Raw genomic sequence first — 144,179 nt, 5'->3', positions numbered from 1 at the left:
GGAACCTGTCCTGTTAAACCGCTGTATGGTCTTGGCCACCATGCTGCAGCTCAACGCCATGTTGAACGCCCAGTGACCAGTATGAGAGAGTGAAAGCGATAACATCAAATTTAACACACCTGCTCCCCATTCACACCTGAGACCTTGTAACACTAACAAGTCACATGACACTGGGGAGGGAAAGTGGCTAATTGGGCCAAATCTGGACATTTTCACTTAGGGGTGTACTCACTTTTGTTGGCAGTGGTTTAAACATGAATGGATGTATGTTGAGTTATTTTGAGGGGACAGCAAATGTACACTGTTATACAAGCTGTACACTCACTACTTTACATGATAGCAAAGTGTACTTTACACTTTCAAGTGTTGTCACATGAAAAGGTATAATATATTTACAAAAATGTGGGGGGGGGAGGGGAGAGGTGTCCTACCGCCACCTCTCCCCTCAGCTCACAATAATCATTCATAATGGAGAGAGAGTGCCGACTCCTGGCTGCGCCCCTAGGTGGCAATGCGCCCTAGGCGGCTGCCTAGTTTACCTAGTGGAAGCACCGGCCCTGACTTACTCCCATGTCTGCCAAGCAGATATTCAAAATCATTATTGCAGTTTTGTATTCATTATATCTGAACTTCGGGGGATTAACTGCCTGTTTATATATAGGGGACTTGGTAAAGTGTTTACTTACCCGATCTTCCACTCCTACAGACTACTCTGCGGGGCTTTTTTTTTCTTCAGGGAATAGGTGCAGGTACTCCCCTTTTCAAATCACCCCTTGTCTCCGCCTCCTACACACCTTTGAGCATCGTCTCTTGGTTCCATTCCCTACCCAGCTCCCAGTACCACCCCTTTTAAGGAATACAAAACAAAGTAATTTGTATGGAATCTGACACTGATAACAAGAAAAGCAATAAAATAGATCCCTGCAGCCAACAGCAATAGACCCCCCTACATCAATCATAACCCCCTCCCCCAGCAACAATAGAGTCGCCATAAACAACTATCCCCTACCCCAGCAACAATAGACCCCCATTAGCAACTATAGATCTCACAGTAGCCAGCATCAATAGACCCTTCAGCAGTTCAGATATAATGAATACAAAACTGCAATAATGATTTTGAATATCTGCTTGGCAGGTGAAGATGAAGGACATGCGCAGCTCTCTGACTGCTGCTTTTCCCTCCACCAGGAGCCGGTTGGAGCTGTGGTGAGCACTGTGGTCCAGGAGAGAAGCGTCCTGGGAGAAGGAATCAGCAGGATCACTGTGAAGGAGGGCAGATTGGGGGCCACTTTCTTCATACCGCCCAGTTAGTGTCCCCAGAACAGGGGATCGGGGTCCCTGGGTGTTACATGGAGCATCCCTGGTATGAAAGGGAATCTGAGTCACCAGGTGTGCCATGGAGGATAGGGGTCACCGGATGTGCCGTAGGAACATCAGGGTACCCAGGTGTGACATGGAGGAACATCAGGGTCCCCATCTGTGACATGGAAAAACATCAGGGTCTGACATAGAGGAACATTGGGGTCACTGAGTATGACAGCATAACATGGAGGAACACGGGGGTTCCTGGGTGTGACATGGAGGAACATCAGGGTCAGTGGGTATGACAGCATGACATGGAGGAATATTGGGGTCCAAGGGTGTGACATGGAAAAACATCAAAGTCCCTGGGTGTGACAAGTAGGGACATTAGGGTCCCCGGGTGTGACATGGAGGAATATGGGGGGTCACTGGGTATAAAAGCATAATATGGAAGAACCATCAGATCAGGGTAACTGGGTATGACATAGAGGAGTTTTCAACCCCTTTCCTTTTTTGGGGGGGGCGCAAGTAGCTGGTCTTGCCTAGGGCGTAAAATAGTCTAGCACCGGCCCTGGAGTAAGTCACACATGTGCAAGTCACAAGCAAGTCTTAACCTTCAAGTCTCAAGCAAGTCCCAAGTTACTGTGGTGAAAAGCAAGTCAAGTCGAGTTCCTGCTAAAAGTCAAGCAAGTCAAGTCATTTATTTTGGTCAAGTCACAACTCAAGTCAAAATACTGATCTACCCCAATTTTCACCTTTAAATCAGTTAAAAGTCAGTGGTCAGGAAAGGTTTTGTTTTATTTTCAACATTAACAAAACTGCTTAATGCTTTTTTCTTGGCATATTAAAGAAACACTTTGAATACCCAAACAGCTCAAAATCCTTCTCCCGGTCATGTTTCAACACCACAGTCACTAAAAACATGTTAAGTATTTATTGTTAAACAGCCAGTGTCCTAAAAATCAGAACACACTGAGGAGTTTTAAGTGACTGTGGTGTCAGAAACATAACAGGCACATTCATTTTGCTTTAACACATCTTGAGAAAATGCAAATATTTAATAACTTAAAAAAGTAAAGTCATTTCGAGTCATATGTCTCAAGTCAAAGTCAAGTCTCAAGTCATGAATACCAAGTCAAAGTCAAGTCGAGTCTTTTATTAATTTTAGTCAAGCAAGTCTCAAGTCCTCAAACTGGTGACTTAAGTCTGACTCAAGTCAAGTCATGTGACTCGAGTCCCCCACCTCTGCTGCTTGGTATTAAGCATAAAATTAAAGCAGAAGTAAACTCAAACAATAAATACAGTTCCATTTAAAAGCTCACTTTACATAAAGTCCAAAGGTAGTGAGCAATTTAGGAGTAAATAATACATTGTGTTTTTTTTGTGTCAGGTTGGCAAATGGCACATGCCCACAGTACCTGCTAAATTCTCAGCATCCTTCAGGTGCTGGGAATAGTTCTATGCTGTGCCGGGGTGTTGTCAGAGTGTTCCCCTTCCCAAGCAAGTGATCTCCTAGCTTGATGTCTATTAGCCAGTAGCCATGGAGTAGGGTTGTAGCATGTCTTGTATCAACAGAATCATTCTTGCGTCAACAGAACTATTCTAAAACGAGGCTTGGATTTTTATATTCGGATTTAGTAGTGACATTAGCGGTGGGAGATGCCTACCAACAAGGAAGTTGAGAGCCCGATTAAGGACAAGATGGCACTGGCTTTGTCAGACAGGGATTGGCCTAGCCTGCTAGGGTTAACATGCTGAGCAAACTAATTCCAGGATTTTTAGCAGTCCAGGCTACTTTATGGGTCTTTTATATTTTATAGAGTGTAGAATGGAGGATTTGCTGGGGCTTTAAAGATTTGATTTCGATGCTGTCTAAGAAACAGGATTTCACTCTTATCAATTGTTTTCATACATTGAGGAAACTTGTTATAACCTTTGTTATGATCTTTGTCTTTACTTCCCGTCATTTTTTTTTTTTCACATATTGGCAACACACACCTCAATAAATGCATTCTACTAACAGCGGAGCACAATGAAGTACTTTGTACTGGGTGTGTGAGTGTAACAAAGGATTTTTTGGCAAGGTTTGCAGCTAGTTGTGCAATTCGGGGTTTCTCGGCATCCTTGTGTAAGCGAAGAAATGTAGAATTTTTTAACTCTGTGAAATTATTTGGCATGTAGGAGGGAGGAAATTTTATACAGATAACCTTTTTATACAAGCAACTATTGGTATTCCAATATCTAAAAACTGAAGAAGCAGCAGACATAGGACTTCCAAATCAGTTTTCGGAGGGGACTTTACTTGTGTATAAGGTACAGTTTTCATGAAAAACATTTAAATTCATGCTTAATGAGGAGATTTTCCAATGCTTCATACACCCCTTTTAAAAATATTTCTATAACAATAACCAATATTAGCTTGAGCAAGGAGCTGAGCTGTAGAGAAAATTCCACTAAGGCTATGCTCACCATAAATGTGATAAATACGATACTGATTGGCTATCATGAGTTGTTTCACTGATTTACTCATTGCTGTAGAGCCAACACATTTAAAGCAATATACATGGTATATACAGCTGCAAGAAAAAGTATGTGAACCCTTTGGAATGATATGGATTTCTGCAAATTGGTCATAAAATGTGATCAGATCATCATCATCTAAGTCACAACAATAGACAATCACAGTCTGCTTAAACTAATAACACAGTGCAGGTGGGAAAAGTATGTGAACCCCTAGACTAATGACATCTCCAAGAGCTAATTGGAGTGAGATGTCAGCCAACTGGAGTCCAATCAATGAGATGAGATTCGAGGTGTTGGTTACAGCTGCCCTGCCCTATAAAAAACACACACCAGTTCTGTGTTTGCTTTTCACAAGAAGCATTGCCTGATGTGAATGATGCCTCGCACAAAAGAGCTCTCAGAAGACCTACGATTAAGAATTGTTGACTTGCATATGTAAGATTCTGGTACCTTTGGTACCCTTATTTACCATTTCCCTTTCAAAACATTGCGTCCCACCTTTCTAGTTAGGTGGAACGCATACACCTTTAAGACGGATGACGTCATCACTGAGCGCCGCTGAGCGGCTATTTCAATCGCCAGCATTCTCTCTCACGTTGTTCGTTCAATGTGTGTCTACGTGCTCACAAGCCTTGTCTTGCTGTCGGAACCTCCAGCTATTTGCCTTTACCTGGAACAGACCGGAACCTCGCATCTGATCCCGTATCTCGCTACCGGATCACTCCCTCACTACTGGACCCCTCTACTTACTAAACCTTACTAGTGATAATTACCCCACAGGGGAATCCTCCATAACTAACTTACACTATCATCTTCTGCACATTAAGGACTGTTACTATCTATGCATACTAATTCTACCATCTGCACTGTTACATAGATTGCTAGCTCTTGAGTCTACTACCATCTATCCTTGCACTGGGTTAGTCTATCCTGTCTATGTCATCTGCTGTCCTTAACACCTATTACTATACATGATTACTAACCTATCTGCATTCTACCTATTACCATCTACTACTCTCCTGAACATTACTATCAAGTGCTTACCATTACTGTCACTGCTCACACCTGTCCCTTCAGCACATCACCTCCATACTATCATATACATCCTATCACTCCAGGAACATCTTATTGAGTGTGTGTATATCTGTATGCTGAAGCAGACAGGCCCACAGTGATGAGTCTGGAGAGTTGGGTCTGGTATTCCAACACATCTCTACATGACTACTGAGTGGAGATTCTGCAGCTGCAAATCCAGCTTACAATAAAAACGCAGGAGCGTTACAGATTGAACGAACCCTAAAAAAAAAAATGGATTCAGCAGAATTACCCACTCAAGTGACACAATTAACACAACAAGTAAATGCATTAATACTTGCTCTTACTGAAGTAAAAGAAGACAATCAGACTCTGAGACAGCAGGTAACCCGCCTTTCCCAGTTTACTGCTGCTCAGCCCCCTGAACCCAAAATAAACCCTCCTCTAGTGTTTACAGGTGATCGGAAAAAAATTTGTGAATTCAAAAACGCATGTCAATTGCTTTTTTTGCTAAAACCTCGTACTTACCCTACTGATCAAATTAAAGTCTGTACTGTCATTTCATACTTAACGGGTGATCCACGGGCCTGGGCAGACTCTCTCTTTGAGAAAAATGATCAGCTTCTCAACTCCTATCCTTTATTCCTAGCGGAACTCGCTAGTTTATATGATGACCCCAATAGGCAGAGTACTGCTGATATCCAATTGAGGGCTTTAAAACAAGGAAGGAGACCTGTAGAAGACTTTGTAGCAGAGTTCAAAAGATGGACCCTTGATTCAGGGTGGAATGATACATCTCTGCGAACTCAGTTCAGACTCGGGTTGTCAGAGGCCGTTAAAGACGAGCTCGCCCGAGCGGATTTACCTGGCACTTTGGATGCCTTAATACAACTCAGTATCAACATTGACAGGAGACTGCGAGAAAGAAGGGCTGAGAAAATGGGAATGCCATTGTCTAGTCCTTCTCGGATTTCGGCCGTTGACCCTACTCCTATGGAGGTAGGAACCATACGCCCACCTTTATCAACTACTGAACGAGCCAGGAGAAGATCCAGTAATCTCTGCATGTACTGCGCATCCCCGGATCATTCGATAAGCGTTTGTCCCCTTGTCCGCAAAAAAGAGGGTGAGTGTTCACATGTCTTGCTAGGGGAATTAACGACTTCCTTTTCTAAACCTTATCTCTTTGTTCATTTAACATTACAGTGGGACCAGACTAGGATTACTACCAAGGCTATGATCGACACAGGATCTTGTGGGAACTATATCGATACACGTTTTGTTACCTTAAATAAAATACCTATTATTTCAAAACCTAAACCAGTTTCTGTTAGTTTCATTAACGGTATCCCACTATCTTCTGGTCCAATCACCAATCAGACACAAGCACTCCTTGTCACTACTAACGAGTCTCATATGGAGACCACCTCCTTTGATATACTATCTTCACCCCATTTTCCCATTATTTTGGGACTCCCCTGGTTACACACACATCAACCAATCATAGATTGGGAAAGACGGACTTTCTCTTCTCACTATTGTGAGATTACGTGTAACCTCCCATCTTATGGAAAGATCCTGTCTGTGGTGTCAGACGAGATTGCACCACTATGCTATCAGGATCTGTCCGAAGTATTCCTTGAGAAAAATGCTCAAGTGTTGCCTCCCCATAGGGATTATGATTGCACTATCGATCTACTCCCTAACAGCAAATTGCCTTTCGGTCATGTTTATCCTCTTTCACAGGATGAACTCTCTCATCTCAAGGAATACTTGGATGAGAATTTGACAAAAGGGTTCATCAGACCCTCTACTTCTTCCACAGCTGCAGGACTTTTCTTTGTCCGCAATAAGGATTTAAGTCTTAGGCCTATTATCGATTAATGGCAATTAAATACCATTACAATAAAGGATCGCTATCCTTTACCGCTCATCCCTGAACTCATTGAATAAGTGCGTGGGGCTACTTAGTTCTCTAAATTGGACCTAAAAGGGGCATACAACCTAATCCGAATCCGTGACGGAGATGAGTGGAAAACAGCATTCAGAACCAGATACGGATTATTCGAATATCTTGTGATGCCATTCCGGTTGTGTAATGCTCCCGCAGCTTTTCAAAGGTTCATAAACTACATCTTTAGAGACTTACTTGATGTCTGTGTTGTGGTATATCTGGACGATATACTTATCTATTCTCGATCTCTGTCTGAACATATAAAACATGTAAGACTTGTGTTATCCAGATTACTCGCACACAATCTATACGTGAAATTAAAAAAATGCCTATTCCATAAAGAAGAAATATTATTCTTAGGATACATCATATCCAAAACCGGAATCAAGATGGATATGAGCAAGATATCCTGTATTCTGGATTGGCCTATACCAACAACTCGTAAGGCATTACAGCGATTCCTTGGATTTTCAAACTTCTATAGGAAGTTCATCAAGAACTTCTCTGCTATTGTGAGACCTCTCACACAACTTACAAGTATAAAGAAACCATTCCAATGGTCAAAAGAAGCAAATGGAGCTTTCCGCTTGTTAAAAACAAGCTTTACTTCTGCTCCCATACTACGCCATCCAGACCCATCCCTCCAATATATTCTGGAGGTAGATGCGTCAAATATGGCAGTAGGAGCAATTCTCTCCCAACGACCAACAAATACTTCACCACTCCACCCAGTTGCTTTCTTCTCAAAATCACTAAGCAGCCCAGAGGTGAATTACCCATTGGGTGAAAAGGAGTTGCTTGCCATAAAACTGGCACTGGAGAATTGGCGACATCTACTTGAAGGTACCCAATTACCAATACTCATATATACAGATCATAAAAACCTTCAATACCTCCAGACTAACAAAACTCTTTCCCACCGACAGGTACGATGGTCATTATTCTTCCTAAGATTCAACTTTCTAGTGACCTACACGCCTGCAGACAAAAATAAAAAAGCGGATGCGCTATCACGGCTAACCGAAGATAACTGCACCGAAATCCCTTCTATTTCTATAATACCCTATGAACGTATTATTGGTGTTGTTCGTTCCCTGAAGGAAGAGATTTTGCACAGTATAGGACTGGATTCACCACCACCACAACTAAGTACTGATGCAGAAGGCTTCCTCTATTACAACGACAAACTCTACATACCCCCTACTATGCGCACCAAGATCCTGGAATTATCACATGATGTGCCCATGGCAGGACATATGGGTATGACGAAAACCCTTAATTTGCTTACCAGGCAGTTTTGGTGGCCTGATATGAAGACGTCTGTACAAAAATTTGTTTCTTCATGTGATATCTGTGCAAGGTCCAAAATTGACACTACAAAACCATCTGGTCTACTCTGCAGTCTACCAATACCCCAGGTCCCATGGGAGGTTGTGTCCTTAGACTTTATAGTAGAACTACCACCTTCCAAAGGATTTAATACCATTCTAGTGTCAGTGGACCATCTGACAAAGATGGCACATTTCATTGCTATTCGCAGACTACCTTCATCTAAACAAACAGCGGAACTACTAATGAAACATGTGTTCAAATTACATGGAATTCCAAAGACTGTTTTATCCGACCGTGGTTCACAGTTCATCTCCAAATTTTGGCAAGCTCTATGTCAAATACTACGGATTGAGCGAAAGCTCACTTCTCCCTACCACCCTCAGACCAACGGACAGACTGAAAGAGTCAACCAGTGTATAGAACAATATCTGCGTTGCTACACCTCATACCTACAGGATGATTGGGTGGACCTCCTCCCTCTGGCGGAATTTGCTTATAACAACGCAACCCACAGTACTACTAAGCAAAGTCCGTTCTACTTGAACTATGGGTTTCATCCCACACTTCTTCCACCACGCATTCTACCATCAAGTAACCCAGTAGCCTCAGACTATCTTACCCAAATAAAAGACTCTCTGGGTTTACTTAATACCACCATCACACACGGTCATAGTCAACAAAAAAGGTACTACGACCTTCGTAGAAGACCTTCTCCGCAATGTGCTATTGGGGACCTCGTTTGGCTATCGACAAAAAATTTAAGATTAAAGATCCCTAGCAAAAAGCTTGGACCTTTATTTCTGGGACCCTTCCCAATTAAGAAACTCATTGGAAAAGCTGCAGTGCAACTCACCTTACCGGCAGATCTCAAAATACATCCCATCTTTCATGTGTGGCTACTGAAGCCACATGTTCCTAATCAAGGAATAAGGCCTACCATCTTGCCTCCACCTCCAGTACAAGTTGAAGGCGGAGAAGAATATGAGATTAAGGAGATTTTGGATTCTCGTATCCACAGAGGAAGACTCCAATATCTCATAAGATGGAAGAACTATGGACCCCAAGACGACACCTGGTTGGATACCTCTGATGTTCACGCACCTAGGCTTATACGAAGGTTTCACTCGAAATACCCGGAGAAACCAGTGCTATAGGCCTTCCGGAGCCGGCCTTAAGGGGGGGGGTACTGTAAGATTCTGGTACCTTTGGTACCCTTATTTACCATTTCCCTTTCAAAACATTGCGTCCCACCTTTCTAGTTAGGTGGAACGCATACACCTTTAAGACGGATGACGTCATCACTGAGCGCCGCTGAGCGGCTATTTCAATCGCCAGCATTCTCTCTCACGTTGTTCGTTCAATGTGTGTCTACGTGCTCACAAGCCTTGTCTTGCTGTCGGAACCTCCAGCTATTTGCCTTTACCTGGAACAGACCGGAACCTCGCATCTGATCCCGTATCTCGCTACCGGATCACTCCCTCACTACTGGACCCCTCTACTTACTAAACCTTACTAGTGATAATTACCCCACAGGGGAATCCTCCATAACTAACTTACACTATCATCTTCTGCACATTAAGGACTGTTACTATCTATGCATACTAATTCTACCATCTGCACTGTTACATAGATTGCTAGCTCTTGAGTCTACTACCATCTATCCTTGCACTGGGTTAGTCTATCCTGTCTATGTCATCTGCTGTCCTTACCACCTGTTACTATACATGATTACTAACCTATCTGCATTCTACCTATTACCATCTACTACTCTCCTGAACATTACTATCAAGTGCTTACCATTACTGTCACTGCTCACACCTGTCCCTTCAGCACATCACCTCCATACTATCATATACATCCTATCACTCCAGGAACATCTTATTGAGTGTGTGTATATCTGTATGCTGAAGCAGACAGGCCCACAGTGATGAGTCTGGAGAGTTGGGTCTGGTATTCCAACACATCTCTACATGACTACTGAGTGGAGATTCTGCAGCTGCAAATCCAGCTTACAATAAAAACGCAGGAGCGTTACAGCATAAAGCTGGAAAGGGTTATAAAAGTATTTCCAAAAGCCTTGCTGTTCATCAGTCCACGGTAAGACAAATTTTCTATAAATGGAGAAAGTTCAGCACTGCTGCTACTCTCCCTAGGAGTGGACGTCCTGTAAAGATGACTGCAAGAGCACAGCGCAGACTGCTCAATGAGGTGAAGAAGAATCCTAGAGTGTCAGCTATAGACTTACAAAAGTCACTCGCAAACGCTAGCATCCCTGTTAGTGAATCTACAATACGTAAAACACTAAACAAGAAGGGATTTCATGGGAGGATACAACAGCTGTGCAAACAAAACATCGCTGCACGTTTACAGTTTGCACAAGAGCACCTGGATGTTCCACAGCAGTACTGGCAAAATATTCTGTGGACAGATGAAACCAAAGTTGATTTGTTTGGAAGAAACACACAACTCTATGTGTGGCGAAAAAGAGGCACAGCACACCAACATCAAAACCTCATCCCAACTGTGAAGTATGGTGGTGGGAGCATCATGGTTTGGGGCTGCTTTGCTGCGTCAGGGCCTGGACGGATTGCTATTATCAAAAGAAAAATGAATTCCCAAGTTTATCAAGACATTTTGCAGGAGAACTTAAGGCCATCTGTCTACCAGCTGAAGCTCAACAGAAGATTGCTGTTGCAACAGGACAATGACCCAGAGCATAGAAGTAAATAAACAACAGAATGGCTTAAACTGAAGAAAATATGCCTTCTGAAGTGGCCCAGTCAGAGTCCTGACCTCAACCCGATTGAGATGCTGTGGCCTTAAGACAGCGATTCACACCAGACATCCCAAGAATATTGCTGAACTGAAACAGTTCTGTAAAGAGGAATGCTCAAGAATTACTCCTGACCCTTCTGCATGTCTGATCTGCAACTACAGGAAACGTTTGGTTGAAGTTATTGCTGCCAAAGGAGGCTCAACTAGTTATTAAATCCAAGGGTTCACATACTTTTTCCACCTGCACTGTGAATGTTTACATGGTGTGTTCAGTAAAAACATGGCAACATTTCATTCTTTGTGTGTTTAAGCAGACTGTGATTGTCTATTGTTGTGACTTAGATGATGATCAGATCACATTTTATGACCAATTTGTGTAGAAATCCATATCATTCCAAAGGGTTCACATACTTTTTCTTGCAGCTGTAGAAGCATTCATATCCTCCCCATGAATGTTTACAAGGGTTCACACACTTTTTCTTGCAGCTGTAGAAGCATTCACATCCTCCCCCTTCCAAACACAGGTAGAACATTGCACCCCATACTTTTGCTGTTCATGTGCAAAACCCATGGCTCAAGTAATGCAAAGAGTCTTGGTTCTTGCATTACATTGGCATTCTCCTTTTATAAAAGAGGATTTTTAGTTTACCTTCAAATATATTCAATTCCCTTGATTATCTGTGTAGTGTTTTCATATTATTATTAACCAATGCCAGAACATAGTCACCTAGCGCCCAGGTCAAAAATACCAAACGGTGCCCCCTCCCATCCCCTACCAAAATGTATGAGCATTATGTTTCAGCAAAATTCCCCTCCCTCCCCTACAAACAAATTTGAGTACTAATCTTCACACTTACCCCAAAAATTCCCTTTGCAAGCCAAAATTATCCCTAAACAAAAATCTCTTCCAGTACAAATTCTGCCTCCTGGCTCTAATCCTCTCCCTCCCTAAATCCCCCCTCTTAGCACAAATCCTCTACCCCTCAAATTTACAATCTGAGCATAAATTCCCCCCCTTCAAATCCCCCACTCCCAGCACAATTCCCCACAATTCCCCTCTCCTGCCACTAACCCCCCCCCCCCCAAATTCCCCTCCTATCACAAATCACCGAAATCATCTCCACTAGCACAACTCCTCCCTCCCAAATCCCCTTCTTAACAGAAATCCACCCTCCTAGCACCAATCCCCGCTCTAAATCACCCCTTCTAGCACAACACCCCAAATCCCCACTGGGCCCAGAGCAGCCACCCCTCCTGCTTACCCCTTGTCTCAGTCCTGTTAATAACCATGAATGGACCCTCTTCCTCTCTCTGAATCATTATTTCTATACTGTGTGGCTCCTGGCCTGTTTTTTTTTTTTACATAATAACTATGGAATTATAAAAGACCTTAGGTGTTATATAAGAATATCAACAAATGTGATACTAACATAGGAGAAAAGGCAATGGATACAACATACGGGGGCAGGACTATACAAGGTGATCTGCAAAGCATATACAAAGTAAAATGAAATGTGGTTCTATCTCCCAGGAACAGTGCATTAAGTGGTTTATACGTTAGTGCAAGGGAGCTTAAAGTAGACCTTTCCCAACTCAACACATCTTCAAGTCATGTATTAATTTGGTAATTATAGTTACAGACTACATTATATGCATTAAAGTCAGTGAGGAAATAATTGTCTGTTCATGGTTCCAGCTTTTGACCAACAACATAGAACAACATACAGTATTCCATTGAGTTTTAAATGAACATTCAACCACCTACATCAGTCTTACAACAGCCATACAGACAAAAGAGAACCTTTTTTGGTGGAGGCCCTATAATCTATTATTTTGAATTGTGGGAGGATTCCCACATAACAGAAGGCCATCATTAGTAGAGAGAAGATCCAGACCTAGAAAATAGAAATTCTCCAACATTGAAAAATAAAGAAATTTTCTAAACTGAAGCTTTTGTTTTCACCCTGTAGGGTAGCCTTAAGCTGCCCAGGCATTGCACCAGGCTGACAAATTGGGGGCAGGATAGGGACATTTATGGTCACCTTTGGAGATGGAAATAAGAGTGATTGTAAGGAATCTACAGGGAAGCAAATCATTGATGAGGGACAGATGTGTACAAGCAGATTACCTATTGAGCTGTGCAGGAGAAGCTTTGTGAGAAATAGGATGTTTTTGAAAGGCTATAGTGAGCTAGTGACAAGCCTGACACTAGGGGAAGACAGCTAATCAGTGCTCAGATGTTGACAAACCTACAATGAGGGGAGAAAAAAATATATATACACTGGGATAGAGAGACTATAAAGCCATGTTAATGATATCCTTCCTAGTTCCCAGCTTAAAGTGAATTATTGCACTAGATCAGCTTAACTGTTCTTAAAGGCAACCAAGCAACATCTAAGCAAAGCTAGACCGTTGAGCTTTCCTATGAAAACCTGACCATTTATCTAATTCTGTAGGTTTAACTTTGAAAGAGGCTGGGCGTGGGGTTAGTAGACATTGGCTTTCTCCCGCTGGGAATTTTTATTAATTTACTATAGCGCTTACTTACATACTCTGTGCAATATCATTGGTCACGGACCTTCTCTTCTGGTGCCCCCCCCCCCCGGCGCTCTTGGAAAGTATTTTGGGGGGGGAGCCTTCGAGTTAACCAGGCTATGCAATAGTAAAATTTCATTCAGAATTTTTTGTTTAAGAAAGTTCATTCATTTTTTAATGGTTAGTGGGGTCAATTCGACATTTGAGTCACAGTGATGAGAAAATTCGAAGGAGCAAGAATATTTCTCAAGTGAAAGAATTTCCAGCAGTGTATGTGGATTTTTTTCCAGAATGTCTATTCATTACAAAAATAGAATGTGAAAAGCAAAGGAAAATTTGAAGTACTTTAAAATGACATCCTCCAAGTCATTGAATATACTTTATCCTACAAATGTTTGTACGCACGTTCTTTAGAAAATCTATGAGTGTACGGCCAGCTTTACAGTTGTGGTCAAAAGTTTTGAGAATGACACAAATATTAATTTTTATGTCTTTCATGTCATTAATTTGTCTGCTGCCTCCGTTTTTATGATGGCAGTTTTCATATACCCCAGAATTTTATGAATTGCAATTAATTACAAAGTCCCTCTTTGCCATGAAAATGAACTTAATCCCAAAAAATATTTCCATTGCATTTGTGAAGAAGGCTTCAGGGTGCCCAGGAAAGTCCAGAAACTGCCAGGACCGTCTCCTACAGTTAATCCAGCTGCGGGACTAGGCCACCACCAGTGCAGGCCTTGCTCAGGAATGGCAGCAGACAAGTGTGAGGGCATCTGCATGCAGAGTGAGGTGAATATTTTTGAAGGATGGCCTGGTGTAAAGAGGGGCAGCAAAGAAGCCACTCCAGGAAAAACACGAGGGAAAGACTGATATTCTGCAAAAGGTACAAGAATTGGATTGCTGAGGACTGGGGTAAACTCATCTTCTCTTACGAACCCCCTTTCCGATTGTTTGGGGCATCCAGAAAAAACCTTGTCTGGAGAAAAAAAGATGAGCTCTACCATCAGTCCTGTGTCATGCCAACAGTAAAACACACACAGCCATAAATAAAGAATGGTTAAGAAAAAAAAAAACCTCTGAGAGCAACTTCTCCCAACCATGCAAGAACAGTTTGGTGAAGAACAATGCCTTTTCCAGCACGATGGATCACCTTGCCATAAGGCAGAAGTGATAACTAAGTGGACTGAGGAACAAAACATCGAAATTTTGGATCTATGACCAAGAAACTCCCCAGACCTTAATTCCATTGAGAACTTGTGGGCAATCCTCAAGAAGCAGATGAACAAAAACTCCACAAATTCTGACAAACTCCAAGCATTGATTATGCAAGAATGGCCTGCCATCATTCAGGCTGTGGCTCAGAAGTTGACTGACAGCATGTTAGGATGAATTGCAGAGGTCTTTAAAAAGAAGGTTAAACTTAATGTGATTGTCAATAAAAGCCTTTGACGCCTATGAAATGCCTGAATTATATACTTCAGTATACCATAATAACATCTGACAAAAAGATCTAAAAACACTGAAGCAGCAGACTTTGTGAAAATTAATATTTGTGTAATTCTTAAAACTCCTGGCCACGGCTGTACTCTAAAGCAGTGTTTCTCAACCTTTTTTCAGTCAAGGCACCCTTTAAAATTATGACCAATCTTAAGGCACCCTCTAAAATTATTGACAGTCTCGAGGCACCCCATTCTAAAATTTAAAAACTTTTAGAAAAACGTTAGAGGTGATTTAATTTTCCAAATCCAATACACTTTTGCACACTGGTACTGACTAATACTAATGTTTCTCTTCTCCCTCAGTTTTTCTCCATCACTCAGCTAATGTGACCCCAGCGCTGACAGAGAGGGGCTGGGGAGGGTCATTGGTTGTTAGGACGCCGGTGGCTAAAAGGTCATAATGGTGCACAATGAAAACCTGAAGGCAAGCTTCACCCATCCGCTTGCTTGTATACAATTTTGGGGCAATTTTTAGGTATTTCGCCAAGGCACCCCTGAAGAAACCTCAAGGCACCCCAGGGTGCCTGGGCATCCTGGTTGAAAAAGGCTGCTCTAAAGGATAGAAATTAAGTCTTCCTTATGAAATATCAGCGGAAGCATAAAAGACTAATAACACTAAAAGTGTCAGCATCTTAGCACAAGGTGGATTTTTTTCCCCCAGCTTCCAGCTAGTATGTTTTGTTACGCAAACTGAAAAGCCACAGTTACCCCTAATGACATTTCTGTAACAACAGATCAATTTGTCAACTCACAGTAAGCAAATATGCCTAGTCACATTTGGTATATTCTCTAAGTCACTAAAGATCAGTCATTATAAGTCATAGTAAATACTGATGTGTCACAAACTCTAGTCCATTACTTTGGTCGGCAACACTGCATATTCCCTATATGTGACCTGTTTTGTATCTAGAAACAGATCTAATGAAGCAAAACTCATTTTGGATAGGCATTTTACAGTCAAGCCACTGGCTAGTTTTCATTTTGTCAATTATACATGATTTAGACTTAAATGTATTTTGCAGTCACTTTTTTCAGTGACACGTTGATCCCCTTTCTCTTTGAAGAAGACTGGAAGTGCTTTAAGTAGGGTTTTAAGCATCAAAGAGATCACAATTCACAGGTCGGGGCTGAAAAAAATGTAGTTAAAGAAAATAAGGATCCGTCTTCTGCAACAGACTTTTAACAGACACTCAGTAAGTAGATTGTCAATTAAACATTTATCACAATGCTTTACATTATTTAAATTTGGTTGCTTAGGACAGATGTTTATTTTAACGCACACATCATTTTTTTAGTGTCATTGCACAGTTTTATAGCATAATAGAAAATGCTGTCAATTCCGAAGAATAAAGTCATGGACTGCCTGGGCAATATTGCCAAATGACTATGTGTGACTCAGACATATAGGACTAGAGCTTTGGGGGGCTGTGGACACAGGTAAGTAAATGGATGCACAGAGCTATTGCAAAGGCATTCTATAAACAGAATGTAAATAAATTGTCCATAGAGTCCATAGAAAAATCAGATGAATAAGCGTGACTGTAGATATCCGTGTAGATGTAAGGCTTACCAGAAATCAATAGATAATATGCCAAATGATATAGAACTCCAGTGGAAATCCAGGAACGGCTGTCCACAAAGAACCACAGGATCTCGGACGGCCACCGCAATGGAGTTCGAATGTGGAAAAAAATATAAAACGCCATAGCGTAAAACCAAAACAACTAGTAAAAACAAACTAGTGTACTCACTGTGTGAAACTATCACCAGACAGACTTAATAGTGATAGAATGCTGAATGAATGCTCATTAACAGAATAGATGTTAATTGGTAGAATCTGTGATGATCCACATGAAATTCAAAGTGATAAAGTGAATAGTATATGAAACCTCCACCATCAGAAAGGATCAGTTAAATACTCCTTACCAAATATGAGAAGTGACAGGCTGATCTGTGAACATGCAAGAACCTGAACACCTCCACCGATATCAATGCAGCTTACCAGAAAAAGGTGATATGAAGACTCATAATGTGAAATCCAAAAAAGGATCCTGATAGGTGCTAAACCCGTGACACCAACACCTGTATTAAATATCCTTACCAGAGAACACTGGATTCAGGCGAGTACTGTTATTAGATGGGTTGGGTAAATGCAGAGAACCGGATCTCAAATGCCAGCCAAGGGGGACTCAGGGATGCAGGCAGGGATTCAACCATATAAAATGAAGAAAAGCGCCATAGCATAAAATCCCACAAATTTATTAGGTAAAGAAGAAACACACTTACAATTGTAGATAAAAAAATGGCAGGGGAGAGATGTGTGCAGCCGCCGGCCGGACGGCTCCGCTCGCCCGTACTTTCTAGACGCTTGTGAGGGTGATCCGACGCGTTTCGTCATAGATGACGTTTTAAAAGGCACCTATTATCTATGCCATTTTTTTTATGTATGCTTGGGATCATTGTCCTGTTGAAAGGTCCAAAGTCTCCCAAGCCTCAGGTTTGTGACGGACTGCATCACATTGTCATCCAATATCTCCTGGTACTGAAGAGAATTCATGGTACCTTGCACACGCTGAAGCTTCCCTGTACCTGCAGAAGCAAAACAGCCCCAAAGCATGATTGACCCCCCACCATGCTTCACAGTAGGCAAGGTGTTCTTTTCTTCATAGGCCTTGTTCTTCCTCCTCCAAACATAGCGTTGATCCATGGGCCCAAACAGTTCTAATTTTGTTTCCTCAGTCCACAGAACACTATCCCAAAACTTCTGTGGTTTGTCCACATGACTTTTGGCATACTGCAGTCGACTCTTCCTATTCTTTGGAGACAGCAAGGGGGTGCGCCTGGGAGTTCTGGCATGGAGGCCTTCATTACGCAGTGTGCACCGTATTGTCTGAGCAGAAACTTCAGTACCCACATCTGACAAATCTTTTCTCGGTTCCTCAGCAGTCACACGGGGACTTTTCTCCACTCTACGCTTCAGGTAGCGCACAGCAGTCGAAGTCAGCATCTTCTTTCTGGCACGACCAGGTAGCATTTCAACAGTGCCCTTTGCCTTGAATTTGGGAATAATGCTTCCTATGGTGTCTCTTGGTATGTTTAACATCTTTGCAATCTTCTTATAGCCATTGCCCTTCCTGTGAAGAGTAATCACCTCTTCTCTTGTCTTCCTGGACCATTCTCTTGACTTCACCATGTTTGTAACCACACCAGTAAATGTCTAGAAGGAGCTGAGTATCACAGTCATTTTAAAGCTGCCGAATTGGTGCTTATTAGGCTTTATTGCTGCTCCCTGACATCCACAGGTGTTTTCAATACCTGATTGAAAACACTTCAATGAACCTCTGTTCTTCAGAGTGGTAGTCTTTAAGGGGTTGAATAATTGTGTCAATGAAGAATTCACAAAAGAAACATTTACTACTGTATTACAAAACCAATTGATGTCATTTTAGTTGCATATGGTTCTTTAAGAAGTCCTTGTAGGATTTCATTCTGAATACAATTACAAATGTACACTAAATTCCCTAAAACCCTTTACAGCATTGGGGGTTGAATCATTTTGAACACAACTGTATACGATTCTTTGGTTGGATTAGCGCAATTGTTTTTTTCTGTTTTATTCTATAAACAGAGCATTGTGTTTTAATCTATGAAGTAAAATTAATGTTTTACATTGGTATATACGCTAAAGATCTGTACAAGCAAATTGAAAGAGTAAACACATCAAATACTATTTACAAGGTTAATAATTTCACCTCTTATACAGCATAGCCCTGAAAATGGTTTCTCTTCCAAGAGTAACAAGAACAATGAAAGTGGAAAAAATGATACTCACACTCTCCTTGCAATCACTATGCAAAATCACTCCTTTTACAGTTCCAGTAGTTTTATGTAGCATACTTTTACAGTCTAGAATGCAGAAAAGCCATGAAACACTTATTTCACCTATTTATTTTTATATATTTTATATTCCTGCAAATGTGATTTCAAACAATCTCAGATGGTTGGAAAATTGGATTTGTTAGGGGCTAGGATTGCCAAAGGGCTGCAATAAATATGTGGTTTTGTAGGACTGAACAGAAGTATATACTTAAGTTTAGACCTTTACAAATGGCATATCCTGTACCACTGTGGGATGGCACAACACAAAAGCACAACTGCCATCGGAAATTACACATGAAGTTGATTATGTCTGCTTGAAAACTTTCAAATAATCATACAATCAAAACTGTGGTGGACGTTAGGGGCATAACCACAGATCATAGGCCCCATAGAAAAATATTATTGGATTCCATTGCAACGTCCCTGCTGTCTCTAATCTTAACATAAAGTATTTCTAAATCAAGGGCAGGTAGAAGGAATGCTGTCTGCATAGTCAGTACACAAATAGGGACTAGAGGTGTAGATAGAAGTTGTCAGAGAACAACAAGGAAAGGAATGCTGATAACTGGCAAGTGTGTTTACATCGTGATCAGCTGTGATTGGACACAGCTGATCTCGTGGTAAAGAGCCACTGTGATTGGCTGTTTACCCCGATCTGTGATCAGCTGTGTACAAAGGACACAGCGATCGCAGAGCACACCGCAGCGGGCACACAGGGGGCATGGTTTTCGGAGGACATTAATAGATGTCTTCCCAGAACTGGATGACCATGCTGTAGCTGTCATTCGGCTATAGTGCGGTCGGCAAGTGGTTCAACTGTTTTTTTTTTTTTTTTTTGCAGAACTATAAACAGCTATCTTGTCAATTTTTTTGTTGCGGAGACACTTTGTGATGCTTTAAAGTTTGAGGAAGATTATGTTTAGGACTGGTTCGCACCACAATTTCTGCATTCCGGATGTGTTTCTGCATGTGGGTTTACAGGTGTTTTTGATGCCTTTTTTTAATGTGTTTTTTCATCTCAATTCATGACATGTGAGTTTCAGTGCATTTTCCATGCATTTTGCCATGTTCTAGATGCATTCCATATAGAACAAATGCAGCACGACTGCATTACAGTGCACTACACTAGTGTGAACTGGGGCCGTTGGAATACACGGAAAACACTGTGCATGCGTTTTTGATGCAGAGTAGAAAATGCACTAGATTGCATCTGGTGTGAACCAGCCCTTGGGGTTGATTTGAGTTCTAGCTGGGATGACCAGAAGTACTGGGAACAATAAATGTACACTGCTAAGACAGGTAAGCAAATTCTCCTTAGTGTGCACAGCCTGCAAAGGGAATCTGTGACTAGCAATACTGAGTTGATATGTCACAGGGGCTTAGGATCAGTGTGCAAAGCCTCCTCTGCAGATACAGTTATCTTTATATGCACACAAACTTTATGTTTAAATTGCCTCAACAGCTCTCTAATGGGGCCTCTTTCCACCCCGAGGCCACATAGCAAGCGTATGGGCTTCTCTGGCTATTGTTACACCACTGGTGGACATTAAGCGAAACCAAAATCAGGTAAATGCATTTCTATTTGATTACCCCTATTTCATTCAACAGGGGATTTTTTTAAATGCTGCAGTTTACTACAGCTTTAAAGCTGATGTATTATCTGCCATATTTTGCCTACCCAGGGCTCCCCTGGAAATTAGAGTAAGCATTTTCAGTACAGGACAAGAACATGTACAACTGTACAAGACTGAACGCAAATCTGGACCTTTAAACCATGATGAATGGGGTTCTTTATAACCATTAAAACATGTTGGCTTCTTCACCCATAATCATATCAGTAAAGGATTTTATATGGCTAAAATTTGCCGTAGCTCTGGCACTCTCTTCTTTCCATACCCGATGTTTCCCACCTGAAATGTCACCCAGTGGCTTTTTGGTGTGAGAGCAGCTTCTCCTAAAGTAATTGTGCTTTGTTACGTAGAATCTCTATGCCAGAATTAGCAGGTCTAGAATTTCGATGCAACACTACTGCACTTAGGCTTGCCAATTCTTCCATAGCTGATGCACTGATGAATGACACTGAATATGCTTTAACTGTATTAAAGGCAATAACATTAAAGCCCAACTCCAGGCTATATTTTGTATGCCTCCCAGCAGATGTTAAAAAGTAGCTTAGGCTGCAGTACTCACATTCCCTTCATCACTGTGACTCATATATGTGTTCAGTCTCCTAGTTTAAATATTGTCCAGCACCAATCATCCCAGATAACTCGATTCAGAGAGTAGATTTATTTCATCATGTCAGTGCTACTCCCATCATTAGGGACTGGCTTTATAGTTTGTGAATTTGGTAATGTTATAACTTAGCTAGGCATTTTCTTTCCTAGGATGACAATATTTCAGCTGCTGCATTGTCACCTTTTCCTGCTCTCTTTAAGGTTGGACTACAAGTAGATATGCCAGTGATAAGTCTGCTGACATATTCCACCTTAGTTACCACAATAAGGGCTCATTTGCACTTGCATTGAGCCTCTGAAGATCACTTTCCAGAGGGAGTTTAATAATGCATGTAGTTGTGGCACTGTGGTACTGGCTTTTAAGGGGTAAAAAAAGGCATTGAGAAGGTGACATGTTGCCTCAGCATCTTAAAAATAACCTGCACTACTGCTCCAAAACCATGTGCACTGCATGTAGTTGCAGAGTAGTTGTGGTGCAGCCCTATTCACTTGACAGTATTGTCTGCTGAGGGGGATACTTTTTCCCACACCATACTGCTTAGCATCACTGCCATGTGGATACCCTACAGTGGGTAAAAAACGTATTTAATCCCCTGCAGATTTTGTAAGTTTGCCCACTGACAAAGAAATTAAGAGGGTATAATATTACCATAGGTGTATTTTAACCACTTAAGCCGCGGAAGATTTTACCCCCTTCCTGACCAGGGGGTATTTTGCGATTCGGCACTGCGTGACTTTAACAGACAATTGCGCGGTCGTGCGACGCTGTATCTAAACAAATTTGGCGTCCTTTTTTCCCACAAACAGAGCTTTCTTTTGGTGGTATTTGATCACCTGTGCGATTTTTTGATCATGCGCTATAAACAAAAAAATAGCGTAAATTTTGCAAAAATAGCAATATTTTTCACATTTTTTTATATGAAATTCCCCCCCAAAAAAATGTAAAAATCAAAATTTTTTAACATTTTCGGCCAATTTGTTTTATGCTACCTATGTTTGGTAAAAAAAATCGCAAAAAGCATATTTTGATTGGTTTGCGCAAAAGTTATCGCGTTTACTAACAAAGGGAAAGATTTTTGTCATTTTTGTTGTTTTTTTTTTTAACGCGTAATGGCGGCGATCTGCGGTTTTTTTTGCGGTACTGCGACATTGCAGCGGACAGATCGGACCCTTGACTGACATTTTTGACACTTTTGGGGTTACCATTGACATTTCTACAGTAATCAGTGCTATAAATATGCACTGTTACTGTAAAAATACACTGGCAGTGAAGGGGTTAACTTTTTTTGAAAGGGAGGGGCTATGTGTGTCCCTAGGGGTGTGCTTTCTACTGTGATTGGCTGTGGCTTCAGATGTATGAACAGTGATCAACGGTTCTACATAGTAGAACCGTATGATCATCCTTCATACACAGGGGAGAATGACAGGCAGCTTGTTTACACAAGCCGCCTGACTTTCTCCCTCTCCCCCGACGATCGCAGAGTGACCGGCGGACATCGGGTCCGCCGGTCACACGCGCGGGGGGGTGCGTGACCGCGCGGGAGCAGGAGCGCGCCTCCGGCAGGGCGCGCGCTCGCTCCCTAGACCCTCACAGGCTAGTGACGTAGACCTACGTCGCTTTGCTTGTGAGGGGCTGACTGCCGACGTAGATCGGCGTTAGACAGTCGGCAAGTGGTTAAATGATAGAGACAGAATATCAACCAAAAATCCAGAAAAAAAAAACATGATACAAATGGCTACTGTATGTGCTCATGTACAAAGGATGGATGAGACATACTAGAGGTCCCACTATTGCCACATCCCTACTGACATAAAGACTTAGCACACTAAGCATGCCTGCTCAATGGACAAGGTTACAGGAATCGTCTGAGGAAGCGACTTGAGCGAAACGCGTCACGATTCCACATTTTCCACTAGTACATCCCATGTTATTATGAACTGGTATCATGATCTTATCATGATTTGGTAGATTTTTTTATGAATTGCCTTTGGTTTGAGAGGCTTTTTGGGATCAGTGGATAACCTGTACTGTCTCTTGTACATGTATTATTTGCGTATTGAACACATGTTCTTTGATACAATTTTGTATGTCTTTATAAATAAATGATATATTTTTATATATAATATTGTTGTATTCATTTTCATCAGGATCAATACCCACCATTAGCCTTTAAAGTCCCAATACTATTTGAGAGAACCCAATACGCTGTGGGATCCTCTCATCCCTCTCTTCTCTTTTTCCATGTATGTGCTCATGTGGTACACAGATTAGTCCTGTCCATTTAGGAAGGTGATCCTAACGACAACTCATTATGTGTATAAAAGACACCTGTCCATAGAATCTTTTTTCCATTCAAACCTCACAATCATGGGCAAGACCAAAGAGGACGCCAGGGACAAGATTGTAGACCTGCACAAGGCTGGAATGGGCTACAAGACCATCAGCAAGAAGCTTGGTGAGAAGGAAACAACTGTTGGAGCAATTATCCACAAATGGAAGAAATACAAAATAACCATCAATCTCCCTCGGTCTGGAGCTCCATGCAGGATTTTGCCTCATGGGGGTAAGGTTGATCATAAGAAAAGTGAGGGGTCAGCCAAGAACTACACGGGAGGAGCTTGTGAATGATCTCAAGGCAGTTGGGACCACAGTCACCAAACAAATTTGGTAACACAATACGCTGCCATAGATTGAAATCCTGCAGCGCCCGCAAGGTCCCCCTCCTTAAGAAGGCACATGTACAGGCCCATCTGAAGTTTGCCAATAAACATCTAAATGAATCAGAAGAGGATTGCCAGAAAGTGCTGTGGTCAGATGAGACCAAAATTTAGCTTTTTGGCATTAATTCATCCCACTGTGTTTGGAGAAAGAAAAATGCTGTCTATGACCCTAAGAACACCATCCCTACAGTCAAGCACAGAGGTGAAAACATTATGCTTTGGGGCTGTTTCTCTGCTAAAGGTACAGGCCAACTTAACTGCATTCAGGGGCCAATGGACGGGGCTATGTATTGTAAAATGTTGGATGAGAACCTTTTTCCCTCAGCCAAAACACTGAAGATGGGTCGTGGATGGGTCTTCCAGCATGACAATGACACAAAACATACTGCCAAGGCAACAGAGGAGTGGCTTGAGAAGAAGGACATTAAGGTCATGGAGTGGCCTAGCCAGTCTCCAGAACTTAATCCTATAGAAAATGTATGGAGGGAGCTGTAACTTTGAGTTGCCAAGCGACAGCCAAGAAATCTTAAAGATTTAGAGAAGATCTGTAAAGAAGAGCGGACCAAAATCCCTCCTGAGATGTGTGCAAACCTGGTAACCAGATACAAGAAATGCGCTTGCCAACAAGGGTTTTTCCACCAAGTACTAAGTCATGTTTTGCTTGGGAATCAAATACTTATTTTACTCACTGAACTGCAACTCAATTAATCACATTTGTATCGTATGTTTTTTTTCTCTGGATTTTTGGTTGATATTCCGTCTCTATCATTTAAAATACACCTATGATAAAAATGATAGACCCTTCATTTATTTGTAAGTGGGCAAACTTACAAAATCGGCAGGAGATCAAATTATTATTTTACTCACTGTATATGGCTGCCTTTACAGCTTAGGGGGAGCAGATATGGGACCACTAGCCAACCTCAAGCCCAAAACAGGTAACATTCAGCTGCGACTGGAGAGCACACCTGACCAGAGGAGGATTATACAGGATGTGGACAGCGAAAGGAATGCACAAGGTAAAATGAAAGACTGGATTTAAAATCTAAATATTTTACTTACGGTGACCTGCAAAACGAAATATTGATTTGCAAGAGCTTCTAGTTTTGGTTCTACTTTAAGATCTTTGTTCTTTTCATTACTGAGTGTGTAACACTAGAGCTAAGCATCAATAATCACAAAATGTACAGTCCAAAGCTAGCTTCTGCTACTGATTAGTATCTACAAAGGTGAAGCATTGTTTAGCTGGGTACACAGGTGTGTACTGCTAGTGTTGGTCAGATTTACTTCTACGGGGTGGATTTATTTTGTAACGTGTCCACTTTCTATGCTGTGTAAGTGGAAACATTATGTGCTACAAATCCTTAAATGGAACACGTCTTCTCATGTAGCTCTAGGAAACGGAAGTGTTCTCCATGATTAGAGTGCTGCGGGGGAATTGATCAAGAGGGAAGCATGAAATAATAGTTGAGGATTTAATACTCCTCTAAGTTTTGCACCCACTGCTCAGTTAACAGAGTTCTAATATTTGGTGACCTATGTTTATTCATTTGTTTTTTTTTTTTCTTTCCCAGTAAAATTTGGTGTATTAGTCAAGCTCAAGACAGGATCCTGCCATGGATGATAATACCATTTCCAAGTTTTACCTTGCATTAAAGAAAAAGGAGACATTATTCTCTATGGCTCCATCCTCAGCTCACTGCATAGAAGAAAGTAGCTATGGGTTAACAAAGCAGCATCAAATGCAATGCTAACTGCTCCTGCACAGAAGTACTGGGTGAGATTTAATTTGCTTAAACACTATGCATCAGAAACGATTGTCATGGCTTTTTTTTTTTGGTTTCGTTAAAATCAGTTTTCACTTTTTCTCATCTTTTTTTTTGCATCTCAGGTCCGTTGATCTCCTCCAGCCTTTTTCAGACACATCCTGCCTACATACGTGGACTCCATTTTCAGCTGTACTTCGTTGCTTCGTACCATCTTCCTGATAGTGATAGCTGTGGACCATGCCTGCACAGTTTGGCAGGGTACAAGGTAGAAGCACAATGTCCTCTAACCCTAAATGCCTACACATAGACGTTCATGGCAGAATCACAAAATATTCTTTTAATGAAAGCTGCGGATTTGAAAAGCAAAAACAACTTATCTGAAATTTTAGTTTTTATACAAATGAACAAAGGCTGACAATTGTAAGCACCCCTGACAGCATTAAATAGTATGTCCCAACCCTCTAACTACTTCTTAGACCAGCTCGGTCTATTAAGTTGAAAAATACCAGTCTTACTGGCTGGATCACCAGGTAAAAAAAAAAAATAAAAAAGCCTAAAAAAAGAAAATGAACTACTAGAGAACCACCCTATTGTAAAAATACTGCAGCAGGGCGACCGCTCTGTGCCAGATCATGTACATGTGCATTTCAGTACAGCACAAGCAATTCAGCAGGTCCTAGCCAGTAATTTATAGCCAGGACCTGCTGATTGGCTTAGCGAATCACAGTACTGGGCCCTGTGTATACTAACAACACATGGCTCTGTACACGGAGCAAATCCCATGTTGGCAAATCAGGGAGAAAAAAACAACCACATCGATTAGTAAAGCAGCACACATTACACATTGTTAGGCACATAGTTACCCTTTGATTGCCCCTAGATGGTAACTCCTTCCCAGCCAGCGTCATTAATATAATGACAGTGTATAGTATTAGCACTGATCACTGTATTAGTGTCAGTGGTGATGTCAGTGTCAGTTCCCAAACAGTGTAAATTAGTGTCAGATTTACCACCGCACTATCACAGTCCTACTATAAGTTGCTAATCCCTGCCATTACCAGCATAAAAAAAAAAAAATTCAAGTATACTGTATATACCATCATTAGTAGACGCTATACCTTTCACATCAACCAATCAATATACACTTATTGGGATTTTTTTTTTTTTTTTTACCAAAGACATGAAGCAGAATCCTTTTTTGCCTTAAATTGCCAGTTAAAGTAGCACAGTGCCGAATAGCAAAAAAATGCCCTGGTCATTAAGAGGGTAAAAACCTTCCGGAGATTAAGTGGTTAATGCAGCCACCACATCTAAGAATTTGTGATCTGCACTGTATTATTTTTTTGTTTTTGCACTTAGATACACTTTAAGACTCCGTGCATAATAGCATTTTTTTAAGCTCCTAGAAGCTAAATAGTGTTATCTTATGCGTCCATGCACACTACTTTAGGCTATTAGCGTTTTTTGAGCTTCAGCCTCTAGGAGCAGAAAAAAATTTGTTTTTGTAGAGTTTTTTGGAGTGTTCTTCCAGCAGAAAAAAAACTGCTAAGCGCTACTAATATGCTCCTAACATCTTTTTTCAAGCTTTTTTTTTTTTTTTTTTTCTTCTTCTTCATGTACTGTAAAAACTCTATTTATCTATCTACCTAATGCTACTAAAATGCTTCTACAAGCCGACACAAAAACGCTATTATCAGCATTTTTCATTGTGTTTTTTGAGCTTATAAAAAATGCTTGTGTGTATGGAGCCTTAAGCCCCGTACACACGCATCGAAAATTGGCAGGGAATTTTCATCCAACGTCCGATCTGCCGATTTTCGGCTTGTTAGTATGATGCTTCCGACAACCGACTCCGACTTTTTCGGCCGAAAAAAATCTGGTGTGCAGGCTATACATTTTTTGTCAGCCGTCAAAACACGTCCGATTTTCGTGCAGTCAGTACAGATTTCGACAGGGAAAAATCTTATGAGCAAGACTGGGCATGCTCAGATAGGAAAGAACACAAAGAAAGTAAACCAACACATGACATCACTTCTGAAGTAGATTTTTGTCGGGCGAGAAAATTTGTGTACAGTCTAGGCACATTCCAACCAACAAAACACAACTCTGGACAAAAGACGGACGATCGGTCAGCCGATAATCGTTGCGTGTGTACGGGGCTTTAGTATTTTGCACATTCTTCTTCCATTTTTGGGATTAGGGAACAGGGTAGATAGTGGAGCAGATTATTCTTTAAAAAAGTACACTTTAATAGAATATTTTCTTTTGAATGATACATCAAACAGAAACAATTACATTTCCAAGGAAATGATTTCATTTCAGTAAGCACTGGGATTTATATGTGCACCTGCACTAAACATGTTACTACCATCCTCTACAAACAGACACACCTTTAACAGTAACAACAGCTCACCTGTATGTGTGGGCTAATTAAATTCTGTAAGCTGTAGTAAATACCCCAGTGTGTCACATCACAAATTGTGATTCCGCCAGAATTTCTGCCAAACTAGTTTTCTTATTAACTAACTCCTTGCTCTGGCATTTCATGAGTAATAAAAGGTCCTTTATAGTGTGCCATCAGAAATGAGACATTATTGTTTTACATTCTTACCTTCTTACTCACTACTAAGCCAATCAGTACACTGGGATATGCACATCCTACACTGATTCCTGTGGCTGGGATTGATAGCTGTGTCCGAATAGTTACAGCCGCCGAGCCTTTACACTGCAATGAAAGGCTGTTGGTGGCTGTAGCTATTCATGACTGTTGGCACAGTCAGCGATTACCGATAGTGATCCCGGTTGGATGCCGCAGCTTTTCATGACTATTGGCACAGCCTGCAATTACAAAGTGCATCCTGCCATGTTTAAGGCACGTAATAGCTGGCTGTATGAACAGTCACAAATAGCTGTGACCATAGACAGCCTGTCATTGCACTGTACGGGCTCAGCGGATGCAACTATCTGGACACAGCTGTCAATCCCAGCCACAGGAATCAGTAGATTCTTGCCGCTGGGGTTTGCACCCTGGTAAAACGCTCATGCGATTGCAGTAGCTTAAAGTGTAAGTCCACTCTAACACTAAAATCCCTGCATCTACAGACATCCACAATCTAAAGCCCCTTACACACGATAAGATTATCGAATGATCTGTTCTTCGTTTTTAGTGGCATGCTAGTCTGATGTGGAAAGTGAAGTGGTTATTTTCATACGAATTTTCCCCTACGACAGAATTCTACTCTGAGCATGCCTAGTCTTGCTCTTAAGATTTTTTTCCGTCGAAATCTGTACTAATGAGACGAAAATCAGACGTTGTATTACGGACGACAAAAATTTTATAGCCTGCACATCAGGATTTTTTGGCCGAAAAGTCGGAGTCGGCTGTCGAAAGCACCATACTAACAATCCGAAAATCGGCAGATCGGTCGTCAGACGAAATTTCCCTCCAGATTTTCTTATCGTGTGTACGGGCCTTAAGACTAACCTATCTAGCCCTGTAAAGAAGAAATCCGTATACATTCCTTTTCTGAAGCCGTTTCGATCAGGTCTCCAGAGGCAGAAGTTCTCCAGAGGACACGGCTGACAACGGCTGTGAAATGAATAGGGAGTGACGTCACCCATAGAGTTACTATGGGGCTTCCGTTGTGTCCTCCACTCCCGCCTACACAGCGAAGCCGTAGATGACAGCTCAGCGTGGGATCGGGTCAGATCGGCTTAAAAAAAGGTAAGTATACTGATTTCTTCTTTACAGGGCCAGATAGGTTAGTGTTAGATAGTGGATGTCTGTAGATGCAGGGATTTTAGTGTTAGGGTTAACTTCTACTTTAAGCTGGCAATACCCAGATCTTTTTGTTCAGGCTACAGATTCCTCCATCAGGATTAGCTTTGCTGTCCTAGATTTAAACTGGCCATACACTGTTAGATATTTTTGTTCAGCCTACAGATTCCTTCATCCATGCTAAACAGCATGAATGGATGAACCCCTCCTGCAGGGCTAGTGTATCCTGACAGCTGCCGGCAGTGTGAATGGCACCCCAATGCATTGCAAAGTATAGCACAATGCACTGCAGTGCATTACAATGCATATACCGTGCAATATGGTTCACTGCATTTATAAAATAAAAAAAATGGTCATGCATCCTTTTTTATTCATTGTGGTGCATTGACAGTCCATTCATAATGAATGACTCTGGTTACTACAGTAATTTAGTTTCCACAGAGGCTGATCAGATATCACATATGCAAACTCACATTGTGCCAAGCTGGCCCAATTTAAATATGCAAAATATATCATCCTTTTATCATTCAGCTTTAAAGAAGTTGTAAACCCCTGAGTACTGTTTGTACCTATAGGTAAGCCTATAACAACAGGCTTACCTATAGGTGCTGTAAATATCTCCCAAACATGCACTGTTTAGGAGATAATTACATTGCATGCAGCTGATGACGTCATCGGCACATGCGCTCTGAAGAAACGGCCGCCCATACCGTTTCTTCAGAACCCTGTATCGTGACCAGCGTCTCACGCGCGCATGCGCAGGAGTGACGTCATGTGGCTCTGGCCAGTAGCACAGCCGGAGTCTGCAGACACCCGGAAGGAATATGGGTGAAGATGGATGTGGCTTCAGTCGGGACGGCACGGGCTTCGTTTGCAGATAAGTGTCACATAATGCGCTAGTATGTGGCGCATACCAGCACATTATGCATTTACTTTGCAGGTAACCAAAAATCAATTTTTCCCCCAGGCTTTACTTCCTCTTTAATGCATGCCATAATGCACATCAGTTATTGTACTGGAAATGGGCCCCTAAAGTTATCCTAACAGCATTTTTAAAACTTTTTGTGAGTCACTCTTGGTTTCAATTTGGTAAGAGCTAGAGACCATATCTATTAGGGCTTGTTTACACCTGCATAGGTCTGTGAAAAGCAATCCATGGTGCATTGTTTTTCACAGAGCTGTGCATTCACAGCCGACAGGCATTCAGGGGCAGTACTGCTGCCTTCAGAAAGCCTGTGTTTTTCTTGACAACTGAACAGCCTTTTTCAATAGGAATACTGCACTGTAACCGGAAGCCTAGCGTTTGGCTAGCAGTTGTAGCGTGACCCCATTCACTTGAATGGATCGTGTTTGACTGAACATGTCAGATTGGGATGATTTTTGTACACCTCTGCAGCCTAAAGCAGGGTGGTAGGAGGCAGTGAAAGCGCTTTCATTTACCCCCCCCCCCCCCAAACCGCAAGTGGAAACTAAAGTGGTTCTAAATGCAAAAGGCTTGTTTCCTTAATGCATTCTCTGCATTAGAATTTAGGATAAAAAAACCTTCTGCATGCAGCTCCCCCCCAGCCCCCCTTTTACTTACCTGAGCCCGATCTCAATCCAACTCTGTGCACAAGAGCCAAGACACTCTTAGCTCTCTTTCCCCTCATTAGCTAAGACACAGCAGCGGGAGCCAATGTCAATCACAGCCAGTGAGGAGGGTGCGGGGGCAGGGCTGAGCCACGCTCTGTGTATCCATTGACAGGGCTCGGGAGCAAGCGGCTATGGGGGCAGGTGGGAGGAGCCAGAAAGGCCAGCGGAGGACCCAAGAAGAGGAGGATCGGGGCTGCTCTGTGCAAAACCATTACACGGAGCACATAAGTAAGTTTGTTATTTTTATTCAAAACAATTTCAGGATTTACAATAATTTAAAGCAGAGTTCCGGCCTCAAAAACAACTTTGCACCATTGCTTGCTTTTTTTTTTAACCTGAAAAATTTTGGGATAATTTATTTATTTTTTTTTTTATTTACTTACCTTGTTTTTTAAGACAATATACTTACCTTCCTTCCTCTTCCTCCCTCTGCAGCCGCGGCCCACGCCATCTCTTCATGCTTGCATTGAGTCCTAGGAGATGAGCGTCATCGCTCCCAGGAGTCAATGCGCCTGCCCCGGCCCTGCTCGTCACTTCTGGGGCAGGCACGTCATTCCCTTCCCCGGCATGCACAAAAACTGTGCAGGGATGACGCGCCTGCCCCAGAAGTGACGAGCAGGGCCGGTGCAGGGTATTCTGGGACTCCGATGTCACCCAAGAGGATGCTCCGGCTTCAGCTGCCCACACCTGAGATGGCAGCGCTGGACAAGACATTTTCAAGGTAAGCATTTCTTCTAAAAGGTAAGTGAAACAGGGGACAGTTCAGAGGCTATAGTTGCTGAAATGCACTAGCCCTGACTGAACCGGGGGTATTTTTATCTAAAAATGTTTTTGAGGCCGGAACTCCGCTTTAACCACTTGCCTACAGTGCACTTTCACCCCCTTCCTGCCCAGACTGATTTTCAGCTTTCAGCACTCTCACACTTTGAATGACAATTACTCAGTCATGCAACCCTGTACCCATAAAAAATTTGTGTCCTTTTTTTCACACAAATAGAGCTTTCTTTTGATGGTATTTAATCACTACTGGGTTTTTTATTTTTTGTGCTATAAATAAAAAAAGACTGAAAATATTGTGAAAAAACGCATTTTTCTTTGTTTCTGTCATAAAATTTAGCAAATGAGTAATTTTTCTTCACAAATTTTGGCTAAAATTTATACTGCTACTTATCTTTGGTAAAAATAACCCAAATAAGTGTATATTATTTGGTCTTTGTGAAAGTTATAGAGTCCACAAGTTATGGTGCTAATCATTGAAAATTGATCACACTTGACCACACCTGATGTACTGAAGGCCTATCTCATTTCTTGAGACACTAAAAAGTCAGGAAAGTACAAATACCCCCCAAATGACCCCTTTTTGGAAAGTAGACATTCCAATGTATTTAATAAGGGGCATGGTGAGTTTTTTGAAGTTGTAATTTTTTTCCCACAACTCTTTGCAAAATGAAGATTTTTTTTTTTTTTTACAAATTGCCGTATTAACAGGTTATTTCTCTCACACAGCATATGTATACTTGCAACTACACCCCAAAACACATTCTACTACTCCTCCTGAGTATGGTGATACCACATGTGTGAGACTTTTTCATAGCCTGGCCACATACAGAGGCCTAACATCCAAGTAGCTCCGTCCGGCATTCTAGGAGCACAAATTACACATATAATTTCCTGACAACCTATCGCACTTTTGAAGGCCCTGGAGCACCAGGACAATGGAAACCCCCATAAAATGACCCCATTTTGGAAAGCAAACAGCCCAACGTATAATTTTTGAGGCATAATGAGTCTTTTGAATATGTCATTTTTTTCCACAAGTTTTTGGAAAATGTGGAAAGAAAATGAAAACACATTTTTTTTACACAAAGCTGTCCATTTATGCAATATTTCTAACACATAGCATGTACATAGTAAAAATTGCACCCCAAAATACATTCTGCTATTCCTCCTGAGTATGGCGATACCACATGTGTAACACTTTTTCACAGCCTAGCCACATACATAGGCCTAACATCCAAGTAGCACTTTTCACAAAGTTGTCCATTTATCCCCTTTAAGACTGGGCCTATTTTTGACACTTGGTGTTTACAAGCTTAAATCATTTTTTTTGCTAGAAAACTACTTAGAACCCCCAAACATTATATATTTGTTTTTAGCAGAGACCCTAGAGAATAAAATGGAGATCGTTGCAATATTTTTTATCACACTATATTTGCGCAGCAGTCTTCCAAATGCAATTTTTTTGAAAAAAAAATCACTTTTTGAACTAAAAAATAAGAAAACAGTAAATTTAGCCCAATTTTTTCCATAATGTGAAAGATAATGTTACACCGAGTAATTAGATACCCAACATGTCATGCTTCAAAATTGCGCATGCTCACAGAATGGCGCCAAACATTGGTACTTAAAAATCCCCATAGGCAACATTTTAAAAATTTCTGCAGGTTACCAGCTTAGAGTTACAGAGGAGGTCTAGGGCTCTAATTATTGCTCTCGCTCTAACGATCGCGGAGATACCTCACATGTATGGTTTGAACACCGTTTACATATGTGGGCGGGGCTAGCGTATGCGTTTGCTTCTGCGCGCGAGCTAACGGGGACAGGGCGCTTTAATTCACCTCTTCCCCTGCACCGTAAGGGTAATTATGGGCCTTATGGGTGTCAATTTCTGGGCACTGATGAGGTGACTGTTGGGTGACAGGTGCAATTGGGGGGGGGGGGGGGGGGCTGAGGACTGTGTGGGGACATTTATTTGTGTGATTTTACATTGTGACAGGTACACAGAGCAGTAACTCACTATTTCTAGCTCTGCTCTCCTCACACTGGAAACTGTGTGAGGGGAGAAGAGCTAGTAACAGTGAGTTACTGCACTGTGTTTACATTTTGTGATCGGCTGTAAATGGATTCACAGCCGTTCACATAGTAAACAGTCACTGTCAGTGACTGTTTACTACTGCCGGTGACTAGCTGTGTTCCTTAAGCCCCGTACACACGCACAGATCGTCGTCATACAAATGTTCGTCTTTTCTCCCCGGGATGTCGGTGTCTGTTGAAAAGTGCAAAGACAGCACAAGGACAGCACAAGAATTTTGTCCGCAGACTTCAGCTGACTGCAGAAGTGATGTCATGTAATGGTTAACTTTCCCTGTGTTTTTTATTTTCTGAGCATGCCCAGTCTTGCAAATCTGCGGTCTGTCGGCTGATTTCTGTACTGACAGGCGAACATTCGTCCGTTCTGGTGTCCGCAGACAAAAATTTTCATGTTTGCAAGAAAGACTCTTGTCCGCGGATTGTGTGCAGACAGCTGTCGGAGGCACCATACTAACACGCGTACAATCGGCAGATCTTTCGTCCGCCGACGTTTGTATGACGACGATGTGTGCGTGTGTACGGGGCTTTAGGTACACAGAGCCACCGACATGACCGCGCTGCACGCTCCCGATCGCGCATGCGCGGTCTTCTCCTGCACTCCTCTATTGTGATCGGCTGTGTCATTGGAACACAGCCGATCACGTGGGAAACAGCCATGCCCATTGGCTGTTTCCCCCCTGCCGGTGACGGGGGGTGTCCCGGGGACACCCCGACACCGGCAGTGCAGGGTGGCGCGCACATGATCGCGTGCCTGCCCTGCTTTTCTGGGATCACGTCATATGACGTCTTCCCAGAACAATGGTCGCGCCGTCCCGCCGTCAATTGACGGCGGGCGGGCGGCAAGTAGTTAAGCTTTAGATCTTGTTCAAACTACTGCAATGTATTGTGGTAGCACATTTTTCATTGGCATTTATTTTGAATGGCACCCCATTGCATGTCTAAGGCTGGCCATACATTATACAGCTTGTACAATTTTCCTTTAGATTTACCAAAACCATATAATATGAGGTCAAATCTAAACACTTTCAATTTGTATGCAGTCAGGCAGGCCCTTGCACGAAATAGTTGAAGGTAAATCTAAAGGAAATTGAACAAGAAAATTGTATAATGTATGGCCAGCTTAAATGTGCTTTGCAGTATACTACAGAAAACTACAGAAGGACCTACAGTTTTGTGCATGCAGGTGCTTTTCTGCCCATTCATGTTGGTTCTGCATTGCATGTGATGATGTATGTGTTGGAGCATAATAGAGGTTGCGGGGTACCAGTTGTATGGAGGGAGGAGCCTGCCAGGAGTAAAGGATTAGGTAGGTAAATGTGCTTTATAATGGCACCCTAGGCAAAACGGTGCAGTTAAAGCTGCACTCTAAATTAGACAAAATCCAATCCACACTGCAAGGATTAGCTCCTTGTTTAGTCTAAGGATGCAGGGATAAGCTGTACTACCCACCTTATCTGTGCAATCGGCAGGCTTTCTTCATCGATGCGACTGGTCCATCTCTCTCAAGCTCTCCAAAACATGTACCTTTTAGTTATTGATATATGCTGATGTGTAGAATCATCTACTGGATTATCCAAGAGTTTCTGGTTCATTGCCCTGCTGCAGCCCCTATGCAGCTAAGTGAGAAAGTCTCACTCCTCCTGCTGTATTCCCCTTATTGTAAACAATAAAACCCAGCAACAATGCTAAAGGTGGTCATTCACTGAGCACATTTCAGGTGGTTCTAGATTGAAAAATTGAAGAAGCTGGGCAGTTGGCTGAACAGCAGTTGCAATCAGATGCAGGCATTGTTGCGATATTCGAACAGTCGCCAGCGCCAGCTGTCAGAATCCTAAAGCCAGCCCTGCAGATCCTACAGCATTAAATAAAAAAATATATATATATATCAGTGTATGAGAAGCTTAAAACCCTCTAACAAAAGCTGCAAGGTGAAGTTGTGACCTCCAGAGACAGAGAAGCCCATCATTTCAGCATAATTAACATAGTGCCTCTTTCCTGTTGAAATTGCAAAGAATCCCCTTTGAGTAACCCTCTTCTTTATTACAGGCTTGTAAACTATTCATGCCCTGACAAGACCCTGTAATCAGTGGGTAAAGCAGTTAGTGTCACCATGGAAATAGGCTGTTGAGAATTGCTGCTGGTCTCACCAGTCCATCAAACCAACTATGGGCTACTATTATAGCAGTTAATGGATAAAATTGATGGGCAAGGATAAACATTTTGCTTTTGTTACTGGTGCTTTGTTGGTAGTAAAAGATGGTATCCTTAGGACACCACACTAACTCAAAGCAAGCTGTAATGGTGACAACTTTCAACTTTACTTCTGGAAGTTAGAACTCAGTATGTCTGGAGGGAAATATAACGCGGCATTGCAATAGTGTAGATCACTTAACTGTAAACCTCTGCAGGTCAATGGCTCTACTGACTGTCCTATCATCGTAAAAAAACATTTCACTCAATGAAAATGAATGGCAGCTGTATTCTATAGTGGGTCAAAGCACTTACATAAAGTCTGTCCTGGAATAGACCAAGCTATTTTTACAGTTTATTGCCTCAGTAAACCCATACTTGCTACTCAGAATAGAGGACAGCATTTTACATGTAGGACATTCTTCCAAAGATGACTGCTTAAAGTGTAAGTTCACCTTCAGGAAGATGTTCCAAAAATCCCCATTTGCATTTCCATATCCAATTAATAGTATATACTAGCACCCCTCTGTTGTAAATGGGTGGCCTCTCTAGAAAAAACTGGCCCCTTAGGCCTGGGTTCACACATATGCAAATTGGATGCGGGTTTCCCCACATCCAATACACATGAGAGGAGAGTGTGACCGGCTCTCAATGGAGCCGGTTTGCACAGCTGCGAGGGGCCCGGTCCGCATTTAAAAAGGGTCCTGTGCATCTGTGTTTCCAATTCAAGTGCCAATTCAGGCAAAAATTCAGACCGGATTAGCACCTGAATCCGTGAACAGGGACGCTCTGGACTCCATGCTGTGAACTGCGGCCGCAGCATATGTGAACCCCCTTATTTCCCTTTATCCTGCTGTTTGGGGGACACGCTGAACATCACATTAATGCACAGGGGCAGCCTATACAGCCCAGAGCGCCTGCTAATGATTCATTATTGGGATGTTCAGCTCATCCTGAAGGTTTTTTAGAGTGTACAGCTTGTATAACAGTGTCGATTTGCTGTCCCCTCAAAATAACTCAACAGACAGCCACTAATGTCTAAACCGCTGGCAAGAAAAGTGAGTACACCACTAAGTGAAAATGTCCAAATTGAGCCCAATTAGCCAGTTTTCCCTCCCCAGTGTCATGTAACTAGTTAGTGTTACAAGGTCTCAGGTGTGAATGGGGAGCAGGTGTGTTAAGTTTGGAGTTATTGCTCTCACTCTCTCATACTGGTCACTGGAAGTTCAACATGGCACCTCATGGCAAAGAACTCTCTGAGGATCTGAAAAAAAGAGTTATTGCTCTACATAAAGATGGCCTAGGCTATAAGAAGATTGCCAAGACCCTGAAACTGAGCTGCAGCACGGTGGCCAAGACCATACAGCGGTTTACCAGGACAGGTTTCACTCAGAACAGGCCTCGCTATGGTCGACCAAAGCTGTTGAGTGCACATGCTCAGCGTCATATCCAGAGGTTGTCTTTGGGAAATAGACATATGAGTGCTGCCAGCATTGCTGCAGAGGTTGAAGGGGTGGGCGGTCAGCCTGTCAGTGCTCAGACCACACGCCACACACTGCATCAAATTGGTCTGCATGGCTGTCGTCCCAGAAGGAACGCCTCTTCTAAAGATGATGCACAAGAAAGCCTGCAAACAGTTTGCTGAAGACAAGCAGACTAAGGATGTGGATTACTAGAACCATGTCCTGTGGTCTGATGAGACCAAGATAAACTTATTTGGTTCAGATGGTGTCAAATGTGTGTGGCGGCAACCAGGTGAGGAGTACAAAGACAAGTGTGTCTTGCCTACAGTTAAGCATGGTGGTGCGAGTTTCATGGTCTGGGGCTGCATAAGTGCTGCACACACTTAGGAGCTACAATTCATTGAGGGAACCATGAATACCAACATGTACTGTGACATACTGAAGCAGAGCATGATCCCCTCCCTTTGGAGACTGGGCCGCAGGGCAGTATTCCAACATGATAATGACCCCACAAGACGACCTCTGCCTTGCTAAAGAAGCTGAGGGTAAAGGTGATGGACTGGCCAGGCATGTCTCCAGACCTAAACCCTATTGAGCAGCTGTGGCGCATTTTCAAACTGGAGCTGGAGGAGCGCAAGGTCTCTAACATCCACCAGCTCAGTGATGTCGTTAGGGAGGAGTGGAAGAGGACTCCAGTGGCAACCTGTGAAGCTCTGGTGAACTCTATGGCCAAGAGGTTAAAGGCAGTGCTGGAAAATAATGGTGGCCACACCAAATTTCGACACTTTAGGCCCAATTTGGACAATTTCACTTGGGGGTGTACTCACTTTTGTTGCCAGCAGTTTAGACATTAATGGCTGTGTCTTGAGTTATTTTGAGGGGACAGCAAGTTTACAATGTTATACAAGCTGTACACTCACCACTTTACATTGTAGCAAAGTGTAATTTCTTAAGTGTTGTCACATGAAAAGATATTATAAAATTTTTACAAAAATGTGAGAGTGTACTCACTTTTGTTAGATACTGTATATGGCTATATGCTTACCAAGTTTCATAATATCTACAGTATCTACAGTGCCTTGCGAAAGTATTCAGCCCCCTTGAACTTTCTGACCTTTTGCCACATTTCCGGCTTCAAACATAAAGATATAAAACTGTAATTTTTTGTGAAGAATCAACAACAAGTGGGACACAATCCTTAAGTGGAACGAAATTTATTGGATATTTCAAACTTTGTTAACAAATAAAAAGCTGAAAAATTGGGCATGCAAAATTATTCAGCCGCAAATTATTCATGCAGCAAACTCTCTCCAGAAGTTCAGTGAGGATCTCTGAATGATCCAATGTTGACCTAAATGACTAATGATGATAAATAGAATCCACCTGTGTGTAATCAAGTCTCCGTATAAATGCACCTGCACTGTGATAGTCTCAGAGGTCCGTTTAAAGCGCAGAGAGCATCATGAAGAACAAGGAACACACCAGGCAGGTCCCAGATACTGTTGTGGAGAAGCTTTAAGCCGGATTTGGATACAAAAAGATTTCCCAAGCTTTAAACATCCCAAGGAGAACTGTGCAAGCGATAATATTGAAATGGAAGGAGTATCAGACCACTGCAAATCTACGAAGACCTGGCCGTCCCTCTAAACTTTCAGCTCATACAAGGAGAAGACTGATCAGAGATGCAGCCAAGAGGCCCATGACCACTCTGGATGAACTGCAGAGATCTACAGCTGAGGGGGGAGACTCTGTCCATAGGACAACAATCAGTCGTATACTGCACAAATCTGGCCTTTATGGAAGAGTGGCAAGAAGAAAGCCATTTCTTAAAGATATCCATAAAAAGTGTCGTTTAAAGTTTGCCACAAGCCACCTGGGAGACACACCAAACATGTGGAAGAAGGTGCTCTGGTCAGATGAAACCAAAATCAAACTTTTTGGCAACAATGCAAAACGTTATGTTTGGCGTAAAAGCAACACAGCTCATCACCGTGAACACCCCATCCCCACTGTCAAACATGGTGGTGGCAGCATCATGGTTTGGGCCTGTTTTTCTTCAGCAGGGACAGGGAAGATGGTTAAAATTGATGGGAAGATGGATGGAGCCAAATACAGGACCATTCTGGAAGAAAACCTGATGGAGTCTGCAAAAGACCTGAGATTGGGACAGAGATTTGTCTTTCAACTAGACTATGATCCAAAACATAAAGCAAAATCTACAATGTAATGGTTCACAAATAAACATATCCAGGTGTTAGAATGGCCAAGTCAAAGTCCAGACCTGAATCCAATTGAGAATCTGTGGAAAGAACTGAAAACTGCTGTTCACAAACGCTCTCCATCCAACCTCACTGAGCTTGAGTTGTTTTGCAAGGAGGAATGGGCAAAAATTTCAGTCTCTCGATGTGCAAAACTGATAGAGACATACCCCAAGCGACTTACAGCTGTAATCGCAGCAAAAGGTGGCGCACAAAGTATTAACTTAAGGGGGCTGAATAAGTTTGCACGCCCAATTTTTCAGTTTTTTATTTGTTAAAAAAGTTTGAAATATCCAATAAATTTCGTTCCACTTCATGATTGTGTCCCACTTGTTGTTGATTCTTCACAAAATATTACAGTTTTATATCTTTATGTTTGAAGCCTGAAATGTGGCAAAAGGTCGCAAAGTTCAAGGGGGCCGAATACTTACGCAAGGCACTGTAATTGTGGGATCTGATGTATAGGCAACATATGGCCTTCCAAAAAGGGATACCTTGTTAAAAAGTCATTAGAAGGAGTTTCCAAGCTAAATATTTATGATAAACATTCTTTAAACCACTACAGAGGAGACCCCTCTGTGGCCATCAGCAATCGCAGGTCCCTTATTGTGCTGTTTAGATTGGTTTATCATATCAAGCCCAACAAGGTACATACAGTAATGCCAATGTACTGTATATGTCTTTTGGGAACTAGGTATTAATGGCAGTGGTGCAGCTGTTGAATTCTGATTTTGCAACTTTTGATGAAAGGTTGAAATTGTGGGAGAAGGGACCCTCCAGTTTTCATTTATCCTAGAAAATAATGAGAGATTTTTATAGACCTGAATCTGAATGCCAGGCAAATTGCATAAAATACATGTGAGAGAGTTGTTTTACATGCCAAGGCATATGCGTTTCTCTCCATGGATTTGCACAGCACTGCCTCACAATACAGTGCTATCTAGCAGGGAAGAGAACCAAATCTTCCTCTACTGCTGTTTCACTTTAACTTACAGGTCCCCTCCCCACCCTGTGACTGCACAGTAATAATGCTCAGCTCTTTGTCATGCTCAGCTCTTTGTCACTCTGCTTTCTTCTCCCATCAACAAGCCCCTTGCACTGTAGCACACTTGATTTGCTATTTGTGCTGCTTCTCGGCTCCCCTTAATGAGCTCTACAGTACAGACAGTAAGAGACTGATACAAACTCAAATTTACTGCCTGCATTTAACAATACATTCAATGGTGATGTTACCTTAGCTGCATTAAACTCAAAAACAAAAATGTCATGTTTTGCAGTTTATCAATCCTTAAATGTGGTGGCTACAGGAGTTTTCTTTTTTAAGCCTTTATCTTTACTTGGTGATCGCGCCAGTAAGTGTTTTTTCATTTTCCTTTAACCAGTTGCCGACTGTGCTGTAACCAAAAGACAGCTACAGTGCGATCGTCCAGTTCTTGGAGGGTGTCTATTGACACCATCCCAGAACCCCTCCCCCCTGCGGACCCTCTGGGATAGATCTGGGATTGCTGTGTCCTTTGGACACAGCTGATTACAGATCAAGGTAAAGGGCCAATCACAGCGGCCCTTTACCATGTGAACAAATGCAATTATCTGCATTTCCTTTCCTCAGCACTTTCACTGTGCTGAGGAAAAAAATAAAAAACCTAGTGGTGATTACATAGCACCAAAAGAAAGCACTGTTTAAAAAAAAAAAATTATAAAAATTGAATTATGGTACAGTGTTGCATGATTGCGCAACTGTCGTTCAAAGTGTGACAGCACTAAAACATGAAAATTGGCCTGGGCAGGAAGGGGGTGAAAGTGGCCTGTAGGCAAGTGGTTAAAGTGAAACTAAAGTTACACAAATTGTGAATGACATCCATGCACATGCACAAGAGTCGCATTATTCCTGCCAGCCAATCAAGAGGCCAAAAACTGGGCCCCTAGAAAAAGCTGTCTAGCTAAAGTGGCAGTTAGAGAGTTGCCATTGACAGGGGGACTCAGGGCAGTCATCAGAAATTTTGGGGCCCCTTACACAGCTTAAGGCCTGGGCCCCACCGGGCCTGACCACCAACATTCCGCAGGGTGCCCGCCCTCTGGCCGTCCCACCGAATCCGCCCACTGGCCATCCCACTGAGTCCTTCAGTGAACCCACTTCTATTTTAACACTCTTACAACTTAATAAATGAAAATGAATTCAGTCCATCAAAGAGACATCCCCATATATTTAGCAAAGAAATATCCCAATCCAACAAAGAGACAGCCTCATATATTCAGCAAAGAGACATCCCAATCAAGTAAAGAGACTGCTTCATATATTCAGCAAAGAGATATCCCAATCCAGCAAAGAGACAGCCTCATATTTTCAGCAAAGAGACAACGCAATCCAGCAAAGAGACATCCCTTCAGCTGCATCGACTTACTCTGCAGCCACTATGCTTTAGCAATTGCTAGTTACTGCAGCTGCAACTACTCGTTCTCCTTGGTTGGGGCCTGGGTGGCCGGGCCCCTCGGAACGCCTGGGCCCCTTACATGTGTATGGGCTGTCCCCCTCTGATGGCTGCCCTGGGGGGACTTACAATTCTCAACCTTTATTTATTGATGTAAAACCTTTATTCCGCAAGGGAAAAAACTGTTTACTGTAACTGCTTATATAGTGTTAGCTGGAGTCCAGCTTTAATTTGTTAGTCATATCCATCTAAATTTGCCACTCCATCTCAGGACCCTTTCACATGGTCAGTTTGAGTTGCAATCAGCAGGAGATCTGCTTACAGATTCCCTGTTGATCGGAGCAGATGACAGGTCTGTGTCTGCTCAGTTTATGCAGAGTGGACACGGACAAACCCTGCTCTGTTCTATGGAGTAAACAGACTGCGCTGTCAGTTTATACTCGGCTGCCTCCGATCTGGTCCGCCTAAACGGTAGAGGACACTTCCATTTTTTTTAGTGGGCCTGATCGGACATGAAGGTAAGCGGGTGTAAACAGACACAAGTTTGTTTACAAGTGTGCTATGTATCGAGTGCAGGGTTGAGAGGTACGTTATGTACCGAGTGCAGGGTTGAGAGGTGCACTATGTACCTAGTGCAGGGTTGGGGGGTGCGCTATGTATCGAGTGCAGGGTTGGGGGGTGCGCTATGTATCGAGTGCAGGGTTGAGAGGTGCACTGTATACAGAGTGCAGGGTTGAGGGGTGCGATATGTACCGAGTGCATGGTTGAGAGATGCGCTATGTACCAAGTGCAGGGTTGAGGGGTGCGCTATGTACCGAGCTCTGGGTTGGGGGTGCGCTATGTATCGAGGGCAGGGTTGAGGGGTGCGCTATTCATCAAGTGCAGAGTTGAGAGGTGCGCTGTGTACAGAGTGCAGGGTTGAGAGGTGCACTATGTACCGAGTGCAGGGTTGAGAGGTGGCCTATGTACCAAGCGCAGAGTTGAGGGGTGCGCTATGTACCGAGTGATGGGTTGAGGGGTGTGCTATGTACCAAGTGAAGGGTTGAGGGATGTGCTGTGTACTAAGTAGCAGGTCTAGAGCCATTTATGGAACAGCAGGGTCAGGAACCCTGGTATCTGGATACAACACCCTCTGGGACCAAAGGGTTTAAATTCAGTACAGCAGACTGGGCTCTATAGTCCCACAGCAGCTCAGTATTCAATGGCAGAAGTAGGCCCTCATTCTAGCAGCAAGCATGTCTTCTCTGTCCACCCAGACCAGCAGTACAGGCTCGGGTGCAGCACAGTGTCCTCTCATAGACTACACGTGTTTACAATGGGCAAAGGTCCTCCCTATTATGGTCCCCCTGTGAGACTCAGCCTGTTGTAGCCCGGGCATTTTTGACCTCTATTACCTTGCTCAGCTTCCAGGTCCTGGGACTGAGCCAAGGTGGCCCACTTTCATGCCCAAACAGAGTGGACCTGAACCCGCCCGAACCTAGCCATTGCAGGATCTCACCCTCAATTTATTTCCACTCACCAAATGCGAGGTGATTGTAAATTTTGAGGGCTGACAGATATTTGCTGACTTTCTAGGAAGTTAGCAGAACTACTTTTGGTGGAGCAGGGTTGAAGACATGACAAAGCAGCTGTGCTTGGAATGGGAAGCTATAGGTATCATCACCTTTCAGGAATTCATTGTTCATTTATAGTATGATATAGCAGTATATAATGTTGGATTATTTCTGCTTCCATTCAGTAGTAGAATCAGGTAAAGGAAACAGACATGAATACATTTTCTTTATTTAAAAGAAAATACCTACAACAACATTAATGTTTTCCATGTAACATTCAGACCAAACAACTTTTCTTTCGCACAATAGCATCCATGTCTTGTAAACAGATTAAAAAAAAAATATATATAAATAATAAAACCGAGTCAATCAATGTGGTTCAGCTGATGTATATAGAAAAGAAACAAGTCCTTCCTTGGAGCAGAACTTGAAGTGTTAATGCACCAAGGTTAAAATCATGAGCTTCCATCTTTTCTTCAAGGTAAACTCTGTAGGCACAAAATAATTAATGGGTTCTCGAGGTTTCTACCGATTCACAGCTGTGGCTTTGTCCATTATGACTGCTGACGTAAGGCAAGTGTCCAGGCCCTTCTTATTCTCACATGCCCATCCTGATGCTCTGGATAATTTGAAAAATTGCTGAAACAGAAAGGGTAAATTCCAGTCAGCGCTCTTACAAGACACCTAATTTCCCATCAAGATAAATTCAAAAGGCCTGTTCCTAAAATACAAAAAGCGAAGCAGTTTTAGCTTTAAAATGTTTATTACACACTGCAAAGTAGGGCGCTTTGTGGTAAGTTAAGCATGTGCTTCATTAAGGGGTAATTCCACCTTTACACGCAAAAAACTACCAATAAATTCCCAACTCCTCCAGTTCCTGCTGCACTTATCTGCTCTGCCAGGAATCATCTGCTGGTGGATCATCCACACTCCATTAGCTTCAGTGGACTGCAAGGGAGACATCAAGGGTGTAACAGACCCTTGATGTCTTAATACATAGAATCTGTCACAGTACATATGTTATCACACCAGGGACCTATTGGTCTTGATAGCAACAAAGTTAAAATGGTATTAAATCTAAAACCAAAAATGTAATGAATGCAGCTACCACATTACCACTTCTAAGGATTAGTAAGCTGCTAAATATTATACATATATCTACGGTATATAAATAGAAATATCTATCTATCTATCTATCTATCTATCTATCTATCTATCTATATTTATGAGGCTAAACATTGCATTTTTAATGGATTTTCTTGGCACGATCACATGACACAATGTCGTAAAATTGTATTTTTTTATTTCAAAAATGTTGAAAAGATTATATTGAAAAATACATATACACAAAACATTTTTTAAAAGACTGTAATGCAACAACCATCCTGGCTACCAAGAGGGGAATACTTCGCCCCAGTGTGAGGACTGACATCTTTATTGCATGGAGAAATAGACGCTCTACCATCTTCTACCAGTGTAGGACGTCTCTAGCCTGGTCTCCCCAGGGGGTAGCAGTTTGTCCCAGTGCAAGGACTACAAGCCCTGCTCGATTGTGAAAGGGGTAAAGATTTCCCTTTCTAATGACAAACAAAGCAAGCTGCCATATATGATCAATAAACAACAAACGTGCAGCGCTATACAGGTGATAAATAAAAATAATCATTCAAGTAGAAAATGAATAGAAATAATGAAAGTCCATATGTAAGAGTCCCAGGTGAAAACTATGAAGATTTCCAAGGTAGGTGTATGCAATCAGAATGGACACCAAATCCCAACAGAGGAAGAAATGCGAATATGCGCTCACCGGAAAAGGTGAACCCAAAATATCATACGACAAATGGGTCAGATGGGCTCATACAGTAACAGATGGATCTTCCACTAGATGCTGAAGTTCCAGTTGTTCAAGTTTACAATCACCGGATGAGTGTAGCAAGATGGAAATAAACTCATTCCCCAAGTGACATGTACCTTTGAGAAAATCATATGTGATGAAATGCGTCAGTTTTTGCCTCAGACAGCTAGGACCATGCCAAAGACTGCCTGCTTTGTTTGTCTTGTACATGCTGCCTAAGTTCCTGGTTGTTTGTAAGTGTACCCCTTTTTGTTTTTTAATACATTTTAAAGCGGTTTCACACTACGTTTGCTCTGTTTTGGATTATTCCTTACATGTCACTTGGGAATGAGTTTATTTCCATCTTGCTACACTCATCTGGTGATTGCAAACTTGAACAACTGGAACTTCAGCATCTAGTGGAAGATCCATCTGTTACTGTATGAGCCCATCTGACCCATTTGTCGTATGATATTTTGGGTTAACCCTTTCCGGTGAGCGCATATTAGCATTTCTTCCTCTGTCGGTGTTGGGATTTGGTGTCCATTCTGATTGCATACACCTACCTTGGAAATCTTCATACTTTTCACCTGGGACTCTTACATATGGACTTTCATTATTTCTATTCAATTTCTTCTTGAATGATTATTTTTATTTATCACCTATATAGCGCTGCATGTTTGTTTTTTATTGATCAGTTTATTTCAACTTATGTCAGTTGAGAGTGTAAGCTGCTTTGTTTGTTTTTGGGTTAGCGCAGTACATCACATTTCCTATTTTTGCCATATATGATCCCTGGAGAAAACTAGGACGATAGAGGACGTTGTACATATATATAATAAATAAACGGAGAAACACAGACCTACGGACTTGTGCTCAGTCTTCACATCCCGCTTCTATATATATATATATATATATATATATATATATATATATATATACAGTGGGTACGGAAAGTATTCAGACCCCCTTACATTTTTCACTCTTTGTTATATTGCAGCCTTTTGCTAAAATCATTTAGGTTCATTCTTCTTCCTCATGAATGTACACATAGCACTCCATACTGACAGAAAAACACAGAATTGTTGACATTGTTGCAGATTTATTAAAAAAGAAAAACTGAAATATCACATGGTCCTAAGTATTCAGACCCTTTGCTCAGTATTTAGTAGAAGCCCCCTTTTGATCTAATACAGCCAGGAGTCTTTTTGGGAAAGATGCAACAAGTCTTTCACACCTGGATTTGGGGATCCTCTGCCATTCCTCCTTGCAGATCCTCTCCAGTTCTGTTAGGTTGGATGGTAAACGTTGGTGGACAGCCATTTTTAGGTCTCTCCAGAGATGCTCAATTGGGTTTAAGTCAGGGCTCTGGCTGGGCCATTCAAGAACAGTCACGGAGTTGTTGTGAAGCCACTCCTTCGTTATTTTAGCTGTGTGCTTAGGGTCATTGTCTTGTTGGAAGGTAAACCTTCGGCCCAGTCTGAGGTCCAGAGCACTCTGGAGAAGGTTTTTGTCCAGGATATCCCTGTACTTGGCCGCATTCATCTTTCAGTCGATTGCAACCAGTCGTCCTGTCCCTGCAGCTGAAAAACACCCCCACAGCATAATGCTGCCACCACCATGCTTCACTGTTGGGACAGGTGATGAGCAGTGCCTGGTTTTCTCCACACATACCGCTTAGAATAAAGGCCAAAAAGTTCTATTTTGGTCTCATCAGACCAGAGAATCTTATTTCTCACCATCTTGGAGTCCGTCAGGTGTTTTTTAGCAAACTCCATGCGGGCTTTCATGTGTCTTACACTGAGGAGAGGCTTCCGTCGGGCCACTCTGCCATAAAGCCCCGACTGGTGGAGGGCTGCAGTGATGGTTGACTTTCTACAACTTTCTCCCATCTCCTGACTGCATCTCTGGAGCTCAGCCACAGTGATCTTTGGGTTCTTCTTTACCTCTCTCACCAAGGCTCTTCTCCCCCGATAGCTCAGTTTGGCCGGACGGCCAGCTCTAGGAAGGGTTCTGGTCGTCCCAAACGTCTTCCATTTGAGGATTATGGAGGCCACTGTGCTCTTAGGAACCTTAAGTGCAGCAGAAATCTTTTTGTAACCTTGGCCAGATCTGTGCCTTGCCACAATTCTGTCTCTGAGCTCTTCAGGCAGTTCCTTTGACCTCATGATTCTCATTTGCTCTGACATGCATTGTGATCTGGAAGGTCTTATATAGACAGGTGTGTGGGTTCCTAATCAAGTCCAATCAGTATAATCAAACACAGCTGGACTCAAATGAAGGTGTAGAACCATCTCAAGGATGATCAGAAGAAATGGAAAGCACCCGAGTTAAATATATGAGTGTCACAGCAAAGGGTCTGAATACTTAGGACCATGTGATATTTCAGTTTTTCTTTTTTAATAAATCTGCAACAATGTCAACAATTCTGTGTTTTTCCGTCAATATGGGGAGCTGTGTGTACATTCATGAGGAAGAAGAATGAACTTAAATGATTTTAGCAAATGGCTGCAATATAACAAAGAGTGAAAAATTTAAAGGGGTCTGAATACTTTCCGTACCCACTGTATATATATATATATATATATATATATATATATATATATATACACACAAACATACTATAGATATAACATACTTGCCCTCACACTGAACCTTGGCTTGAAGATCAAGTTTATCTTAAATATCCCCCCACCATATGGTTCGGACTGTGGACATATGTTGATCCGTTGCTGTAGCTGAATTTTTTGATGTTTATGGATTATCCACTATATTTTGCAACAAATATTTTGATTTTTGATTTCTTGATTAGTTTACATTAACGATACTCTCCGGAAGAAGCACCGTAGCACGAAACATGTAGAGAACGTTATCGTATGGCAGTGAACCCACCGCCACCGTTGGAAATACACCATCAAACCTATTTTTATCATACTATTCTCTATTGAGAACATATGGTTTTTTGGTTTTATTCTATATTCTATAAGTGTGGTATGGCGGGATTCACTTTTGATGGTTGTTGCATTACAGTCTTTTAAAAAATGTTTTGTGTATGTATATATATATATATATATATATATATATATATATACAGTGGGTACGGAAAGTATTCAGACCCCCTTAAATTTTTCACTCTTTGTTATATTGCAGCCATTTGCTAAAATCATTTAAGTTCATTCTTCTTCCTCATGAATGTACACACAGCTCCCCATATTGACGGAAAAATACAGAATTGTTGACATTGTTGCAGATTTATTAAAAAGGAAAAACTGAAATATCACATGGTCCTAAGTATTCAGACCCTTTGCTGTGACACTCATTTCTTCTGATCATCCTTGAGATGGTTCTACACCTTCATTTGAGTCCAGCTGTGTTTGATTATAATGATTGCACTTGATTAGGAAAGCCACACACCTGTCTATATAAGACCTTCCAGATCACAATGCATGTCAGAGCAAATGAGAATCATGAGGTCAAAAGGAACTGCCTGAAGAGCTCAGAGACAGAATTGTGGCAAGGCACAGATCTGGCCAAGGTTACAAAAAGATTTCTGCTGCACTTAAGGTTCCTAAGAGCACAGTGGCCTCCATAATCCTCAAATGGAAGGCGTTTGGGACGACCAGAACCCTTCCTAGAGCTGGCCATCCGGCCAAACTGAGCTATCGGGGGAGAAGAGCCTTGGTGAGAGAGGTAAAGAAGAACCCAAAGATCACTGTGGCTGAGCTCCAGAGATGCAGTCAGGAGATGGGAGAAAGTTGTAGAAAGTCAACCATCACTGCAGCTCTCCACCAGTCGGGGCTTTATGGCAGAGTGGCCCGACGGAAGCCTCTCCTCAGTGTAAGACACATGAAAGCCCGCATGGAGTTTGCTAAAAAAACACCTGAAGGACTCCAAGATGGTGAGAAATAAGATTCTCTGGTCTGATGAGACCAAAATAGAACTTTTTGGCCTTAATTCTAAGTGGTATGTGTGGAGAAAACCAGGCACTGCTCATCACCTGTCCAATACAGTCCAAACAGTGAAGCATGGTGGTGGCAGCATCATGCTGTGGGGGTGTTTTTCAGCTGCAGGGACAGGACGACTGGTTGCAATCGAGGGAAAGATGAATGCGGCCAAGTACAGGGATATCCTGGACAAAAACCTTCTCCAGAGTGCTCTGGACCTCAGACTGGGCCGAAGGTTTACCTTCCAACAAGACAATGACCCTAAGCACACAGCTAAAATAACGAAGGAGTGGCTTCACAACAACTCCGTGACTGTTCTTGAATGGCCCAGCCAGAGCCCTGACTTAAACCCAATTGAGCATCTCTGGAGAGACCTAAAAATGGCTATCCACCAACGTTTACCATCCAACCTGACAGAACCAAAGAGGATCTGCAAGGAGGAATGGCAGAGGATCCCCAAATCCAGGTGTGAAAGACTTGTTGCATCTTTCCCAAAAAGACTCCTGGCTGTATTAGATCAAAAGGGGGCTTCTACTAAATACTGAGCAAAGGGTCTGAATACTTAGGACCATGTGATATTTCAGTTTTTCTTTTTTAATAAATCTGCAACAATGTCAACAATTCTGTGTTTTTCTGTCAGTATGGGGTGCTATGTGTACATTCATGAGGAAGAAGAATGAACTTAAATGATTTTAGCAAATGGCTGCAATATAACAAAGAGTGAAAAATTTAAGGGGGTCTGAATACTTTCCGTACCCACTGTATATATATATATATATATATATATATATATATATATATATATATATATATATACACACATATACATATACACACTCTAATATTTTGCTGGCTTTGATTACGGCACGCATTTGCTGTGGCATTGTTTCGATAAGCTTCTACAATGTCACAAGATGTATTTCCGTCCAGTGTTGCAAAAATCGGACCACTGCGCAAAGCCTTCTCCAGCACATCCCAAAGATTCTCAATGGGATTAAGTTCTGGACTCTGTGGTGGCCAATCCATGTGTGAAAATGATGTCTCATGCTCCCTGAACCACTCTTTCACAATTTGAGCCCGATGAATCCTGGCATTGTCATCTTGGTATATATCCGTGCCATCAGGGAAGGAAAAATCCATTGATAGAATACCCTGGTCATTCAGTATATTCAGGTAGTCAGCTGACCTCATTCTTTGGGCCCATGCAGTAACTATCCAATAAGATACAGGGAGTGCAGAAATGAGTATTTTGACCACATCATCCTCTTTATGCATGTTGTCTTACTCCAAGCTGTATAGGCTCGAAAGCCTACTACCAATTAAGCATATTAGGTGATGTGCATCTCTGTAATGAGAAGGGGTGTGGTCTAATGACATCAACACCCTATATCAGGTGTGCATAATTATTAGGCAACTTCCTTTCCTTGGGCAAAATGGGTCAAAAGAAGGACTTGACAGGCTCAGAAAAGTCAAAAATAGTGAGATATCTTGCAGAGGGATGCAGCACTCTTAAAATTGCAAAGCTTCTGAAGCGTGATCATCGAACAATCAAGCATTTCATTCAAAATAGTCAACAGGGTCGCAAGAAGCGTGTGGAAAAACCAAGGCGCAAAATAACAGCCCATGAACTGAGAAAAGTCAAGCGTGCAGCTGCCAAGATGCCACTTGCCACCAGTTTGGCCATATTTCAGAGCTGCAACATCACTGGAGTGCCCAAAAGCACAAGGTGTGCAATACTCAGAGACGTGGCCAAGGTAAGAAAGGCTGAAAGACGACCACCACTGAACAAGACACACAAGCTGAAACGTCAAGACTGGGCCAAGAAATATCTCAAGACTGATTTTTCAAAGGTTTTATGGACTGATGAAATGAGAGTGAGTCTTGATGGGCCAGATGGATGGGCCCGTGGCTGGATTCGTAAAGGGCAGAGAGCTCCAGTCCGACTCAGACGCCAGCAAGGTGGAGGTGGAATACTGGTTTGGGCTGGTATCATCAAAGATGAGCTTGTGGGGCCTTTTCGGGTTGAGGATGGAGTCAAGCTCAGCTCCCAGTCCTACTGCCAGTTTCTGGAAGACACCTTCTTCAAGCAGTGGTACAGGAAGAAGTCTGCATCCTTCAAGAAAAACATGATTTTCATGCAGGACAATGCTCCATCACACGCGTCCAAGTACTCCACAGCGTGGCTGGCAAGAAAGGGTATAAAAGAAGAAAAGCTAATGACATGGCCTCCTTGTTCACCTGATCTGAACCCCATTGAGAACCTGTGGTCCATCATCAAATGTGAGATTTACAAGGAGGGAAAACAGTACACCTCTCTGAACAGTGTCTGGGAGGCTGTGGTTGCTGCTGCACGCAATGTTGATGGTGAACAGATCAAAACACTGACAGAATCCATGGATGGCAGGCTTTTGAGTGTCCTTGCAAAGAGAGGTGGCTATATTGGTCACTGATTTGTTTTTGTTTTGTTTTTGAATGTCAGAAATGTATATTTGTGAATGTTGAGATGTTATATTGGTTTCACTGGTAAAAATAAATAATTGAAATGGGTATACTGTATATTTGATTTTTGTTAAGTTGCCTAATAATTATGCACAGTAATAGTCACCTGCACACACAGATATCCCCCTAAAATAGCTAAAACTAAAAACAAACTAAAAACTACTTCCAAAAATAGTCAGCTTTGATATTAATGAGTTTTTTGGGTTCATTGAGAACATGGTTGTTGTTCAATAATAAAATTAATCCTCAAAAATACTCATTTGCCTAATAATTCTGCACTCCCTGTAGTTACTGCATGCTTGGTTCAGTTAGTTGCTTAGTTAATTCCAGGTGGCGACTTTTTTTTTGGCCAGACATTATATTTATATATACAGTGCCTTGCGAAAGTATTTGGCCCCCTTGAACTTTTCGAACTTTTGCCACATTTCAGGCTTCAAACAGAAAGATATAAAACTGTAATTTTTTGTGAAGAATCAACAAGAAGTGGGACACAATCATGAAGTGGAACAAAATTTATTGGATATTTCAAATGTTTTTAACAAATAAAAAACTGAAAAATTGGGCGTGCAAAATTATTCAGCCCCTTTACTTTCAGTGCAGCAAACTCTCTCCAGAAGTTCAGTGAGGATCTCTGAATGATCCAATGTTGACCTAAATGACTAATGATGATAAATAGAATCCACCTGTGTGTAATCAAGTCTCCGTATAAATGCACCTGCACTGTGATAGTCTCAGAGGTCCGTTTAAAGCGCAGAGAGCATCATGAAGAACAAGGAACACACCAGGCAGGTCCGAGATACTGTTGTGGAGAAGTTTAAAGCCGGATTTGGATACAAAAAGATTTCCCAAGCTTTAAACATCCCAAGGAGCACTGTGCAAGCGATAATATTGAAATGGAAGGAGTATCAGACCACTGCAAATCTACGAAGACCTGGCCGTCCCTCTAAACTTTCAGCTCATACAAGGAGAAGACTGATCAGAGATGCAGCCAAGAGACCCATGATCACTCTGGATGAACTGCAGAGATCTACAGCTGAGGTGGGAGACTCTGTCCATAGGACAACAATCAGTCGTATACTGCACAAATCTGGCCTTTATGAAAGAGTGGCATTTCTTAAAGATATCCATAAAAAGTTTAGTTTAAAGTTTGCCACAAGCCACCTGGGAGACACACCAAACATGTGGAAGAAGGTGCTCTGGTCAGATGAAACCAAAATCGAACTTTTTGGCAACAATGCAAAACATTATGTTTGGAGTAAAAGCAACGCAGCTCATCACCCTGAACACACCATCCCCACTGTCAAACATGGTGGTGGCAGCATCATGGGTGGGCCTGCTTTTCTTCAGCAGGGACAGGGAAGATGGTTAAAATTGATGGGAAGATAGTTAAAATTGATGGGAAGATGGATGGAGCCAAATACAGGACCATTCTGGAAGAAAACCTGATGGAGTCTGCAAAAGACCGGAGACCGGGACGGAGATTTGTCTTCCAACAAGACAATGATCCAAAACATAAAGCAAAATCTACAATGGAATGGTTCACAAATAAACATATCCAGATGTTAGAATGGCCAAGTCAAAGTCCAGACCTGAATCCAATCGACAATCTGTGGAAAGAACTGAAAACTGCTGCTCACAAACGCTCTCCATCCAACCTCACTGAGCTTGAGCTGTTTTGCAACAAGGAATGGGCAAAAATTTCAGTTTCTCGATGTGCAAAACTGACAGAGACATACCCCAAGCGACTGACAGCTGTAATCGCAGCAAAAGGTGGCACTACAAAGTATTAACTTAAGGGGGCTGAATAATTTTGCAAGGCACTGTATATATAAATATATATATATATATATATATATACACACACACACACACACACACACACACAAGCACACACATTTTTTTTTTTTTTTTTAGGCTCTGTGTTTATACCTTGTGATTCAGAGAGCAACATACGTATGCCTACAGCCTGGATTAAGGAGCAACAGACACCTTTAGACAGCAGTATTGTCTTGGGGGAGCGGAGTTTTAGATGTATTAGCAGATTAAAATACACTAAACAAATTGAAGATAAACTCCAACTAACACTTCATAAGCAGTCACAGCAACAGTTTTGTTCCTATAGGGATAAAGCCTTTACATAAATAAAAGCTTACCATTGTAAGCACCCCTCTGTGTTAAATGGTTTGTCTCAAACCTCCAACTACTACTACATCTACAGGACAGCATGGTATGTTGAAAAACAACAGACTAATGCCCCGTACACACGTGCAGATCGTCGGCCGAACGATCGGCCGTCTTTTGTCCCGGGCTATCGTGTCTGTTGAAAAGTGCAAAAGACTGCACACGAATTTTGTCCGCCGACTAAAGCCGAAGTGATGTCATGTGATGGTTAACTTTCCCTGTGTTTTTTCTTTTCTGAGCATGCCCAGTCTTGCAAATCTGCTGTCTGTCAGCCGAATTCTGTATTGACTGGCGAACAATCGGCCGCTCTGGTGTCGGCATACAAAAATTTTAATGCTTGCACGACAGATTCTTTTCGGCCGAAAGTGCGCTGTCGGCTGTCGGAAGCATCATACTAACAAGCTGAAAATCGGCCGATCGGTCGTCGGCCGAATCTTTTCGGCCGACAATCTGCACGTGTGTACGAGGCATTGCTGGGCGAATCACCAGGACAAAATAAAGGAAAGAAAGCATAAGAAAGAAAAGGAATGCAGCCATCTCATCTAGAAATTGGTAAGCTGCAAAATAATAAAGGTTTGCTTTTTGGTTTAATACTGCTTTAAATAGGAAAAAAAGGTATACCCAAGCACCTAAAAACATACGCACATGGGGTGGGGGGGTGTGCTTACATACAAAATGTTGATTGCTCTATACATTACAGATCAGTGTACATGCTGGAGCGAAAACAATAATGCTAGGGATATTATTCATGATTAACTCTAATTCTGCTTTCAGAAAAACAAAAGGAAAAATAGCTCTGACAGCAAAAGAGTTAAAGAGAATTTGAATAAGCAAAATTGAGAGTCTTTTTAAAGTAAATTTCCAGAGAGATGGCAAAATATACACATGATGTGATCTTCTATATACAGTATATGCTAAATGATTTGTAATTTCCATATTTTTTTGGCATCCTGCACCACCAATGGGAGATGACGCACTTATTTCCTGGTTCAGCAGTGCAGTTTTGTGTGTCACCAGGCAGGAGAGCTTACTGGACCGTAAATCAGATCATCACACGGTTTAGTTTTGAAAATTAAAAAGTGAAGACTTCTGTAATAATTTGACATCAGTGATAGTCGAACTATAGACAATATTTGTGTTCATTTTGGATAGAGTAAGGGGAGGATTATAACCCCTGTCAGATTTGTTTTTTCACATCTGTGTCCCATTGGGGAAATTTCCCTTCACTTCCTGTCCCATAGCCAAAACAGGAAGTGAGATAAAATCCCTGCAAATTAAGGGAACCCCTTGAGGACCCCCAGGTCACCAGAGCTAGTGTCTAGGATTTTTTTTTTGTACTTGGACTTTCAATAATAATGGTAAACAGGACAAAGAGAGCGGGTGAATCTCCCTAACGGGGGCACAGACAGCAGTAAACGTGGACAGGTGTTCTAATTCATGTTCACTTTGTCCAAAACTAAAAAAAATATGTTTTGCCTTTAGGTATTTTTAAAGGCTTTGAAACGTAATGATTCAAAAACAAGGGTAATTTAATATTCCAAGGCATTTAAAGGAGAAGTATGAGCTTTGGCTGTACTTCTCTTGTGAAACCCTTCTCAGCAGACAGTGGGCTGAAGCCCGCTGCCAGCTGACGACACAGAGCCGGTCTAGGAAAGATCGCGACCATATGGTCGGGATTCGCTCACATGTCTGGACCAGCACCCGGCTTAGCCTCTCAGCAAACCGATGAGAGCCTGAGCTGCCCGCTCCTGCCCCTCCACAGTCCAGTGAGCACGGGGGGGGGGGGCAGAGAGTCAGTGACTGACAGTCAGCAGCTCTCTGCTCAGGGAGCTCTGAGAACCAAGCGGTGTTTAATTGCTCAGTTCTCAGTCTTTGAACCAGCAGGGAACAGATTCTGCATCCACCTAGGTGAGTACAGTTCTACAATTAAAAAAAACCCCATACTTCTCTTTTAACCATTGAATAGTAGTGATCAATGTTTACCATAAGGCATTCTAGAGCAAGAGGGCTGGAGGAAGCTGCGCTGATCCTCAGAATTTACAATTGTGAGAACGTTTCTGTTACTTTGTTCCTCTGGCCTCCTCTGGACACAACATGGACCTTTTCTAAAGACACCGGCCTCTTTTAAGGCTGGTCATACATTATACAGTTTTCTTCTACAATTTTCCTTTAGATTTACCAAAACCATATAATATGAGGTCAAACCTAAACACTTAAAATTTGTATGCAATCAGGTAGGCCCTTTCACTACATAGCTGAAGGTATATCTAAGGGAAATTAAGTAAGAAAATTGTATAATGTATGGCCAGCCTTAGGCTAGTCAGTGCCCAAACAAGGAGGATTGGGTAAAGAAAAGCTTATGAGCAATTTTCCTACCACCATGGTAGAAGCAGCCTGGTGAACTAATTATTTCACTGACAGATAAGAAACCACAATGGGCTTTTTTTTTATAATGTTTCCTAAAAATGAGTGACAAAATGAATGAGTTTGGGTTTAGACGCTAACTCAATGAACTAGCCCACAATCCCATGCTCCAATACTATAGTGATTTGCACTGGTTTGATTCTTTATGCACAAAAACACAAAGGAGCTTTGCTTCCGCAGATGGGTTGTTGAAGTGTATATCTGGGTGCAAAAAGAAAAATATAATAATTCAGGACATCTCTGCAACACATGAATATTTTCATTTTCCAAGGCTGGAATTCCGCTTGAAGAGCTTACTGGATTTCTGGCAGGATCACAGGCACATACCTATCTTTCCACATTCCTGTGCCATTTAATTTAGCCACCAGGACTATGGACTTCTTCCCTTCCCTCCTTTGACAGTGCTGGGTATTTTACTGTTCTCCCAGCAGTAGAATAAAGTAGAATGGAGGTTAGGAAAGACACATATATAACAGCTACTGTAAAAATAATAGCCTTTTGACACAGTGTTTATAAACACTGCTTAGATGCAGCATAGAATGATATGAAGTAACATTGCTATTTTTGTATTTACTCAGTCTCATTTTTCTGAAGCTCAAAAGGATGGGATTCAGTTTGCATATGATGTCAGTTAGGCTTGGTACACACTACTGTGGCTGTGTAGTGCCATTATGTAGTCCAACTTGGTTGCACTTTTTTATTTGGTTTGCACATTCCATGAAGCTAAAAAATCGCACTGGAATGGCACCAACATAGTATAGGAACCTTTTCCAAAACCACACAGCGCTGAGTAGCATTGATGTGAACAGGCACCATTGAAAACAATGTTACTTTCATTGTCATGCTATTCTGTGTAACTGAAATCACATCTGATATTGCACTAGCATGAAACAGACCCTAAAGCACCCGACAAGTAAAAGAAAGAAGAATTAACACAAAATATATTTCCATTTAACGTCTATTAACGTTAGTTTGCCCTAATCATTCCTAATTAAATCCTTCTTTCCCTTCTCCCCTATTTTCCTGCTCATTTTTGTTTTATTTATAAATAACCAATAATATTTATATTTTTTTGTTATTTGTTTTTTTTTAGTTTTGCTTTAAAATAAATAAATAAAAAAAAAATAATGAAAATAATTGCTATGTTTTATACCAGAATCATAGTATTAGTGTAATTTTAAATAGGACTAAATACAAAGTAACATTCTACTTTTCACCTACAGTATATCTAAATTTCTTTTGTGATTGCACTGTCCCAAATAAATAGCTAAGTGCTAAATACGTGTGTTGATAAAAACTTATAAACACTTAATATACTCTAAATGTATAAATAAAACATCAAATAAATATTAATGCAGGTTAACAAATGACTAAGTGACCAGTAGTGATTTGAAAAACAAGTGATCCTCCTGCAAGAGTTAGGGTGTATATAAAGTTACTGAGTGTCTCCAAATAACTCAAATATCCTTAGTAAACCAAGTAAAGTGCACATAACAATCAGGATCCAAAAAGTGCTATAGTGACTGATTGTGGATAAGCTCCAACCAATAGAGCAAGCCCCAAAGGGGCAGGTGCAAGTGGATACTGAATAGTATCACAACTAATAATCTAAGTAAAAAAGTGCTGATAATTAATAGTGCAAAGTGATGCGATTCCAAAATCGCATAATAAAAGGAAAAAGGTGGATAAAATTCAGGTACAAAAGGACATGTATAATAAGTTATCTATCACTAGTTTGGGGTGAAATATAACTTTCCAAAAGATAATATTATTAATAGTCCCAATCGCACAATAGGTGCTCCAGTGCAGGGTCAAATCAGTGCAGCGTCCCTTCAAAGGTGACTTAAGTGCTTCCAGTGGTTCTTCAAGTGTGGCCAGTGTGATGGGTCAGTTGTGCTCCCCTCACTCCCAGGACTGCATATACCAGAAATGAGAACCCCTACAGGGGTAATGGGCCTCCGAGTTCCATCTGGTCTGCTAAAAAGAAACAAAAACTCCAACCTCTTTCTTTTAGGTGCAGCAGATCGGAGGTAGTCGGGTGTAAAGGTACTGTCCACTTTACAAACAGGTTTACAGGAATGCTACTGGAATTCATTTTTGAAAATTTGCTTATGGGTCCTTTCACACCAGTTCTGTCATAAAAAAAGAACAAAAATGGGTGGTCCACGAGATCACCTGCCGAGTCACCTCCTTCACTCTGGACTTCACACCTGCCCAATACTTGCTTCACCATACGTCCCTGCCCAAACGCCACTACCTCAAGTCCTTAGCTATGCATATGGTTAACGCCGCCAGGATGTGTATTCCCATACATTGGAAATGTACGCACGTTCCAACTCTGGCGGAATGGTTCTCTAGAATTAATAAAACGGAGGAGATGGAAAAACTAATTCTCACATCCCAGGATAGAATACACAAATTTCATGCCACTTGGTTGTGCTGGTCTGCTTTTAAATCCTCTCTGTCGTACATGGAGGTGATGGGGACTGTCCCACCTGAATAGGCTGGACTGCTCTGCATGGCTGGTGGATCCGGGTGCTCCAGGGGGGGGGGGGGGGAGGGGCTGGGGCGTGCACCTGGGGCGTCTCCCCCCACACCTTTCCTCTTTTCCCCTACGCTTTTGTACACTCCTATAATTTTCACTCTGTCCCTTTTGGACCTTCCCCCCCCCCATCCTTTTCACCACCCGGTCCTCTCCCTCTCCCCCCCCCTTTTTTTTCTTTTTTCTTTTCTCTCTCTCTTTTCCCAGTCTTCCTTTCTTGTTCTTCTTTCCCCTTGCCCTGCTGGTTCTGATGTGTTGGAGAGCCTGACTGTGATCGACCGTATGGGCGAGTCGGGCTGCTCCACTCCTGTATAAGTATGGCTATCGATACTCTGATTGTTACCCTAATGGACACTAATGCCCAGTACACACGATCCGAAAATCGGACGACGTTCCGTCCGTTTTTTTTTTTGGTTGCTAGGAACTCTCAATTATATTCGCAAACGGGAGAGGTTACTTACTATACGAATTTTCTCGGACGATGATTCAAAAGCTTCCGGTATGCGTAACCACGCTGTAGCGTGTGAGGGGAAATGATGTCTACTGCTCATGCGCTGTCTACTGCTCACCATTTTTTTCGGGCGAACAACATACTGATAATACGATTATCTTACGATGTGTTATAATACAATCAAAATTTTTATGCTTGCACGTCCGGATAATATCGGCCGAACTGTCGTGATCGCCTCTCGTAAGCTGTGTACTAACGATCAGATTATCGTCCGATCTTTTCACAAGCGTTATTTTTCGTGTGTACGGGCCATAAGTATCCCATGCTATGGTCTTTTATACTTGACTTGTCAGTATACAACATGTTGCTGGTACATATTTGTAAACTAAAAGAGAAAAAAAGAAAACTTTTGCGTTATATTTTCATGCGCTCATTAGAGCAAATGTTTGTAAACTTCCCATTTTCTTACTCTTTAATAAACTATTTTGATGGAAAAAAAAAAATGAACAAAAATGTCAGAAACTTTTTTTTTTAATACTGTAGATTTGTCCACCTATAATTAAAATAAGTAAATTGGCATGTTTAAAACAGATGTATGCTGAACTGAACTGAATAAGGATCTATAAACTGATGTAAAAGGATTCAGTATTAAATTAAAAGTTTTTTTTTCCAGTTTTTGTGATAGAACTGCTGACGGTGAAAGGACCCATAAATGGACTAGGATGTAAGCCAATGTAAAATGGAACTTTCATGTACATCCACCTACCCATAACTATACATTATGCTTTAGCCTGGACTCGTTTGAAAAATGAACGGATCCAGACGGAATACTCATGTGAAGGGGCTCTATTTCTAAGGGTCCTTTCACACAGCCATTATTAGTTCTGTTAATATAGCTGAATTAAAAAAAATATATAAAAATGTAAAACAAATCAACATCATTATTTAGTTTATACGTATATACATTAATTTTCCCATGTCTTTATTTTTAGTTATTGAAGTATAAAAAAGTCATGGGTGGACAAAAGAATAAACAAAAAATTTTTCTTGCCTGAAAATGGTCATTAACCACTTTACCACTAGAGGATTTTGCTGTCTTACGTCTGAGCCACTTTTTGCGATTCGGCAATGTGCGACTTTAACTGACAATTGCGCGGTCGTGCGACGCCGTACCCAAACGAAATTTACGTCCTTTTTTCCCCATAAACAGAGCTTTCTTTTGGTGGTATTTGATCACCTCTGCAATTTTTACTTTTTGCGCTATAAACAAAAAAAAGCGTAAATTTTGAAAAAATAACAATATTTTTCACATTTTTTTTATATGAAATCCCCCCCCCCACCCCAAAAAAATGTAAACATCTAATTTTTTTTTAATTTTTGGCCAATTTGTTTTAATGCTATATATGTTTGGTAAAAAAAAAATCACAATAAGCATATTTTGATTGGTTTGCGCAAAAGTTATTGCGTTTACTAACTAAGGGAAAGATTTCTGTCATTTTTGGGGTTTTTTTTTTTTAACGAGTAATGGCGGCGATCTGCGATTTTCTTTGCGGGACTGCAACATTGTGGCGGACAGATCGGACCCCTGACTGACATTTTTGACACTTTTGGGGTTACCAGTGACATTACTACAGTAATCAGTGCTATAAATATGCACTGTTACTGTAAAAATGACACTGGCAGGGAAGGGGTTAATTTTATTGGAGAGGGAGGGGTTAATGTATGCCTGGTGCTTACTAACGTGTGTGGGGGGAGGTGACTGTGTGACACAAGGACAGATCCAGGGTTCAGCTATGCTGAACTCTGCAGTCTGACCCTGCCTGTCACTTAGGAGATCCGCCCGCTTGTGTTTACACAAGCAGGCGGATCTCCACACTCGATTCCCCGACGATCGGGGAAGAGCAGCGGCGCTGCTCCTCCCCTGGCCCGACTCCCGCTGTGACTGAACACAGCGGGAGCGAGCCTCCGGCGGCGCGCGCGCCGCCGAGAAGGGGGATTGTCTGGCGACGGAGGTCTACATCGCCAGACGATAACCAACCACTTTGCCGCAGTAGTGCTCGAGTGAGCAGACGGCAAGTGGTTAAAGGACACAAACCTTTTTTGTTTTATTTCTGCAGACAGACAGACATCTGTCCAGTCACAGACATACATTATGGTTCAGTTTGGATCTATCTGAAAAACTGAGACTGTACGCCCATGTGAAAGGGCCCTGACACTTAGAACAGGGGGATCTGTGAGATGAGAATTTTGGGAAAGGCTGTCTACTTACTTACTGTTGAGGCAAGGACGTTTTTTGGCAGTCACAGAACATAAATGACAGAGTTAAATATAAAGGCAATTCTTAATAACATTTATTTACAAAATGGCTCGTAGAGCAAATATATTTACATTTTCAAGAATGCAGGAGCGCTCCATTTAGGCAGTAGTATTCTGTCTGAGAAAAGTAAGGAAAGGGTTATGAATAACAAGGTCTGAATTAATTGCAGTTTCAGAAAGTTTCCAATTGCCCTGTGGCACAGCCATGTAGACTGTTACTGTGTCCTTACATAAGTGTATTATGATGAGTACAAGAACAGCAGACTGGGAAGGTGCCAGAAAGGTCAGCTGCCTTAGACGTCTAGTAAAACAGAGCAAACTGGATATCCTGTTGGAAAACCCATGTTCACTTGTGTCTATAATCACGCAATAAAATCTTATGGTTGTTCACTGAAAGACTGTGGGGCGAAAGCAAGTATTAAAGTGTATATTTAAAAGTGTACTCCTAGCAATAAGCTAATTAACAGTAGTAAAAACACAATAGAAAAGTGTTGGTATACATATATATATATATATATATATATATATACGCACACATACACACACACACATATATATATACAGCGGGTAAAATAAGTATTGAACACGTCACCGTTTTTCTAGGAAAATACATTTCTAAAGGTGCTATTGACATCAAATTTTCACCACATCGTCAACAACCCATGCAATCCATACATACAAAGAAATCAAAACAAATACGTTCAGAATTTAGGTTATGTGTAATAAAATGGAATGACACAGGGAAAATGTATTGAACACGCTAATGTATTTAATACATCGTACAAATTTGCTAGTTACATGCATTGTTCGGGAATGATTTTGGCCTATTCTTCCACACAAACAGTCTTCAAATCTTGAAGGTTTCGTGGGCTGCTTCTATGAACTCTGATCTTTTCATAGATTTTCTATTGGTTTCAAGTCAGGCGATTGGCCGAGCCATTCTTTCAGCTTTATTTTCTTTCTTTGAAACCAATTGGGACTTTCCTTAGCTTTGTGTTTGGGATCATTGTCGTGTTGAAATGTCCACCCTCATTTCATCTTCATCATCCTGGTAGATGGCAGCAGATTTTTATCAAGAATGTCTTGGTACATTTTTCCATTCATCCTTCCTTTAATGACATGAAGTTTGCCAGTACCGTATGATGAAAAACAGCCCCACACCATGATGTTCCCACCTTCACTTGGTATGGTGGTTTTGGGGTGATGTGCAGTGCCATTTAAACTCCAGCCATGGTGTGTAATATGGCATCCAAAGAGTTCAATTTTGGTCTCATCTGACCAGACTATATTCTCCCAGTAATTTACAAGCTTGTCTAAATGTTGTACAGCCAAATTTAAACGAGCTTCAACATGCTTTCTTCAGCAATAGAGTCTTGCATTGAGAGCGTGCATACAGGCCATGGCAGTTGAGTGCATTACCTATTATTTTCTTCGAAACAATTGTACCTTGCTAATTCCAGGTCTTTTTGAAGCTCCCCACAAGTAGTCCTTGGCTCTTGGACAACTCTTCCGATAATTATTTTCACTCCTCAGAAATCTTCCAAAGACCCCCGGGTCGTGGCCAGTTTATGATGAAATTATGTTCTTTCCACTTCCGGATTATAGCCCCACAGTGCTCACTGGAACATTTAGAAGTTTAGAAGTCCTTCTGTAGCCAATGCCATCAATATGCTTTGCAACAAAAGGTTGCAAAGGTCTTGAGAGAGCTATTTGCTTTTACCCATCAGATGAGACTAAACCAGTGAATAATAATATGCACTGACAAGGGGCAGGATTGCTTACAGTTGGTGTCTTGGCTTTCCATGCCTTTTTGAACCTCCCTTTCTTCATGTGTTCAATACTTTTTCCCTGTGTCATTCCATTTTATTACACATATCTCAATTTCTGAACATATTTGTTTTGGTTTCTTTGTATGTATGGATGGCATGGGTTGTTACCGACATATGGTGGAAATTTCACGCTAAAAGCATCTTTGGAAATATATATATAGTGAGGTTGATAAAAGACACCAGTCCATCCAGTTCAACCTATTTTCAGTGTGTATGTTTGCTGTTAATAGTACATTGTGTACCCCTGTATGTTGTGGTCGTTAAGGTACCCATCTAATAGTTTTTGAAACTATCAATGCTCCCTGCTGATACCACTACTTGTGGAAGAAAATTCCACATCCTTACCACTCTGATGGTAAAGAACCCTTTACGCAGTTGAACCACTTGCTGACCGCTCACATGAAGCGTACTGCGGCAAAGTGGCTTGTTATCGTCCAGCGACGTAGACCTACGTCGCTGGACTCCTCCCCTTGTGGGCGGCACACGCGCGCCGCCGGAGGCTCGCTCCCGCTGTATTCAGACAAAGCGGGAGTCGGGCAAGGGGAGGAGAGGTGGTGATCACTGCCGCTCTTCCCCGATCGACGGGGATCGAGTGAAGAGGTCCGCCCACTTGTGTAAACAAAGCGGGCGGATCTCCTAAGTGACAGGCAGGGACAGAATACAGGATTCAGCATAGCTGAACCTGCGATCTGTGCCTGTGTCACACAGTCCCCTCCCCCCACACACGTCAGTAAGCACAAGGCATATATTTAACCCCCTGATCACCAATAAAGTTAACCCCTTCCCTGCCAGTGTCATTATTACAGTAACAGTGCATATTTATAGCACTGATTACTGTAGTAATGTCACTGGTACCCCCAAAAGTGTCAAAAATGTCAGTTAGGGGTCCGATCTGTCCGCCGCAATGTCGCAGTCCCGCAAAAAAAATAAAAAAATCGCAGATCGCCGCCATTACTAGTTTAAAAAAAAAAAACAATAAAAATGACATAAATTAGTAGTTAGTAGCTGCGATAACTTTTGCCCAAACCAATCAAAATACGCTTATTGCGATTTTTTTACCAAAAATATGTAGCAGAAAACAAATTGGCCTAAAATGTTAATACATTTTGAGTTTTACATTTTTTTGGGGGGAATTTCACATAAAAAAAATGTGAAAAATATTATTTTTTCGAAATTGTCGCATTTTTTTTGTTTATAGCGCAAAAAGTAAAAAATCGCACAGGTGATCAAATACCACCAAAAGAAAGCTCTGTTTGTGGGGAGAAAAAGGACATAAATTTAATTTTACAGCTTTTCACGACCGCGCAATTGTCCATTAAAGTAACGCAGTGCTCATTGAGAATTTTTTTGTCAAAGACATGTAGCTAAATACATTTTGGCCTAAATATATGACAAAAATTTAATATATTGGATATTTTTTAACTGTTAAAGTAGAAAAATATTGTTATTTTTTCAAAATTGTCGCTCTTTTTTTATTATCGCAAAAAATGAAAAGTGCAGAGGTGATTAAATACCACCAAAAGAAAGCTCCGTTTGTGGGAAAAAAAGGACATACATTTCGTTTTGGGTACGGTGTTGCATGACCGCGCAATTGTCAGTTAAAGTTGCACAGTACCAAGTTGCAAAAAGTGGCCTGGACGTAAAGCAGGAAAATCCTCCGGTCCTAAAGTGGTTAAGGTTAAACAGCTTCTCTTCTTACTTTAGTGAATGGCCACGTCTTTTTAAATTCCCTTTCACTAAAAAATGTGTTCCCTATGCTAGGGTCCCCAGTTCGGTATTTGTACATTGATATCATATCTCCTCTCAAGCGTCTCTTCTCCAGAGAGAATAAGTTCAACGCTTGTAGTCTTTCCTCATAGCTGATGTCCTCCATTCCTCTAATTATCTTTGTTGCCCTTCTCTGGACTCTCTCCAGTTCCAGCACATCCTTCCTGAGGACTGATGCCCAGAACTGAACGGCATACTTGAGATGCGGCCGGACCAGAGTCTTGTAGAGTGTGAGAATTATCATTTTATCTCTGGAGTGAATCCACTTGTCGATACAGGCGATCCCCGCGTTACATACAAGATAGGGACTGTAGGTTTGTTCTTAAGTCGAATTTGTTTGCAAGTCGGAACAGGTACATTTTTTTAAGTGTAGCCCCAGCCAAAAGAATGATTTTTCGTTTTTTTGGATAGCATAGGGAAGGGTTAACGCCCCTGTACCATTTGTTTTGCTGTCTGTACCCCTGTTCAGAAGATTTCACCTCACTTTCTGTCCCTATGACAACTGGATTTGAAAATGTTTGGTTGTTGTGGAAACAAGGATTGGTGATAATATTTCAGGGGAGACACATTTTTTCCATGAGAACTCTTACAGGAGTGAATTTTCCTTCCTAGGGGGAGATTTCTCCTCACTTCCTGTTCTCTCCCTCCGTTTGTAAGTAGGAGTCGTTTGTAAGTCGGATGTTTGTAACCCGGGGACTGCCTGTACATGCTAATATTCTGTTGGCTTTGCTTGCAGCAGTTTGGCATTGCATGCCATTGCTGAGCTTGTTATCTACTAGGACCCCCAGGTCCTTTTCCATCTTAGATTCTCCCCCTAGCGAGTAACTTTTGTTCGTATTTCTGGCACCCAAATGCATTAACTTACATTTTACATCAAACCCTTATTTGCCATGTAGTTGCCAACCTCATTATTTTGTTCAGGTCTTCTTGTAAGGTTTCCACATCCTGTGTAGATGTTATTGCCCTGCTTAGCATAGTATTGTTCACAAATACTGAGATTGTGCTGGTTATCCCATCCTCTAAATCATTTATGAATAAATTGAACAGGATTGGTCCCGGGACAGATCCTTGGAGGATCCCACTTTGCACACCAGACCAATCTGAGTACTCCCCATTTATCCGCACCCTCTGGACTCCCTTATCATCCCCTGCAATAGCTTGCAGACTATTGGTGTTAGGCTAACCAGCCTGTAGTTCCCAGGGATATATCTCGGTCCGTTTTTAGATATATTGGTGCCAAATTGGCTTTTCTACAATCAGCTATTCCCATCAATAAACTGTCCATAAAATTTAGCAACAATGGTCTTGCTATCACCTGGCTGAGTTCCTAAAGGACCCTAAGGTGTAAGCCATCTGGTCCCAGTGACTTATTTATGTTAAGTTTTTCGAGTCTAGTTCCGAGTCTGTCTTCTGTTAACCATGAGGGTGCTTCCTGTTACAGGTTATTAACTTTAATATTACATTCTAGGTTACTGTATCCCTCCCAATTCTTTTGTGAAGACTGAGGAGAAGAATTTATTTAGAACCTCTGCCTTCTCTTTGTCCTTTATAGCCAGATTCCCTTTATCATCCTTTATGGGGCCAATAGGTTCTGGCCTCACTTTCTTACTATTTATATACTTAAATAATTTCTTGGGTTTTTTTTTTTTTTTTTTTTTACTCTCTTTCGCTATGTGCCTTTTGTGTTCTATCTTAGCTGCCTTGATTGTGCTCTTACATATCTTATTGCATTCTTTGTAATGTTGGAATGCTGCCAATGACCCCTCAGCTTTGTATTTCTTGAAGGCCTTTTCTTTTGTTTTTTATGCATTTTTACATTACAATACCCTTATTAAGTAGGTCTTTAAAGCACTCCCATTTTTCCTCAGTGTTCTTTGTTCCCAGGATTCTATCCCATTTAACCACTTAAGCCCCGGAAGATTTTACCCCCTTCCTGACCAGGCCCTATTTTGCGATTCAGCACTGCGTGATTTTAACGGACAATTGCGCAGTCGTGCGACACTGTACCTAAACGAATTTGACGTCCTTCTTTTCCCACAAACAGAGCTTTCTTTTGGTGGCATTTGATCACCTGTGCGATATTTTGATCATGCGCTATAAACAAAAAAAGAGCGACAATTTTGCAAAAATAATATTTGTCACATTTTTTTATATGAAATTTTTTTAACATTTTTGGCCAATTTGTTTTCTGCTACATATGTTTGGTAGAAAAAAAAAATCGCAATAAGAGTATTTTGATTGGTTTGCACAAAAGTTATTGCGTTTACTAACTACGGGAAAGATTTTTGTCATTTTTGTTGTTTTTTTTTTTTAACGAGTAATGGCAGCAATCTGTGTTTTTTTTTTTTTTTGCGGGACTGCGACATTGCGGCGGACAGATCGGACCCTTGACTGACATTTTTGATACTTTTGGGGGTACCAGTGACAGTACTACAGTAATCAGTGCTATACATATGCACTGTTACTGTAAAAATGACACTGGCAGGGAAGGGGTTAACTTTATTGGAGAAGGAGGGGTTAAGTGTGTCCCTAGGGGCATGTTTCTAACTGTGCAGGGATGTGGCTTTTCATGTAACAGCAGAGATCTACGATCCTACATAGCAGGACCGTATGATCTCTGCTGTTACACAAGGGAGAATGACAGGCGGCTTTGTTTACATTAGCCGCCTGCCTTTCTCCCTCTGTAACTGGCACACTGATATTCCGCAGGTCCGTCCATCCCTGTTTTTCAATCAAAGTGTTTGAATTCCTATTTCACATCTGGGTAACATTATGTACAAGGCTTTACAAGTCTCCTGAAGAAGCCACAATGTTTGGTGAAACATGTTGAGCAAGACCTCCATACAGTGACAGTATGATTTTGTCATAATGGTTTTAACAATATGTAACTTTTAACTTTGAATATTAGAAATAAAAATTGGTTTTAGACATAATTTTCAATATTTTTTTCTATGAGCCAATACATGTACTTGTGAAGTATGTGAAAAGTGCGCTGATTCAAATATGGGTATGCTGCTACCTTAGAATGAAAATGAATATGATGAATAAGTGGAAATCAGGTGCGCTAACCCAAAAAGCATAACATAGCATATAAACATATACGTGAAAGTGATGAAAACAAAAATTATCAAAATGAGTCCAACAGGTGTAAATCAAAAAGTGAGTCAAGGAGGATCACCAGTGTATCTCAAACAATAGTGTCCAAAAAAATGTGATAAACAGTCCAATTGATGAAAAATCCAAAAATTCGTGCTGTGAACACACTTTAACTCAAGAAGGTGTAAGCCACGTGATAAAAGGGTACAGCGTCCCACCACCAGCTTAGCTCCTTACCAAACGATGGAAGTATAAGGGCATGTAGGGATATCCCTGCTCCGAAGACCATGCAGCTACAGAAGGATTCCAAATCCCCCAGGTGACAATTATACACACAGGTAGTGCCTGGACTCTTACCGGACAACGCCAAGATGCAAGCCTGAAACTGATCCTGTGAAGGGGTCCTGTGTGGAATCACTGTAGGTAGATGGCTGGTAGGATCTCGGGTGTAGTCTCAGGTTTTCTCTCAGACCAGAGGTGTGCACTTCCTTCCCGGGAACAGACAGCGCCCCCAGAGTCCTCATATATATATATATATATATATATATATATATATATATATATATAGTGGGTACGGAAAGTATTCAGACCCCCTTAAATTTTTCACTCTTTGTTATATTGCAGCCATTTGCTAAAATCATTTAGGTTCATTCTTCTTCCTCATGAATGTACACATAGCTCCCCATACTGACAGAAAAACACAGAATTGTTGACATTGTTGCAGATTTATTAAAAAAGAAAAACTGAAATATCACATGGTCCTAAGTATTCAGACCCTTTGCTCAGTATTTAGTAGAAGCCCCCTTTTGATCTAATACAGCAAGGAGTCTTTTTGGGAAAGATGCAACAAGTCTTTCACACCTGGATTTGGGGATCCTCTGCCATTCCTCCTTGCAGATCCTCTCCAGTTCTGTCAGGTTGGATGGTAAACATTGGTGGACAGCCATTTTTAGGTCTCTCCAGAGATGCTCAATTGGGTTTAAGTCAGGGCTCTGGCTGGGCCATTCAAGAACAGTCACGGAGTTGTTGTGAAGCCACTCCTTCGTTATTTTAGCTGTGTGCTTAGGGTAATTGTCTTGTTGGAAGGTAAACCTTCGGCCCAGTCTGAGGTCCAGAGCACTCTGGAGAAGGTTTTTGTCCAGGATATCCCTGTACTTGGCCGCATTCATCTTTCCCTCGATTGCAACCAGTCGTCCTGTCCCTGCAGCTGAAAAACACCCCCACAGCATGATGCTGCCACCACCATGCTTCACTGTTGGGACTGTATTGGACAGGTGATGAGCAGTGCCTGGTTTTCTCCACACATACCGCTTAGAATTAAGGCCAAAAAGTTCTATTTTGGTCTCATCAGACCAGAGAATCTTATTTCTCACCATCTTGGAGTCTTTCAGGTGTTTTTTTAGCAAACTCCATGCGGGCTTTCATGTGTCTTACACTGAGGAGAGGCTTCCGTCGGGCCACTCTGCCATAAAGCCCCGACTGGTGGAGGGCTGCAGTGATGGTTGACTTTCTACAACTTTCTCCCATCTCCTGACTGCATCTCTGGAGCTCAGCCACAGTGATCTTTGGGTTCTTCTTTACCTCTCTCACCAAGGCTCTTCTCCCCCGATAGCTCAGTTTGGCCGGACGGCCAGCTCTAGGAAGGGTTCTGGTCGTCCCAAACGTCTTCCATTTGAGGATTATGGAGGCCACTGTGCTCTTAGGAACCTTAAGTGCAGCAGAAATCTTTTTGTAACCTTGGCCAGATCTGTGCCTTGCCACAATTCTGTCTCTGAGCTCTTCAGGCAGTTCCTTTGACCTCATGATTCTCATTTGCTCTGACATGCATTGTGATCTGGAAGGTCTTATATAGACAGGTGTGTGGCTTTCCTAATCAAGTCCAATCAGTATAATCAAACACAGCTGGACTCAAATGAAGGTGTAGAACCATCTCAAGGATGATCAGAAGAAATGGAAAGCACCTGAGTTAAATATTTGAGTGTCACAGCAAAGGGTCTGAATACTTAGGACCATGTGATATTTCAGTTTTTCTTTTTTAATAAATCTGCAACAATGTCACCAATTCTGTGTTTTTCTGTCAGTATGGGGTGCTATGTGTACATTCATGAGGAAGAAGAATGAACCTAAATGATTTTAGAAAATGGCTGCAATATAACAAAGAGTGAAAAATTTAAGGGGGTCTGAATACTTTCCGTACCCACTGTATATATATATATATATATATATATATCTCTATATCAAGGGTGGAACCAAATGCCAAAATCATTCCGCTAAGGAACCATCCCCAATCCATTAGGAACTCTCATGTTTTTCCAAAAACATATGGGGGTGGGAAAACGCAATAATGGGATTTTAAATGCGCCTCTTCAGAGATATAATGACACGAAAAAAAAATACAAAAATGCTTTATTACAATATTAAAAATATAGCAACCATGAAAGAACATTGAGGTCTACTCAACTGAAGTGTAATAGTGGGGTTTTTTAATCATATATTTTTTTTGTCTCTTCCTCAGCCCCTTTACAATAGGAACCAGTGTTTGATTAATGATGAAATAATGTGTAATGTAATAATACAATATTGTAAGTATATGTAATGTGTGTGCTTTGTATTATATCAACGTGTGTGTGTGTGTTTTTTTTTTGTATAGCTACATTATTTGCTATTGAACTCTGTTGGACCCTGAGGAAGCACTATTTCTGTGAAACGCATTGATCCATAACACCATTTTTACATAATGTGGTATGTGTTTCATCACACTGTTTTGTATGTGAAATTATGTGACATGGGTCATTATACTTCAAATGATTTGGCATCAACTTTGATAGTTGCTTTTAACATCTTTTTAATATTGTAATAAAGCATTTTGTATTTTAATGTTAGTGTCATTATATCCCCTTATTGCCCGTTTTCCCACCCCTGGTGATGCGTTTTTTGTGGAAAACACATGACGTTAATATTTTTAACTACATGAAACACCAATGCTGCATTATTTTTGTTATGTTGCCGAAGCCTTGGATTAGCAACCGTCCCGACCTTCACTCCCCACACCAGGAAATTAAGGGAAAAAAGATTGGGACTTTAAATGAGGTGCGTGAGAACAACTGGCTTTAAGTGAACCATACTCACCGACCAGTCTGCTAACAAACCGAATCAACCTGCCTAACAATATAGGTTAAAAACGGGGGTTTATTCCCCAGGCCAGGATTACAGATTCTAAATCTATACGAGATCCTCAGTAATATATTACAAACTTGAGATCTCAAATCTGAAGAAAAAAATAAGTAAAAATGGAACAAACAATGATAGAATGACTGTTATCGATGCAGAGCTGAGCTCATGGATGATTGTTCCAAAACAAGTTAGGTTGGTTATAGCCTGGAAAATTCCAAAATTGCACACATTTCTCTGCATAGGAGGGGCAGATTGGGATTGACAACTGGAAAAGCTGTGCAAGAAAAAAACAAATCCTCCCATTTGTTGTTTGTTATGGTCTTGGAGGGTGAGCCTAGCCTTGCATTAGGCCAATAAAATGAAATGTAGACACATATACAACTTATGAACATGTGACGTAAAGCACACTGATTAAAATCTGTATTGTGATTTTAGTGCATTTTAAAATGTGTTACCAATGATTATAATGTGTACTTTCCCAAAACTAAACAAAAGATGCAGCAAGCTTGAGCTGAAATGCCGGAAAGGTTTTTCCTGCCGTTTTGGGGTGCAGTGAACACTTGTGTCTTAGCACAGTTACAAATGATGGTGTAACTGAGCCCTTTCACTTTGCAAGCAATAGGCAAGTTCAGGATCTGAAGTTCAGATTACACACATGGCTCACAAAGAGAAACACAAGCAATTCATTATTCCTTTCCTGTTCTGCACAGTTGTGTTGAAAGTTTCAGAGACGCTTATTTGTAAAAAATAATATGTATGCTGTACTAAATAAAAATGACATAACTTTTTTTTTTTTTAACTGATACAAATTTTAATGAAATAAAGTTTTTCTTTTCCTCCCTTGCTGTCTACCATGTCATTAGTAAAATGCAGACAGTGTTGCATTCACAAAAGGTACCTTGGAATCCCTATACAATTTACAGTCAATTGAGAAGAAGAAAAGAGCAAAACCTATGTGGCTGTTGGAGACCTTCCCCCTTTCACTAAAAATCACATCACCATACAACTCTGCATGCTGATATGAAATAGTCTTATGTTACATATTAGGTAAGGTTGAATAAAGACAATGGTCCATCCAGTTCAACCTGATACTCATTTCCCATATCCCTGTATGTTGTGTTCATTAGGATGCACGTCGGTCTTTTAAATAGATCAATACTCTCTGCTGACACCACCACTTGTGGAAGAGAGTTCCACATCCTTATCACCCTGAAACTAAAAAAAGAAAAAAACTCCTACACAGCTTAAGGTTAAACTGCCTCATTCATTAAAACATTCTTTCCTTTTACTTACAATTACTGTTTTTTTCTACTTGCTGGTTGAGGGCTCAATTCACTAAAGAATCTTGCATGAGAGAATTGGATCACATAACACATTTCTTCCAATTATCTCATGCGATATTAAAAAATGTCAATTTACTCTCAGTTTATGTGGTATTTACTGCACTGGTAAAATAAAACACGTACTGTAAATACCACATAAACTGACTGAAAGTCAATTCACTAAACTATATAAATACATTCGCTGACGAAGTCGTGGTCTAGCCACATATTATTCAAGGAATATATTTAATTAGCACTGGTTAAGGAGCAGGCACCCACCAGTGTCCTTACCAGTAAATATCAAAACAAAAGAATTGCTTTCAGGTCTGGTTTGGATTTTAAGGGTAACCACACCCTAAAAAATAAATCAAAATGGCACGGGGTCCCCCCAAAAACCCATGCCAGACCCTTATCTGAGCATGCAGCCTGGCAGGCCAGGAAATGAAAGGGACGAGCTCCCCTCTTGTCCCCCCCAAAGCACCATGGGGACAAGGGCTTCTTTCCCACAACCCTGGGTAGTGTTTGTAGGAATCTGCAGGTAGGGGCTTATCAGAAACTGGAAGCCCCCTTTAACAAGGGGGCCCTCAGATCCCGGCCTCCCCCTACGTGAATGATTATCATTCACCAAAAAGTGCAAAGTAAATAAAAACACACACACACACACATAGTTTTTGACAAGTCCTTTATTTAAACGTCCCCCCTCCCCCCCCCCCCAAAAAAAAAAGAAGAAAAATGTGCCCGGAGTAGATCCATTGTTAAGCATGATGAATGGCAGCTGTTGACCCATATGGGGGAAAAAAAAAAAAAAACGACCCGCACGGACGCTTGGCTCCTTCTGAATGACTGCTCCGACGCCTCCCGCCGCTAAATAAACTAAAGGTTGGGTACCACCCGATGAGGTTGCCGGGCGACCCCGTCCCCTTATGACAATCGTCTGGGGCATGCTGGTACTTGGACCTCTCGCTCTCCTTCTTCCTGTGCAGAGCCTGTTTGAAATGCCCCCAGAAATGACATCTTCGGCAAGCTAGACTGAGTCTGTTCACATGAATCAAGAGGAAAACACTGCATGAATTAACAGGAACATTGCATATGTAATTTAATGTTTGTTTAATTAATTGCAGGGGCTTATGAAATTTATCTCATGTGGTAATTTATAAAAATACCTATATGGAATTTAACTCTTTGTGAATTGAGCCCTGAGTGAGGCACTGGTGATTAACCAGGGCCTCACTGAAGCACCCTGGGAAGTTCCTGTCACATGTTCTAAGTGGCAGAGGTCTAGGTTCCAGGAAGTAAAGGGAGATGGATTCATCTGCCCAGGAAATTGGCCATTGTGAGAAGAATGGGGAGGAAAAGGAAAATGCAGTATGCAAAGAATGAAGTCCAGAATTATCTACAACTATCTCTTAGTACACTTCCATTACTAACCATATCCAAAAAGTGCCTCTGTTGTAATTATATGGGTTCCTTTTTAAAGGGGTTATTACCGGCAGATTACCAGTTATAGAAATTAAGCCTTCATCTGTAACATGTGCATGAGATTCATTTTCTTCCCTTCCCTCAATACCTACTAAAATACACATTCATTAATTCTTAGTAAGCTTAGCATTCAATTCAACTGACAGCTATTGATGGTATGGCAATGTTCCTTGCTTTGTATTCATACCTGATCCACAAACAACAAACACAAACAGTGCCAGCAGCCAAGGTCCTACAGGGTATTTTTCTTCTTGCGGCCTCTAAAATGCAGAAAAAAAAAAAACAATTTAGTAGTACCTCTTTGATGTTTGCTTTGTGTGTTAAAAGTACATAAAATACGCACATTGAAATGAATAGGTTTATATGGCTAGAATGCCGAGAACGTCAAACACGTGGCAGTATGAAGAATGAGAGGAAAAGGGAAGGCTATAATAAGCCCCCTTTTCCTCATGGGAGAGTGGCTTGAAGATAAGTTAGGTTATTGAGGTATTATTTCCCTCCTTTTTTCCTCAGGTAAAAAAGGGAGGGAGATTTAGGATACCCTGGGGGAGCAGCTGGAGTGGGCGTAGCTTTGCAGGGGTCAGAGCACCAATAGGAATAGGTTTAGTGTAGAAGCTTCTAGAGCCCCCTGAGGCCCCTATATAAAGGGGGGCTCGCCTCAGAGGGGCTCATTCGCCTCAGAAGTCTCAGCGGTGTGAGTTCCCCATCCCCCCCTCCCTTGTCGCAGCTGTTATGTGGTGGGTCACCTTTGCTATAGCAAAGGGAGAGGGGTTTTTTTATACGTGAGTGGAAGTTATGGTTTTACCTGTAATTTTATTTATCCAGCCTGAGCCGTGGTTGCTAGGCTGTTGAGAGTGTTGATGTTTTATTATATATTTGAAAGTTTTAGGGTCCATTCACACTAGCGCGACTTGTCAGGCGACTTGGTCGCCTGCCATTGATTAGCACAGGACCCGTTCTAATAGGAGCGACACAAGTCGCTCCGACTTAGAAAAAGGGTCCTGTACTACTTTGGGGCGACCTGGAGGCGACTTGCATGGACTTTAATGATATGAAGTCCGTGCATGTCGCGCCGAGGTCGCGGTGCACATGTGCACCGCGACTTCACAGGTTGCCCCAGCAAGTCGTGTCGCCCCTGTCTGAATGGGCTCTTAAAACCAATAATAAACGGCCGCGGCCAATATTTTTCCAAAAAAATACAGGTGTATGCTTTTTTATTGTAGGTTAAGAAATCCTGCCTACTGTCCCATAACAGGTAAATGCATGTGGTCAGATTTCCACCGCACCAGTTGTCATGTATTTATTTGCCTTTATTTTTGATACAGGTAATCTGGTCGGACATGAGAAAAATAAATTGGTTTTCATCTACCCAGTGCACTGGGAAAAAAATGCAGCATTTTTGTTAATTTCACCCGCATTTTGCCATGCAAAGCCAAATGAATGAGTCTTTCAAAATAAGATAGCAACACATCTGAAAAAGCATGTCAATATGAATGAATGTCAATTGTGCGGTCATGCAACACTGTACCCAAATGACATTTTTATTCACACAAATAGAGCTTTCTTTTGGTGGTATTTAATCACCACTGGGTTTTTGTTGTTTTTTTTTGCTAAACAAACAAAAAAAGACCAAACATTCTGTAAAAAATAAAACATTTTCATAGTTTATCAAAAATTTTTCATACAGGTAATTTTTCTCCTTCACTGATGTGCGCTGATGAGGCTGCACTGATGGCCACTGATGTGTTCTGATGAGCACTAAAAAGTGGCACTGATAGGAGGCACCAATAGGCAGCCCTGATGAGGAGTCACTGATTGGCAGCACTGGTAATCAAGACTCTGATAATTAGTGCTCCAATAATCAATGCTGATGTTCCTTTAACACAAGCTGGTTATCGGCTCTTTTTCTCTCCCTACACTGTCAGCGTGAGGAAAGAAAAGCCGATAACTGGCTTGTGTTTACTTGCATGATTAGCTGTCATTGGACACAGCTGATCACGTGGTAAAGGGCCGCTGTGATTGGTCCTTTACTCTGATCAGCTGAGTCCGAAGCCCAAGGTCTCGGGATAGTTGTCCTCCCGGCAAAGTAAGCCCGCGCTGTAGCCATCATTCAGCGGGCAGGAAGGGGTAAATATGGTCTTCTATATGAACAAGTGCTGTCACAAAGGAGTCAAAGCTCTTACAATTCGATAAACTCTTCTCTTACATAACACACCGTTAAACCTTTTAGAGCATGGGTGCTCAACCTGTGGCCCTCTAGCTGTTGCAGAACTACAAGTGCCATGACGCATTGCAAGTCTGAGGCATGATGGGACTTGCAGTCCTGCGTCAGCTGGAGGGCCACAGGTCGAGTACCCATTTTTAAAAAAAATACAGCTGCTCAAAGAAGAGAAGGGCCAAAAACATGATCTCCTCCCATGCTCACCTCCAAGACTTCTCCAGAGCCTCTCCCATCCTCTGAAACTCCCTACCCCAATCTGTCAGGCTATCTCCAACTTTTTCCATTTTTAGGCAATCCCTGAAAACTCCTTTCTTCGGGGAAGCCTATCCTGCCTTCAGCTAAAAACCAAATCTTTTATTTCTCCCATCAGTTCATCCCTCACAGTTTTTACCCTTTGTTTCACTAGCCCTCCCTATTAGATTGTAAGCCCCCAGGAGCAGGGCCCTCTTAACCCTCTTGTATGGAATTGCATTGTTGCTGTATTGTCTCCCTTTAAAGTAAAACACTGCACAAACTGTTGGCGCTATATAAATCCCGTACAATATTGAGCAGGCTTTTGCTGCTGTCCATCATCCCAGAGGGAGATTCCACTTTACTTTACAGTCAGAAGCTGGTCATACACTGCAAGGTTTTTTTTTTTTTTTTTCGTTCAGCCTGCAGCTTTACAGCAAACAGAGGAGTCCCCTGTAGTACCAGTAACTATCACAATACTCAAACAGTGTTTCCAGCCGATTGGATGCAGCTGCTGTTCGGCCAACAATTTTCTGCCTGGTTCCTTCACTTGGAACATTTTAGACATGAGGGGGCAGATAGGGCCTCCTAGCAAAGTTAATTTTTTCCGTTACATTAGGAACCAGCCAAAATTTGAACAGTGTATGACCAGCTTTAGTTACTGCTGCATCTGGGATAGGAAGCGATTAAAAATATCCCATTAGGGTTAGACAGGTTCTAACCCTTCCTTATTCTATCCAAAATAAGTAGGCTCCACTTCTACAAAGCAGACTGTAGTTAAAAAAGACAACTTTTCCTTTTGAGTTGATACAATGAAACAGACTGCATAACATTCATTGGCTGCTGAAATTAATGCTTCATAATCGCATTGTGCCGATCACATGAACAGATGTGCACTAGTCATATAATCGCTTAAAAAAGGAGGGTTAGAGTTCAGGCAGAGCTGTTGACTGGCTCATCCTTCTCTTTAGTAGATATCATGTGACTAATGCCTCATGAATTTAAGTGACTGGCTGCCATGGAATCCTGCAGGAATGTGGTAGGTGTTCATGGTTCACTAACCCTACAGAAAAAAAATAAAATCCATATATAGTATTATTAAAAAGCTGAAGATAAGGTCTTGCATGTTCTAAAGAAGACTGCAAAGGGTGAAATATTTCAACTTCCATGACTGCCTCAATCCTGAACTGCTGTCCCTGCCTACCTAGTTCAAAGGTCCTTCTCTACCACTCCTAATTCTGTTACATATATTAAAGTAACAGGATGACACTAGTGCTCTTGTGGAGGATTCCTGGATCAATAGTTGATTTCTGCAAAACAGGGATACAGATCTATGCCTTCCCCTAGCACAAGCACCTCCCCCACTACAGTAAAACACCAGCTAGGCACACAGTTAACCCCTTGATCGCCCCTGATGTTAACCTTTTCCCAGCCAATGTGATTAGTACAGTGACAGTGCATATTTTTAGAACTGATCACTGTATTAGGGTCACTGGTTCCCAAAAAAAGTGTCAGTTGATGTCCAATTTGTCCTTCGCAATATCGCAGTCCTGCTAAGAGTCACTGATTGCCACTATTACTAGTAAAAAAAATTAAATTCTATAAATATATCCTATAGTTTGTAGTAGTGATCAACCGATTATCGGCAAAGCTGATATATCGAGGGTTGATATGCACTTTCCCTGATATATCAGAATCGGACTTTTGATTTACCGATATTGCTGATATTTTGGGAAAGTGCATGTACCAGGGTAATGCTTGCAGCTAGAGGCATCACTCCGATACCGGTGTCCATAGCTGACGGTCAGCTGTCTTGTAATGACAACTGATGCGGCTGAGAAGCCATTCCGCTGTCATTCCAAGGAGTGGGAGGAGACATCTCCCCCCTCCCGCCGCCTTCCGTGGCTCGCCCGGGTCGCCTGTCCCACCGGGAGACCCGGGCATCCTACCTTCACCACATCTGACCGGGTCTCCATTTCTTTGAATTCGGGGCCGCTAAGTACCCGGAAGTGATGTCATGACGATACCCGATGACCAAAAAAAAAGAAAAAAATCGGTATCGGCGGTAAAAAAAAAACAGATCGGTCGATCACTAGATTGTAGACGCGATAACTTTTGCGCAAACCAATCCATATTCGCTTATTGGGATTTTTTTTCCACCAAAAGTTTGTAGCAGAATACATATTGGCCTAAATTGATAATGAAATTAGATTTTTTACATTTTTCTATGGAATATGTTTTATAGGAGAAAGTAAAAAATATTGTTTTTTTTTTTTTCAAAATGGTCGGTCATTTTGTGTTTAGAGTACAAAAAATAAAGTAAACTCAGAGGTGATCAAATACCACCAAAAAGAAGCTCTATTTGTGGGAAGAAGAAAAAATGTATTTAGGTACAGCGTCGCACAGTCGTGCAATTGTTAAAGTACACAGTGTCCTATAGCAAAAAATGGCCCCAGAACTGGTTATTTCGAAATGCATCTGGATTGGTGCAGCTCCCGTCGTGACATCACCTTGGGGCTGGCTGAGTCGGGAGAGTGTGATCCTGAGGTGCTCTTTCCATCCCTCCTGGCTGGGTTCCTGACAGCGGTCTAGACGCTATCCACCGTTCCCTCCATGCTTTGTGTTTGACTTTTTGGAGCCTGAACCAAGATCACCCTACTCTGCTTTTATGCTTCCCCATTTTTTGTGGCCCTGTGAGTAGAATCTTTGTTTTCTTAATAAAGTCCTTTCGCTCATTGCCCTACACTATGGTTTTGAAATGCACCCTCCCTTCTTTGTTTACCAGCTCTGCCATATGCCAAGCCTGCCATTGTTGCAGCTTGCTGATCCCTGCCTCTTCCTCTAGAACCTCAACCAAGCAACTAACATTTCAGAATGGGAGGTCAGCAATGGCAGCCTCCATGTATTTATCTTAGGAATTAAAGTCAGGAGTTGGAGAGTGCAAAATCTGGTGCAGCTCTGAATAGAAACCAACCAGCTTCCAGGTTTTTTTTGTCGAAGCTTAATTGAAGCTGAAGCTGAATGCAAAATCTGGTGCAGATGTCCATGATAGCCACTCTCCAGTTTTAGTAAATCAACCCCTCAATGCTTACAAATGCTTGCAGAATGTGATGTTCTTCAGTCATAGCATACAGCTTAAGAGAGCCAGCATCTTCAGGGTATCATAGTGAGGGTATGCTGCCACAGCATGTAACCTGTAATTAACGACATCAAATCCTAGTTTAATGATGTCATGCCGTCCTACAAGGCTGAAATCCTATTGGGAAGATGAGACCAAAGTATACAACTATACAAGGCCCACATCCTGCTGGGATGGGAAGGCTACAGCATTCAGAATCCACTTCCCACGGGGATGGAGACACCATAGTACAATTCTGATGAAAGTTGGGGTAAGTTAAGAGCTGAAATTAAGAGTTAACGTTTGTATTTTGGCCAGCATTTATTCCAGAAAAATGTATTTAGATGGGGGATTACACCAACCTATACTAAGCAGACAACATCTGAAATGTACATTATGAATTATTGTGGGAAAACACAGTGGATGAATTTGGTAATTTGATAGGAAAGCTAAAAATACATAAAAAGAGTTGCTTATTATTGCTTATTCAAGTCACATCTTATAAACTACCCAGGTGTAGACACCAAATAATGTGCGAAGTTAAGAAGTACTTTCCATTCTGATCCCACAGGAGGAGTTACTGATTGCTTGTGCGTCATTTATTCCAGCTAACACGCAGAATTAGTATAAATATACGAGGCATCAATGTGCAGTCAGTAGTGATGGATTTTAAAGCTGGATATCCTCATATTAACAAGGATCTACATTACTAAACTATGCATACACAACGTCATAAAATTATTGTTTTCACATAGGAATGGTTTGAGTAGCTTTCAAAATTGGGGAAAAAAAAAAAAAAAAAAAAAAGGACAAATTCTGTAGTGTGTTTTAAGGAAAACTTGGTTTTAGTGGGGTCATCTCAACAAAATGTAAGCCCTAAATGCAATAATTCTTACATATGGAAATCCAATATTAACAGTGTACTGCCAGACTTTGGGATCTGCAAATATTTACTACTGGGCTCCGGTTCTATAGCCTATAGGCATATCTTATGACCTCCGATGCTTAAGGCCGAACAAGTCTTGGGGCATATACATGATGGCTACTAATACAGTTTGTATTATAGGTCATTGAGAACCTCTGATAACCAGCACCGTGGTTAAGGTAATATTGCAGCTACTGACACATAATGTAGAAGTCAAAACGATAAGTCAGATGCACTCATTGGACACTGTAGCTTGGGTCACAAGGCAAAAGAACATGGTTTGTAATGCTGCTCATACATGGGTTGACCAATCATCAAGAACAACAGAATACAACTCCAACCTAGGTGATCCCTGGCCACTTGCAGCCTCTGCAATCTCTCCTCAAGTCAAAACTTTATTATTCTTGGCATACAAAACTTCCACAGTATGGGCCCATGCACACTGCAACTCAAAAGCTGCTCCTACAGGCTTTTGAGCTGTTATTTTTTTCTTCCTGGAAGCTCCATGTTAGCCAATTTGTCAATGCACACTATGGCTTTTTCAGGAGTTTACAGGCATATGCTTTCACAGGTAGGAAATAAAACCCCCAAACTCACATTTTTGAGAGGAGCTTTAGGAGCAGAAAAGGCGCCTAAGTGCCCAAAAACACGCAAAAGAGCATGAAAAAGCATTAGAAAGCTTAAAGAAGCTTGAAAACGCACAACATAAATAAATAAATAAATAGGAAAAAAATTGGCTGAGGGGAGGAATTGATTAAAAAAAAAAAAAAAAAAAATGCTCATGCTCAAAAACGTTCTTCAAGCTGAAATAAAAGCTCAAATGCTTGTAAACATAGCTTTTCTTTTTAGACTGCAGTGTGCATGAGCCCTTAAAGAGTTTTTCCATTTTCAGACTGAGGTTTGGTAAAAGGTAAACCCTCCAACTAAATCAGTGTACCACACAGTGGAGCATTCTTTGCACAGAACGCATTCACCTGTCTCATTGCATCATATAGTGCATCCGGAAAGTATTCCCAGCGCTTCCCTTTTTTCCACATTTTGTTATGTTTCAGTCTATTTCCAAAATCGATTAACTTCATTATTTTCCTCAAAATTCTGCAAACAATACCCCATAATGACAATATAAAAAGACGTTTGTTTAAAATCTTTGCAAATTTGTTAAAAAAAATCAAAAAAATCACATGTACATAATAATTAGTCAATGATTTTTTTGGAGCACCTTTGGCACCAATTACAGCCTCAAGTATTTTTGAGTATGATGCTGCAAGGCTTGGCACACTTATTTTTGGGCAGTTTCTCCCATTCTTCTTTGCAGGACCTCTCAAGCTCCATCAGGTTGGAAGGGGAGCATCAGTGCACAGCCATATTCAGATCTCTCCAGAAATGTTCAATCGGGTTCAAGTCTGGGCCACTCAAGGATATTCAGAGTTGTCCTGTAGACACTTCTTTGTTATCTTGGCTGTGTGTTCAGGGTCGTTGTCCTGTTGGAAGAGGACACTTCGCCCCAGTCTGAGGTACAGAGCGCTCTGGAGCAGGTTTTATTCAAGGATGTCTCGGTACATTGCTGCATTCATCTTTCTCTCAATCCTGACTAGTCGCCCAGTTCCTGCCACTGAAAAACAATCCCCACAGCATGATGCTGCCACAATCATGCTTCACTGTAGGGATGGTATCGGTAAGGTGATGAGCGGTGCCTGGTTTCCTCTAGACATGACGCTCGCCATCCAGGCCAAAGAGTTCAATCTTTGTTTCTCAGACCAGAGAATTTTGTTTCTCATGGTCTGAGAGTCCTTCAGGATCCTTTTGGCAAACTCCAGATGGGCTGTCGTGTGTCTTTTACTAAGGAGTAGTTTCTGTCTGGCCACTTTACCATAATACAGGCCTTTTTGGTGCAGTGCTGCAGGGATGGTTGCTTTTCTGGAAGGTTCACCTCTTTCCACAGAGAAACGCTGGAGCTCTGTCAGAGTGACCATTAGGTTCTTAGTCACCTCCCTGACTAATGCCCTTCTCCCCAATCGCTCAGTTTGGCCGAGCAGCCCACTCTAGGAAGAGTCCTGGTGGTTCCAAACTTCTTTCATTTAAAGTAGATGGAGGCCACTGTGCTTATTGGGCCCTTTGCTGCTGCAGAACATTTTCTGTACCCTTTCCTAAATCTTTGCCCCGATACAATCCTGTCTTGGAGGTCTACAGACAGTTCCTTGGACTACATGGCTTGGTTTGTGCTCTGACATGCACTGTTAACTGTGGGACCTTATATAAACAGGTGTGTGCATGCAGTGCACTGTAAATGCAGTTGGTGTGGGGTAATCAAGTGTTTCAAGGATTGTCAATCTGTATCAAGAAAAATGGTCTGTGGACACTTCTCAGAAAGGAAGTTGTGGAAGAAAAAAGGCTGAGGGATGATGGTCTGATCAGAATAATTAGCATTATAAACCCAAGAAGACCTGTGGAGACATCAAAATGGAGTTTGCATGTGGATGTTTCCACTGTCCGCCGCAAACTCCTCCAGTGTGGTCGCAGAGACAGATGCACAGTAAGAAGCAGCTCTTAAAACCTACTATGAAGAAGAAGTGGTTGTTTTGGGCAAAGAAGCTAGAGACTGGCCTTTAGAGCAGTGGAAGAAAGGAATATTCTCAGACGAAACCCAGTTTTATGTTCATGGATACAGCTCAAACTTTGTTCTGCGCTTGCCCGGAGAACCTCTTTAACCGCTTGCCGCCCGCCCGCCGTCATATGACGGCGGAGCGGAGCGACCATTATCCTGGGCCGCCGTCATATGACGGCGGCACTTTAAGCAGGGTAGGCGCGCGATCGCGTGCGCGCCGCCCTGCACTGCCGGTGTCGGGGTATCCCCGGGACACCCGTCACCGGCAGGGGGGAAACAGCCAATGGGCGTGGCTGTTTCCCACGTGATCGGCTGTGTTCCAATGACACAGCTGATCACAATGAAGGCGTCCACAAGATGACCGCGCAGCGCGGTCATGTCGGTGGCACTGTGTTCCGTAGGAACACAGCTGTCACCGGCAGTAGTAAACCGTGACTGACAGTGACTGTTTACTATGTGATCGGCTGTGAATCCATTCACAGCCGATCACAAAATGTAAACAAAGAGCAGTAACTCACTGTTACTAGCTCTTCTCCCCTCATACAGTTTCCAGTGTGAGGGGAGAAGAGCTAGAAACAGTGAGATACTGCCCTGTACACCTTGTCACAAAGTAAAAGCACAGAAATAAATGTCCCCACACAGTCCTCAACCCTCCCCCAATGTCACCTGTCACCCAACAGTCACCTCATCAGTGCCCAGAAATTGACACCCATAACGTTCACATGTGAGCGCAGCGATCGCAGGCAGAATCACAGCGATTCTGCCCGCGATCCGGAAATCATTGCAAATCGCGGGACGCATGTGCGTTGCCCGTGATTTGCAATAGCACCCCAAACGCTGTGCGATGTTGCCGCCATTTCCGCCTGCCGAATTGCGGTAACATCGCGCAAACAACGCATGACGCCCAAAAAAGGTACAAGAGCTTCTTTGGGGCGCCATGCGTTGTTTGCGCGATGTTACCGCGATTCGGCAGGCGGAAATCGCAGCAACATCGCACAGCGTTTGGGGTGCTATTGCAAATCACGGGCAACGCACAGGCGTCCCGCGATTTGCAATGATTTCCGGATCGTGGGCAGAATCACAGTGATTCTGCCTGCGATCGCTACGCTCACATGTGAACGTAGCCTAAAGTTCACCGGTCACCAGAGACTGCCATCAGTACCGCCGTGCACCATCGCCCGTCACCTGTCACCCATCAGTGACCATCGCCCGTCACCTGTCACCACATCAATCACCGTCACCTGTCACCCCATCAGTCATCGTCACCTGTCACCCCATCAGTCATCATCACTTGACACCCCATCAGTGATCGTCACTTGTCACCCCATCAATCATCGTCACATGTCACCCCGTCAGTGATTGTCATCTGTCACCCCATCAATCATCGTCACCTGTCACCTCATCAATCATCGTCACCTGTCACCTCATCAATCATCATCACCTGTCACCTCATCAATCATCGTCACCTGTCACCTCATCAATCATCGTCACCTGTCACCCCATCAGTCATCGTCACCTGTCACCCCATCAGTCATCACCTGTCACCCCATCAGTCATTGTCACCTGTCACCCCATCAGTCATTGTCACCTGTCACCCCATCAGTCATCGTCACCTGTCACCCCATCAGTCATCGTCACCTGTTTGCCATATACATGCAATCACTTACTGACCGCCTAACGACTATATGCGTCGGCCATTAAAAGCTAAATACTGGGGTTATGGCAGCAGATAGCCCCCATAACCCCGGTATTTTTTGAAACGGCTGGCGGTCGGCTTTCAGATAAGGGTGGTCCCAGTGGCGGATTCGCCGCGGAATTACCCTTACGGTGCAGGGGAAGAGGTGCCCCCACCTGCCGCGTCCCAGACGTTTTCCCAGCTTACCGGACCCGCCGGCAGCGGGGAAAACTATCCGGTCCCGGATCCTCAGAGACAGGAAGTCGAGTGAGGGCAAGATGGCCCTCACTTGACTCTATGGTCTTGGAGGACCGGAGCTACGTCAAAAGACATTGCCTAGCAACCGGTTTAAAGGGCCCCTTTTTTTTTTTTCCTCTTTCAACAATTTTTTTTTTTTTTCTTCTTTTTTAGTGTAGTTGTGAGGTGTGAGGTCTTTTTGACCCCAGATCTCACAATAAAGAGGACCAGTCATGCCTATTTCTATTACAAGGGATGTTTACATTCCTTGTAATAGGAATAAAAATGATCAAAACATTTTTTTTTTTTAAACTGTGTGAAAATAAAAAAATAATAAAAAAAATAAATAGGAAAAAAAAAAAAATTAAAGCGCCATGTCCCCGTTAGCTCGCGCGCAGAAGCAAACGCATACGCAAGTCCCGCCCACATATGTAAACGGTGTTCAAACCATACATGTGAGGTATCGTCGCGATCGTTAGAGCGAGAGCAATAATTTGAGCCCTAGACCTCCTCTGTAACTCTAAGTTAGTAACCTGCAGAAATTTTTAAAATGTTGCCTATGGGGATTTTTAAGTACCAACGTTTGGCGCCATTCTGTGAGCATGCGCAATTTTGAAGCATGACATGTTGGGTATCTAATTACTCGGCGTAACATTATCTTTCACATTATGGATAAAAATTGGGCTAAATTTACTGTTTTCTTATTTTTTAGTTCAAAAAAGAGAATTTTTTTCAAAAAAAATCGCATTTGGAAGACTGCTGCGCAAATATGGTGTAATAAAAAATATTGCAACGATCTCCATTTTATTCTCTAGGGTCTCTGCTAAAAAAAAAATATATAATGTTTGGGGGTTCCAATTAGTTTTCTAGCAAAATAATGATTTTAGCTTGTAAACACCAAGTGTCAAAAATAGGCCCAGTCTTAAAGTGGATAAATGGACAACTTTGTGTAAAGCGCTACTTGGATGTTAGGCCTATGTATGTGGCCAGGCTGTGAAAAAGTGTTACACATGTGGTATCGCCATACTCAGGAGGAATAGCAGAACGTATTTTGGGATGCAATTTTTGCTATGTACATGCTATGTGTTAGAAATATTGCATAAATGGACAGCTTTGTGTAAAAAAAATGTGTTTTCATTTTCTTTCCACATTTTCCAAAAACTTGTGGAAAAAAAATGACATATTCAAAAGACTCATTATGCCTCAAAAATTATACGTTGGGCTGTTTGCTTTCCAAAATGGGGTCATTTTATGGGGGTTTCCATTGTCCTGGTGCTCCAGGGCCTTCAAAAGTGCGATAGGTTTCAGGAAATTATATGTGTAATTTGTGCTCCTAGAATGCCGGACGCTGCTACTTGGATGTTAGGCCTCTGTATGTGGTCAGGCTGTGAAAAAGTCTCACACATGTGGTATCGCCATACTCAGGAGGAGTAGTAGCATGTGTTTTGGGGTGTAGTTGCAAGTATACATATGCTGTGTGAGAGAAATAACCTGTTAATACGGCAATTTGTAAAAAAAAAAAAAAAATCTTCATTTTGCAAAGCATTGTGTGAAAAAATTACCATTTCAAAAAACTCACCATGCCCCTTATTAAATACCTTGGAATGTCTACTTTCCAAAAAGGGGTCATTTGGGGGGTATTTGTACTTTCCTGACTTTTTAGTGTCTCAAGAAATGAGATAGGCCTTCAGTACATCAGGCGTGATCAAGTGTGATCAATTTTCAATGATTCGCACCATAGCTTGTGGACTCTATAATTTTCACAAAGACCAAATAATATACACTTACTTGGGTTATTTTTACCAAAGATAGGTAGCAGTATAAATTTTGGCCAAAATTTGTGAAGAAAAATGACTAATTTGCTAAATTTTATGACAGAAACAAAGAAAAATGCGTTTTTTCACGATATTTTCAGTCTTTTTTTATTTATAGCACAAAAAATAAAAAACCCAGTAGTGATTAAATACCATCAAAAGAAAGCTCTATTTGTGTGAAAAAAAGGACACAATTTTTGTATGGGTACAGTGTTGCATGACTGAGTAATTCTTAGTCAAAGTGTGAGAGCGCTGAAAGCTGAAAATCGGTCTGGGCAGGAAGGGGGTGAAAGTGCACTGTAGGCAAGTGGTTAAACTGACAACATTGAAGGCATATTACCAGTAATACGGCAAAACGGACCCCGATACTAAGGAGGTGATTTTCCGATGAAGGTTGAGTGTTCCAGCAAGACCTAGCTCCCTGCCACAATTCCAAGTTAACTAAGGACTTTATTTCCCAACAAAAATACAAATACACGTTTTGGAATGGCAAGGAAATTCACCAGACTTAAACCTGATAGAAAACCTGTAGGTAATTGTGAACGCTCGCATAAGAAAGATGGATTGTAGAACAATTAAAACGATAGAAATTGTTTTGTTTTCCAAGTGTGGTTTAGGAAACCTTAAGTAAAGGATTTGTGTGAAAAATGTGTGGCATCAATGCCTAAGAGGGTGAGGGAGGTACTTAAAACTAAGGGAGGTCATATCAATTACTGACAGATCGTAAAAAAACAAAAAAAAAAAATGGATTTTTGTCTTACAGTAAAATCCTTTTCTCTGAAGTTCACTGACAGACGCAGCTCCATATAATTCTTGACCATTGGGTTATGCTGTCCCATACAGGAGTAGAACACTAGGCAGGAAAAAGCTTTACCACGCCTATGGGGCCGTCCCTGCAGGCTTATACCCCCACACTCTGCTATAGCCTTCAGTTTGTTTCTGCCTAGTTTAGGAGTATGACCTAGTTCCCTGCTGGGGCTTCGGTCTTAGCTGGGGTTTTTGTGGGAACCTTTTTTAGTTAGTTTGTTTCTGAGAGAACTACAAGCAACACCTGGCTGGATTTTGGACTGGATATGCTAGATCCTTAAGGTCTCCCAGCCTGGCCAGCACTAGGCCTCGCCACGGCAGAGCCCCGATGGACGGGGGCTGGCCTGCGAGTGAAACGCCTCGCCGCGACGCATACGACCTGGATCACCCTGAGTCGCAGCGTACCCCCTGGCTGTCAGCACCCCCACCCCGGGTGGAGAGGTAGTCTGTTCTGAACAGCAAAACCCAATAGTCAAGAATTATATGGAGCTGCGTCTGTCAATAAACGATAGAGAAAAATAGGTTTGAAAACTTGAAATTGTCTCATTGTAATATCCTGTTTGTTCTAACTAATTTGCACAGTACTGTAATTATACAGTTTATGGTGGGAAGATACTAAAGGAAAAAGAACTCCAACCAAATCAGTTAGTAGCGTGGTAGAGCATTCTTAGAACATTGACATGTCTCACTCCGTCACATAACCCCACTTAACATTTTCGTGTTTGGGTCTAGATACACTTTAGATGGATGAATTATTTTAAGTAAACTATTTTAACCAAAAAAACAAAAGTCTTATTTCATCACCATCTGAAAAGCCTCCATTTCCTGCTCAACTCAATAAACACCTACTGGAACCCATTCATCCACAGCTTGAAGCTAGTGTTGGTATAGGGAGTGATAATCAGTGTGCTAATCTTTGCAAATTGACTTTTACATTGATTTTATCTGTAAAATAACATTAGTCATAGTAAAACACAACTACTCACACATTAGGCTAAATAAAGCATGTTATTGGCCTCTGTGAATTGAGCCCTTAGAGATATGAGCTATGAAAAGGTGCAGGATCTAGAAAATAACAGCCAAATAAGAGGAAAACAATTTCCCATTACCACTTCTTCTGGGGGGCCCCCTGGCAATGTACACTCCCTGGGCTAGTATGGTTTAGGAGGGGGGTGCACTCTGCTGCCCCTTCTTTTCCTATCCAGCCAGGCTGCATACAAGTATAAGGGTCTGTTATTCGTTTTGGGGGATCCCCACACCTTTTTTGTGTGCGTTTCCCTTCAAACTTTCTACCAGTTCCCTATTCAGTATAAGGGTCTGGTATGGATTGAGGGGGGTAAGGGTTTTTTTTTTTTTTTTTAGGGGCATGTGGCCTGGTATAGTTCATAATGGCATGGGTCCCCTCTCAAAAGAAAAAAAAGGGTCCTTACAATCCATACCAGACACTGTCCAGCTATATAAACCAATTGTCAATCGCGATGAGCGTTCCCAAACAACACATACAGGATGACACACGCCAAGATGCTCCTCTCTTGATGGCCTGGCTGGCAGCTAAAGGCAATGGCCAGGGATACTGCTTGATGTCAGCGTCTACATGGTCATGATCATATGTGGTCAGTGATGTCTCCTAGGATTCCCTGGCTGCTTTGTTTAAAAATACAAGCAGGTCAGGGATAAGAGCTGTCATTTAGTGGCCATAGTTTTTTTTTCCGTCACATTATTGTAGTACTTCCTACAGGTGCGCCACATCATGTGAAAGTTTAAAGAAGAGTTCCGCCTGGAGAAATAAAAATTAAAAGTCAGCAGCTACAAATACTGTAGCTGTTGAATTTTAATATATATGTATACATACACACACACTTACTGTATATACACTCACCTGTCCAGGGAGCCCGGGATGTCAGCACCCCAACCGATTTTCAAATCGGCTGCCGCCGCCATTCCTTCTAAGGGAAACTGGCAATGAAGCCTTTCAACTTCACAGCCAGTTCCCTACTGCGCATGCAAGAAGGAGGACAGAACTTCGGTGGACGGCGCTGTCTCCCGGAAGTGGGGAAGGGTACCTATCAAAAGCAGGTACCCATTCCCCCCTTAAGCCAAATGTGGCACCAGAGGGGGGGAGGAAGCAAATGAGCGGAAGTTTAACTTTTGGGTGGAACTCCGCTTTAAGCATCCCTCAAGCATGGTATTTAACCACTTTAGCCCTGCTCACTGTGCCTCTACTGCGGCACAGTGGCTCGTTATCGTCCAGCGACGTAGACCTACGTCGCTGGACTCCTCCCCTTGTGGGTGGCGCTCGCACGCCGCCGGAGGCTCGCTCCCGCTGTATTCATTCACAGCGGGAGTCGGGCCAGGGGAGGAGCAGCGGCGATCGCCGCTGCTCTTCCCTGATCGTCGGGGAATCGAGTTTGGAGATCCGCCCGCTTGTGTAAACAAAGCGGGCGGATCTCCTAAGTGACAGATTGCAGGGTTCAGCATAGCTGAACATGCGATCTGTCCTTGTGTCACTCAGTCACCTCCCCCCCCCCCCACATGTCAGTAAGCACCAGGCAAACATTATCCCCTCCCTCTCCAATAAAATTAACCCCTTCCCTGCCAGTGTCATTTTTACAGTAACAGTGTAGTAATGTCACTGGTAACCCCAAAAGTGTCAAAAATGTCAGTCAAGGGTCCGATCTGTCCGCCGCAATGTCGCAGTCCCTCAAAAAAATAAAATAAAAAAATCGCCGCCATTACTCGTTAAAAAAAAAAACCCACCAAAAATGACAGAAATCTTTCCCTTAGTTAGTAAACGCAATAACTTTTGCGCAAAACAATCAAAATACGCTTATTGTTATTTTTTTTTTTTTACCAAACATAGGCAGCAGAAAACAAATTGGGCAAAAATTTAAAAAAATTTTGATTTTTACATTTTTTGGGGGGAATTTCATATAAAAAAAATGTGAAAAATATTGTTATTTATTTCAGAATTTACGCTCTTTTTTTGTTTATAGCGCAAAAAGTAAAAATCACACAGGTGATCAAATACCACCAAAAGAAAGCTCTGTTTGTGGGGAAAAAAAAGGATGTAAATTTAGTTTTGGGTACCTCACACGACCGCGCAATTGTCAGTTAAAGTCGCACAGTGCCGAATCGCAAAAAGTGGCCTGGACGTAAGACAGCAAAATCCTCCGGTGGTAAAGAGGTTAAAGGAATTGTGTATTTTTAATTATGTCCTTGAAGCCATATTTAAAGACCCCACCCACTGAACAGTATTAATTTTGCATTGGTACATTTCCCCAGTGGCAGTTCCCAGCTACTCTTGCCCTTTTTACCAAAAGTTTGCAAATTGATGTTGGGAAAAAAAAAATGACAACATTCGACTCCCATATATTTAAATTGGGTTTGGGAACTATGTTAGGGGTAGGTGGATTTGGTTGGCGAACATTCAGCAAATTGAACTTTGCTCATCACTATCCTCAATGGACTGTAAGCTCTGCTCACTAGAGCCCTCCACTATTCTTGAATTGTAGGTACTGTATATTTAGTGTCTCCTTGTACCATTATGTGGAATATGGTATTCATTTACCCTTCTACAAATAAAAACAGCTGTAACATAGGTAGTGGCTATCAAAGACGGAGAAAAAAAAAGGTCTACAGCACCGGATTGGTTTCTATGGGCAACAGTTTAACATTTTTGCAGTTTTCCACTAAGTTTACATTAATTTATAAACTGATCCCGTGACACCACTGTAAAAAAAATTTGTCCTAAGAGAAATCTAGAAGGTGCAAATATCTTTCATTTGCAAATGCTAGTTGCTTTTTCAAGTCCTTGATCTACAACAAGCATGCAACAATTGACATCGCACTGAGGCTGGGTTCACACTTACGCGAATTGGATGCGCCTTTCCTTGCATCCAATTCGCATGACAGGAGGGTGTGACCGGCTCTCATCAGGAGTTGCCTACAAGTGACCACATCACGCAAACCCAACCACCAACAAGTTGTATCGAACAAGCCAAAATAAAACATTTAATACTTTGATGGGCTTCACTATGGAAGTTCTTTCCCCAACATGTCTGAGTCACCTTATGGTCCATTGGCAGCTGCTCTCCTGGTTGGCTTGCTGTTTTTGCCTGTTTGACCATTATCATTTATGGTCCTGCATATCCGGTAAGAGGCCTGTGTGTGAGGATGCTTCTGGTGACAGATCCCCTAAACTGTTCACATTTGCACGGTGCACTTTCATGATGGATTGATTTACTTCATCTAAGGACTTTTTTTTACTCCTCATGCACTGATTTTTGTTATGTTTTTTACTCATTGTTATGATTAGTATTCATTTGCACAAGGTCACATTTGCACATATGGTTGGTTCTCGATGCAATGTAGGTCAACTTTTTGCACTGTATTTAATGTTTGAGCGCTGCTTATATGTTTTTCTATATTTCTTTGACTGGTATCACAGTTTATAAAGTGGCTGCCAATATTTTCCTTTTATGATATTTGAACCGAGCATGGATTTTAAAATTTTTATATATAAAGAATACTTTATAACAGGGCTCAACAAACCCCAGGCCTCAGGTCACCATTATGACCAGAAGTTTCCGCCTGGCACCTGGGCTGCTGCACGAATGCTCCCTATACCCTGCATGTACCGCCCTGCTAAGTATCCCGGGCTCTGCTTGTCTATCTGTCGGCCCAGGTCCGCCATAGCGGGCGCCGCCTGGTAGAGGGGGTGGGGAGAGGGAGGAGACTAGATACATGTCCGCTCTCCTCCCAGTCTAGTTGTTGACCTGGAAGTGAAGTGTGACAAAATTTACGAGTACCTGTTAACAGTTTCCCAGGCCATCAAGGCTGGAAAATAATGAAATGTAGTGCAATGTGCATTACATTTTAGTGGAGCACAGGGGAGACGGGCAGGGTATTTTAGACCTTGGATTTATCATTAAAAAGAACCTGTCACAAAAAAAAAAAAAATAGTTGTAAAAAATGTAAGTTACACAAGGCACATAAACCCTCCCCCCCCAAAAAAAAATTTGAGGCTCCCCCCGTACAAACGTAAATGCACGCAGTGCCTACACCTGAAAACGTTGGTTGCAATACACGTTATATATCACTGCGCACGCCGAAATGAGAGCAATAATTCTAGCACCAGACCACCTTCATAATGCTAAACTGATTACTTATAGGGGGCTTTTAAAGAATTGCATATGTAAAATATAGGGCACTGGCATATTTAAGGTTTGACATGTTGGGTATCTATTTACTCTGGGTTTTTTTATTTTACCAAAAAAATTGGGTCATTTATTGCATTTTTTTTGTGCCCTCAAAAATGTACTTTTAATGTGTGTTTTTTTTTTTTTTATTGAATTTGTGGGTTTCCTATACCTTTGCAGTAATATTGTAAGACAAAAATTTGGAACTACCAAAATTTTATTCTCTAGGGGCTTATAGAAAAAAAAAAGAAAAAAAAATGCAAAAAAAAATGCAAAAAAAAAAAAAAAACGGCTCTGGCAGCAAAAGGGGTTAAAGGGTAAGCTTACCTTTGGGAACATGTTACATGTTTTACCCGTAAGATTAGTTAGTTAAAAAAAAAAAAAAAATGCCTCCTAATTATTATTATTATTTTTTTTTTTTTTTTAGCTGGCTCCTAGATTTAAAACAAAATTTGTCAAGCCCTGCTTCATAACATATACATATATATTTATAAAATACAGGATTTATATAGTGCCAACAGTTTGCACAGCGCTTTGCAGTAAAAAAATAAATAAATAAATAAATAATTAAATATATATATTTTTTTTACTGCAAAGCGCTGTGCAAACTGTTGGCACTATATAAATCCTGTAATATATATATATATATATATATATATATATATATATATATATATATATACTGCATGTGGTGCCTTATCCTGGTATATTATTAATATCTATAGATTTAGGCTGTACTAGGATACTGAGCATTGTAAAAAAAAAATAATATATATATATATATATATATATATATATATATATATATATATATATATATATATACATACACACACACACACACACATTTATATTTTTTTTTTTTTAAAAAATGATATGATATATATATATATATATATATATATATATATATATATATATATATATATATATATATATATATATATACACACACACACTATATACACACACACACATTTATATTTAAAAAAAAAATGATATGAGATATATATATATATATATATATATATATATATATATATATATATATATATATTGAATTTTTTTATGTATTTCTTTTTTACAATGCCCAGGTTCCTAGTACAGCCCAAGTCTATAGGATGGTAATAATATACCAGGATAGGGCACCACATGCAGTATACCATGCATTATGTTGATGTAGTTGGAGAATTGTGGCAGTACAGATCCTAGCATGCCTGATGTGCTGCATCTTGTCTTATTACACCTGAGGATGCTGATGCTGTATGGTGACAGCCTACCTATATAATGGGATCCTCTGTAGTAGATGGTTGCTATGGGTGACTGCAGACGCTCCTAGCACTGACAGGTTGCAGACAGTGACATGGGTGACACACTGCATCCAGCATACAAAGATGTTCCATGCATACACCTCCCAGCCCTGTGATGATGGCAGGTGCCCCCCCCCTCTCCTCCTCACCAGGGTCTTGGCCACGTTGCCTCTCTGCGTGATGTTCTTGCTGTGCTTCTCATTAGCCATCCGGATCCTCTGCTTGGCCACCATGGTCGGGCGGAAGGGCTCTCCAGTGCGGGCACACAGTGGATCCCCCGTACACTAACCAACCACCATCAACCGCTCACACAGCCGGCTGTCAAAAGGCGTCATGACGTCATCAGCACCTGTGTCTGCTGTCCCTCCATCCCTCCTTAGTACATGCTGGAGAGCTGTGCAGGGGGGAAGTGACGTGTAAGGAGGGGGGAGGAGGACACTGTCTGCTTCTGTAGGGGGCTTCTCATTACACAGCCTTACACCTGTCATAGGAGAGCAGGCATCCCCTGCATGCCTTTATATGTGGGCACCAGGGGTCTTGTTCTCTACTTCTCTACATTCTACACATCAGCAGAGCACCTAGGAGGGGTGAAGGCAGGGTCCACCATTCATAAACCACTTGAAGATCAGCCATTTTCTGGCAATTTATATTTACATGTGAAAATGGTTTTGTTTTTTTGCTAGAAAATTTGTAATTCCAAACCTTTAATTTTTATATATTATATAAAATGATATTTCTTTTAAGCACAGGCTCTAGAAAATAAATTGGTGGGTTTTGCAATTTTTTTGTCACGCTGTATTTGTGCAGCAGTTTTTCAAACACAGTTTTTTGGGAAAAAAATACACTTTTTTAATTTGAATGCCAAAAAAACAAACATAAGGCCCCTTTCACACAGGCGGACCGTTCAGATCCGCCTGTCCGTTTTTTTTTGGCTGATCTGAACGGTCCCCCCCCATGCATTCCTATGGGGCATCGGATGTCAGCGGAGACATGTCCGCTGACATCTGATCCGTCAACTCTGGATGGATGGAAACCCTATTTTCCATCCGTCCAGCGGATCAGATCGGATGGGATCGGATGAGAACGGACCAACGGTCCATTCCCATCCGATTTCCCCCATAGAGATGCATGGGGAACTGACAGCTGTGTCTCCGCTCACAGCGCGGAGACACAGCTGTCATCCTCCTGCTCAGCGGCGGATCGGCAGATTGATCTCCCGCTGAGAAAAACGGAGTCCGTCCGACGGATGGAGTGTGTGAAAGGAGCCTAATACTTAACCCAATTCAAGACAGAAACCGCTGCTCCAGGTGATTCTCGTAGGCTGAAATTGACAAAATCCTGCTGGGGTGCACACCCCGCCACTGCTGCAGATTCCAATTGTAAGAAGAGTAGAGGAATGGTTGCACTTCCCATAGGATGCAATCAGAATTTATTAATAAAGTAAAAAAAGGCACAGGATGTAACAGGCATCATGCAGGGGACAAAAGAATGACACCTTTCATTTCTTCTTTATCAAACCATGGTACCTGTTGGAGACTGGGCCCGTGTACAGTATTCCAACAAGATAACGACCCCAAACACACCTCCAATACCACCACTGCCTTGTTAAAGCGTTCCACCCTAAAAACTATCTTTGCACGTCTGCTAGCTTAAATGAACCTGAACAAGAATTGGATAATTAAACATTTTTTTTTGTTTCACTTACCTTGTTTTAAAAGAAAATATACTTATCTTCCTTCCTCTGCGGTCTCGGCCCACAACGTCACTTCCTCCTTGCATTGACTCCTGGGAGATGAGTCCCAGGAGTCAATGCGCCTGCACCGGAGTCAATCGTCACTTCCGGTGCAGGCGCATCATTCCCTGCTGGGCAGGCACAGAAGCTGTTCAGGGATGACGTGCCTGCACCGGAAGTGACGAGCAGGGTATTCTGGGACTCCGACGTCACCGAGAGGACATGCTCTGCCTTCAGCTGCCCACACCTGAGATGGCAGCACTGGACAAGACATTTTCAAGGTAAGTATTTCTTCTCACAGGTAAGTGAAACGGGACAGTTCAGAGGCTATTGTTGCTTAAATGCACTAGCCCTGACTGTCCCAGGGGTATTTTTAGCTTAATTTTTTTTTTTTTTTTTAGCCCGGAACTCCGCTTTAAAGAAGCTGAGGGTAAAATGGGAAGGACTGGCCAAGCATATCTCCAGACCTAAACCCTATTAAGCATCTGTGGGGCATCCTCAAATGGAAGGTGGAGGAGCGCAAGGTCTCTAACATCCACCAGCTCCATGATGTCATCATGGTGGAGTGGAAGAGGGCTTCAGTGGCAACCTGTGAAGCTCTGGTGAACTCCATGCCCAAAAGGGTTAAGCCAGTGTTGGAAAATAATGGTGGCCACACAAAATATTGACACTTTGGGCCCAATTTGGACATTTTCACTTAGGGGTGTACCCACTTTTGTTGTCAGCGGTTTAGACAATAATGGCTGTGTGTTTTGTTATTTTGAGGGGACAGCAAATTTACACTTATATACAAGCTGTAAACTCACCACTCTACATTGTAGCAAAGTGCCATTTCTTCAGTGTTGTCACATGAAAAGATATAATAAAATATGTACAAAAATGTGAGGGGTGTATTTATTTTCATGAGATACTGTGAGTGTGTGTGTATATATATATATATATATATATATATATATATATATATATATATATATATATATAATTTTTTTTGTATAACTTTTATTGCTGTGACAAGGAATGTAAACATCCTTGTGACCGCAATAGGCATGTGACAGGTACTCTTTTTGGAGGGATCTGGGGTCTATAAGACCCCAAATCCCTCCTTTGCACCTGACAGCATTCAAAATGCCAAGATTGGCGTTTTTGAATACTTTTGATTTTTAAAAACTGGCGTCTTTATGATTCCAGTAAACCAGAAGTGATGTCATGACGTCACTTCCGGGTTACCATATCTGAGACCCGATTCTGGCTTTGTTCGGGGTCTCCAGCCAGCCGGCAGACATACTGGCTGGTCACTTGGGTCTTCCAGTGAGGCGGGAGAGTCCAAGCGAGGATGGGGATGTCCCCTTCCACTGCTTAGCCGCATTGGTTGTTATTGCAGGAGAGCTGACCGACGGCTCTAAAAAACAGTACTGGGGTGATGCCTGCAGCTGCAGGCATCGCTCCAGTACATACACTTGAAGTCAAATGATGTACAGGTACCTGATTTGGCAGCAAGTGGTTAAAAAGTACATTTATCAACAATGAGTTAATAAAAAATGTGCATCTGTGTAATTTTTGCAATCAAGTTGGCAGAGCATTGCAACCATGATCAGTGCGCCACATTCAGTGCAATATACCCAGCCCCAGGTCTGTATGGGGGTACGGATCTTCTGTTATAGGGCTGGAGGACATCATGAATGTGCTACAAGTGTGGTGACGTCACCTCGCTGCTGTTGGCACCTGCTGATGCACTGGTAATACTTTGGTTTAGAGTGCCTAGGTGTCCAGGGAGCTGCACATCAAGTCAAGACCTGCTGTATGATAGTAAATAGCAGTCTCTGCCTGGACCCCCTGGGTTCCAGGCTAAGACTGCCATTACCTATCATACAGCTGGTCTTGACTAGGGAGGGGCTCAGGTGTGTTCGGATCATAGTCCCAACCCACCTGAGCAATCCTGCCAGGAAGCCATCACTGCACACGGCCAATCATAGGCAGTGAGGCAATCCCAGCCCACAGCTGCACATACACACGCTGCCTATGATTGGCAGTGTGCAGTGACAGCTTCCTGGTGGGATTGCTCAGGTGGGTTGGGACTACAATCTTAACACACCTGATCCCATCCCTGTTCTTAAATTGATGTGTGGCTCCCAGGACACCTAACCACTTTCTACCATTGCCTGGAGCACAAACAAGCTCCCCTCCCAGCCAGCACTCACAGCAGTGGGCACAGGACTTCATTCCCATACAGGCTGAGTGACTCACACACACATGTTGGTTCGCAATACTTTGATTCAGCAATCCTTGTCAATAATGACATGGCTGTGTTGGCTCAGCTCATCACTGTCGCCGTTTACAGAGCGCTTTCTATTTTTTTAGTCAATACATGTTGTTCTGTCATCAGTCAAGGTGGAGATCTTGATGTCACTGCCCTTCTTCCCCAACCCGTCCAATCAGGGAATGCCTTGTATTTACTGAAAAAAATAGTGTTCTGTAATTGGCCACAATATCTAGCCAGCGACCCTCCTGTTGTCAGGGGGACCCAGAAGATTGCAGTGATTGGCAGCTTCCCCAGTGGCTGCTCAGGTAGGAGATATATACAGTATATATATATATATATATACTTAACATTTTGCCAAACTGGACCAATGTAACTATGCAATTAAAGTATCCAGAAGCAAAGCTAAAACTGTACCACTCAGAGCGCCCTGTTCTGTTGCTCCGGCCAGCTCGTGCTGGTTGGGTTGCATGAAAGTTCGTCAGGCTCAATCCTAGGACTACGACAAAATGGCGTCTTCCACTGTTCTACCCATGAACTTAAATGTTTAAAAAAAACTGCTATGTTCCTGGCATGCTGGGAGGGATGTCACATTTGCTTATGCTCTCAACCAAACAGTCAAACCATCAAATGGCTGGAATCATAACTGACCATATGTGCACCATGGCAGTTGCAGACCAAACAGAGGCTAATGGCAGCTTTCTTGGCTCAAAAGAATATGAGGGTTTAGTTTCACTTTAAGGCACACCAAATGGTCACAAACTGTTAAAAGTGGCTTCAGTTTGGTGTTAATCCATGGGAGACCAATACGATCAACAGTGGCCTCTATGATAAAGCCCCACCTGGGTGAAACGCATTCAAGGGGGTTCTTCCATGGATGGAGACCAAGCTGAAGCCACTTTTGAACCATGTTCACACTGGCATTAAAGAGGAAGTAAACCCTCCTCAGGAAGTTGTACCTATAGGTAAGCCTATGATAAGGCTTACCTATGGGTACTGTAAATATCTCCTAAACATGTATGGTTTAGGAGATATTTACCTTTAATGCAGCCAGTGACGTCACTGGCGCATGCGCTCTGAAGGAACGGCTGATCGTGCCGTTCCTTCAGAGCCCCGTGCCGTGACCGTCGGCTCCCGCGCGCGTGCGCGGGAGTGACGTCACTGCGGCTCCGGCCAATCAGATGGCCGGATGCCGCGATCCCGGAAGACGGGCGACTGAACATGTCGCTCGTCATACAGGTGAGTGAGCGGCACGGCGGGGGCTCGTTCTAAGGTAAGTATTTCATAATGAGCTAGTATGCGATGCATACTAGCTCATTATGTCTTTCTCTTGCAGGTTGTAAAAAAAAAAAAAAAAATTTTAAACGAGTTTACAACCTCTTTAAGCTGGATATACACTATACAACTTTTGTTGTTAGATTTCCTATAGATTTACCCTCAACTATTGGCACTTTTCCACTGCAAGTACCGGCTTGGCTCCACTCAGCACTGCTTGGCCCAGCTCGGCTCAGTTTGCTTTTCCACTGCGTAGTACGAGTCGGTACGTTTCAGCGCTGTATAGGCTCTACTCGGCTCAGTTTGCTTTTCCACTAAAGTAGTAAGTGGGTGGGATTACAATGATTCTCTGACCAATCAGTGGCTAGTAGTGACAAACAATCAAGGCTGCATGCAAAGGATTGTGGGATATGGTATAGGTACGGCCCGCTTGGAACCCCAACCGAGGTGGTACTGTTTAAGCAAGCCGTACCATGTAGTGGTAAAGCTCCGCTGTACCAAACCGTACCAAACCGTTCTAACAGGTACCATGTGGTACCATGCAGTGGAAAAGCGCCAAACCGAGCCGTACCATGCAGTGAAAAATTGCCATATGTAGTGCAAGGGCCTGCCTGATTGCATACAAATTGAAAGTGTTTAGATTTGATCTCATAATATAGGGTTTTGGTAAATCTAAAGGAAAAAATCGAAAGACATTTGTATAATGTGTATGGCCCATTAGAAACAATCGATTAAGGCGTGTTTTTGCCACTCCCCAAATGCCAAGTGAAGCAGCCTGCAATGGATAATATGGAGAGTGGACAGAGCTGTTCACATTTGAAACACATGCAGCGTTTGTGTCGCTGTGTGGCAAAAATGAAGCTACATGTTGAGTCTGGGAGGAGTTGAAGCTTGTCAACTCCTTTTATTCAAGTGTATGGTAACTCATCATAAATGCTCCTGTAGTGTTTACTGTGCGTTTACAGCGCATTTGACAACCAATAATCAAATATCAGTAAAGTTGAAGGACATCTAGGGTACACGTTAACGCTGTAGGCGACTTGAATCATGTTACTGTCAACGTTAGAGATTTAGGCAAGTGTGAACCTAGGCTTACACAGTTTTTTGTCCGTCGGTATGCCACAAAGTGGAACTTTAGTCAGGAAATTAAGTCCTGCTAGATCCCTTCAGTCTGGCCCCTTTTGCAGGTATAGCTATGTAAAATATTAAAAATAAGTGCCAGCAATAATCCAGCAATACACAGTCTCACCCAGCTCTGCACATACTCAGTTTCACTTCATTTTAAGGCACTGCTGAATTTGTAGAGGCCGATCTGCTGGCAGTTTTGAAAGCAGAATTAAACCTTCCTTTTCTTTACAGCCAAGGAAGCTGATTCTGTTTGATCTGCAACTACCGTGGTATTGCACTTGTAATCAGTTATAACTCCAGCCATTAGATAGTTTGGTTGAGGACACAAGCAAATGTGACAGTTAGCAAACCCTGGCATTCCAGGAATGTAACAGTTTTTTGATACATCGATGGGTTTAGTTCCACTTTGATTTACTGCTGTTCAGGGGCCCTGGGTTTCAGCAAAATGGCAGCCTCCAGCAAGAGGAAACAGGAAGGGTGCTGGAGGCAATTTACAGGACACACTAATTTTGGTAGCATAATTATTAATGTGGAATATATGTTCCTTGCTAAAGAACATTATTTTTTTATCAAGTTGTCATGGGTAAAGTCTTGCTTTAACAGTGTGCCAGAAGGCACCTTTTTGTCGTAGTCCTAAGCAAATAAAGTGAAGCTAAACTCTGCAATACTTTGCTTTAAGCCCCGTACACACGCACAGATTGTTGGCCGTAAATTGTTGGCCAACGTCCGATCTGCCGATTGTAGGCTTGTTAGTATGATGCTTCCGACAACCAACTGCGAATTTTCAGCCGAAAAAAATCTGGTGTGCATGCTATAAAATTTTTGTTGGCCAACAAAGAACGGCCGATTGTTCCTCAGTCAGTACAGATTTCGGCAGACAAAAATCAGATGAGCAAGACTGGGCATGCTCAGAGAAGAAAAAACACATTGAAAGTAAACCAGCACATGACATCACTTCTGAAGTTGGTTTTTGTTGGCCAACAAAAGTCCAGTGCAAGTCTAGAGAACATTTCAACCAACAAACAACACTGGACAAAAGTTGGCCGATCAGTTGGCCAACAATCTGTGCGTGTGTACGGGGCTTTACTTCAGTAGTCTAATGTCCCTCATCAGCACCAGTATCTTCTATCCAGCTTCCTTCTGGGTGCTGAACTGCAGCCGTTTTCATTGGTCAGAGCGGGATGGCGTCATTCCTGCACATGCGCATAGGCGCTGTGTCAGATTGTAAACAGAGTTGTGCTTGCACAGTTCAGTGTACTTTCCAAATACAGTAAACCCCCCTCCATTGCGGGGGTTACGTTCCGGACCCAGCCGCGAAAAGTGAAAATCAGCGAAATAGAAAAACCCTATTAAAATGCATTGTAGGCATGTTTTTTTTACTGTCGCCGTACGTGTAAAAGCATTTAAAGGTCTTTAAACACACTTTTAAAACAATAGAAACTCATTAAAACACATAAAAGATACTGAGAGACATAGCAAGAGCTATGGAAAACACAATAATATTTCATTTTTAATGATTTATATAGTAAAATAACATTACAAAAAAAAAACGCAATATACCGGGACCGCAAAAACTGAACCGCGATGGAGCGGGGGTTTACTGTAGTGTGAGCAGGCAGGTCGATTTTTTTTTTTTATTGCATTTAGTTCTGCTTTAAGCTTATACCAGGAGTTCAGCTTTAATGCTGTCAGACTCCTATAATTCAAGTCCATATCAGTGGGAACATGGTGTCTTATGACTATAAAGCCTCACCCAGACAGGCACTGACACTTGTAGATAAATGCTGGGTCTGGGGCTGCTAGATATTACTACTTACTGTGACAACATGCTAATGGTATCTAATTAATTATGTAATCATCACGTGTACAGAGAAAAAAGTATTACTAGCGACAAGTGTGTGTGAACCTCAAAAAAAATGCTACACCTGACCAATTATAAGGTATGATGTCAGCCATACCATATCTAAAGTATAAAAATATATGAAAAATGTTTTCCAATATATAAAATTATGTTCTATGAGCCACTAAACTAAATCCATACGATGAAAATACTTAAAATGTATGAAAATATATAAAGTAACAAGTGCTGTAAAAAGTGCATAAACCTCAAAAAGCACAAATCTGTGACTAAATGACAAACAACATCTTGTACAAAAAAAATTATGAAGTGACAAGTGCTGTATTAAAGTGCTCCACAAAACTTTAAGAATCTGTGTCCAAATATAAACAGTATCATATGCAGCAAAAGTCCTCTAAAACAGTGGCAGCTGGTGCTCAAAATTTTTTTTTGGGGGGGGGGGGGCGCAAAAAGAAATATTCGCGGCAAAAAACGCGGTAAAAAATTGCGTGTCTTTGACGCCACACAAGTGTTAAAGGGGCCTTCAGTAATCAAGGAACAGTGCCTTGAAAAAGTATTCATAGTTACCCCTTTATTCATAGTTACCCCTTGAAATAATACACATTATCATTCACTTACCGTTACCGCTGGGCTGCCCTCATCAATGCAGTGACCAGCATGCCCCCATCAATGCAGTGACCAGCATGTCCCCATCAATGCAGTGACCAGCATGTCCCCATCAATGCAGTGACCAGCATGTCCCCATCAATGCAGTGACCAGCATGCCCCCATCAATGCAGTGACCAGCATGCCCCCATCAATGCAGTGACTAGCATGCCCCCATCAATGCAGTGACCAGCATGTCCCATCAATGCAGTGACCAGCATGTCCCCATCAATGCAGTGACCAGCATGTCCCCATCAATGCAGTGACCAGCATGTCCCCATCAATGCAGTGACCAGCATGCCCCCATCAATGCAGTGACCAGCATGCCCCCATCAATGCAGTGACCAGCATGCCCCCATCAATGCAGTGACCAGCATGTCCCCATCAATGCAGTGACCAGCATGCCCCCATCAATGCAGTGACCAGTGTGGAGAGTGGACTTACCTCACGGATGGTGAGTGGTGACCGGCTGCATGGCGTGCTGCTGGCCTGCTGCTCTGCTCTGCCTGAGACTGTAGGCCCGGGGCAGCGGCGGCGGGAGTCGCGGGAGTCGAGTCCGACGGTCTGACAGACACTGCGGTGAGGACTGGTGGAGTGCAGAGCTGCAGGCCAGCCTCTGCCTCTGACTGAGACTGTAGGCCCGGGGCGGCGGCGGTGGGAGTCGAGTCCGACGCTGACTGAGTCACTGCGGTGCGGACTGGTGGTGGAGTGCGGAGCTGTGGGCCGGGAACTGAACCAGGCGGCGGGTGGGTGGTCTGACTCAGTCACTCACTGTGCTGCACTCCTCCGAGTCCTCCTGATGCGCGGCAGAGCGGCTCTCTGGCGGGAAGGTGTCGGGCAGACGGTGATCCTGTGACTTGTGACGCCGGCCCGGCCGGGATGTAGTGACTGGCGCACGCGCCGCCCCCACGCGCCACGTCACAGGTCCCGGGATGTCCTCCTGTGTGATTGGTCCAGGCTGGAGTCTGAACCAATCACAGGCAGGACATCACAAAAGTGGGGAGTGTTGGGGCGCCCCGATGACCCCCAGAAGGCCGCCAATCGGCGCCTCTGTCCGCCACACGTGCGGTGGAAAACCCCACCCCCCATACCCACCTAGTGGTCCGGCGCCCCTAGTGGGCAGAAAATGTATTTTTTTTTTTTTTAATCTTTTTTTTTTTCTTTTTATCTTTGGGGGGGCGGCGCCCCTGCGCCCCCTATGGGCAGGCCACCACTGCTCTAAAATATAAGGTGACCAGTGCTCTTCAAAGTGCTCCAAGTGAAGTCCGTGACATTGGTGGTGCTTCACAAGCCATGCTCCCCTTAGGGTCCTTTCACACGGCTTTCCGCCTGGCGGACTTTTGCTCAGCAGAGATCAATTTGCCGGTCTCCGCTGAGCAGGCAGATGACAACAGAGACAGAGCTGTCAGATCTCCACTCTCCTCTATGGGAGATTAGATTAAAATGGACCGCCTCTCTGTTTTCATCCAATCCTATCCAATCCGATCCTCCAGACGGATGAAAAATAGGGTTTCCATCCATCTGGATTTCACGGACCACATCGGATCGGATAGCAGCGGGTGTCCGCGGGGATGTCAGCTCTGACATCCGCTGTTCCACAGGGGTGAAAAACTGACAGGTGGACCTGATTGGAAAACCCTATGAAAGGGGCCCTTTGGTCCCACACTCGCCAGAGCATAGTAAATAGTAATATCTAGGAGTGCCAGATCCAGCATTTATCTTCATTTTTACCTTACTATTTCCTATTAGGGTTAGTAATTGGGGAGGCAGCAGCTAATTCCAAACTTTATATTTTATCTTCTCCTAAACCATTCCCACTACATTGCGCGGGACTTTATTTTTATTATCCTGTGTTTATTTTTATTATCCTGTGACTGACACTTGTAGCCTGTGAATGAGTGCCTTGATTATGCACCTCTAGGCTTCAAGACAAGGTGCCACATGCAGGTAGCCTATTCAAGTCTATGGGGACACAGCAGCTTTCATCCCAGTCTGACAGCCGTGCAGATGAGCAGTCCCCAAGCACATGGTTTGTAATCCTGCATTAATCAGTTAGCAGACAGCATGGATTGCTCATTGGGGACCAGTTCTAAGTATGCTCATCTAAAGGGAAGCTGGGGAAGCCAGTTCTCTTGTAGCACCATCTTTCTATGCCTTCTCGCCTTCTCTTGCAGCCCAGCAGTACATTTTTTATCCCGGGGTCTTTCGGGGGGCTGGATGTGGTAGGAGATTTGATGACGGAGAAGCTATTTTGGGGCAATGATATCCAAGCATAAATAAATGCTTGCAAATGGAAAGCAAGCTGTTGGTTTCCATAGCAATGGTACTCACTGGGAAGCACGCAATAAATGATAGATATGTGGGGTGCTGTGATTGGATGGTGCATGTCATCAGGGATGCTGTAATAGGTGGGTTGGATTTGTGCTAGTCGTCACTTTGGAACTTAAGGGATTTTTCTTTCTTTTTTATGTGTCAGTAGCCTGTTGCTGCTGCACATTCATCTGGTAATACAACTAAGGTTGAGGTTTTTGGTCGCCAGTCGCCACTACCATGGGTTTAAGGGGAATCCTACAGGTTCAAGCTTTGCGGTCCTGGCGAATTTATGCACAGATTGCCCACGAGAAATTATTTTCAGCCATAACGCACTGCATTGCTTTTGCACTATGGTTAGCAGTTTAGAAGGCCCAATAGGTGGGCCTTTGATTAAGCCAGCCTCCTCAGTATAAAAGGGGGACACAGAGCAGCCATTGAGGTTGATTTACTAAAGGCAAATAGACTGTGCACTTTGTAGGTGCAGTTGCTCTAGAGCTTAGTCATTGAGGGGAAGCTCTGCTGACTTCCACCATCCAATCATGTGCAAGCAAACATGCTGTTTTTTTTTTCCTTGCATGTGAGTGGGTATTCTTTGCAAAGTGAAGCCTCATCTCATTAAAGCGGAGTTCCACCCATTTTAATAAGTTGAGATGTATGCAATGCCCTTTAAAAATGCTTTTACCAATGTAAACTATCTTTTTTTTTTTTGTAAGGAAATACCTTGTTCTTCTTTATTTATCCGCACTTCCGGGTCCGGCCACCTTTAGGCGATTACGTCACTAGGCGATTCGCAAGGGCTCCTGGGATAGCGGTGTAGCCCACACTAGTTTTGGTGTGCCAATCTGGATATAATCCGGAAGTTCGGATGAATAAAGAAGAAAAAAGGTGTTTCCTTACAAAAAAAATAAATAGTTTACATTGGTAAAAGCCTTTTAAAGGGGATTGCATACATCTCAACTTATTAAAATGGCTGGAGCTCCGTTTTAACTAAACTTTCAAAGTGCACTGTTTATTTGCCTAGTAAATCACCCCAATGTATCAGTGTATTGCATTGGTGTGCACAGCCTATTGCATTTGTTACAAACACAAGTACAAAGTTTGAGTACAAACATACACGAGCGTATATCAGCAGAGCAGTGGATGGTGTTAGTAGTTTGTTTTATTAATTTTTTTTAATTAAATATTTACTGGCCCCATCGCCTACACTTAATTGTGAAACCACTCCAGCAGCAGCCAGAGGGAGAGACGGGAAGCTGGCATCAGGGGCTGACTGGCAACTTGCAGCCCAGGGGGCGAGTGCAAACCAGAGGCCCATGGTGCAGCAACTTGAGCTCCCTCCTGCTCTTCCTCTTCCTAGCCTCCTCCTGACCCCCCTTCCAGGCTGAAGCTCCGCTCCAGGTACTCTCTACTCACTGGCCGAATCTGGGTTCCTGACCTGGCCATCAGAGTTGAGGGTAGCTGGGACAGCTCGGTTGAGACTGGCCAGGGGAGGAGAGTTTCCAGTAGTGCATGGAATTGACCTCTGCTCAGACACAGTTTACACCATCCATGCTGGTGGGGAAGGCCTACGCTCTGTCCTTGGCTTCAACCTGCACTCAGTAGGTTAGCAGCAGGGACTTTTTACTTCTCTTCACCAGGAACCCTTTAGACATGTCTGTGGCAGAAATGGCCTTTTTACGGGGGAACCAGAGCGGCCCAGGGGACAATTGTCCCCCTGCCCCCTGGCCCAGTTCTCCCCTGGCTGGCAGCACTGCAAGGGGAGACAGGGGGCACCAGGAAACATGGGGAATTGATACCGCACGGGGTGATTAGGAACACCCGGCACACTCTGTGCGCATGCCTATGATGTATTGGAATCTGTTGCAGAGAAAGGTAACAAACTGCATAGAAAGAGATTGGGGTCAGTTAGGAAACTGTACTTTAATTCTGATTGTGGTTTTAGGTTAACCGGTTGCTGACCGCCGCACGACTATATACTGCGGCGGTCAGCCCCGGCCAGGCAGAGTGACGTATGGATACGTCACTCGCCTGTCACTGACTTGCGAGCCAATTGCGGGCGGGCGCGCGCCCTCCGAGGCGCGCGCCCGACGCGGCTCGTTCACTGACAAGTCAGTGCGTGTGACCGGTGGACCCGATGTCCGCCGCTCACACTACGATCGCTCCAGTGAAGGGAGAAAGGCGGAGCGGTTTATGTAAACAAGCCGCCCGTCATTCTCCCTGGTGTAAAAATGAAGATCAGACGGTTCTACTATGTGGGACCGTTGATCTTTGCTTTTACACCAATAGCAATGTCCCTGCACAGTTAGAATCACGCCCCTAGGACACACTTAACCCCTCCCTCTCCAATACAGTTAACCCCTTCCCTGCCAGTGTCATTTTTACAGTAACAGTGCATATGTATAGCACTGATTACTGCAGTAATGTCACTGGTACCCCCAAAAGTGTCAAAAATGTCAGTCAAGGGTCTGATCTGTCCGCCGCAATGTCGCAGTACCGAAAAAAAAATCGCAGATCGCCGCCATTACGCGTTAAAAAAAAACACCAAAAATGACAAAAATCTTTCCCTTTGTTAGTAAACGCGATAACTTTTGCGCAAACCAATCAAAATACGCTTTTTGCGATTTTTTTTTACCAAACATATGTAGCATAAAACAAATTGGCCGAAAATGTTAAAAAATTTTGATTTTTACATTTTTTTGGGGGAATTTCATATAAAAAAATGTGAAAAATATTGTTATTTTTGCAAAATTTACGCTCTTTTTTTGTTTATAGCGCATGATCAAAAAATCGCACAGGTGATCAAATACCACCAAAAGAAAGCTCTGTTTGTGGGAAAAAAAGGACGTCAAATTAGTTTAGGTACAGCGTCGCACGACCGCGCAATTGTCCGTTAAAGTCACGCAGTAAAAAAATCGCAAAAAAACCCCTGGTCTTTTAGCAGCCAAATCCTCCGGGGCTTAAGTGGTTAAAGACATGGTTCACCTTTGAGACCATGTTTCATGTTTAACCCATATTTAGGGTGTGACACGATATATGGTCACATTCCCCAACCCCCACCTTTAAACTGCTCCCCTTCTCCACTTAGCTGAATCATGGGGTGCTTCTCTTTGCAGCATCCTGTATGTTTTTTAAAATACTTTATAGCACGGCTGTGTGTGACTCGGGCACAGATCTGCAGGGATCTATGAGTGAGAAGACTACAAGTCCCATCTTCCACAAGGGCTAACACAAGTGATATTACTTGTAGTCCATTGTTTCCTTCTTCCAGCCCCATAACAGGAGGTCTGTACGGAGGAGGGGTCAGGTTGGGGCAAACAATGCACAGATCAAAGTTGCAGGGTTCTGCAGGCTTCAATGCTAAATTTTTGTAAATGCATTATTTTATTATTATTATTATTATTGTGGGTGCATTTTTGCAAAAGATAGATTATGCCTTTAAATTGTTTTTCCCTTTTCTTGCTGGAAGGCTTTATTTTAAGAAAATGGGGGGGGGGGTGTTTCTAGGGTGGTATTTTGGGTTTTACATTCCTCTCTCATATATTAAATAAAAAGTAGGTATCCACCAGGTCCCTTTAAAATTGCCCTGCTTCTGGCCAGTTTGTATCTTCTGTAGCAGCTTCGTTCTTGTAGTAAAACTGCAGCCTGTGCTCTTTAAATGGCCCTGCTGCTGGTAAATTTTACACTACTGTGCCATCTACAATATCTTGCTATAATAAAACATCTGCCTATACTCTTTTTCTCACTTCCTTTTGGCCAATTCTCTTTAATTAAAAATGTCCTGCTGCTGGCAAATTTTACACTGCTGTATCATCTGTGGTTTATTAATTCTTAATGAGAGCTTGATAGGAATTGGCCAGTAGCCAGACAATTTTGCATCAATGAGAAAAGGGACAGCCACCGCAAACTACTGGCCAATTTCTATAAGCAGGTCAATTACAATTTGATGAAAAAGCATGTATTGCTGCTAAGAGATTGTACAGGCAGAAGGTTTTTTTTTTCTTCTTTTTTTTTTTATTCTAATGCATTCTAACCTTCTGTGTGCAACAGCCCCCTAATACTTACCTGAGCCCCCTCTCTATCCAGAGATGTTGCAGGAGAGACTCGGCTGTCCCGGACTCCCCTCCTGAATGGCTGTGACAGCAGGCAGTGCCATTGGCTGCCGCTGCTGTCAATCAAAGTCAGTGAGCCAATAAGGAGAGAGAGAGGGGCTGGGTCTGAATGGACACACAGAGCTGCGGCTCAGCTCTGGTGCCCCCATAGCAAGCTGCTTGCTGTGGGGGCACTCGGCAGGAGGGAGGAGCCAGGAGCGCCAAAGAGGGACATGGGGAGAGGAGGATCTGGTCTGCTCTGTGCAAAACCAACTGCACAGAGAAGGTAAGTATAACATGTTTGTTAATTTGTAAGCAAAAAAAATGAGACTTTACAATCACTTTAAAACAGCTTTGGTTTCAAAAAGAAATGAATTGGATTGGGATGCTGCCACTATATGTAAGCCACGCTAACTGTAAAAGAAAAAAAAAAAATCAATGCCACAGCCAAATATACTCTACCAGTGTATGATGTTGCTGAGGCTGTTCTTTAACGTCATGTACAGCTTTAATGGTGAAACACTATTATTGAAAAGAAGAATGAATAGACTTTTTAGACATAATTAAAACAATTTCATACATTTTATTCATAGCAAAAAATGACAAAGACAATCATAAAGTGTATGTACAGTGGATATAAAAAGTCTACACACCCCTGTTAAAACATCAGGTTTCTGTGATGCAAAAAATGAGACAAAAATAAATCATTTCTGAACTTTTTCCACCTTTTAAAGTGACCTATAAACTGTACAACTAAATTAAAAACAAACTAAAATCTTTAGGGGGAGGGGGTAAAAATAAAAAACTAAAATAATGTGGTGTGCACCCCCTCTTATCACTGGGGATGTAGGTGTGTTCAGAATTAATCAATCACATTCCAATTAGTGTTAAATAAGAGTCAGTACACACCTGCCATCATTTAAAGTGCCTCTGATTAACCCAAAATAAAGTTCAGCTGTTCTAGTCCTTTGCTGACATTTTCTTAGTCACATCCTACAGCAAAAGCCATGGACCGCAGAGAGCTTCCAAAGCATCAGAGGGATCTTCTTGTTAAAATGTATCAGTCAGGAGAAGGGTACAAAGGAATTTCCAAGGCATTAGTTATACCATGTGTAGCACCTTCCTAGGTAGGTGCTAGAAGAGAGTATCGTTTTTAGGCCTACTGGTTACCAGGAAAATTGCATTTAGAGTGCTCTCTGCCTACCAGGGAGCAGGATCTATTGATAGGGTCTGCTCATGGTGCTCAGGTGCAGCTCAGCTTGTCTGAATGTTTCACACTGGTCCAATAGGGAGGCATAGGCATTGTTACAGCCCTGGCCATTGGCAAAGAAAAGTGCCTCAATGCATGCTGGCTGTATAAATGCCAAGGGCACAAGAGGATTTTAACTTCCAAGACAATTTTACGGTACAGTTTATTGTGTCAGGACCCATACTTGAACCTGGGACCTCCAGTGTGTCTGGCAATGACTCTACTTGCTGAGCCACCTGGAATGCAGAACAGCTCTTTGGACAGCTCTTTGGACAGCTCTTTGGACAGCTCCTTGGACAAATCCTTGAATGATCCTGCCATGAATCTTGATTGCCTTGAACCTTGAACTCTGCTCCTCCCATGAACTTCCTGATTTAAGCCATGTCTCTGCACTTCCGGGTCGCCAGAATATTGTGCCTTCACCAGCCAATATCTTGCTTGTCTCTTCTGTTGCCATCCCTATCTTCGCTACAGTTTGTTATCGACACTTGGCTTGTTCCCCGACTACGCTTCTTCCTAATCCCGACCTGCAGCTACTTGTTACCGACCTTTGGCTATTCCTAGACTACTCTTCTGCTTGATCCTGACCTGCTATATCTGCAACTGGACCCTGGCTTGCTCACCTCCTGGTGGGGCGATCCTGAGGACTGAGACCTGGTACTAACACGCAGCAAAATCCATCTCCACCATCAGGAGCGCTGGTGAACACTGGTTAGTACTTAGATTCCGCACCTCAGGTGAGCCTGCATCATCTGCTAGTGTGACCTGCCAGTGTTCCTATCCAGCTGGTTCCTGTGTAAGCTGCTATAGCTATTGGTCTTCGAGCCTGACTCCAGATCGTGACAGAATATTCTGGCCCAAAACATGGAGGCCATTGTAGCAGCTACTGTGGCTCCTTTCAGGGTACAAATCTCTGAGTTGCAGGCGTTTGGTACTACCTACCAGGAAAAGTTTGCTGAGTTACAAACTGATGTGAAAGGGCTACAAGAGGACATCCTTGATCTGCACAGACAGTTACGGGACATGCGTTCTCGAGATGCTGTTGCGGTTGGTACTAGCACATGAATGCCCCTCCCACTCAAGTTTAATGGAGACCATCACAATTACAGAGGTTTCCTTAATCAATGTCGTATATACTTTGAGATGCACCCTGCTGCATTTACTTCTGACAGGAAAAAGGTGCTGTTTATCATCAACCTCCTGACTGAAGAAGCCTTAGCCTGGGCCTCCCCTTATGTGGAGAAAGATGATGTCACCCTGGATAATTTCAATAATTTTGTGGCTGCCATAAATCAAGTTTTTGATGATCCCAACCGCTGCGCTACTGCTGAGGCAAAATTGCACAATTTACGGCAGGGGAGGCGCTCTGTTGCAGAGTACACAACTGAATTCCGATGTTGGATTTCATTGGAATCCAGCAGTGCAAAAAAGTCAGTTTCGTCAAGGACTCTCTGAACAAGTAAAAGATGAGCTTGCCCGAGTAGAAAGTCCTGATGACCTTGAGGCCTTTATTAAATTATGTATTCGAATTGATCAAAGACTTACTGCAAGGAGAAAAGAGAGGCAGGGAATTCTAGGCAGTAATGGTGGCATGCGTTTTTCTACTACTCAGTATACTCCTAAGGGTCCAAGAGTTCTTCCAGGTTCTGACACTCCTAAACCTATGCAGGTGGATGCTATTAAAAGATCTATTACCACTCAGGAGAAAGAAAGACGACGTTCAGAAAACGTATGTCTTTATTGTGGAGAATCTGGGCATTACCCAATCAATTGTCCCAATAAATTTAAAAGAACAATTGTGGCAACGGATCTTATGGTATCTGAACAAATAAACTCAATTTCTCAGTCTGTCTCTCCTTTGATTCAAGAAGCTAATAAAGTTAATTCGTTATCTTCTCATTTTGTCATCCCTGTAAAACTTATCACTGAAAGCAGTGAAATACCTTGCTCCGCTATGCTGGACTCAGGGGCCGGGGGGAACTTCATGGACATTGAATTTGCCCAAAATAATAACATACAAAGAAGAAATAAATTTGCCCCAATTGATATGGAAACTGTGGACGGCTCACCTTTGCCTTCAGGACCTGTTACCCACGAGACTGTCCCACTTAAACTCTTAATCGAGACTGACCATCAGGAGACTATCAGCTTTCAGCTGATCACATCGCCTAAATTCCCTATCATCCTGGGTATTCCTTGGTTCTCTATCCATAATCCTTCCATCAACTGGGAGACACATTCTTTAAAAGTTACCTCTGGTTATTGCAAAGAACATTGCAAAAGATCTTACCAAGTAAGCCCACCACCAACCCAGGACTAACAAGCAGCTATGGTAACTACCCAGTCATACGAAGAGCTGCCTCCACAATATCTTGAATTTAAGGATGTTTGTGATAAAAAAAATGCTGATCAGCTGCCTCCACATCACTCTTATGATTGTCCCATTGAATTACTTCCAGAGGCAGAGATTCCCTTTGGCCGTCTTTATTCCTTATCTGAACCGGAACTGAAGATGCTCAGGGAGTGGCTTGATGAGAATCTAAAAAAAGGTTTTATTAGACACTCAACTTTTCCTGCTGGAGCGGCCTTATTCTTCGTAGAGAAAAAGGACTCCACCCTGCGTCCATGTATTGACTACAGGGAGTTAAAAAGGATCACAATTAAAAATCGCTATCCACTTCCACTAATTCCAGAAATGCTTGAGAGACTACGCTCCGCCAAGCTCTTTACCAAATTAGATTTACGAGGGGCATACAACCTGGTCCGCATTTGTCCCGGAGATGAATGGAAAACTGCTTTCAGAACCAGATATGGACATTTTGAGTCTTTGGTTATGCCTTTTGGACTTTGCAATGCTCCCGCAACCTTCCAACATTTCATTAATGATGCTTTTCGAGATTTGTTGGATCAGTTTGTAATAGCATATTTGGATGATATTCTTTCTGATAATTTGGAAGAACACCGCAAGCACGTTTGTACTGTCTTCGAGAGACTAAGGCGGAATCAACTTTACATCAAACTAGAGAAATGCGAGTTTGAACAAACTAATATCCAGTTCTTGGGATACATCATTTCTTCTGAAGGAGTGACCATTGATCCCGATAAGATCAAAGCAGTGGTTGATTGGCCTGTCCCTAAGAATGTTAAGGAAATTCAACGATTTGTTGGATTTGCCAATTTTTACAGAAGATTTATAAGGAACTTCTCCAAGGTAATTGCTCCAATTACGCAGCTGACAAAGAAAGGGATGCCCTTTTTGTGGTCACCAGAGGCACAGGCCGCCTTTACTAAATTAAAGACTCTCTTCACTTCTGCACCAATACTGGTACATCCAGATCCAGAGCTACCTTTCATCGTAGAAGTGGATGCTTCAGATTCTGCTGTGGGAGCTATCCTTTCTCAGCCAATTGGCGAAAAAATGCAGCTCCATCCTTGTGCTTATTTCTCCCGACTGGTGTCTTCTGCCGAGAAGAATTATGACATCGGAAACAAGGAGCTGCTGGCAATTAAGGAAGCATTTTCTGAGTGGAGGCATCTGCTGGAAGGGGCTAAGCACTCTGTAACCGTTCTCACGGATCATAAAAATTTAGAACTTATTCGTTCTGCCAAAAGACTGTCATCTAGACAAGCACGTTGGACCCTATTCTACCTCCAGGCTCAATTTTGTTATTTCGTACCGCCCTGGGTCACGGAACGGTAAGGCTGATGCTCTATCACGGATATTGTCTGGGCCTCTTCAGGAAAGCAACTCCGAATGTACGATTCTGTCTCAAAATAACTTTCTAGGGGCCACAAGTTCTAAAACATTTTTAAATCTTCTTAAGGAGGGGTATGAGAATGACCCACTTCTTAATCATCCTCCTAGGAACATTAATCTCAAATACAAGAACAGCTTTTGGACTCGAGCGCATCGCCTCTATGGACCTGAATCTGTGCGGGTAGAAGCCCTCAAATTGTTTCATGACTTTAAACTTGCTGGTCATTTTGGGGTTTCTAAAACAGAAGAACTCTTATCACGTACCTTTTGGTGGCCTGGGTACAAGAAGGATGTAAAGAGATATGTGGCCTCATGTCTGAACATTGCTCGCAATAAGACACTCCGATCTACTCCTCCTCTGGGGTTACTTCAACCACTGCCTGTTCCATCAAGACCATGGGGGTCAATTTCTATGGATTTTGTGGTTGATCTTCCCCTTTCAAAAGGTATGACCACCATCCTGATAGTTGTTGACCGTCTCAGTAAGATGGCTCATTTCATACCAGTTAAAGGTGTACCCTCAGTGGAGCATACTGCAGCGGTAATGGTTCGAGAAGTTTTTAAACTACATGGAATTCCTGATGATGTAGTGTCCGACAGGGGAGGACAGTTTACCTCAAAATTTTGGAGAAATTTTTGCTCAGCTTTGGGTGTAACAATTAATCTCTCCTCAGCTTTTCATCCTCAGTCTAATGGTCAGACCGAGAGGACCAATCAAACTTTGGAGCAATACCTTCGATGTTTTGTGAGTTATCTGCAGGATGACTGGGTTGACTACCTTCCTACAGCAGAGTTTGCTCATAATAACTCTAAACATAGCTCCACTTCCCAAAGCCCCTTTTTCTTGAACACGGGATATCATCCAGTTTATATTCCTAATCTCCCTATCTCTACTCCAATTCCTGCTGTTACCGACAGATTAACTACATTACAAGAGATTCAAGAGAAACTGATCGATACATTGAAGAAAGCCCAGGAATATTACAAAAAAAAACGCTGACAGACATCGTAGATCAAGTCCCACCTTTCTCGTAGGTGACAAAGTTTGGTTATCTACCAAAAATTTGAAGGTCCATGTTCCTTCTGCCAAATTGGGTCAACAGTTTGTAGGACCTTTTGAGATTTCTGCTCAAATCACCCCAGTCAACTTTTGCTTAAAACTTCCTGACAATATGAAGATTCACCTGGTTTTTCACATATCACTATTCAAACCGTTTCATGAAAATCCTTTTTCGGGAAGAAGTCATCCCCCTCCTCCACCACCTGTGGATATTCAGGGTGAAGAAGAATTTGTGGTGGAGAGAATTATTGACTCCAGGATCTTTAGGAACAAGTTACAAAATCTGGTTCAATGGGAAGGATATGGGCCAGAGGAAAATTCTTGGGAGCCTGAAGAAAATGTTCATGCCCCTAGATTAACAAGGGAATTCCACCAAAGATTCCCTCATAAACCTGGTCCTAAGACATCCAGCGGACGTCCTGGGAGGAGGGGAGTACTGTCAGGACCCGGACTTGAACCTGGGACCTCCAAGGTGTCTGGCAATGACTCTACTTGCTGAGCCACCTGGAATGCTGGACAGCTCCTTGGACAAATCCTTGAATCCATGAATCTTGATTGCCTTGAACCTTGAACTCTTTGCTCCTCCCATGAACTTCCTGATTAAAGCCATGTCTCTGCACTTCAGGGTCGCCAGAATATTGTACCTTCACCAGCCAATATCTTGCTTGTCTCTCCTTCTGCCGTCACTATCTTCGCTACTGTTTGTTATAGACACTTGGCTTGTTCCCCGACTACGCTTCTGCCTAATCCCGACCTGTTACTACTTGTTACCGACCTTTGGCTATTCCTAGACTACGCTTCTGCTTGATCCTGACCTGCTATATCTGCAACTGGACCCTGGCTTGCTCACCTCCTGGTGCGGCGATCCTGAGGACTGCGACTTGGTACTAACATGCAGCAAAATCCATCTCCACCATCAGGAGCGCTGGTGAACACTGGTTAGTACTTAGATTCCGCACCTCAGGTGAGCCTGCGTCATCTGCTAGTGTGACCTGCCTGTGTTCCTATCCAGCTGGTTCCTATGTAACCTGCTATAGCTATTGGTCTTCGAGCCTGACTCCAGATCGTGACATATTGAGGCCCCCACCAGAAATGATGCTCTGTTGGGCCTGGTAATCTTAAACCATGCAGAGCTTATTAATAATGTTCATATAAAAGAACATCTGGGTAGCAGTGACCATAATATAATTTCATTTACTGTAAGCTGTAAGCAAAAAAAACGCATACTTAGTTTGTGAGGTTGAAAAAAGACATCAGTCCATCCAGTTCAACCTATGGTGTGTGTGTGTGTATTTGCTGTTAACCGTACATTGTATACCCCTGTATGTTGTGGTCTTTAAGGTGCAGATCTAATAGTTTTTTGAAACTATCGATGCTCCCTGCTGATACTACTGCTTGTGGAAGCGAATTCCACATCCTTACTGCTCTGACAGTAAAGACCCCCTTACGTATTTTAAGGTTAAACCGTTTTTCATCTAGTTTTAGTGAGTGGCCACGTGTCTTATTGTATTCCCTTTCTCTTTATAGTTTCCTCTCTATGCTAGGGTCCTCACCAGTACAGTATTAGCATCTCTTCTCCAGACAGAATAAGGGTGGACAAAGCACATGGACCAGATGGCATCCACCCACACATCCTAAAAGAATTGAGCGCTGTAATTTTAAAGCCTTTGTTTCTAATTTTTAGGGATTCGTTAAGGACTGGAATAGTACCACTGGATTGGTGTAGGGCCAATGTGGTGCCTATATTTAAAAGGGGATCAAAGTCTTTGCTAAGTAACTATAGACCTGTTAGTTTAACTTCTATAGTCAGGAAGATACTGGAGAGTTTAATAAGAGACCTCATAGATGAGTTCTTGCTGGAAAAAAATATTTTAAGGAACAGACAGCATGGATTCATGAAAGACAGAAGTTGTCAAACAAACCTGATTTCTTTTTATGAGGAGGTAAGTAAAACCTGGACAGAGGGGTGGCTGTAGTTGTGGTATACTTGGATTTTGAAAAAGAATTTGACACAGTTCCCCACACACGGCTAATGTGTAAGGTAAAGTCTACAGGCTTGGAAAGATCAGTTTGAAAATGGATAGAAAACTGGCTAAAAGATAGAATTTAGAGAGAAGTGGTTAATAATTCTTAATCTGAATGGTCTAAGGTTATCAGTGGTGTACTCCAAAGTTCAGTGTTAGGACCCTTACTTTTTAGTATCTTTATTAATAAAGTAAAGGGGGGGGGGGGGGGTACCACGCTTCAGGGGTATTATGTGTATATTAAAATACTGAAAAATGTGGATAAATTACGATAAAAATAAAATTTAAATATACCTATCGATGAAGTACAGTATATAAATAATGATGGTCTTGGTTAAACAACAAAATAGATGATTAAATAAACAAACAGTATAAATACAGTCTATAAAGTGCATAAGGTGATACTGTGAAAATACTGTGTATTAAATAAGTTCTCTAGAGAAATATATATATATATATATATATATATATATATATATATATATATATATATATAAAGTGCAATTATTGATCAATAAATTAGATTGAAAAGAATATTTTCATAAAAATAATCATAAAATGGTGAATTTGTCTTCATAAAATTATGGTGGTGTGAACACAATAAATATAACAGTGCTTATGCTGTAAAAAGATTATATATCAACCTATATTTCAGTGCTTTTGGTGATATAACAAAGTGCTTTGTGTCAATCAATAGATTATCCCAGCATTTCTTCATAGAAATTAAATCAAATATATTAAAATTAAACTGCATAAATAACAAAGTCCATTTAAAGTGATCAAGTGTCCAAATAATGAGTTATTCTTCTTCAGTGATAAAAAAAAGGTAATTCCTTCCACCTATACACCTGGTGCGATTTCGTGGTCTTCTGTGCTCAACACATCTAGGTGTGCTAACTGCTTACCCCGATGCTACTAGTGATGCACCTTTGGATTTAATATGCTGTGCCTTGCTTATATATCCTCTCCTCTCTCAGGCTCAGAGTGTGGTATACACTTGCCAGGTTATACTCCCGGTTGGCGCTCCGATCCCTCCTCGGATCTCAAAAGCTTTTGAAGGTTACCATGAAGGAAAAAAAAATATTTGATCCCCAGCTGATTTTGTGCGTATGCCCACTGATAAAGAAATGATCAGTTTTAATGGTTGTTTTATTTTAACAGTGAGAGACAGAATAACAACAAAAATATCCAGAAAAACTAATTTCAAAAAAGTTATAAATTGATTTGCATTTTAATTAGTGAAATAAGTATTTGACCCCTTCGCAAAACATGACTTAGTTCTTGGTGGCAAAACTCTTGTTAGCAGTCACAGAGGTCAGATGTTTCTGTTAGTTGGCAACACATCTTGTACTCGCTGTAGGCAGAATCAGATCCTCTCCAGTGTCTCCCTTTCAATCAGCTCTGCAGGACATCGGGGTTCAGCTCCTCTCTAACACTCTAGCTCTCAGGTTGACCACTTGAGGCTGCATGGCAGCCGCCCCCTCCATCCAGGACCCCGCTCTCCAGCTGAAAGAGGGCATGTGCCATTGGCATTTATACAGTATCCCAGCATGTACCAATGCACTTTCCTCTGCCAATCACCAGGGCTGTACTAAATGCCTGTGCACTTATTTGTCAGGTTTCCTCCCACTTTCCAATATGCCTCCCTATTGGACTGGTGTGAAACACTTCAGACAAACTGAACTGCACCTGAGCACCATGAGCAGACCTCACAAGCAGATCCCGCTCTCTGGTAGGCAGGGAGCAACATAAATTTACCTGGCAATCTCTCTGATAAGCAGAAAAAACGATATTCTCAGCGAGTACTTGAAAGTATCAGTACTCCTACTTGCCAAAAAAAAAAACAGTATCAGTGGAACCCTTTTTACAACACTTGTATAATTTTGCATCATCAGTAATATGATACTAGTGATATGTCAAAGATGTAAATTAGAAAATATTATCATTATATGTAGTATATAAAAATGTTACAACAATTTATCTGAAACATTTTTTCCGCTTTCCATGATTTCTATAAATTACATGTCCATATAGTAATTTAAAAATTGGTTTGGCAATCATGCTCTATAAGCCCTTTTCTCAATTGACAATTGATAGAGCTAGCAAATAGCCAAGTACTAATTGAGATTTGGGAGAAAGTAGAGTGAGTCACATGTTTCTCTGTACTGAGTAGTACAAGCCCCCCCCCCCCCCCCTAATCAAACAGAGCAGCAGGCATGTGAAGCAAACGTGTGTATATGCTACAGCAAGGAAAAAAATGTTACATAATTGAGTCACAGGTTCATTTTAAGGGCCTGTTCGCACCAAAAAATCCATTGTGTTGGGTTAACGCACATATGTTAACACATCTTATGGCATGCGTTAACATCATAAAGGCATAAAAACTTGGTGGTGCCATTCCAGACTGAGGTATAGAGCCCCATTGGCAGTCAGGATACCAGGGATACCAGCATAAGAAAAATGCATCCAGTGAGCAATGAACATTTTAGCTTGAAACCACCACTCACCTTAACCTAGCCTACTATGGATATATACACTTGAAAGCCTCAGTCAATGCCTAGGGGGCATTGACTGAGAAGTGGCATTGACTGAGGCTTTCACATGTACATATCCATACTAGGATTAGCTAAGGGAAGCAACAGTTTCAAGTTAAAATGCATTAACATTATAATTGTTGTTATAATTGGCCTGTAACACACCACAGCAGATGAAAAAACGTGCATGGCTGTTTTTTCAAAATGTAGCTGACCACAATGCATAGCGTGAGCACTGTGGTGCACTGCTGTGCATTGCACTCTAGACTACAGTGTGTTAAGGTGCATCGCACAAAGAGCATGTGCATTGCCATGTGTTGTCAGATGAGTGTAACCAAACAAATGCCGGCAATAAAAAATGTAGGTGATTTTCGTATACCCTTGCCCTACACAGTTTACGCTAAATGATACACGCTGGTCCAGAACCTTTTGATCTTAGAACATTTCCACCCTATATGCAAGAGAGTGTTTAGCAACTGGCATCCCCAGAAACAGAAGGAGGTGAGACCATTTAACCCTCCTCTTATGTTAGGGTCAGAACCGACCCGTTTTCAGGTTTTGAATGTCTATAAGTATCACATAAATTTGTTTATTGCATCAAGATTTTTTTACTTTGTCAGGAACCTCTATTTAAACAATGTAATAGAAAAAGATCCTTTTCACTAAATTATAAAATACTGTGGTGAAAATTAAGACGTTTATGGTGTTAGGGTCAATTCTGACCCAGTTATAATATAGGATTTTAGGACACTAATAAGTGCCAAAACTGAAATCATAAACACTCTCTCTGCTTAGTAACACTGACAGCCAATCACCTCTCAACCCTGTGAGCTGTAGTTAGGGAGGGGCCTATCTCTTTGCCTGCTTGTCTGCTTCTCTAAATAAAGTGAAGAAACATAGGACCAATACATTTCAGAGTTGCTGACTTTATTTTACCATTTTTTAAATTTGAAAATGAGAGGTATGCTATCAAAAGAAAGGTCTAGGGGTCACACCAAAAATATTAAAACCAATCTTTTCAAGGATAAAGAAGCCTAACAAGTTAACCAAGAGGTAAGAAACAAATTGGATGATAAATAATTGTTCAGAGGGTATTTTATGGCTGATTTAAGACACGGGTCAAAACCGACCCGTTAACATCATGGATAGTAACAGAAAGTTAACATAAGAGGAGGGTTAAAGAGGGGTGGGATCATGTACCATCGCTTAAAGCGGACCTTCGGTAATTTTTTCATCTTTCAGTCTTTAAAGTCCTCTGGTTGGGGGGAAGCTTCAGAATGGTAAATATGTTTAATTAGTAATTATGTGAGCATACAGTCAGTTCCTCTTTAAGCAGTTTGTAGTTGGATTCTATGGCCAATGCATTTATGGAGCAGTGGGCTAGGGTGTGCCGTATCCGTTTCTAGTCCTCATGGATCATACTACTCCTTCAGCCTCTCTCCTATTTAGCTTCGTAAGGGAGATGGTTGGATACCTGAACTTCCAAGATTGAGGCATATATTGGAGATGGTTCGTTCGGATGTGGGGTTGTGTAAGCATATACACTGAGACTATGTCAATATGTGGAGGTACCTAAAAATTTGCTGCGCTGGTGCTTTACGTGGATTTTGTATTAAAGCTAAGAACTCCTGTGAAAGACACTTTTTAACTTTTTAATTTTACAAATGTTATAAAACCTTGCACTGGCAAGAAAGACTTTATTCTACCTTATTCTCTCAGTGTAGTTTATAGGAGAGTGAAAATTGTAAATGGTTGCTATGGGTAGCACAGACTGGTTGAGGCAGGTAATTTTAACATGTAGAGTCATGTATTTGCTTTTTAACTGGCTTAAATAGGTAACGTATTTGTTGTTCAGTGTTATAAATAGTGGAGATATTTATTTTCTTTTCATTTTGTACCATGCTGTATATGTAGATTACTCCATAAATAACTGCAAAAAAGAAATGGAATCTTGTCCAGTCTGTTCACACACTGTGAGAACAGACTTCTGTTGATGTCCTTTTTGATTTATGGAACTTCTGCCTCAAGATCTGGATCACTGTTAACGTTCGTTGTGTTATCTAAGTATCATTCTTTTCAATAGGTTACAAAACTACTTTGTGGGGAACCATTGTCTACCCTGAAGTGGGACAGATACATTTCTCATGCCGACCTTCAGTGTGAAAGAGAACCAGAAAAGTGGGCACTATCCATTTACAGAGTTAAAGGCGCAAAACCTGACTCTTGAATCATTGATAAGGCGGGTTTCTTAGCAACCGCATTCAGCTAACAGTGATAATGGCAATATAAACTCAGCCACTTAGCCTGACTGTTCTGTGAAAACCTTGGCAGACCATAGTATTTGAATATTTTATATCACTTGTTGTTGTCAGAACTACTTTCAAATTTTAAATATGGGGATGTTTGATCCACTTAATGAAATATGAATTGTTTTTCATTTCTAAAATGATATACTGTATAATAAAAGTGAATATTGCCAGGGACATAGATGAACAAAAAAATATATATTTTAATTCATATTTTAATAATATTGTTTAATGATGAGGTTTTGAGTGGATTCCTCCCCTTGCCCACTCTTGGGAAATGGGGATACCAAAAAAGAAACTGTGTCACCTTAGTACCCACGTATACTCACCCATGACAACCATTTAAGTGGAATCTAACAAAGGTGTTATGCCCAGTGATAGTGCAATGCTTATGGCTTCAGAAAGGTGCAAAAACATGATGGGTAATGTTTCACAACAGGTACCTGATAGGGCTTCTGAAGAGGTTGTATGCAATTTCACCAGCAATAACTCTTTCTCTACTGCCATGGGTTTGTAAAGCCCTCCACTTTTACAGCTATAGTCTCTCTTGGTCCCCTGTTCCAATTATACCGTGTCTTGGATTCACAGCAACACCTTTATTAGAAAATTGTATCAACTGAGGCTAGCATGACTGCGAGTGAACGGATCTCCATATTTGTGGGGGCAGGAATGGCAAGAAAGGGGCCATAATTTGGTTGTGACTGCAAGGAAGGTGGCCATGTTCAGTGTGGACCACAGGTGGGGGTGAAACAGGATGACTTGGAAAGTGGGCATGGTCTAGACAGGACTGGGGAAATGTCAAGTGTGCGCCCTTGGGCTGAAGCAAATATGTTAGTAAGTTTGGTTTCTGTCCATTTTTCTCCCACATTCTTATCATTGGCACAATACAGACCCTATTAGTCACATGTCATTACACTGTAAGCCTCGGTTTCCACTAGTGCGGCTACGAAGTCGTGCTACTTCTAGCACGACTTCGTAGCAAAAGTAAACCGCGGCTTCAGTTAGACTTGTCCCTCATATATAGAGGGAAGTCGCGCTCAAACGTAGTACACGATTTACTTTTGAGGTCGCGGCAACTGAAGCCGCGGCAGTGGAAACGGGCCCCATTGAAAACAATGGGTTTTGGCTTGCTGTGCGAATTGACATGTGTCAAGTCGCACCGCAAGTCGCACTAGTGGAAACCGAGCCTAAGCCAGAATCCAAAGCACAAGAACAGCTCGCTAGCTATCAAGAACCTACCCACAAGTGACAAAAAAATTGGTCACAATGGCTTTTCTGTGATGTCAGGGCACCAGGACAAACAGAACATAGTGCACCTGAAAACGTCCACCTGTATTTTCTTACAAATATCTTTCCACTCTACACCCTCATTTAAGGATGGATTCTTGCAAACCGGAAGAGTACTGCTAAAGCTGACCACCGTATACAGTACATCGTATCCTATAGTTACTGGGAAAGAAGAATGCAGAAATTAAAATGGAGATTTATTTTTCCTCTTAGTTTAAGCCTTACAAAGAGATTGTATGTTCAAAGTATTAATAAAAAGTTTAGTAGTTTGGGAGGGAAGGGTGATAATTGGTGTGTATTTCAAATAAAATGTTTACCTTGAAAGTATATAAAATAAAGAATACATTTTGGTTCCTACTTCTAGAAAGTGGCTGCTACATTGGAAAGGTTCTGTAGTAATGGGCATCTCAGTGTTTGGCTTCCCTCTTCCTCTCAACCCAGAAGTGTGAATCTCCTCCCCCTTCCCACGGGAACACACAAAATGTGCACGGCGCCTCCGGAGGCCTGGTCTCAACAGGCTGCACTGAGGATAAGGTGATGGCACCGGAGGGAGGAGGATGTGGGCAGAGAGTCAAGGAACTCAAGGCTCAGCTTCTCCTACTCTTCTGCGTGTTCCTGTAAAAGTGACAAGGGAGAGCAGGGAGAGGGGGACAGTTGTGGCGTATACAGCGGCAGAGTTGCTAGCATGCAAAAAGGAGGCAGTGAGGTTCGGAGTCAAGTACGATGGGGGTTGCATTGTCAGGGGTGATTAGAGGCAGGAAGGTTCAAAGTCAGGGATTCATAGGGTTGCAGTCTCAGGGGTGTTGAGAGGCAGGGAGGCTTATAGTCAGAGACACTAGGGGTTCATTGGTAGGGGTGCTTGGTGACAGGGAGATGTCAATGGGCAAAAAAGTAGGGTAAGGGGGTTCCTTATAGGTCTGAATACAAAAGCCATTTACTTGCAGGTCCACATCACCTGCTGATCTAAGGCAAATGCAAGGTTGTATAGTTAGCACAGGGATAGGGGTCAGTAGGATTAAATTACTTAAAAATACTGGAAAGTATAGTTAGCATTTTTGCCCTTCTAACTATGTGTTGTGGTAATGTTTGTTTTGGTAGCACAAGGCATTCACTGCTGTGTAGTGTGGAGCCATTAATTCCCACTGCAGTGCACCACAACAGATCTGCCTTGGGTTGTGGTGCACTGCAATAAAAAAATAAAAAAACGTATAGGTCTGTTTTTTTTTTCTGTTGCCATGCATTGGATTGCATTCTTTATTACCTAACGCAACGCACATTAACTTGTACTCAGTAGTGCACTGCAATAGAACAGCATAGTGTGAAGGGGGTATTTTTATTTTGATGGTGATGTGTGGACTAGGAAGATTTATAAGGGGGCTTCCAAAAGTTGGCAGAGAGTATATGTTTTTTATATGTTTTCCGAAACTTCTTGCTTAACCGTTTCCCGCCCTCCCACAGTAGTTGTATTGTGAGCGCACGGCAGCTCCAGGTCGGGCAATGTACCGGTACATTGCAGCCTTGCTTCTGGGTTCGGGGCACCTGAAAAGATTGGACACAGCATGAGTTTGGCAGTTGATTTCAGCGAATGATTTTGGCTGAAGTCAGCTAATCAGGCTGTGGCAAACAAACACAGAATTCTGTGTACTATAACCAGCGGTCTGCTTGTTTCTTCCCCTTGCAAAGCAGGGAGAAAAAAACAGACAGCACAGTAAAAGAACCACACATTACACACCTTGTTAAACACACAGTAACCCTTTGACTGCCCCTAGATGTTAATCCCTTCCCAGCCAGTGTCATCAGTACAGTGACAGTGTACAGTTTTGGCACTAATCACTGTATTAGAGTTACAATTGATGTCAGTGTCAGTTATTCAGTTAGTGTACCTCCCAGCCAGTGTCAGCTAGCGCCAGATTGCCCGATACACTATCCCAGTCCCACTGTAAGTCACTGATCACTGCCATTACCAGTATAGTGTCATAGCTGCGTAAATTATAGTATATATGCCATAGTTTGTAGATGCTATTATCTTCGCACAAACCAATTAATATACACTTATTGGTAATTTTTTTTTTTTTTTTTAACCAAAGACATGTAGCAGAATACATTTTTGCCTAAATGCATGAAGAAGTTTTGTTTTTTATTTCTTATTTTTTTATTGGATATGTTTTATAACAGAAAGTAAAAAATATTTTTTTTTCAAAAGTTTTTCGTTTATATTGCAAAAAAATAAAAACCCAGTTGTGATCAAATACCACCAAAAGAAAGCTCTATTTGTGTGAAAATAATGATAAAAGCTTAATTTGTGTACAATGTTGCATGACCGCACAATTGCCAGTTAAAGTAGTGCAGTGCTGAATAGCAAAAAATACCCCAGTCATAAAGGGGGTAAAAACTTATGGAGCTCCAGTGGTAATAAATCCATTATATGTTTGAGATCTTAGCAAATATTTTTTTTTTCGTTTTAATACGTTTTGGTTCAAGGTTTATAAACATAGATAACAGCAATTGGCTTGGTTCCCATAAAAGTAAAGCATGTTCATAAAGATAAGTGCTAGTGGCATTACAATCTGGAGGTAGAGGCGCCATATCAGTGGGTTAGGTTTACATGCTTTCCAACAACAAAATAAAAGAAAAACACTTATTATAACTCTGCATAGTATTAAAATAATAATTTTGAATACAAAGAATCAAGAAAAAAGAAATAATGAAGAAGAGAGAGGTCTAAGAAAGTGTGGTAGGTAGAAGGTGAAGGGGGGGGGGGGGGAGAAATCCAAAGGAGCAAATATGTTTTAAAGCAGTTGAGGATTTAATAAATTGATTTTAACTTTAAGGATAAGGGGGCATTTCAAACAGAAATTTCTGAACGCTTTCTCACCTTTCCCTTTTCTCCGCCACAGTATACTTACACAATTAAGGTCCACCGTTGATTTGTTGCAATGTTACCAGTGACCAATACATCTTCTTTTTCCCACTGCCTGCATGTGGGCAATAAAACCCTACAGACTTCTGTTGGATGAGGAGACTAACCTGTCTCCTAATCCATTAAAATTCTATAGGGGTTCTAATGTTCATGTGTCAGAAACCAGCAGGTTAGGTGTGCAGGTGTTCACAGCCCATATAATCTAGGACCTGACAATAGTCTGAGGCTCTACCTGAGAGACAGGGGGTCACTGCATAGGGGTCAGGAGGACTCCAATGCTTTCCCAGGAGTCAGAGAGACTGCATGGGGCAGCCATAGTGTATATGTCTGCACAGTGCAGGTGAGGTCAGTGACAGAGCAGCAAGGAGACGGAAGAGAGAAGAAGTACTGAGTTTGTACAAGATCGCTAAGGTGCTGTGTTAGATGGTCTGGAGGACAAAGGCAAAAGACCTGAGCAGCGGCGCTGCTAGAGATAACCAGGAGGCTGAATCTCATTAAGGTTCGTACTGATGGTGGAAACCCCTATGTGGGAAACTGATTTGCTCTGCAAACTTTTTCTGTTCTGTTAATAAAAGTGGGCCAACAACCCTTTTTAACAGCACTTCTGGAGTGGACTGAACTCACTGGAAAGCATTACCATGAGCAAACCCCCCCCCCCCCCCCTCAACACCACAATACATATATGTCCATATATGTCGCAGTGATCCATTGTCTAAAGGCATACTGTCTGGTCAGACCGATTTATAAATCTCTTTCAGGGAGAGATACACTCAATCCCCCGTCAGTATTTCCCAATGTAAAAAATAATTGGCCGGGCAACTAGACCCACGATAATGGACCCATATCTGGCATACAATTTCTCATGGCTCACTAAATTCTTCATTTTTGGAGGTCAACTATACGCTTCTACTTAGTTGGAACATGGTATCCTCTAGAATAGCCAAGGCTGCTCAGGGTGCATCAGACTGTTGCTTTCAGGGTGGTGGCTTGCAGGGGCGTAACTACAGGGGTTGCAGGGGTTGCAATCGCTACCGGGCCCCATGCTCCAGGGGGCCCGGTAGCAAACCAGTGGGTGAACTTCTAGGATCTCAAAGGTCACACTTGCGACCGGGCCCTGGCATTTCACCACTGTGGGGAGGCCCCAAGATTGCAGGAAGGGGGCCCACTGCAGAACTTGTGAAAGGATCCTGATGCGGGACCGTAATAAAAGGCCATGCAATGAGATTAAAGAGCCCCAGGATTAGTGGGAAGAGCCCCGGGCTTGAAGGGAAGGGCCCCGGCCAGGGGTCTGGGGGGCCCTTCATGGTTTCTTGCATCGGGGCCCTGAAGGTTCTAGTTACGCCTCTGGTGGCTTGGCTGGCACTTTGCCACATGTTTGGTCAGAATGCCTGAGAATTAAACGATTCTGGAGAGGGCATACCAATTAGTTTACACAGTTTTGGGGGGCAGCATTCCTAAAAATCCCTCTGCAGCCCTGTTAAACCTAAAACCTATCTCATGTACCTCTAGCCAGTTTAAAATTAGTATCTTTCATCTTCACAGCTGCTAAAAAAAAAAACCTTAGTGAGAGCATGGAAGTCTGGAACGCTCAATGTCACGCAATGAAACAAAATATGTCATGGTATTTATTTATGAAATCATTGAGCACAGTTTGGGAAAGTTTTCCCTTCTGAAGTATAGGGTTCTTATATTGCACTCTTGCCTTGCTTGCCCTTCTGAAGTTTAGGGTTCTTATATTCCCCTCTTGCCTTGCTATCTTGTGATTTATGTTAAAGTGTTAAGTTTTCCACCACATAGCGTTTTGCTTTTAGGCCAAAAAGTTCAATTTTGGTCTCATCTGACCAGAGCACCTTTTTCCACATGTTTCCTGTGTCCCCCACATGGCTTCTCGCAGACTGCAAACAGGACGACTTATGGCTTTCCTTTTGCTGCTCTTCCATAAGGCCAGATTAGTGAAGTGCACAACTAATAGTTGTCCTGTGGACAGATTTTCCCACCTGAGCTGTGGATCTCTGCAGCTCCTCCATAGTTACCATGGGCCTCTTGGCTGATTAATGCTCTCCTTGCCCAGCCTGTCAGTTTAGGTGGACAGCCATGTCTAGGTTTGCAGTTGTGCCATACTCTTTCCATTTTCAGATCAGGGATTAAACAGAACACTGTGAGATTTTCAAAGCTTGGGATATTTTTGTATAACCTAACCCTGCTTTAAACTTGTCCACAACTTTATCCCTGACCAGTCTGGTGTGTTCCTTGGTCTTCATGCTGCTGTTTGTTCACCAAGGTTTTCTAACAAACCTCAGAGGGCTTCACAGAACAGCTGTATTTATACTGAGCTTAAATTACACACAGGTGGACTCAATTTATTAATTAGATGACTTCTGAAGGCAATTGACTCCCCTAGATTTTAGTTAGGGGTATCAGAGTAAAGGGGCTGCATACAAATGCACGCCACACTTTTCAGATATTTATTTGTAAAACATTTTAAAAAGAATTTATCATTTTCCTTCCACTTCACAATTATGTGCCACTTTGTGTTGGTCTCTCACATAAAATCCCAATAAAATACATTTACGTTTTTGGTTGTAATATGACAAAATGTGGAAAAATTCAAGGGGTAAGAATAGTTTTTCAAGGTACTGTAGAGTCCTGTAAACCATTAATGCCATGGGCACAAGCCCTTATACTTGCTGAATACATTTCCCTCATTGCTAAACACATTTTTTCCAAGCAGTTAATGTAATGTTAGCAAAAGGACTCATTTTGTTACGCTTAAGAATGCTTTTACTTCTAAGGCAGTGGTTCTTAACCTTGTTGGAGGTACTGAACCCCACCAGTTTCATATGCGCATTCACCGAACCCTTCTTAATTGAAAAAATAAAATATGATTTTTTCAAATTCAAAACATAGGTATATATTTAGATATATATTTATACATAGGTGCATAGGTGCATAGGTGCAAAAAAAAAAAGGCTCCATAGCTCAGGGGTTAGAGCACTGGTCTTGTAAACCAGGGGTCGCGAGTTCAAATCTCGCTGGGGCCTCCCTGCAAGTGTTGGCGACTGTATCTCAAAAAACAAAACCATTAAGAACACAGAACAAAACCATTAAAACATGGGGTGTCAGGAGGGCACACACTGGGGTGGGGGGGTTGGGAGGGCATACCATGGGGTGTCAGGAGAGAACACACTGAGGGGGGAGGTGTTGGGAGGGCATACTATGGGGTATCAGGAGGGCACACACTGGAGGGGGGGGGCTGGGAGGACATACCATGGGGTGTCAGGAGGGAACACACTGGGGGGAGGTGTTGGGAGGGCATTCCATGGGGTATCAGGAGGACATACACTGGGGGGGGGGTTTTGGGAGGGCATACCATGGGGTATCAGGAGGGCACACACTGGGGGGGTTGGGAGGACATAGCATGGGGTGTCAAGAGGGAACACACTTTGGGGAGGTGTTTGGAGGGCATACCATGGGGTGTTAGGAGGGCACACATTGGGGGGAGGTGTTGGGAGAGCATTCCATGGGGTATCAGGAGGGCACACACCAGGGGGTATTCACAATGCTTTATTGAGCTAAATGAAAAGGACATGCATTTCCATCTGTCAGCTAACAGCACCTCTATGCTAAGCTGCAGTAACTCAGCAGACGTAGCATAGAGGTGCTTGTAAACTAATCCACCATGTACAGCTAGCTGAGCCTACCTCCAGGAACATTCACTCGGCTCCCTCTGCTCAGCTGCTCACACTTCCCTCTTCCAGGCGGGCGCGATCTCCGTGGTCAGGTACATCCCCATCCCGCCCACTCACGCAGCAAGCAGCCTGCAGGAGATAGGCTGGAAACCTGCTGGGGGAGGTACAGGGGGCGGAGTGTCAAGTGTCTATGTGTAATGGCTGTGAGTTGTCCCGACCGCAGCTCTGATTTCCCGAGGTGCGCTCGGCCTCACAATCAGTAATATTTTCTCGGGGGGAGCAATTGCCCCTTTGTCCCCCCCCCCCCCACCGAACCCCGGAGACTGACTCACCGAACCCCTGGGGTTCGATCGAACCCAGGTTAAGAACCACTGGTCTATGGTAACCCAACACATTAACCCAACGCACCTCTGACACACATGCATTGCAGAGCAGCGTGTTGCACTCGGAAATAATGGCGACTCTGATTTTCGTCTCTTTAGGTGTGTGTGTTGGCAGTCTGTTCAATTGAACACAATGCTCCAGAATAAACAGCTGTGAATTCAGTCTTGTAGCTAGTAATAAATTGATCAGAGGGGGTGCAACTCCGGCAACAGAAAAACATTAAAGTGGAACTGCACTCTCTCAATCAACATTGACTGTTTTAACCACTTGCTGACCAACCACAGTACATGTGCTGCGGCTGGGCAACACGTGCAGGCAAAATCAAGTACATATACACCATTCTGCCTGCTCCAGTTTAGGGGCATGCAGAGCGCCCCCCCTGCTGGTGGGAGATAAAGTGTTTTGAAAGCTGGTGGATTATGGTTGGCGGTTGAGGAACCTTTCAAAAAAACACAACATAAATAGGAGGGATGTTTATTTGCAACTTTGTTTTCAACACGATCTTTCAATTCTATTTCTTTAGTAATGGTATTGATTAACATTTATTCAATTTTTATTGATTGTTATTATCATCACTGTTATTATAAATTTTATTGGTTAACATTTTAACATTTATTGGATGTCTATTTTTTTGGGCAATTATATATGTTTTTAAGACATTTACCAAGGTGACTAGGGAAGACTATAGTTTGTATTTCCTAAATCAATTTCTCTTACATTAAAATAAAAAAATGAGGGCTACAAGTTTTAGCTGGAGATGGGCTTTCATCTTTTATCTCTCACTAACCATCCATTTAAAATTAAATGTTCATCTAAGACTACCCTGTCCACAGGGTGACAACAGTGCAAACGGAGAACAGGGAAAAACAAAAACTTTGTTACATAGTTTGGAAAGAGAAACAGGCCCATCTAGTTTAAGAAATAGTGATAGTAAAGGGTATGGGCGCTACTTCTAATATGTGCCGGTTCACACTTGTGCGATGCGGGAACGCTGCGAATATGCAGCGTGATCCCGCATTGCATCCGCACATCTGGCAGTTCCCACTGCCATATGCGATACGCAGGGGGTGTCAATTAAATGTTAACGACACCCCCAGTTTGATCGCATATCGCAGTGCGATCTGACAGTTCGCACAGAATCGGATCGCACAGGTGTGAACCACTGCGCTCCGATTCTGATGCGGCTGAAAAAATTCCTCATGTGCGTATTTGGTGCGGATACAGTGCGAATTCAGCCATACAAAGTGTATGGCTGAACTCGCATCCGCACGAGATCGCATGTAATGAAGGAGCAGTGCTCTCCGAATTGCATGCGATCTCGCAAGCCGCACAAATGTGAACTGGCACTAAATGTTGGTATATTTAACACTGGTATGTGATGATGTATCTGTTATAGTGTTATTGGTGTGACATATGGTAAATATATAACAACACACTTATACATACATGGCATACAATATAATATAGCTATAAAGTGCTCTCGTGCTCAGTGCCACAAAATTATGATATGTAAATAAATTATGTGATAACAAATCCTGTGAAACGGTGAAATTCTTCTGTGGTATAAGAATATAATAAATATATAAATAAATAAATAAAGTGCTGCAGTGTCAAACCTGTGAAAAAGGTGAATACCTACTGTATAGGTACAAAGTATGATAAATAAATATAGTGCTACAGTATTATAGGTAAAAAATATATATATAAATAAATACACATATATATAAATATCTCCAGATCAAATATGTCCAAAGTCCCAATATTATGTGCTGAGATGAGCTGTCAGCCACATTACTCTTTGAAGGTGCTGTAGTGCCAAACCAATCCAAAGAATAAATCTAAGTATTAACAGTATGTGATCCTTTTTAGGTGTTTGTGATATCCCAAGTATATGAGAAGCCAAAAGAATAGGTGAGACGGTGGTACTGTGCTTATCTCTTACTTGGCTGTGCTCTGTGCGGTGATGCAGTGCCCCTGTAAGAATTGCACTCGTAGCAATGCTTTACCCTGTAAAGGGGTAGCAAGCTCTGCACAGCTAATACTGTAGCACTATATTTATTTATCATACTTTGTACCTATACAGTAGGTATTCACCTTTTTACAGGTTTGACACTGCAGCACTTTATTTATTTATTTATTCATTATATTCTTATACCACAGAAGGATTTCACCTTTGGCACTGCTTTACAGCTATATCATATTGTATGCCGTGTATGTATAAGTGTGTTGTTATATGTTTACCATATGTCACACCAATAACACTATAACAGATACATCATCACATACCAGTGTTAAATATACCAACATATATTAGAAGTAGCGCCCATACCCTTTACTATCAATATTTCAATTTTATACTTCTCACTTGGGTGAGAAGTATTCTAGGAGGCTGCAAACTTCAGGATTATATCTTTCTTTTAGCATTTTTCCTAATTGCGCGGGATTACCATATCATCATCTAGTTTAAGCACTTCCCGAACGCTCTACAGCCAAAACACGGCTATAGCGCAGATGTCCGGTTCTTTGAGGGGGTCCATGGATGTCATCCCAGAACCCTGCCCTCTGGGGCATACATCAGGCACGCTCTGCGACCGCTGTGTCCTTTGGACACAGCTCATCCCAGATCAGAGTAAAGGACCATGGGATCTGTTATGTCCAATCACAGCTGATTACACATAAACAGATTTACCGGTAATCAGCTCTCCTTTGCTCACGCGCTGTGTCTGTGTTAGAAAAGGAGACCTGATAACCAGCAAGGCTGTAAGTACATTGTTTACACTGAGAATCAAGGTCAGTGCCATGATTATCTATGCAGCCCCATCAGCGCCCCTCAGTGCAGCCTCATCAGCGTCCCTCAGTACAGCCTCATCAGCGCCCCTCGGTGCAGCCTCATCAGTGCCCCTCAGTGCAGCCTCATCAGCGTCCCTCAGTACAGCCTCATCAGCGCCCCTCGGTGCAGCCTCATCAGTGCCCATCAGTACAGCCTCATCAGTGCCCATCAGTACAGCATATCAGTGCAGCCTCATCAGCACACGTCAGAGAAGAAGAAAAATTATTTATGACATGGTATATGGATGGTATATGGATATACAGGATGATATATAAGAGAGGTATATGGATGAATAGGATGGTATATAAGAGATGTATATGGATGTACAGGAAGGTATAGAGAGTGTGTGTGTATATATCTATACACACACACACTATCCTGCCAAAAGCATTGGGACGCCTGCCTTTACACGCACATGAACTTTAATGGTATCCCAGTCTTAGTCCGTAGGGTTTAATATTGAGTTGGCCCCCCTTTTCAGCTATAACAGCTGCAACATTTCTGGGAAAGCTGTCCACAAGGTTTAGGAGTGTATCTATGGGAATGTTTCACCATTCTTCCACAAGAGCATTTGTGAGGTCAGGCACTGATGTTGGAGAGAAGGCCTGGCTCGCAGTCTGCGCTTTAATTCATCTTAAAGGTGTTCTATCAGGTTGAGGTCAGGACTCTGTGCAGGCCAGTCAAGTTCCTTCCCCCTAAACTGGCTCATCCATGTCTTTATGGACCTTGCTGTGTGCACTGGTGTGCAGTCATGTTGGAACAGGAAGGGGCCATCCCCAAACTGTTCCCACAAAGTTGGGAGCATAAAAAAGTGTCTGAAATGTCTAGGTATGCTAAAGCTTTAAGAGTTCCCTTCACAGTAACTAAGGGGCCAAGCCCAACCCCAGAGAAAAAAAAAACACAGCATAATCCCCTCTCCACCAAATGATTTGGAATAATGGCGAGTGTTCGGATACATTCAGGTCTCATCTCTACATCTCTATAGAAGTGTGTCCGATGTTTCCCTTGTATCAATACAATCTCCACCTGTCCACATTCCAGAAATGTAGGCTTATCAGAACTAATGAGTGTAACCTACAGTCCTCCAGGTGTGCAGACCCCCCACTTGGAGGAGGAATGGACCACCCTATGAAAGATTCAGATATTCTCATATCCTTATCACAACCAGAGTTGTCAGGTCGCTGTCTCTGCACAGCTGGCTGGTGTCTGTGTTGAGCCAATGATGTGAAAGGGAGAAAATGGCTGACTACAGATGACAGGGCTAGGCTGGGCTGCCATTAGAAATGATGGGGCACTGGAGAGCTGACCAGACAGCCCCACGTATCCACAGGCAGACTCTGTTGGCGCCCACTGCTGACCAAATGGGAAGTACTGCGTGTACCCCCTATTGATGGTCCTGACAACAGGTGATCTGTAGTATTTGCATACTGGGCCCGAGGGTGGCCTGGAGTATTGGTAGAATGGAGGATGACCTGTGATATTGTCCATATATACTGGAAAATGAACTGAAGTGTAAATGGACGAAATTGAGGGGTGGTCTGGAGTATCAGCAGATAACTGGGGTTGACTTGTAGCAAAGACATTGTTAATAGATAAGACTTTACTTCCGACCAGTGCAGCTGATTAGTATTGATCCTCAGAGCTTCCAGTGGTGCCTTGGCCTTGGATCTGTTCATAGTGACCAGTCTTTTCTGAGCCCCGGATTCTGCCTTTTGGGCACTCCGCTTCTCCTTCCTGTGATCATTCCTATTCTTGCACCTTCATTGGCTGTGCCCTTTTATCCTGGCCTTCCACAAACAACTATCCTTACCAGAAACAAGATGTAAGACAAAGAAATAACTCTGTTATAAAACATAAAAGTAGGCCAATCATATCCATTTTTCAAGTTAAAGAAAATAGAACCACTTCACATCAGGTGCCTCCATTTGTGTTCCCCATAAATTGGGAACCCCAATCAGAGTACCTTCACATATCAGTTGCCACCACATATTAGATGCCCCCATCAGAATATTACCTTAGATCAGTTACCCCAATCAAGGTACCCCTTTATTACAGGTGTCCCCTTAAGACTGTCCCCTTACATCCAGCGTCCCCATAACAGTGCTACCTTATATGAGGTGTCCCCATAACAGTGCCCTCTTACATCAGGTGTCTCCATAACAGTGCCTCTTTTCTTTTACATCAGGTGTCCCCATAACAGTGCCCCCTTACATCAGGTGTCCCCATAACAGTGCCCTCTTACATCAGGTGTCCCCATAACAGTGCCCCTTTTCCTTTACATCAGGTGTCCCCATAACAGTGCCCTCTTACATCAGGTGTTCCCATAACAGTGCCATCTTACATCAGGTGTCCCCATAACAGTGCCCCCTTACATCAGGGGTCCCCATAACAGTGCCCTCTTAAGTCAGGTGTCCCCATAACAGTTCCCTCTTACATCAGGTGTCCCCATAACAGTTCCCTCTTACATCCGGTGTCCCCATAACAGTGCCCCCTTACATGAGGTGTTCCCATAACAGTGCCCCCTTACATTAGGTGTTCCCATAACAGTGCCAACTTACATCTGGTGCCCCCTTACATCAGTTGTCCCCATACCAGTGCCCCCACACATCAGGTGTCCCCATACCAGTGCCCCCTTACATCAAGTGTTCCCATAACAGTGCCCTCTTACATCAGATGTCCCCATCAAATTACCCCTAGAAATCCATACCCCAATCAGAAAATTTCTTCATGTTTCAATTGCCCCCTTCAATGTGCCCCCATATATCAATACCCCATAGAGGTACCCCCGTAATACAGGCTCCCCATAGACTAGCTGCCTCATTACATAAGGTGTTCCCATCTTATGTACACCCGTAAAGCAGGGGCCTCAGCAGAATACCTTCATACATTGTTTATCCCAAACAGAGCATCCCCATAGATCAGTTACCCCCATCACTGTGCCCCCTTACATCAGGTGTTCTTCTTCACAGTGCCCCCTTATATCAGGAACCCCAATCAGAGTACCCCCATAGATCAGTTGCCCCATCAAAATACTCCCATAGATCAGTTTCCCTCATCAGAGTGCCTTCACAAATCACTTGCTCCATCACAGTGCTCCCATAGATCAGTTATCCCATCAGAATGTCCCCTTAGATTAGTTGCAGCCTTAGATTATCCATCAGAGTACATACACTATATTGTCAAAAGTATTGGGACACCTGCCTTAACACGCACATGAAATTAAATGGCATCCCAGTCTTAGTCCATAGGGTTCAATATCGAGTTGGCCCACCCTTTGCAGCTATTACAGCTTCAACTCTTCTGGGAAGGCTGTCCACAGGGTTTAGGAGTGTGTCTATGGGAATGTTTGACCATTCTTCCACAAGAGCATTTGTGAGGTCAGGCACTGATGTTGAATGAAAAGGCCTGGCTCCCAGTTTCCGCTTCAATTCATCCAAAAGGTGTTCTATCGGGTTGAGGTCAGGACTCTGCAGACCAGTCAAATTCCTCCACCCCAAACTTGGTCATCCAAAGACTGGGATGAAATTAAAATTCATTTGTGTGTAAAGTCATGTGTCCCAAAACGTTTGACAATATAGTATATATAGATTAGTTGCCCTCATCACAGTGCCCCAATAAGATAAGTTGTACTGACAAATCAGTTGCCCCATCACAGTACCCCCATCAATTTGTTGCCCCATCAGAGTACATATATAGATTAGATGCCCCATCACAGTCTCCCCATAGATTACTTGCCCCAATCACATTGCCCCCATAGAGTAGTTGCCCTCATCACAATGTCCCCATAGATCAGTTGCCCTATCAAAGTTTCCCCCATAGATTAGTTGCCCCCATCACAGTGTCCCCATTGATTAGTTGCTTCATCATAGTGTCCCTGTAGATCAGTTGCCGCCCATCAAAGTACCCCCATAGATGAGTTGCCCCCCCATCACTGTGTCCCGATGAATTAGTTTCCCCCATCCAAGTACCCCCATAGATCAGTTGCCCCATCACAGTGCTTAGTGTAACTGTAGGAGAAATCCCTATAGCCTGACAGGAAGGAGGTAGGAACTAGCAGGAGAAATGTGCACACAGCATGCATGTGAAGTCATTGGTTGCTAGGGATGCCGGCATCCCTAGCAACCAATGACTGCTGCTCACAGGACCAGGACCTGTGGTGGTCCACCATGTTAGTGAAGGCTTTATGAACCTATGAGCCTGTGCAGGAGGTGGAGCAAGGGAGTCGAAAATCACCATTTACATATGTGTGCAGGAGTAACGTATTACTTCGCATTTCTGTGTAAGCACGGTGGGACGGGGGAGCTTTATTCATTTTTTTATTATTTATTTTATTTTTAAATATATATATATTTTTTACACTTTTTTATTTATTTATTTATTTATTTGTTTTTTGTAATAACTTCATTGCTATCACAAGGGATGAACAACATCTCCTGTGACAGCATGGGCTGTGACAGGTCCTCTTTATGGAGAGATTTGGGATCTATTAGACCCCAAATCTCTCCTCTGGCCCCCAATGCAGCCAATCAGACTGAGATCGGTCCGATCAGCTGCTTCTCCGGCCATTGGTAGACAGGTAAACAAAGGGGGCGGAACCAGGAAGTGATGAATACTTGTGGCTCCCGGTTTCCAGGGTTACAGAGAGAGGGGAATGACGTCAGTTTCTCTCTCTCTGTACAGGACAGCCATCGCCGCCGACCGCATCGCTCCTAGCCTCTGCGATGGGACTGGAGAGACGGGGGCGAGGGAGAGGAGTGGGACCCCCTTCCACCACCCCTATAAGTGATCGAGGTTCAAGTAGCTAATTGGCCCCTCAGATCACTTCTACCTTGTAGAGAATTTGCTGGCTGAAAACAATGATACAGAGATGATGCCTGTAGGTGCACCCACCATCCCAGTATAAACCCGAGGACGTACGGGTACGTACATTTGGGGGAAGTGGTTAAAGGTAAAGAAGAGATTTGGGGTCTTTTTGACCCTAGAGCTCCCCAAAAAGAGGACCTGTCATCCTTATTTATCCTTGTATTCTATTACAAGCGATATCTACATTCCTTGTAATAGGAATAAAAGTGACAAAAATGAAAGGGACAGTGTAAAATAAAGAATAAAATAGATAAGGGAAAAAAATCCTTTAGTGCCTGGATCCCTCAGTACTCACGCGCAGAAGAGAATTCAAACCACACATGTGAGGTGTCGCTGAGAACAATACATTGAGAACAATAAAAAAAAGTGACCCGGAACATGCCATGCGCTACTTTGCCATGTTTGTCGCACATAGGGCAGCCACTTTGAAATCAGTAGACTGCTCTATGCTTGTTGGGTAAAAAAAAAAAAAAAATGCTTGAAAAAATGGGTGTTTCCCATACAGGTGTATGTCAGAGGTGTGACTGGGGCCTTCATCATTTCACAAACTATGGAATGCTTTGAAGTCTGAAATGAGCAGTTAGCACACGTGAAAAAATGAAAATACATAAACAGTGAAGGGGTTAAAATGACCCTTAAAATGACTATCTGAGCACTCACCCCTCCCCCTCTCTGAAAGTAGCAGATGCTCGTGTCTACAGACACTACACCCCCACTGAGCCCCATGTGTAAGCCCCCTCTTTCAGACTCCTCATCATCCCCCACATACAAGTTAAAAGTTGAAATAGAACTAAAGACAATTTTTTCCCATTTAGAATAGTGTAAGGGAGGGATAAAACCTCTGTCATGGTTACTTTGCCATCTGTGTCCCCATTGGGGAGATTTCCCTTCACTTCCTGTCCCATAGCCAAAAACATAAGTTAGAGAAATCCCCCAAAATGACATAATCCCAGGGTGTCACCAGAACTAGTGTCCCCATTGGAAGATTTCCCAGCTAATTCTGCTTCTAGTGACAACCCAAATATATTAGAATTTTCTTTCACTTTGGGTGATAAGGGTAAACATGAAACACAAATAGGGTGAATATCCCTAAAGGGGGCACACACAGCGATAAAAACCTAACAGGTGTTCTAATCCCTCTCCACTCCATGCAAAACTAAAAATAAAAACATTTTCCTTTATTTATATTTTAACATATGGGCAAGAAATGAAAAAAAAAAAAAAAAAAAAAAAAAGATTTGGCAGTGAAAGGGTTAATAAACGAAAAAGGGGGAAGGCATTGGTTTTACAGTTAAAGGTTTAAAAAATAAATGAAATATATAGTTTGGTAGTGAAAGGGTTAAAAGCTGAAAGGGGAAAAATGGATTGGCATGTAAAGGGTTAAAATGGAAAATAATTGGTTTGTAAGAATGATCAAATAAAAGAGAAGCGGGAAAGAAATGAGAATATTTGATTTTGATTTTGATTCTAGGGAGGATTTATAAGGCTCTATTCACTGTGTTATAGGAATACAGACCTTTATTTCAGCCATGGGACTGTAAGGGTTAAATCTCAATCAAAATAACTGTCACTTCCAGAAAAACATGTTATTACAGGAGCCGTATCCCTATTAGATCTGTATACTGAGCCTACAGGCTGAATTCACACAGCTCACAAACAAGGACGAGGCTCCTTTAAGAAAAATCGGCAGTTATTTTTTTGCTGAGTCATCAAAAAACAAAAACAAAAAGGTCACATGACCAGACCTCAGAGCTCAGCCTATATAAGGAGCTGCTGCAGGAGAGAATGTTCTGTAGACAAGTGTTTGCTGACCAGTGAAGACCTGTCTATATCTCTGCTGATTCAGCTGAGATATTTCTTGCGATTTCATTGGATTTGATTTCATTTGAATTCAATTTCATTGTGATTTCATTGTTGTACGTTTAAAGCGTGTTTCATTATTCTTAATAATGAACCAATTTAAATGTAAACAGATTGTTTCTCTGAAAAACACCAAAGAGAAACCCACCATAGGAAGAGCAGCTATGGAAGGAGCTATCAGTGACCAGCCTGCAGATACTCCAACCAAGAAGCCCACCAAAATGAAGAAGGCTCGGGCTTTTGTGCGCGGCTGCTTCAGAGCCGTTGTTAGATCTATTGGTTCCGGCCGTAAAGCCAATAGACCTCACCGAAATACAGACACTGGGATTGGTAAGTATTGTGGATATTGATAGATACAAGATAACTGACACCCTTTTATTGGATCCTTCTTTCCTATTGATGACAGGTCACCCCCCTCCCCCATATGTACACCTGTATAGGGATTGCCATGGATATTGATGACAGGTCACCCCCCTCCCCCATATGTACACCTGTATAGGGATTGCCATGGATATTGATGACAGGTCACCCCCCTCCCCCATATGTACACCTGTATAGGGATTGCCATGGATATTGATGACAGGTCACCCCCCTCCCCCATATGTACACCTGTATAGGGATTGCCATGAATATTGATGACAGGTCACCCCCCTCCCCCATATGTACACCTGTATAGGGATTGCCATGAACATTGATGACAGGTCATCCCCCTCCCCCATATGTACACCTGTATAGGGATTACCATGAATATTGATGACAGGTCACCCCCCTCCCCCATATGTACACCTGTATAGGGATTGCCATGAATATTGATGACAGGTCACCCCCCTCCCCCATACAGTATGTACACCTGTATAGGGATTGCCATGGTTATTGATGACAGCCCCCCCCCCTCCCATATGTACACCTGTATAGGGATTGCCATGGATATTGATGACAGCCCCCCCCTCCCATATGTACACCTGTATAGGGATTGCCATGAATATTGATGACAGGTCACCCCCCTCCCCCATATGTACACCTGTATAGGGATTGCCATGAATATTGATGACAGGTCACCCCCCTCCCCCATATGTACACCTGTATAGGGATTGCCATGGATATTGATGACAGGTCACCCCCCTCCCCCATATGTACACCTGTATAGGGATTGCCATGAATATTGATGACAGGTCACCCCCCTCCCCCATATGTACACCTGTATAGGGATTGCCATGAATATTGATGACCGGTCACCCCCCTCCCCCATATGTACACCTGTATAGGGATTGCCATGGATATTGATGACAGGTCACCCCCCTCCCCCATATGTACACCTGTATAGGGATTGCCATGAATATTGATGACAGGTCACCCCCCTCCCCCATATGTACACCTGTAAAGGGATTGCCATGGATATTGATGACAGGTCACCCCCCGCCCCCATATGTACACCTGTATAGGGATTGCCATGAATATTGATGACCGGTCACCCCCCTCCCCCATATGTACACCTGTATAGGGATTGCCATGGATATTGATGACCGGTCACCCCCCTCCCCCATATGTACACCTGTATAGGGATTGCCATGAACATTGCTGGCTTTTGTCTTGTAAACAGCAATCTGCAGATTTATTAATCAAGAGAAACAAACTGTAAATCTTGGAGCTTTCACTCCCCCCCCCCCCCCCCTCAACTCTCTCTCTACACCTGTTAGCTGCCAACTGATTTTTTTTTTTAAACTGTCAGTGTGAAGGAGACCTGCATGGTACCAGGGAATCTGCTAATCTCAGGTGCAATGCTTTACAGGCTCCTGAAACAAAAAAAAAAGTAAATGTACATTTTTTTAACTGCTAAAAATTGCCATTTATTATTCTTAGCTAAAAGGTGAAGGAATCCTTTATGGTCGGCTCAGATTGAGCCCCGGTTCACACTTATGCGAGTGCGGGGTTCGCATGTAATGTTGGAGCGCACTGCTCCTTCATTACATGCAATCGGCTGTGCGGTGCGAGTTTAGCCATACACTTTGTATGGCTAAATTCGCACCGCACCCGCAGCAAACACGCACAGGACCCTTTTTTGCAGCCGCATCAGGATCGGATCGCACAGCGGTTCACACTTGTGCGATCCGATCCTGTGCGAACTGCAAGATCGCACTGCGATATGCGATCAAACTGGGGGTGTCGTTAAGTTTACATTGACACCCCTAGCGTATCGCATATGGCAGTGTGAACTGCCGGAGGTGCGTGTGCGATGCGGGAACAGGCTGCGAATTCGCAGCCTTCCCGCATCGCATAAGTGTGAACCGGACCTAAGTGTTAGCTCTCTATTTATTTTCAATGTACACAAAATCAGACACAATGGAAGAGTTTTATTTTTATTTTTTAAATAATTATCATTTTTATTTTAAATAATTGTGATGAGTTTTATACAGTATCTCACAAAAGTAAGTACACCCCTCACATTTTTGTAAAACCTGTTATTCTATCTTTTCATGTGATGAAAACAATCTGAAGAAATTACACCTTGCTACAATGTAAAGTAGTGAGTGTACAGCTTGTATAACAGTGTAAATTTGCTGTCCCCTTATAATAACTCACAGCCATTAATGTCTAAACCGCTGGCAACAAAAGTGAGTACACCCCCTAGGTGAAAATGTCTAAATTGGGCCCAATTAGCCATTTTCCCTCCCTGGTGTCATGTGACTCGTTACTGATACTCAGTTAAAACCCTCTTCATATCCCCCCACAGCACTGCCCCCTTCACCCCCTCGCCCCCACAGCACTGCCCCCTTCACATCCCCCCCAAAGGAAAACCCTCTTCATATCCCCACACAGCACTGCCCCTTCACATTTGCCCGACAGCACTGCCCTCTTCACATCCCCCCGCCCCCTTTACATTCCCCCTACAGCAGCCAATCATCTCCTGGTTAATGTGAAAAGTTAATTCAGGCAGCTGGCTCTCTCCAGGCAGTGCTGGTCCCGCCCCCGGTTCAGAATTGTCCCTCCTCCCACCGTCCCCCTCTGCTCTGTAACGACAGCGGTGGAGGGTGGGAAACAAAAGCATTAGCTAAATGACGCGGTCACAGCGCTCCAGATAGAACAGTAGCTTGGGCCGGACGCGCACCGTGGGCCGCCATTTAGTGATGCCCGTTCATATAAGGAGGTCCATTCGCTAAAATTTTCTTTGGGCCGAGGTCCGAATCTCAAGTCTGTGCTATGACTCAGAAAGATGGGCAAAACAAAATGTGTCCATCAGCGTTGCTCTTAACATAAAATATTCCCATTAGAGTGCCCCTTAACATAAAATGTGCCCATCAGCGTGACGCTTAACATAGAATATGCCCATCAGCGTGACCCTTAACATAAAATAAGGGGCACGCTAATGGGCACATTTTATGTTAGGGGGC

At 42.4% G+C, this 144,179-nt stretch overlaps 1 protein-coding gene across 1 annotated transcript; it reads right to left on the bottom strand.

Moving 5' to 3' along the window:
- Positions 1-44,004: 44,004 nt before the first annotated feature.
- Positions 44,005-95,132, bottom strand: SERP2 (stress associated endoplasmic reticulum protein family member 2). The gene is made up of 3 exons (XM_082248568.1): positions 94,881-95,132; positions 74,778-74,850; positions 44,005-44,374 (listed from the first exon to the last, which is right to left on the bottom strand). The coding sequence occupies exons 1-3, from the start codon at positions 94,962-94,964 to the stop codon at positions 44,334-44,336; spliced, it is 198 nt and encodes a 65-aa protein (XP_082104694.1). The 5' UTR covers positions 94,965-95,132; the 3' UTR covers positions 44,005-44,333.
- Positions 95,133-144,179: the final 49,047 nt, after the last annotated feature.

This window comes from Pelophylax lessonae (genome assembly GCF_965119305.1).
Source record: "Pelophylax lessonae genome assembly, chromosome: 2".
Taxonomy (NCBI): Eukaryota; Metazoa; Chordata; class Amphibia; order Anura; family Ranidae; genus Pelophylax; species Pelophylax lessonae.
This window is presented reverse-complemented; position numbering and strand designations above follow the sequence as displayed.

Excerpts from the sequence above, each read along its gene's own strand:
- SERP2 (XM_082248568.1), bottom strand. The coding sequence starts at position 94,964 with ATGGTGGCCAAGCAGAGGATCCGGATGGCTAATGAGAAGCACAGCAAG. Across the intron at positions 74,851-94,880 it reads GCAACGTGGCCAAGACCCTG|AGGCCGCAAGAAGAAAAATA; the intron begins GTGAGGAGGAGA and ends TCTGCATTTTAG. Across the intron at positions 44,375-74,777 it reads GTTTGTTGTTTGTGGATCAG|CAATTTTTCAAATTATCCAG; the intron begins GTATGAATACAA and ends TTTCTGTTTCAG.